The sequence below is a fragment of the Mesoplodon mirus genome, assembly GCF_964341445.2.
Source record: "Mesoplodon mirus genome assembly, chromosome: 12".
Taxonomy (NCBI): domain Eukaryota; kingdom Metazoa; phylum Chordata; class Mammalia; order Artiodactyla; family Ziphiidae; genus Mesoplodon; species Mesoplodon mirus.
The window spans coordinates 47,398,556-47,542,734 of record NC_138988.1 but is presented as its reverse complement, the minus strand read 5'-3'; the positions used below and the strand labels follow the sequence as shown (position 1 = coordinate 47,542,734).

Below are 144,179 nucleotides of genomic sequence, written 5' to 3'. Positions count from 1 at the left end.
AACCTGGTATGCCATTTGATAATTCATTTGTCAAAAAAAAAAATCACCCTTTCTATTACATAATTTAAAGTGAATTGATTAACAGGTATGAGTTAATAAATGACGAAAATGTTGAAAAATTGTTATAGCTAATAATCGTGACATAAAATAAGATATTATTTTCTTATTTCTCACACAGAAAGCAGAAATAAAATCTTTACCAATATTCTTAAAGGGGGAGTAGGAAGAATTATTAATGACTGTACACATTTAGTGAATCAAAAAAATGTGGAATATAGGGAATTCCCCGGTGGTCCAGTGGTTAGGGCTCCGAGCTTCCACTGCAGGGAGCACATGTTTAATCCCTGTTCCAGAACTAAGATCCCTGCAAGCCCCTCCGCATGGCCAAAAAAAAAAAAAAAAAGGAACATCTTTAGTTAGAGGAAAAGGTCCTAATTCCTTATCCCAATGTGCAAGACCGTTTGTAATCTCACACACACACACACACACACACATACATACCTACACATACATGCCTCTCCAGTCTCATCTCGCACCCCCCTCCCTCTAGTCATTGTGTGATCTGGGCATGTTTGTTCATCTTATACTTCCCTGTGCACTGGCGTGGTTGGCATGCCCTTCCCTTTCACTAATCTGCCTGGAAAAATCTGGTCCATCTCTCAGGTTCAGGTCACATATCACCTGCTCTATAGAACCTTCCAGGCAGAATTAGTTAATTCTTCCTCTGTTCTCCTAGAAGCTCATATATTCTCTTCCAGTTGCTTCTCTCTCTATTCCTTACTAGATGTATCTTCCTTATAGTCCCAACACAACACACTGTTAGGCTTTCAGGATAAATATTTGATGCCTGCATAATGATCTGATTGGTTCTGAGAGTTTCAACTTGATTACTATTATTATTTTTGTGGCTGCGCTGTGTAGCGTGCAGGATGGTTGTTCCCTGACCAGGGATAAGACCCAGTTGTCCTGCAGTGGAAGCGGGAGTCCTAACCACTGGACGGCCAGGGAATTCCTTGAACTTGATTATTTTTTAAATGTTTTAGATCACAACATCTCAAACCTTTAAAGTGACTTAATAATTAAGGAACCTTAAAAAGGTTTATTTGGCAAGCACTTTTGAGATGGACATATGAGCCCTTCTGCAGAGTTATCCTAACACCTGACCATCAGTCACTGACAGGTGTCCCACAGGGGGTTTCAGGTGGCCTGGGGATGGGGTGCTTTAGACCATTTTTCTCCTAACGCCCTGGAGCTCTCTCTTGCACGGCTGTACCAGGGCCCACGCCACCACTACCATCTTGGACCCAAAATGTTCCTCTGATCCCCGAGTCCCCTTGCCATTCTGCCCTGCCTACCCTGCAGCAGCCATTCAGCCTCCTAGGCACCACCCAGGCCTCTCGTTTGTCCAGCCTCCCCTAGGGGACTAGAGGCTCTGAGCAACAGCCAGCATCCCTTGTGCCATGACCATTATAACACCGAGGAAGTGATAACCTCCCAGGGGGCCGTGCTGCTCGGTACGAGGCCACCTGGGCTGCCCTCAGCTCTTTTCTGAAAGCTCTCCCCTTCTAATCCTTATGCCAACTTTGATGTTTATTTTCTCTTTTAAGACTTCATTGAAGTAAACATTCTAAGAAATGCAGAATTAAAAGAACATGTTTCTGCTGAGCCTATTTGTAGTTGATGGGGGAAAAAAATAAAGGTGGAGAGAGGTGAGACTAGAGTTGGGCATTTGGTTGGGTGGAAAGGAACCGAGGGGCAAACAGACCCACCCGACAGGAGCATGTGGATGGAGACACCGAGACTGGTGAGGTCTGACCAGTGGGAGCCCTTGGACAGAGCGCTGAGGGGGTGAGCAGGGAGGCTCAGGGTGCTAACAACCAAGACGAAAACAAAGGAAGAGACTGGATCTACCCAGTTAGAATCCACAAAGTTCCCTTGGCAAGTCCCTTCATCAGGAAATACTGCCTTTTGAATGTCACCAGTACCATTAGGTGCATCTTCTGAATTGACTTTTTCACCGTCTGGCTGCACTAGAATATCATGTGCTCATTTGCTCCAGTAGGAAAAGGGTCGCCTGTAGATGACTGATGTAAGTGACAGTCTAGTATAGCCTGCCTAAAAGTGCAATAAACATAAGTGAGGTTTGAAGTATCTTTAATTCTTTAAAAATCACCCCATCTTTGGAAATCTAGCAACAGGCTTGGTGTAATTTAAATTGAATTTTTTTGATAGACAAAGGAAGTTGTCATAAGTAGAATATGATTTATCAGATGCTGGCAGTTCCCCAAGAAACCTACTTTAGAAGTATTTACTCTAAAAGAATAGGCTTGACCTCAGTACTTATAATTTGGTAAATGTTTGTTGGCAAATTCGGTTTAACACTGGGGCTGCTTTAAGTCAATGAACACGTCGTTCAATAGTAGAAATGTTTGCTTTATGGTTAGTATTGCAAAGTGTATATCTCTGTTTTTTCTTTCTAGATAACAATGGGAAAAGTGCTGTTAAAAAGCTGAAGAATAGTTTGCCACTTAGAAAAGAACTAGATCGTTTAAAAGATGAACTGTCCCATCAATTGCAGCTCTCGGATATCAGGTAATGAAGAAGAGAAAACCTAATTTAGAGATTAAAATAAACATGCTTTACCTATTGGTAAAGGTTTGTTTCTAACAGTTAAATAGTTGCATCTTTAATTATTCTGTTAACTAAATATTCTTTTGTTATCTTTTTATGAAAGTAATCAAATATTTATGTAGGAAAACTAATATGAATTTCTTGTTTAAAATAGTGAAGTAAAGTTTAGATACTGACATTTTTAGCATAATAGTTCTTTTACACAATGAATTTGTAATAAAAATATCCTTTTCCATATGCCCACAATGTATAAAAAATATTTCCCCCTCATATACGATTGGTATTCCAGTTTAAAAAGATAAAGGGAAGTTGTGACAAAGCGAGAGAGAGGCATGGACGTATATACACTACCAAACGTAAGGTAGATAGCTAGTGGGAAGCAGCCGCATAGCACAGGGAGATCAGCTCAGTGCTTTGTGACCACCTGGAGGGGTGGGATAGGGAGGGTGAGATGGAGAGAGACGCAAGAGGGAAGGGATATGGGAATAGATGTATATGTATAACTGATTCACTTTGTTATAAAGCAGAAACTAATACACCATTGTGAAGCAATTATACTCCAATAAAGTTGTAAAAAAAAAAGATAAAGGGAGAGAAAAATAAATGTTTTATTCTTTGGTTCTATGTTATATAGCATGACTTTTGTTCTAATTGATGTATAATTGACATATAACATTATATTAGTTCCAAGTGTTTTACATAATAATTCATTATTTGTATACATTGCAAAGTGATCACAATAATTCTAGTTAACATCTATTGCCATAAATGGTTACAAATTTTCTTTCTTGTGATGAGAACTTTTAAGATCTACTCTTTTAGCAACTTTCAAAAATGTAATACTTTGTAATAGTATTACTAACTATTGTCACCGTATAACATGACTTTTTAAATAAGTTTTTATAAACTTAGGAATCATAGTTATATAAAGATACATGCTGAAGTTTATTATAAAAATAGATTTAACAGCTGTTACAACCCTAAGGAGGGGGTGGTGTGATTCAGTCATGGGACTCTGCATTACAAGAACTCTGAGATATTGTCATCTGGCCTGGAGTTTAAACTTCTATTACTCTTTGCTGTAGCCTGTTTTGTTGTTTTCAGCCATCATTATCAGGACTTTTTACTTGTATTGACCCAAATGACCATTTGGGTACCATAACAGCACCTTTTTCCTGGGCTTGCAGAATACATATAGTACTTATATGTTCTGTTCTTGTGTATTCAAATCATAGTTGTCTAAGATAATTGAAATTTCAAAGGAAAGTGTTTACTCTTGGACTGTGTGGGATGTTTGGGTTTGTGCTGATAGCTGCTGTCTTTTCATCACATCCAAGCTTTGATTAGAGGGTGCCCTTCCAATTCCATAATCTAGTAACATAGACTTTACCAACTAAAAACAAAATAATAAGATCCTTGGGCTTCCCTGGTGATGGAGTTGTTAAGAATCTGCCTGCCAATGCAGGGCACACAGGTTCAAGCCCTGGTGCGGGAAGATCCCACATGCCACAGGGCAACTAAGCCCGTACGCCACAACTACTGAGCCTGTGCTCTAGAGCCCATGAGCCACAACTAGTGAGCCCACATGCCACAACTACTGAAGCTCGTGCACCTAGAGCTTGTACTCCACAACAAGAGAAGCCACCACAATGAGAAGCCCATGCGCCGCAACGAAGAGTAGCCCCCGCTCACTGCAACTAGAGGAAGCCTGCATGCAGCAACGAAAACCCAATGCAGCCAAAAATAAATAAATAAAATAAATAAATTAATTAAAAAAGATCCTCTTTAAAGGTTTATAAAAAATAAATTAATATGCATGAAAATAACTTTTTCTAAATAAATTTTTAAAAATCTGAGAAAGCAGACTGGGATCAGAAAAATGAAAGGGTTTCTTAAACATAAAGAGTAATAAAACACGGACTTCCCTGGTGGCACAGTGGTTAAGAATCCACCTGCCAATGCAGGGGACATGGATTCAAGCCCTGGTCCAGGAAGATTCCACATGCCGCGGAGCCACTAATCCCGTGCGCCACAACTACTGAGCCTGCGCTCTAGAGCCTGTGTGCTACACAACAAGAGAAGTCACCACAATGAAGAAACCCACACACCACAAAGAAGAGTAGCCCCTGATCGCCACAACTAGAGAAAGCCCGTGAGCGGCAACGCAGACCCAACTCAGCCAAAAATAAATAAATAAAATTTAAAAAGAGTAATAAAACATTATTTTACAATATAGTGGAGAAATTTCTCAGCTTTAATTCTTACTATGGTAAATATCAATAACTATAACCCATTTAAAGAAAAGCTCTTCGAGGTTCTCAGTTTTTAGGAGTGCAAAGGGGTCCCGAGACCAAAACATTTGAGGACCGTGGACGTGCGTGTCTCAGCTTACTGAGAAATTAACCAAGTCTCCAACAAAAGGAAGCATTGTGACTGATGACATTGTGTGTTAAAGGAATGATTTTGAAAGCGGATTTCACTTTATCAGAAATGACGTTCATCAGAATTGGTGTTAGGATGAAGAAGGAACCTAAGTTTTCTGAAAGCCTGTTGAGCGCCTTCCTCCTTCACATGTTCATCCCCTATGATTTACACTACCTCTGCTGTAAGAAGTGTCCCCACTGGGCAAGCATGAAGAGAAACCTTAGGAAGACTAGAGGCAGTTTGTTGACGGTCACAGAGCTAGTAAATCACAGAATTAGAATTCGAAGGTTGGTTTTCTGATACCACTTAATGCTCTTTACACAATACACAGAAGTGCCTCTGTGACATCATTGAATATCAAGTTCCATTTTGTCACTGAGATGTAATAATGTTCATCTATAAAATGAGCAGATTACACGATGTCGTAAAAATCATTTTCTCTAGAATATGATGAAAAAAATTCTGATAAACCAAACTGGAATTCCTAGTTGGAACTTAAATCTAAGACAACATCATCGTCATTAAACAATGTAAAGAAGAAAAAGATCTTTGCCAGAGTTTTCCCCATTTCATCCTCTATTTTAAGAGAAACAACACAGTGTATTTGCGTGTTTTCAGTCTTTGGATAGCTGAATATAGTGCTAAGATTTTTACCCTCTGGTAAACGATTCATTTCCCATTTGGCTGCTTCTTGAAAAATGAGTTAGTTTGGAAACATGTTGTGTGTCTCCTTGAGAAAGCAACTCCTCGGCTTTCACGGGAGTCAAGCAGTGGGGGCGAGTGTGTGCCTCCCTCTGGGGGGACACGGGTGTTAATGGGCCGTGTGCTCTGTTGGACCAGGTGGCAGAGGAGCTGGGGCATTGCCCACCGCTGCAGCCAGCTGCACAGTTTAGGCCGCTTAGCCCAGCAGAACTTGGAAAGCCTTAAAAATGCAAAAGGTAAACAATTTCCATTCACTTCCGAACTCCATATCCCTTAACGGCTGTACATATCTGTAAATTCTAGACGAAAGCTAAGTGTTAAAAGTCTTTGTATTGATAGATGTGACTTTATATCAGCTGAATTTTAAAATCTGTTCCTTTGACTTAAACGGTGACATAAAATTAGGCTTTAAGCTTCTACCGAATTTAATCCTGAGTTGATACGTGAAGTTTACATAATTATTTGCACAGTGCTGAAAGAAGGAAGCCTCTCTGAACAGTGACCAAAGGTTTGTGTTTTACCATCAGGATGTACGATAATATTTACAGACCGGTCCGGGATGAGTGCAGTGGGCCATGTGATGCTGGGAACAATGGATGTCCATCATCACTGGACAAAAGTAAGAAAAAGCTTAAAAGCAAAAATAATCTCTAATTTGTTATCGACATACTTTTGTTTCAAACTATGCTAATATGTCAGTAAACTGAAAGAAATTTGAATCATCTGTTTGCAGATCAGATGCGTAATATTTTGTAGTTTAAATTCTTAGGGGACTGATTTTTAAGTCCGTTTTTATTTGGAAATGTTATAGTCTTTTCTGAAGCATAGCCTAAAGGCCTTCATTCTGTTGTTTTGTTTGTTTTGTTTTTAGCAGATTTACTGTGGTATAATTGACTTACAATAAACTGTACATATTTAGTGGGTATAATTTGATGAGATGTGACATATGTAAATACCCGTGAAACCATTACCATAATCAGGATAGTGAACACATCCATCACCCACAAAAGAATGCTCACATCCCTTGTAAACCGTCTCTTCCATCCGCCACCCGCTACCCAAGCAACCCCTGGTCTGCTTTCTGTCACTATAGATTAGTGTATATTTCTAGAGTTTTGTATAAGTGGAATCAGAGTATGTTGGGGTTAGGATCTGATTTCTTTCATTTGGCATAATTTGAAATTCATCCATGCTATTGTGTGTATTTATTCCTTTTTATTTCCACGTAGTATTCCATCATATGGATATACCAGTTTGTTTATCCATCACTTATTGATGGATGTTGGGTTGTGTCAGCTTTTGACTACTAGAAATAAAGCTGCTATGAATATTTATCTACAAAGTTTATATGGACATATATTTCCTTTTCCCTTGGATAAATACCTAAAAGTGGAATGGCCAGATATGTTAGGGTATTTTAACTTTTTGAGAAACTGCCAACACTTGCTATGGTCCTCTTTTTAATTTTAGCCACTCTAAGAGGTGTGTGGTTCTATCTCATTGTGGGTTTAATTTGCATTTCTCTAATGACGGACGAATGGTGGTGAGCATCTTTTCATGTGCTCTTTTGCCATCCATATATCTTCTTTGGTGAAATATCTGTTCAAATCAAATATCTGGTAGAAAATATTTGCAAACCACCTATCTGACAAAGTCTTTGTATCTAAATATATAAAGAACTCTTAAAGCTCAACAGTAAAAAAATAAACAATGAATTATGAAATGCATAAAATACACGAACAGATAGGTCACAGAAGAAGACATATAGATGACAAATAAGCACATGAAAAGCCATAGGGAAATGCAAATTGAAACTGCAGTGATGGGGGCTTCCCTGGTGGCGCAGTGGTTGAGAGTCTGCCTGCCGATGCAGGGGAAACGGGTTCGCGCCCCAGTCTGGGAGGATCCCACATGCCGCGGAGCGGCTGGGCCCGTGAGCCATGGCCGCTGAGCCTGCGCATCCGGAGCCTGTGCTCCGCAATGGGAGAGGACACAACAGTGAGAGGCCCGCGTACCACAAAAAAACAAAAACAAAAACAAAAAACTGCAGTGATGGACTTCCCTGGTGGCGCAGTGGTTAAGAATCTGCCTGCCAATGCAGGGGACACAAGTTCGAGCCCTGGTCTGGGAAGATCCCACATGCCGCAGAGCAACTAAGCCCGTGCACCACAACTACTGAGCCTGCGCTCTAGAGCCCGTGAGCCACAACTACTGAAGCCCACGCACCTAGAGCCCGTGCTCCGCAACAAGAGAAGCCACTGCAATGAGAAGCCCGCACACTGCAACGAAGAGTAGCCCCCGCTCGCCACAACTAGAGAAAGCCTGCACTCAAAGCTTTCAGGGATCTTAGTTCTCCGACCAGGGATTAAACCTGTGCCCTCAGCAGTGAAAGCACAGAATCTTAACCACTGGACCACCAGTGAATTCCCACTATTTTTAGTTTTTTAAGGAACTTCCATATTGTTTTCATAGTGACTGTACCAATTTCCATTCCCACCAACAGTATAGGAGGGTTCCCTTTTCTCCACACCCTCTCCAGCTTTTTTTCTTTTTAATTTATTTTTGGCTGCATTTGGTATTTGTTGCTGCGTGCAGGCTTTCTCTCTAGTTGTGGTGAGTGAAGGTTACTCTTTGTTGAGGTGCGTGGGCTTCTCAGACCGGTGGCTTCTCTTGTTGTGGAGCGTGGGCTCTAGGGCATACAGGCTTCAGTAGTTATGGTGCACGGGCTCAGTAATTGTGGCGCATGGGCTTATTTGCTCCATGGCACGTGGGATCTCGTCTCCTGCATTGGCAGGTGGATTCTAAACCACTGCACCACGAGGGAAGTCCCTCCAGCATTTATTATTTGGAGACGTTTTTTTTTTTTTTTTTGCTGTACGCGGGCCTGTCCCTGTTGTGGCCCCTCCCGTTGCGGAGCACAGGCTCCGGACGCGCACGCTCAGCAGCCATGGCTCAAGGGCCCAGCCGCTCCGCGGCATGTGGGACCTTCCCAAACCGGGACATGAATCCGTGTCCCCTGCATCGGCAGGCGGACTCTCAACCACTGCGCCACCAGGGAAGCCCTATTTGTAGACTTTTTGATGATGGTCATTCTGGCCAGTGTGAGGTGGTACCTCATTGTAGTTTTTGTTTTTGTTTTTGTTTTTGTGTTACGCGGGCCTCTCACTGTTGTGGCCTTTCCCATTGTGGAGCACAGGCTCTGGACGTGCAGGCTCAGTGGCCATGGCTCACAGGTCCAGCCACTCCGCAGCATGTGGGATTCTCCCCGACCAGGGCACGAACCCGTGTCCCCTGCATCGGCAGGCAGACGCTCAACCACTGCGCCACCAGGGAAGCCCTCATTGTAGTTTTGATTTGCATTTCTCTAATAATTAGTGATGCATCTAACCTTCTCTAAATCCTCTTTATCTTTTCATATTGGTTATGTTCGACGTCCTTGGAAACCTTTGCTTGACCCTCCAATCGCTTCACCCTGATGTGGCACTTAGTACACTGAATTCTGACTCTTGTTTTGCTTCCCTGCACCCTGACCATAAGCCCCTGGGAGACAGGGACACAAATTCTTATAATCTGTATACTCCAAGGGCCCAGTTTAGTGTTTAAGTACATGGTAGGTGCTTCATAATAGAATTTAGTTGAATTAAGGGAAATTCTGAGGAAATAGATTTGCAATTGAAATATGTAGACTTTATTTATAAAACCCTTCTTTATTATACCATTTAATCATTCTAACCTAATTTGAGATTCTTACCTGAATTATTAAATGTTAGGACTTATTTTTATTTGGAACATATTTCTTTTCTTCTGCAATCTCTTCAATTCCTAGCTAAAAGTTCCTAAGATTTACAATGGTTTGTTTTGAATATTAATATTTCCAGCATTCCATAGCTTTTCTCTTATTGCTTACTTGAATTTTCCTTCTAGGAAGATAATTTTCTTGTTAGAATTCCTCAATACCATTTATTGGAGTCCTAAACTTGGACTATTAAAGTACCATAAAACTAAATATTTCTTCCTTTTTTTTTAAAATACTGTAGCATTTTGAAAGATTACCGAGTTATTTTGACCTGCAGAGGAGGCTGATGCTTCTGGAGGACCAAATAAGCTATCTTCTAGGTGGCATCCAAGTTGTTTATATTGAAGAATTACAGCCAGTGTTGACACTTGAAGAATATTACTCTCTTCTTGATGTGTTCTATAATAGACTCTTGAAAAGTCGAATACCTTTTCACCCTCGAAGTTTTCATGGTTTGCAAATGATCCTTAACAGGCAAGTATCTAAAACAGTTACTTTTATTCATTCACTCAGATGGGCTGTGTGTGTCCATGCATGAAATTTTTTGTATTTCCATGTGTGATTCTTAGGAATTAAAGAAAGGAACGTCACCACCTCTGTTGGCAACACTCTTTTACACATGAGAAAAGCCAACATGAGAGGATTGAAAGATTGAATCTCTAGAACATTCTGTAAATATATTGCCACTTACAGGGCAAATCAGTCCTGAGGGAAACTTTATAGGATTATACTAATGTGAAATCAACAGTGTGCATATCAGGCACCGTGCTTAGTACTTAAATGCATTATCTCTTTAGCTCTCATAACCTCACCATGGAGTGGATTCCTACCCCCATCTTACAGATGAGGAAGGTCACAGGGCCAGGAAGGGTGTGGTCATCCTGATAGTGTGTCTCTTTGGGGACAGCAAAACTTCAAATCAATTCTGCTACACAGGAAGTCCACTACATATGACCCTTCAAGTTGCAAACTTTCACAGATGCAAACGTGCGTTCACCTGTCCAATCTCGTAAGTTAGTTCTCGTGTCTGCTGTACATTGTCACATGCGTGCATCCTCTACAAGTGGTTGTGCTTTTGTGTACTTCACTGTACAGTACTGTAGAGAGTACAGTAGTACAGTATCTTTATTTCAAGTGTTTGTTTTTTATGTATTCTTTGTGTGAAAAGTATTATAAACCTACTACAGTACAGTGCTATATAACCAAATTGTGTTAGTTGGGTACCTAGGCTAACTTGTTGGACTTACGAACAAATAATTGGACTTAGGAACGCACTCTCGGAAAGGAACTCATTCATATATAGGGGACTTACTGTACCTTTAAGGTAGATTTTCTTGATGAGTTCCTTTTCCATTAATCAGACCAAGAAAGTCATTTCTTTGGGGGTGGAGAGGTCACTGATTTTTCCTTTTACGTATGCTTTATTACAGTGACAGATATGCTCCAAGTTTGCACGAACTTGGGCATTTTAACATTCCAATCCTCTGCGATCCAGCAAACCTCCAGTGGTTTAATTCTCACCAAAGCCCAACAGGCAAGAGAGAACATGAAAAGAAAAGAAGAGTGAGTGCTCTTAGCCCTCTTCCTGTCTTACCATTCCGTCTAATCGTTAAAAATATTCAGGTAGTCAGAACTCATAAGTAGGGGAAATTAAAACTGTATTGAACTTAGGAAAGCGACTGTATTAAACTGTATGTCACTTAGGAGTAACATATTTATTTATTCCCCCCGGTTGTGCCAGGGATTGGATGTGGCTGTTTTCTCAGTATAATAACCTCAGTTGCATTCCCACCATGTACCTCAATTTGAGAAGCAGGGCTTGCTAATATAAAAGTCAACTCAGGAGCAGAATGAAAGATAAGGGTATCAGAAAGAAACTGTGCAGGTGGAAAAGGGTGGCAACAAGTGGGGAAAACTCAGTTACTACTTGATTAATTGGAATCTTCACTGTTTAAAATTTTGAAATCTGCTGATAGAAAACAAGCCTCGTCTGCACTGTCATTAAATTGAGAAGAAATCTTAAAGTGAAAAAGGGTTTTGGCTCATAAGCAGTGCTGTCTCTATGCCATTTGTATCTTTGAAGGAATCCTGTTATAGTCAGTAGTTTTGTAGGCAGTAAGATAGTGTTGAAGATGTTTCATGGATCTACTATGAAGAAAGGGAGAGTAGTATATTCAAAACAGGGTGGTTTTCCTAAAGATGTGGCCTAAGGAGGTTTGGCTAGCAGGGCTTCATTCATTCATGCAGCCGTCATTTGCTGTGACCGTTGTGGATCAGAAGCTGTGCAAGGCGCCACTGGTAGAAGGATGAAGGCCTGGTGCCCAGGCTCGCAGGAGACGCAGGTGCCCTCGGTGTCAGGGGTGGTGGACGGAGAGGCGTCATGCGTGAGAGGAGCCAAGGCTGATGCTCTGGGAAGGGAACAGGAAGCAGAGGCTGTGGCGAGGAGGCCGAGGCTGACGTGTCCAGGGCGGAGGGTAAGGAGGGCGGGGGCAGGAGCCTGGTGGGTGGAGGACTGGGGTGATTGTCCGAGTGTGCTGCTGGGGCCCCCCGCTGGTTACTTATTTCTCTGGCCTCACTGCCCGTTCTCTCCTCGATCTACACAAATTGCTTGTTTAAAAAGCCAAGGATGTGAAACAGAGAAAGGGTGGCCACACGGGAGGGCTGTGGACATGATCCGTTTCTCAGGAGATGATGGGATCATTTTATGCATCAAATAAGTGAAGGAGTCACATATCTGTTTCACTTGTGGAATTGGTGACAGTTCCTGGCCAGATCCTATTGAACAAATAACCTGCTTGTTGATTGGTTGGTGAGCATTTGTGTTTGTGTCGTTACCTTTTCTAACCATGAGTTTGTTTTCGAACTCTATGAGTCTGTTTCTGTGTTGTTAATAAGTTCATTTGAATCACTTTTTCTTTAGATTCCACATGTAAGTGATATCATATTTGTCTTTCTCTGACTTCCTTCCTTCCCTTAGTATGATCATCTCTAGGTCGATCCATGTTTCTGCAAATGGCATTATTTTGTTCTTTTTAATGGATGAGTAATATTCCATTCTATGTATGTACCACATGTTCTTTGTCCCTTCTTCTGTCAGTGGACATTAAGGTTGCTCCTCTATCTTAGCTCTTTTAAATAGCTCACGAATGTTCTGGTGCATGTGTCTGTTGAAATGATGGATTTCTCCAGATATACGCCTAGCAGTGAGATTGCTAGATCATATGGTAGCTCTAGTTTGAGTTTGTAAAAGATCCTCCATACTGTTCTCCATAGTGGCTGTTACCAATTTCCATTCCCACCAAGACGTAGTAAGGTTCCCTTTTCTCCACGCTCTCTCCTGCATTTATTATTTGTAGACTTTTTGATGATGGCCATTCTTAATGGTGTGAGGTGGTGTCTTGTTGTAGTTTTGATTTGCATTTCTCCAATAATTAGCAATATTGAGCACATTTTCATGTGTTTTTTTTTTTTTTATACAGTGTGAGGAAAATGTACCTTAAGAAGCTGGCTTCCTGAAAGCCAGCCCTGTTTTGAATTCTTTTTCCTTTTTTTTTTTTAACATCATTATTGGAGTATAATTGCTTTACAATGGTGTGTTAGTTTCTCCTGTATAACAAAGTGAGTCAGCTATACATATACATATATCCCCATATCCCCTCCCTCTTGCATTTCCCTCCCTATCCCACCCCTCTAGGTGGTCACAAAGCACTGAGCTGATCTCCCTGTGCTACGCGGCTGCTTCCCACTAGCTATCTGTTTTACATTTGGTAGTGTATATATGTCCATGCCACTCTCTCACTTCATCTCAGCCTACCCTTCCCCCTCCCTGGGTCCTCAAGTCCATTCTCTATGTCTATGTCTTTATTCCTGTCCTGCCCCTAGGTTCTTCAGAACCATTTTTTTTTTAAGATTCCATATATATGTGTTAGCATATGGTATTTGTTTTTCTCTTTCTGACTTACTTCACTCTGTATGACAGACTCTGTCCATCCATCTCACTACAAATAACTCAATTTCGTTTCTTTTTATGGCTGAGTAATATTCCATTGTATATATGTGCCACATCTTCTTTATCCATTCATCTGTCGGTGGACACTTAGGTTGCTTCCATGTCCTGGCTATTGTAAATAGAGCTGCAGTGAACATTGTGGTACAGGACTCTTTTTAAATTATGGTTTTCTCAGGGTATACACCCAGTAGTGGGATTGCTGGGTTGTATGGTAGTTCTTTTTTTTTTTTTTTTTTTTTTTTTTTTTTTTGTGGTACGCGGGCCTCTCACTGTTGTGGCCTCTCCCGTTGTGGAGCACAGGCTCCGGACACACAGGCTCAGCGGCCATGGCTCACGGGCCCAGCTGCCCCGTGGCATGTGGGATCTTCCCGGACTGGGGCACGAACCCGTGTCCCCTGCATCGGCAGGCGGACTCTCAACCACTGCGCCACCAGGGAAGCCCTATATTTGTTCTTTTAAGGAACCTCCATACTGTTCTCCATAGTGGCTGTATCAATTTACATTCCCATCAACAGTGCAAGAGGGTTCCCTTTTCTCCACACCCTCTCCAGCACTTATCGTTGTAGACTTGTTGATGATCACCATTTTGACTGGTGTGAGGTGATATCTCGCTGTAGTTAATTTTTTTAAATTTTTATTTAATTTTATTATTTTTTGGCTGTGTTGGGTCTTCGTTGCTGCCTGTGGGCTTTCTCTAGTTGTGGTGAAGGGGGGCTACTCTTTGTTGTGGTACATGGGCTTCTCATTGCGGTGGCTTCTCTTGTTGCAGCACACGGGCTCTAGGCGCATGGGCTTCAGTAGTTGCAGCACGTGGGTTCAGTAGTTGCTGCGTGTGGGCTCTAGGGTGACTGGGCTTCAGTAGTTGTGGCATGCAGGCTCAGTAGTTGTGGCTTGTGGGCTCTAGAGAGCAGGCTCAGTAGTTGTGGAGCACGGGCTTAGTTGCTCTGCAGCATGTGGGATCTTCCTGAACCAGGGCTTGAACCCGTGTACCCTGCCTTGGCAGGCGGATTCTTAACCACTGCGCCACCAGGGAAGTCCCTGTTTATCTATTTTAAGTGTAGTAGTGTGTATACGCTAATCCCAAACTCCCGTTTTATCCTTCCCCACCACCTTTCCAATTTTGTAACCATAAGTTTATTTTCTAAGTTTATTTGTATCATGTCTTTTTGTTACTGAGTTGTATGAACTATTTGTATATTTTGGGAATAAGCCTTTTCAGTCAAATTGTTTGCAAATATTTTATTCCAGTCCACAAGTTGTCTTTTCATTTTGTTTATGCTTTCCTGTGCTGCACAGAAGGTTTTAAGTTAGATTAGGTCCCATTTGTTTATTTTTGCTTTTATTTTGTTTGCCTTGGGAGACTTACCTAAAAAAATATTGGCACGATATATGCCAGAGACTGTTTTGCCTGTATTCCTTTCTAGGAATTTTATGATGTTACATCTTATATTTCAGTCTCTAAGTCATTTTGAGTTTATATTTTTGTATGGTGCAAGGGAGTGTTCTAACTTCGTTGATTTACATGGCCCTATCCAGCTTTCGCAGCACATTTTGCTGAAGAAACTGTCTTTTCTCCATTGAATATTCTTGCCATCTTTGTTGAACATTAATTGACTGTAGGTGTGTGGTATTATTTCTTGACTTTCTATTCTGTTTCTTTGACCCATATGTGTGTGTTGTGCCAATACTGTACTGTTTTGATTACTGTAGCTTTTTAGTATTGTCTGAAGTCTGGGGGGGTTATGCCTTCAGCTTTCTTCTTTTTTCTCAGTTTTGCTTTGGCAATTCTGGGTCTTTTGTGTTTCCATATCAATTTTAGGATTATTTGTTCTAGTTCTGTGAGAAATGTCATGGGTAATTTGATAGGGACTGCCTTAAATTTGTAGATTGCTTTGGGTAGTATGAACAATATTAATTCTTCCAGTCCAAGATCATGGGATATCTTTCCATTTCTTTAAATCATCTTCAATTTTTTAAAATAAATGTTTTATAAGTCTCAGTGTATAAGTCTTTCACCTCCTTGTTCAGGTTTATTCCTAGGCTTGTTTTTTCATTTTTTTTTTTAAGATGCACTTTTAAAAGGGATTGTTTTTTTACTTTTCCTTTCTGATATTTTATTTGTGTAAAGAAATTCAACAGATTTCTGTATGTTAATCTTGTATCCTGCTACATTGCTGAATTCGTTTATAAGTTCTAGTAGTTTTTTGTGTGGAGTCCATAGAGTTTATACATACAATATCAAGTCATTTGCATATAATGTCAAGTTTACCTCTTCCCTTCCACTTTGGATATCTTTTATTTCTTTTTCTTGTGTGATTGCTGTGGCTAGGACTTCCAATACTCTGTTGAATAGAAGTGGTAAGAGTGGGCATCCTTGTCTTGTTCCACATTTTAGCAGGAAGGCTTTCAGCTTTTCACTGTTGAGTATTATATTGGCTTTGGGTTTGTCATAAATAGCCTTTATTATCCTGAAATATGTTCCCTCTATGCCCACTTTTGTAAGAGTTTATATCATGAATGGATGTTGCATTTTATCAAATGCTTTTTCTGCATCATTTTAAATGATCATGTGGTTTTTGTCTTTTCTTTTGTTGATGTGGTGTATCACATTGATTGATTTTGTGTATGTTGAACCATCCTGTGACCCTGGTATGAATCCAACTTGATCATGGTATATAATCCTTTTTATGTGTTGTTGGATTCGGTTTGCTAATACTTTGTTGAGGATTTTTGCATGTATGTTCATCAAAGATAATGGCCTGTAATTTCTTTTTTGGTAGTGTCTTTGTCTGCTTTTGGTATCAGGGTGATGGTAGCTTCATAGAAAGACTTTGGGTGTGTCCCTCCCCTTCAATCTTTTGGAAGAGTTTGAGAAGGCTTGGTATAAGTTCTTCTTCTTTGTATGTTTCATAGAATTCCCCAGTGAAGCCATTTGGTCCTGGACTTTTGCTTGCAGGGAGTTTTTACAATTACAGATTCTATTTCACTTCTAGTTATTAGTCTGTTCAAATTACCTATTTCTTCTTGATTCAGTTTTGGCAGGCTGTATATTTCTAGAAACTTGTCCATTTCTTCTAGGTTGTCCAATTTGTTGGTATATAGCTGTTCATAGTATTTTCTTATTGTTTTTTGTATTTCTGAGGTATTGATTTTTATTTCTCCTCTTTCATTTCATATTTTGTTTATTTGGGTCCTCTCTCTTTTCTTGGTGAGCCTTCTCAGAGGTTTTTTGACGTTGTTTATACTTTCAAAAACTGGCTCTTGGTTTTATTGATCTTTTTCTATTTTTTAAAAATCTCTATTTGTTTCCTCTCTGATCTTTATTATTTCCTACCTTTTTCTGACTTTAAGTTTTGTATGTTTTTCTTTTTCTGATTATTTTAGGTGATAGGTTAATTTGTTTATTTCAGATTTTTCTTATTTTTTTGAGGAAGGCCTGTATTGCTATGAACTTCCCTCTTAGGACTGCTTTTGCTGTATCACATAGATTTTTGTATGGTTGTGTTTTAATTGTCATTTGTCTTGAGTATTTTTTTTTTGAGGTATGCAGGCCTCTCACTGCTGTGGCCTCTCCCATTGCGGGGCACAGGCTCCAGACACGCAGGCCCAGCGGCCATGGCTCACGGGCCCAGCTGCTCCACGGCATGTGGGATCCTCCCGGACCGGAGCATGAACCCACGTCCCCTGCATCTGCAGGCGGACTCTCAACCACTGTGCCACCAGGGAAGCCCTGTCTCGAGTATTTTTAATTTCCTCTTTGATTTCATCATTGACCCACTGTTTTTTTGCTAACATGTTGTTTAGTCTCCATGTAATAACTTTTTTTTTGTTTCTCTTTCTGTGGTTGATTTCTAGTTTCATGCTACTGTGGTCAGAAAAGATGCTTGAAATAATTTCTATCCTTTTAAATTTGTTGAGGCTTGTTTTGTGTCCTAGTATGTGGCCTATCCTAGGGAATGTTCCATGTGTGCTTGAAGAGTATGTGTATTCTGTTTTTTGGGGGGATGTAATGTCCTGAAAATATCAATTGAGTCTAACTGTTCTATTGTGTCATTTAGGATGTCTGTTGCTTTACTGATTTTTCTGTCTGGAAGATCTCTCCCTTGATGTCCGTGGATTGTTAAAGTCTCCTACTATTGTTATATTCCTGTCAATAGCTCCCTTAGTCCATTAGTATTTGTTTTATGTATTTAGGTGCTCCTATATTGGGTGTATATATGTTAATAAGTATAATATCTTCTTCTTGTATTGATTCTTTTATATAGTGTCCTTCTTTTATGGCCTTTGTTTTAAAGTCTGTTTTGTCTGATGTGAGTATTGCTACCCCTGCTTTCTTGTCATTTCCATTTGCATGAAATAACTTTTTCCATCCCTTCACTTTCAATCTATGTGGGTCTCTTATAGGTAGCATATTGTAGGCTCTTGTTTTATTATCCAATCTGTCACTCTGTGTCTTTTGATCAGAGCATTTAGTCCATTGACATTTAAGGTAATTAGTGTTAGATATATATTTATTGCCATTTAAAATCTTGCTTTCCAATTGATTTTGTATTTCTTCTTTGTTCCTTTATTTTTCTTTTTGTTTTCCTTTGTGGTTTGATGGTTTTCTTTTGTATTATGTTTGAGTTCTCTTTTTTTGGTTTTTGTGAATCTATTATATGTTTTTGATTTGTGGTTACCCTGGTTTTCAAATATGTTAACCCATTATTGTATCTAATTTCTTTAGACTGGTAGTCACATAAGCTCAAAAACGGTCTAGAAAAAACCCTACATTTTCTTACTCCCCTCTCCCACATTTTATGATTTTTGATGTCTTTTACATCTTCATGTTTTGCTGTTCATTGTAGTTGTAATCACTTTCACAAAAAATATATTTTAATCTATTTACTGGCTTATTTAAGTGATTTGCTTTCCTATTTTGATTTTATCTTTATAATAGATTCTTGCTTCTTTTCTGTTTAGAGAAGACCTTTCAATATTTCTTTAGGATAGGTTTAGTATTGCTGTATTCTTCTAATTTTTGCTTGTCTGAGAAATTCTTTATCTGTCCTTCTATTCTAAATGATAATCTTGTTGGGTAGAGTATCCTAGTTTCCCTTTCAGGACTTTGAATATATCTGGCCACTCCCTTCTGGCCTGCAAAGTTTTTGCAGAAAAATCCTCTGATAACCTTATGGTGGGGAGGGGTTCCCTTGTAATTGACTCTATTTTTCTCTTGCTGCCTTTAGAATCTTCCCTTTATGTTTAAATTTTGCCATCTTGATTATAATATGTCTTGATGTAGGTCTGTTTGGGTTCATCTTCTTTGGAATTCTCTGTTCTTCCTGTATCTGTATATGTGTTTCCTTCTTTAGATTTGGGAAGTTTTAAGCTATAATTTCTTCAAATAGATTTTAAATCCCCTTTTCTCTTTCTTCTCCTTCTGGGATCCCTATTATGTGTATGTTGGCTCTCTTTGTATTATTCCAGAGGTCTCACATACTGCTTTCATTTTTTAAAAATTTGTCTTTCTGTCTGTTTTTCTGATTGGGTGATTCCCATTATTTTATCTTCCAGGTTACTTATTTGTTCTTCTTCTTCACTTATTATGTAGTTTGCTATCCATTGCCTTTAGCTCGGTTTTCATCTTGGCAAATGAGTCTTCTAATTTTGATTGGATCCTCTTTATAGTTTCTAATTCCTTGTTACAGTGATCTGCATTTCTATTGATAGCTTTTCTTAATTCCTTCATTATTTTTATTATCTCCTTTTTGAACTCGGGGTCTAGTAGACTGGAAAGGTCTGTTTCATTGTTTGTTCTTTCAGGGAAATTCTCTTGTTCTTTTAATTGGGAGTGGTTTCTTAGTTTCTTCATTTTACTTATTTCTTTGACTCTGAATTTAGGAGTAACAGTTATCTACTCTGCTCCTGAAGGGCTGTTTTTATGTGGGAGCATCCCTGTGTAGCCTGTGTGAGTCTAATATTTTTGGTGTGAGGGCTGTCTTTAGTATGGATACCTGCCATGTCTTTCCTCAGTGTGTACTGGCCGTTATCCCCTGGATAGGGAGTGTGATTGTTTTTGTGATGACCAAAGCCTGCACTGGATGTTGAGTGGGGCTTCTTGTTTGCTCTGTGGTTGTCACTGCCCTGTGACAGAGTCTGCTCCCCAGCTGTCAGAGTAGCAGCCTCCAGATCTGTCTCTAAGCTGTGGTGTGAGGTAGGTGAAACTGGAGTGCTCCCGCTGGGAGAGGAGCTGCTGAGTATTCCTCTGCAATAGGTGTCCACTGGGAAGTGTGCTTTACGGCATTGCCCAGCACCCTTTGTGTGTGCTCACAAAGTACACTGTTGTTGGCACTGCCCTCAGCCCCGCCTCAGTCATGGGGACGCTGGCAGTTGGCCCAGGTATTTCTCAGGCACTGTGCTTACAAAGCCACAGGTGCAGATCTGCCAAAGTCCGGCACCAGACCTGCTGTAGTCACACACCTGGACCTACTGTGGGAACTATGGAATCAGCATAGACCCTGGCCCTGCCTCTGTGTGTGTGCCTGCAAAGCCCGCCGCTGCTAGTGCCGGGCCCACCCCAACCATGAAGCACCAGTAATCCACATAGATGTTCCACAGGCACTGTACTTACATAGTCAAGCAGCCCCTGGGAAATGGCTCTGATTTCAGCCCCACCTCCACATGTGGGCCACCTGCTGGGCTTGTGTGCTCCCAGAGCTCATAGCAGCAGAGCCGTGCCCACTGTGAGCACACCGAGAATGAGGCTGCTATGGCAGGGACATGCCCCTCCCTTTGCCATGTGTTAACAGTGGGGCTTCTGTGGTGGACCCAGGCTCTGCCCTGCGCACACCCCCAGTTGTGGCCTGGACTACATTCTAGTGTCTTCAGGCTGTTTCCATGCAGTAAACCCCAGTCCTCTCCCCAGGTTTGTCTGCTGAAACCTGAGTTTCAGCCCCCAGCCCCCATGTGCACCAGTAGATGCATGACTTGGGCTGGGGGGTGCAGCGAGGTGGCCAGGACCATCTGTGCTGGTCTCTGTCCTGCCTGCCACAAGCTGACTGCTCTCCTCTCCTCTGAGCCTCTGAAGCTCCCTTTCTGTCCTGGCTGATTTCCTTGCCAATGAAGGGGCTTCCCAAGGTGAGGGAACATTTCTTCTTCCACAGCTCCCTCCCAGGGGTGCAGGTCCTGTCCCGATTACTTTCTTTTGTCCTACCTGGTTATATGGTGATCTTTCTTGCAGCTTTGGATTATGAGATCTTCTCCCAACATTCAATAGGTATTCTGTGAGAACTGTTTCACATGTAGGTGTATTTTTGATGTATTTGTGGGAGGAGGTGAGCTCCACGTTTTTCTATTCCGGCATCTTGATCTACGCTCCCCTACCACCACCACCCCGACATGCATTCTTAGATGAGACAGGAGTGTTTTGAGACAGACACACAGAGGACATGGAAGGGGAAGCACTGTGACCACAGAGGCAGAGATCGGAGTGATGTGGCCACCAGCCAAGGAACACTGACAGCCCCCTGAGGCTGAAAGAGGCAAAGAAAGGAAGGGAGGAGCCTCTGGAGAGAGTGTGGCCCTGCTGACACCTTGATTTCGGAATTGTGGCCTCCAGAACTGTGAGAGAATAACTTTCTGTTGTTTTAAGCCCTGCCCAGCTTGTAATTTATGTCAGCCACAGGACACTAATACACCAGGGAAGGCTAAATGATGCTCAGCGTCCAGCTCCTCAAAGGCTCAGTCCCCGCTATGTTCCTAGCACCCGCACACAGGAGGTGCTGCCCAAGTTCTCACTGAATGGCTGATAAGAAAGGAAAAGATCTTAGGAAATCTCTTAGGAAAGATTTATCCCAAACTTTAAAAATCCTGCCTGGGGTAGTGACAGAAAGAAAAACTGACCGCCTCCCAAAGATTCTGAGGGTGAAATCCGATGGCCCCCTCCCCATGTGGCTCACCACGCCCACGTGAACTGCCGTGATGGACTTTGGGGCAGTCGCGTGCAAATGTTGCTTACAGAATGACACTTATGAGCACTTGCGGGGGCCCAGTGCACACCCTGGCCCAGCTTGAGCAGGGACAGTGGGGGCTGCCCGAGCCATCTGGATGGAGGGGCAAGGCTGACTGGCACTGCCAGGTCCCTCAGGAGGAGCACGAGGGATGCCACCCCTCCCGGTTCCCACAACCCGAGTGGGGCAAAGTCAGCTCTGCCCCCCGCTGACCCGTGTGCATGATCATGGCCAGGACTGACATGCCTGATCCCAAGGTCACTGTCTCTGCTATGGTCCCCACCCCCATGGGGCTGTACTGCTTGACCTGTGATCCTGTCAACCCCTGGCGCTGACCTGGGGGTGGACTCCCCCAGAGCTGGGGGTGCTCCTGTCTGTGCAGATGCCTCCCAGCCCTGGGGCTTCCTGGGTTCTAATCCCACCTCTTCAGCCTGCAGCAGGCAGAAGGGCCTTGCAAAGGTTTCTGCACTATTTGGGGCCTCATTTTCCCTTTATGTAACATTTGTCAGCTTATGGGAAAAAAGCCCTAAAGTGCCTGTAAAAGGCATGTCCCCACGAGGGAAGGTTTTTAAAAATTTATTATTATTATTATTAGCGGTACGCAGCCCTCTCACTGTTGTGGCCTCTCCCGTTGCGGAGCACAGGCTCCGGACGCGCAGGCTCAGCAGCCATGGCTCACGGGCCCAGCCGCTCCGCGGCGTGTGGGATCCTCCCAGACCGGGGCACGAACCCCTGTCCCCTGCATCGGCAGGCGGACTCTCAACCACTGAGCCACCAGGGAAGCCTGAGGGGAAGGGTTTTGAGTGACCAGTAGAACCAGGCTGCAGTGGGAGGGGCATGGAGGGAAGAGGGTCCCATGGCGTTGACCCAGGTCTGCTCTGTCTGGTCACTGGCTGCTCCATCTCCTCTTCTTCCTCGTCCAGCTGTTAAGCAGCAAGAGGCACCTGGGCTGGTGGCCAAGGGCCATCCAAGGGAGGACTCTGTTTTCCTGGGACAGACTCATTGGGTGAGAAGGAGCTCCAAGAATGGGCATGTTTCACAGATGGAGAGACTGAGGCCAAGGGAGGGGTGGGTTAGAGGTTCCAAAGGTGAGCTGGCTCCTGAGGCAGCCCTGGTTCCCCTTGCCCGCCTGTCCACCCCTCAAGGCCCATAGCCCCTCTCATGAGCTCAGGGAGGCTGCCTGGAGGCAGAGGCTTTGAAGAGAGAAAGGAGGAAGCAGGGCCTGGGGAGACCTGTCCTGTGGACGGACGTGGCTCTGGACATACGCCTCCCTGACTGGACAGCCTGGGCAGAGGGTACAGCCCCCAGGCAAGTTCATGGCCTGGTTCTTCCTTGGGAGAGCTCTGGCCTGAGGCTGGAGCTCAGGTCCCTCTGGAGATCATTTCTGACCCAAGGCTTTGAGGTTAGAGGGGTCTCATCCTGTCCTAGTTTTCAGTGGTGGAAGAGTTTTCCAGCACTTTTATGTTCGATTGGAAGAGGAAGTCAAACAGGCATAAACAGGCCACCAATTTTTTGTAGATTCCTTTATGTTGAAACAGTTATAAACTATTAACAAATGAATAATGAGAAAACAATTATCTGGTTAACGTATTACTTATTATGTAACAATTAGTTCTGAGACAAAGTCCAATTCAAAACATATTACTGAGGATTCTATATTAGTTGATTTTAGAAATGGCATAATCCAAACCTATATTTCCAAAAATTATTATTTTTTTGGCCACACTGCATGGCTTTTGGGATCTTAGTTCCCCAACCAGGGATCGAACCCTCACCTTTGGTGGTGAAAGTGTGGAGTCCTAACCACTGGACTGCCAGGGAATTCCCTCAAATAAATTTTCCTATGTAACCTCTAAAGAATTTTTCACTCCCATCATTTGGCTCTGGAAAACTTTTATAGGCAACAACATTTTTTTTTTTTTTTTTTTTTTTTTTTGCGGTACGCGGGCCTCTCACTGTTGTGGCCTCTCCCGTTGCAGAGCACAGGCTCTGGACGCGCAGGCTCAGCGGCCATGGCTCATGGGCCCAGCCGCTCCGCGGCATGTGGGATCTTCCCGGACCGGGGCACGAACCCCTGTCCCCTGCATCGGCAGGTGGACTCTCAACCACTGCGCCACCAGGGAAGCCCAGGCAACAACATTTTTACATGAGAAAAAAAATTAAGTACAGTTGTTAGGCACAGCTTAAAAGGGGTGATATGCACAAACTATAATAATTACAAATCAATACTTATTCAAACACACAATTTGAATTTAAAGCGTTCAAATAATCATTGTTATAGATAAATTTAACATATGCTTCGAGAATCATTTTTAACGTCTCTTTTCCTTTCTAACGCACTATGGAAAAAATTCCTTTCTTATTTCTTCAGCAGTTAGAGTCTCAAAAATGTTGTTACAAACCTGGATTCACCTTGTCCTCTTGAGAAACAAGCTGAAGAGGTTTTTGGATCTGATTAAAAATATTATCCTAAGGGGAATATCCACAGAGAGAAGCCCTGTGTTTGTCTGTAGGGCTTGGGGCTGGGCTGGGTGGTGGGTCCAGGAAAGTCCACACAACTATGGACAGGGGGTGACTCAGAGGGGCTCTAACCAGCGTTCTAATCATTGGAAGACCGGGGTTGAGAGGGGTGGCAGATCCTGAATGGCCCGAATCATTTTAAACTTGGCCCTACTTGATGGAACTCTTTGAGAAACAAGGATTTTTCTGGATAGTGTTTGTCCTTCAAACAAATGAATCACCTCATTCAGTGTTTCAAAAAAATTCACTGTCTCTTGTTTATAGGCTATCAACAGTTAGACTATCTTAATGCATAGGAAAACTTTAAATTCTCTGTTTCTGGAAATGCTTTAACAAACTGTATCAGACAGCTTATGATAATGTCAATATCATTTATTCATTCAATTGCTTTTTCCCATCTACTCTCTCTTTAGGCAAAATTTGATTAACGAATTTTTACTACCCATCAGTCATCTGTTTTGGACTCAAACTGTCCATGATTGGCTGCAAAATACAGGTGTGTGTATCGATACATGTGATGTAACTATAAAGTCGCACGTTGAATTGTTACAAGTGGAAATGAGTTCCGCAACTCCAGAGCTATACTGAACGAGACCTGTTTATACTTACCAACATTCACTCATAAAAAAAAATATATATATATGTGTGTGTATATATATATATATATATATATATATATATATATATATATATATATCTTTCACCCTGTAGAATCCTTTCTTTCTAACATCTTTTCAGCCAGTCCTGCCAATCAGATAAGAAACACTACAAGATTGGGAGATAAAACCTTTTTAAAACAAATTTCCTAATAGAAATTAATTTTTTAAAGGTCTACTTTTAAAGCAGCAGTTAGAAACTTTGTTCTTGTAACACATCAGTAATACTGTTACATCAAATTGTGGATTTAAATAAGTTTAGCAGTTTCTTATCTCTTTAAAAAATAATACAGATTTCTGTGTTATTTAATGGCTTCTCCATTCTTCCAATTCCAAGGAATACAAAGGTCTCCATCCTGCATAACAGAGTAAAAATGTGAAATGCACAGGTGCATCCCTTGTAGATAAGGCAGTGATTGTTCTAGAAGTCTCTTACAACAGTCCACCATTTGTATACTTGAAACGCTGGGCTCCTTATAAAACTTTTCCAGAGAAAATTTCTTCGTGGAAGCCTGCATCAATTCGTTTTCAATGACTTTCAACCTGTTATGTTGAAAACAAACATCTGATTGCCACAAGCTATAACCAAATAAAAGAACATAAAATGTAAAAGATATTTTTGTATATTGGGCCATAACTTTCTACTCTCAACACTGAAAGTGGTATCCACAAAGGCCAAATTATACGCTCAGAAGACTGTCCATAGGTGTCTTGTAGCACCTATTATTTCCACATGTATCTCTAAGTATTTGTTAAATCTTTTTACCAGTAATGGGGTAAAGATAATTAATACAATAATTCTTTTGGCTTTTTAAAAATTTTTGTTTTTTATTTAACTTCTAATTAAAAAATGTTTTTAATTGAAGTATAGTTGATTTACAATGTTGTGCTGGCTTCTGGTGTACAGAGAAGTGATTCAGTTATACATACATATATCTACTCTTTGTCAGATTCTTTTCCCTTATAGGTTACTACAAAATATTGAGTATGGTTCCGTGGGCTCTACAGTAGGTCCTTGTTGTCTAATTAATGCATAATTCAAAAGCCTCTTATCCCTCCTCCGGGAGCAGCTGTTGGTGACTGAGAAAAGCAGAAAGCTGAGAGCACCACCGGCAGCTTCAGGAGGCCCTACAGTCCAACCCTGACCCGGGCAGGAGCGACTTCTGGAGATTCCTGAAAAACCCCAGGACCAGGGGCTGGAGGAGGCCGCCCTCCCCACTCTCTCCCCACCAGGGCACAGGTTCTGTCTTCTGCCCGCCAAGGGTAAGACACAGGCGCTGCAAGTCAGGCAACCTGCAGAAAGTTGTGCGGGGGCTGGAAGGACAGAACCCAGATGTTAGCTTAGAACAGTGGTCTTTAAACGGCTCAGCAAGCCGAGAGTGGTGCAGAGGTGCTCTGAGGGCCCTCGTGGGTACGGATGGCCTCCAGTTCCTTTCCTCTTCAACTGGAGCACCTGCCAACCTTTATCTTTCTTTATCAATTGGGTTTCCACTTGAGAATCCACTTTATAAAGAGAGATGCAGCTCAAAGTGTCTGAAAACCACTGTCTCAGAACAGGCTTCATCTAAGGCAAGAAGGCTGCCTAACCGGCACCGAGTGGCTGCGATGCAGGCGGCCAGACTAGGGAGGGAAGGCGGGGCAGGGAGAGGAGAGAAGGCGGCGGGGAGGGGAGACTCAGCCGGGCCGGGGCAGACGGCTGCAGGGGGCCCAGGCCAAGGGGGCAGGCGGGACGGGACCAGCAGGAAATGGTTTCTTACCCTCCGTGTTGGAGGGGACAGGGATGAAGGCTCCGGAGCCCAGAGCCAGAAGGAGGCCAGGGGAGCACGAGCGTCAGTGGATCCGGTCGGTGAGTATTGACTGAAGCCTCCCATGTGCCAGGCCCCGACCCCAGCACTGGAGCGAACAAAGGAGACAAAGCCTCTGCCCTCATGAAGCTCACATGCTATCTGGGGTGGGGGGGAGCAGACAGTAAATGAACAAGGAAAACAGCGTGTCATAGGGAGATGGGCGGCAGGTGGGAGGGATGAGGGGAAGCTGCTGGGTGGCAGGGGAGCTGAGACCTGAGGCTGGGAAGGGGCGGAGCCTGAAGCCATGGGGGAGAAGGGCTCCAGGAAGGGGTGCAGCGCGTGTCCTTGAGGAGGTAAGAAGCTCCTCTGGCAGGAGCAGCAGGGGTGAGGGCAGCGTCTTAGGAGGCGAGTTCAGGAGGCCGACGGCGGGGCCTCGCAGGCAGGAGCACATGGGGGCTCTCAAAGGACCACTCGCTCCGGCTGCTCGGCTGAGAATCCACTGGGTGGGGGCGTGCATGCGGGGGCGTGGACACCGGACAGGGCATCACAGGATGGCGGAGGCTGAGACCCGGGCGCAGCGGGAAGGGACACGAGACGGGCGGGGTTCTGGAGAGACGGAGAACGTGGAGCTGAGAGGTCGGCCGGCCGGGATGTGGGGAATGAGGAAGCCGGACAGGAATCAAGACGGATCACGGGGTTTGATTTACCTCAGCAACTGGTGGATGAAACGCTCAAAAACTAAAATATTTGATTTTTATTTCTTTTTATTTTCCTTCCTTAAAAATCTACTGGCACTATTTCAAAGCTATAGAACGCCCAGTGTGAAAACAGAAAAAGCAGCAGATACGATGTAGCAAGATCATCAGGCCTCATAACGGAAGGTAGGTGAGACTTACAATTAATTAATTAATTAATTTCTGGTTTATCCTTCAGTGCCTATTTTTTTAAAGATTTTATTGGGGTATAGTTGATTTACAACATTGTTAGTTTCAGGTGTAAAGCAAGGTGATTCAGTTATACATACACATATATTCTTTTCTCATATAGATTATCACAGAATATTCAGTAGAGGCCCCAGTACTATACACTAGGTCCTTGTTGTTTTTCTGTCTTACATGTAGTACTGTGTGTATGTTAATCCCAAGTTCCTGATTTATTCCTCCCCCCCCAATGTTTCCCCTTGAGTAACCATAACTGTTTTTGAAGTCTAAGTCTGTTTCTGTTGTGTAAGCTCATTTGCATCATTTAAAAAAAATTAGATTCCAAATATGAGTGATAATCATATTTATCTTTCTCTGTCTGACTCACTTCACTGAGTATGATCATCTCTAGGTCCATCCATGTTGCTGCAAATGGCATTATTTCGTTCTTTATTATGGCTGAGTAATATTCCACTGTATATATGGACCACAGCTCCTTTATCCGCTCCTCTGCTGATGGACATTTAGGAAGCTTCCATGACCTGGCTATTGTAAATAGTGCTGCAATGAACATTGGGGTGCGTGTGTCTTTTCAAATTATGGTTTTCTCCAGATATGCCCAGGAGTGGGATTGCCAGATCATATGGTAGTTCTATTCTTAATTTTTAAAGAAGCCTCCATAATGTTCTCCATAGTAGCTGTTACCAGTTTCCATTCCCACCAGCAGCTTAGGAGGGTTCCCTTTTCTCTGCAACCTCTCCAGCTACTATAGTTTGTAGACTTTTGGGTAATGGCCATTGTGACCAGTGCAAGGTGAGACCTTGTTGCAGTTTTGATTTGTGTTTCTCTAATAATTAGGGATGTTGAGCATCTTGTCATTTTTTTTTAAACAGTGTGAATAATGTTACCTCTTGAAATTGGCTTCTTGAAATACTGCACTGATTTGAATTCCTTTTTGATTACTTATCCCAGGACATTTCTTGAGGACAGGTGTTATTTATTTACAGCCCTGCAGGCCTTGTGAATATTAAGACCTGGGCAGGTGTCACATCCCTAGAGCCTGAGCAGGCTTGGTTCCCAAGGCTGGACTGTCCTGGGGCTGAGGGAGCTGGGGAGGATCTGCCAGCAAATGAGCCCCTCCTTGGCCCTCTAGTGCCTGGTCCCCTCTGGATGGGACCACAACCTCCAGGTCCAGGTGGGCCCTCCTACAGCTAAACCAAGCCTACTGCACCCAAAGGATTGTGGACTCTCTGGGCTGGAAGAGCTTTGGAAAGTCACCTGGTCTCCACGTCTCCTAGTGGTGGGGCTCCCACCTCCAGCTCCGTCCGTACAGTCGCCCCGCCCCTGGACAACAGCACACTCAGCAGAGCGGTTTTGCAGGGGTTGGGTATTGTCTGGGGGTGAAGGGTAAGGGGGAGGGGGCAGTGAGACAAAAGCCCTTGGGTGTTTGTTCTGGCACATTCCACTCTAACTTACAACCCAGAAACAAGAGTCTCGCTAAGGCTCTGGGTGCCCAAGGCAGCAGAGCTGGCATGAAGAAATCCTGCCGCCTTGTGGCCATTTCCCAGAAAAACAAGTTAAAAACCAGTGCTGAAGGGCACTTAAAAGTCACAAGGCCTGGGGGCGCTGTAAATGACACCTGCCCTCAAGAAATGTCCTGGGGTTGGTAATCGCAAAAGAATTCAAACAGGGCAGACTTTCAAGAAGCCAATTTCAAGAGGTAAATTTTACACTGTTGGAAAAAAAGGCACATGAAAAGATGCTCAACATCGGTAACCTTAAAAAAATTTTTTGTATTTTTATATTTTAACATCTTTATTGGAGTATAATTGCTGTACAATGTTGTGTTAGTCTCTGCTGTATAACAAAGTGAATCACCTATATGTATACATATATCCCCATATGCCCTCCCTCTTGTGTCTCCTTCCCACCCTCCCTATCCCGCCCCTCTAGGTCATCGCAAAGCATCAAACTGATCTCCCTGTGCTATGTGGCTGCTTCACACTAGCTATTTTACATTTGGTAGTGTATATATGTCCATGCCACTCTCTCAGTCCGTCCCAGGTTACCCTTCCCCCTCCTCGTGTCCTCAAGTCCATTCTCTACCTCTGCATCTTTACTCCTGTCCTGCCCCTAGGTTCTTCAGAACCATTTTTTTTTAGATTCCATATTTATGTGTTAGCATATGGTATTTGTTTTTCTCTTTCTGACTTACTTCACTCTGTATGACAGACTGTAGGTCCATCCACCTCACTACAAATAACTCAGATAACTCAATTTCATTTTTTATGGCTGAGTAATATTCCATTGTATATATGTGCTACATCTTCTTTATCCATTCATCTGTCGAACATCGCTAATTATTAGAAAGATGCAAAGCAAAACTACCATGAGGTACCACCTCACACCAGTTGGAATCGCCATCATCAAAACATTTACAAACAATAAATGCTGGAGAGGCCACGGAGAAAAGGGAACTCTCCTATGTCACTGGTGGGAATGGACATCAGTAACAGCCACTATGGAGAATAGTATGGAGGTTCCTTTAAAAAACTAACACTAGAGCTATTATAATATGAGCCAGCAATCCCACTGCTGGGGCATATATCTGCAGAAAACCATAATTTGAAAAGCCACATACACCCCAACGTTCACTGCAACACTATTTACAATAGCCAAGACATGGAAGCAACCTAAATGTCCATAGATGGAGGAATGGACAAAGAAGATGTGGTACATACATAGAATGGAATATTACTCATCCATTAAAAAGAACAAAATAGGGCTTCCCTGGTGGCGCAGTGGTTGAGAGTCTGCCTGCCGATGCAGGGGACACGGGTTTGTACCCCGGTCCGGGAAGATCCCACATGCCGCAGAGCGGCTGGGCCCGTGAGCCATGGCCACTGAGCCTGCACGTCCGGAGCCTGTGCTCCGCAACAGGAGAGGCCACAACAGTGAGAGGCCCGTGTACCGCCAAAAAAAAAAAAAAAAAAAGAACAAAATAATGCCATTTGCAGAAACATGGATCGACCTAGAGATGATCATACTAAGGGAAGGAAGGAAGTCAGAGAAAGACAAATATGATATCACATGTGGAATCTAAAGAAAAAGTGATTCAAATGAACTTATTAACAACACAGAAACAGACTCATAGAGTTCGAAAACAAACTTATGGTTAGAAAAGGTAACGACACAAACACAAATGCTCACCAACCAATCCAGAAGCAGGCTATTTGTTAAATAGGATCTGGCCTGGAACTGTCACCAATTCCACAAGTGAAACAGATATGTGACTCCTTCACTTATTTGATGCATAAAATGACCCCATCATCTCCTGGGAAACGGATCATGTCCACAGCCCTCCTGTGTGGCCACCCTTTCTCTGTTTCACATCCTTGGCTTTTTAAACAAGCAATTTGTGTAGATCGAGGAGAGAACGGGCAGCAAGGCCAGAGAAGTAAGTAACCAGAGGGGGGCCCCAGCAGCACACTCGGACAATCACCCCAGTCCTCCACCCACCAGGCTCCTGCCCCCACCCTCCTTACCCTCCACCCCAGACACATCAGCCTCGGCCTCCTCGGCCACAGCCTCTGCTTCCTGTTCCCTTCCCAGAGCATCAGCCTTGGCTCCTCTCACGCATGACGCCTCTCCGTCCACCACCCCTGACACCGAGGGCACCTGCGTCTCCTGTGAGCCTGGGCACCAGGCCTTCATCCTTCTACCAGTGGCGCCTTGCACAGCTTCTGATCCACAACGGTCACAGCAAATGACGGCTGCATGAATGAATGAAGCCCTGCTAGCCAAACCTCCTTAGGCCACATCTTTAGGAAAACCACCCTGTTTTGAATATACTACTCTCCCTTTCTTCATAGTAGATCCATGAAACATCATCAACACTATCTCACTGCCTACAAAACTACTGTCTATAACAGGATTCCTTCAAAGATACAAATGGCATAGAGACAGCACTGCTTATGAGCCAAAACCCTTTTTCACTTTAAGATTTCTTCTCAATTTAATGACAGTGCAGACGAGGCTTGTTTTCTATCAGCAGATTTCAAAATTTTAAACAGTGACGATTCCAATTAATCAAGTAGTTACTGAATTTTCCCCCCTTGTTGCCACCCTTTTCCATCTGCACAGTTTCTTTCTGATACTCTTATCTTTCATTCTGCTCCTGAGTTGACTTTTATATTAGCAAGCCCTGCTTCTCAAATTGAGGTACATGGTGGGAATGCAACTGAGGTTATTATACTGAGAAAACAGCCACATCCAATCCCTGGCACAACCGGGGGGAATAACTAAATATGTTACTCCTAAGTGATATACAGTTTAATACAGTCGCTTTCCTAAGTTCAATACAGTTTTAATTTCCCCTACTTATGAGTTCTGACTACCTGAATATTTTTAACGATTAGACGGAATGGTAAGACAGGAAGAGGGCTAAGAGCACTCACTCTTCTTTTCTTTTCATGTTCTCTCTTGCCTGTTGGGCTTTGGTGAGAATAAACCACTGGAGGTTTGCTGGATCGCAGAGGATTGGAATGTTAAAATGCCCAAGTTCGTGTAAACTTGGAGCATATCTGTCACTGTAATAAAGCATACGTAAAAGGAAAAATCAGCAACCTCTCCACTCCCATTCCACCCCCAAAGAAACGATTTTCTTAGTCTGATTAATGGAAGAGGAACTCATCAAGAAAATCCACTTTAAAGGTACAGTAAGTCCCCTACATATGAACGAGTTCCGTTTCGAGAGTGCGTTCCTAAGTCCAGTTTGTTCGTTAAGTCCAACAAGTTAGCCTAGGTACCCAACTAACACAATTGGATATATAGCACTGTACTGTAGTAGGTTTATAATACTTTTCACACAAAGAATACATAAAAAACAAACACTTGAAATAAAGATACTGTACTACTGTACTCTCTACAGTACTGTACAGTGAAGTACACAAAAGCACAACCACTTGTAGAGAATGCATGCATGTGACAATGTACAGCAGACACGAGAACTAACTTACGAGATTGGACATGTGAACGCACGTATGCATCTTTGAAAGTTTGCAACTTGAAGGGTCATATGTAGTGGACTTCCTATATAGCAGAATTGATTTGAAGTTTTGCTGTCCCCAAAGAGACACACTATCAGGATGACCACACCCTTCCTGGCCCTGTGACCTTCCTCATCTGTAAGATGGGGGTAGGAATCCACTCCATGGTGAGGTTATGAGAGCTAAAGAGATAATGCATTTAAGTACTAAGCACGGTGCCTGATATGCACACTGTTGATTTTACATTAGTATAATCCTATAAAGTTTCCCTCAGGACTGATTTGCCCTGTAAGTGGCAATATATTTACAGAATGTTCTAGAGATTCAATCTTTCAATCCTCTCATGTTGGCTTTTCTCATGTGTAAAAGAGTGTTGCCAACAGAGGTGGTGACATTCCTTTCTTTAATTCCTAAGAATCACACATGGAAATACAAAACAATTTCATGCATGGACACACACAGCCCATCTGAGTGAATGAATAAAAGTAATTGTTTTAGATACTTGCCTGTTAAGGATCATTTGCAAACCACGCAAACTTCGAGGGTGAAAAGGTATTCGACTTTTCAAGAGTCTATTATAGAACACGTCGAGAAGAGAGTAATATTCTTCAAGTGTCAACACTGGCTGTAATTCTTCAATATAAACAACTTGGATGCCACCTAGAAGATAGCTTATTTGGTCCTCCAGAAGCATCAGCCTCCTCTGCAGGTCAAAATAACTCGGTAATCTTTCAAAAAGCTACAGTTTTTTTTTTTTTGAAAAAAAGGGAAGGAATATTTAGTTTTATGGTACTTTAACAGTCCAAGTTTAGGACTCCAATAAATGGTACTGAGAAATTCTAACAAGAAAATTATAAATTATTTTACTAGAAGGGAAGTTCAAGTAAGCAATAAGAAAAAAGCTATGGAATGCTGGAAATATTAATATTCAAAACAAACCATTGTAAATCTTAGGAACTTTTAGCTAGGAATTGAAGAGATTGCAGAAGAAAAGAAATATGTTCCAAATAAAAATAAGTGTTGAGTACTAACATTTAAATATTCAGGTAAGAATCTCAAATTAGGTTAGAAAGGTTAAATGGTATAATAAAGAAGGGTTTTAGAAATAAAGTCTACATATTTCAATTCCAAGTCTATTCCTTCAGAATTTCCCTTAATTCAACTAAATTCAATTATGGAGCACCTACCATGTACTTAAGTACTAAACTGAGTCCTTGAAATATAGAGATTATAAGAATTTGTGTCCCTGTTTGCCAGGGCTCATGGTAAGGGTGCAGGGAAACAAAACACGAATCAGAATTCAGCGTACCAAGTGCCACATAAGGGTGAAGGGACTGGGGGGTCAAGCAAAAGTTTCTAAGGACGTCTAATGTAACCAATATGAAAAGATAAAGAGGATTTAGAGAAGGTTAGATGCATTGCTAATTATTAGAGAAATGCAAATCCAAACTACAATGAGGTACCACCTCACATTGGTCATAATGGCCATCATCAAAAAGTCTACAAATACCAAATGCTGCAGAGCATGTGGAGAAAAGGGAACCCTCTTACACTGTTGGTGGGAATGTAAGTTGCTGCAGCCACTATGGAGAACAGTAGGGCGGTTCCTTAAAAAACTAGAAATAGAGTTGCTATATGATCCAGCAATCCTACTCCTGGGCATATATCCAGACAAAACTATAATTTGAAAAGATATATGCACCCCAATATTCATAGCAGCACTATTCGCAATAGCCAAGACATGGAAACAACCTAAATGTCTATTGATGGATGGATAAAGAAGATGTGGTCCATATATACAATGGAATATTACTCAGCCATAGAAAATAATGAAACAGTGCCATCTGCAGCAACATGGATGAACCTAGAGATGACCAAACTAAGTGAAATAAGTCAGACAGAGAAAGACAAATACCATATGATATCACGTATATGTGGAATCTAAAATATGACAGAAATGAACTTATCTATGAAGCAGAAACAGACTCACAGACATAGAAAACAAACATGGTTACCAAAGGGGGAAGGAGGTGGGGGACGAATAAATTAGGAGTTTGGGATTAGCAGATATAAACTACTATATATAAAATAGATACACAACAAGGTCCTCTTGTATAGCACAGGGAACTATATTCAATATCCTGTAATAAACCATAATGGAAAAGAATATGAAAAAGAATATGTATATGTATGTATAATTACTGAATTACTCTGCTGTATACCAAAAATTAATACAACATTGTAAATCAACTATATTTCAATTAAAAAAAAAGGAATAGAGGAGGTTAGCTGCATGTGGAAAAGTTTCAGGGGAAGAAAAAAGCATGTGCAAACCTGGAAGCACCAATAGGGACAAAGCAGGTTCAAAAACAAGGAGTTTGGTGTGGCTGGAGGGTGGCACACGTGGCCTATGTGGAAGGAGGCGAGGCTGAAGAGGCAGGTGGCGCTGGGTCGGGGAAGGACCTGTGTCCTACATATGGACTCAGATTTTATACAGAAAGTTGCAGTTGTATTAGAGGAGTTGAAAGGCATCAAAAACTGCTATAATAAAAGCAATAGCAGTATAAAAATTCTACAAAGTATTTATAATATACTTCTAACACTTTTTGAAAAACAATTGTACTACCTACTTTTCAATTTTTCTCTAAACGAGTTATTCATGTGTAAATGGTAGCTACGTTTTAAACACCTTTAATTTTGAGATAACTGTAGATTCACACGTCTTTCACCCAGTTTCTCCAATGGTGACATCTTGCAAAACTATATACAATCACAACCAGGAAACGGAAATGGCTACAGTCCACTAACCTTGTTCAGATTTCATCAGTCTTACTTCCACTCGTGTGTATTTAATCATATGCAGATTTATCACATGTAGAGATTCATGTGACATGACCACAGTCAAGACATAGAAGAGTTCCATCACAAGGATCCCCTCTGCTGCACTTCCATAGCCACAGACACCTCTGCTCTCCCACCCCCTGACCCCTGCAACCACTAATCTGTTTTCTATAATTTTATTATTTGAAGAATGTTATATAAATGGAATCATACAGCATGTATTCCTGTATTGACTTTTTTCACTTTGTACAATGCCCTTGAGAGCCACCCAAGCTGTTGCCTGTATCAGCAGTTCATTCCTTCTTACCACCGAGTGGTGTTCTGTTGCATCGATGTGCCAAGGTTTGTGTCACCATTCAAACACTGGAGGGTATTAGGGTTCTTCCTAGTTTTTTGCTATCACGAACATTTGTGTACAGTTTTGGTGTGAATATAATTTTTCATTTCTCTAGTATAAATGCCCAAGAGGGCAGCTGCCAAACCACATGATAAACACGTGTTTACTATTATAAGAAACTGCCAGACTCTTTGCCAGAGTGCCTGTGCCACTTTACATTCTCAACAGGAATGGATGAGTGATCCAGTTTTTTTGCATCCTCGCCAGCATTTGGTGGTGTCATTATTTTTCAGTTTAGCCATTCTGACAGGTGTGCAGTGACATCTTATTGCATTTTCCTATGGTTTTTCATGTGCTTATTCGTCATCTGTATGTCCTCTTCTGTGACATATCTGTTCATGTTCTTTGCCCATTTTCTAATTGTTTATTTTTTTACTGTTGAGCTTTGAGAGTCCTTTATATATTTAGATACAAAGACTTTGTCAGGTAGGAGGTTTGCAAATATTTTCTACCAAATATTTGATTTGAACAGATATTTCACCAAAGAAGATATATGGATGGCAAAAGAGCACATGAAAAGATGCTCACCACCATTCGTCCGTCATTAGAGAAATGCAAATTAAACCCACAATGAGATAGAACCACACACCTCTTAGAGTGGCTAAAATTAAAAAGAGGACCATAGCAAGTGTTGACAGTTTCTCAAAAAGTTAAAATACCCTAACATATCTGGCCATTCCACTTTTAGGTATTTATCCAAGGGAAAAGGAAATATATGTCCATATAAACTTTGTAGATAAATGTTCATAGCAGCTTTATTTCTAGTAGCCAAAAGCTGACATAACCCAACATCCATCAATAAGTGAATGGATAAACAAACTGGCATATCCATATGATGGAATACTACGTGGAAATAAAAAGGAATAAATACACACAATAGTATGGATGAATTTCAAATTATGCCAAATGAAAGAAATCAGATCCTAACCCCAACATACTCTGATTCCACTTATATAAAACTCTAGAAATATAAACTAATCTATAGTGACAGAAAGCAGACCAGTGGTTGCTTGGGTAGCGGGTGGCAGATGGAAGAGACGGTTTACAAGGGATGTGAGCATTCTTTTGTGGGTGATGGATGTGTTCACTATCCTGATTATGGTAATGGTTTCACGGGTATTTACATATGTCACATCTCATCAAATTATACCTACTAAATATGTACAGTTTATTGTAAGTCAATTATACCACAGTAAATCTGCTAAAAACAAAACAAACAAAACAACAGAATGAAGGCCTTTAGGCTATGCTTCAGAAAAGACTATAACATTTCCAAATAAAAACGGACTTAAAAATCAGTCCTCTAAGAATTTAAACTACAAAATATTACGCATCTGATCTGCAAACAGATGATTCAAATTTCTTTCAGTTTACTGACATATTAGCATAGTTTGAAACAAAAGTATGTCGATGACAAATTAGAGATTATTTTTGCTTTTAAGCTTTTTCTTACTTTTGTCCAGTGATGATGGACATCCATTGTTCCCAGCATCACATGGCCCACTGCACTCATCCCGGACCGGTCTGTAAATATTATTGTACATCCTGATGGTAAAACACAAACCTCTGGTCACTGTTCAGAGAGGCTTCCTTCTTTCAGCACTGTGCAAATAATTATGTAAACTTCACGTATCAACTCAGGATTAAATTCGGTAGAAGCTTAAAGCCTAATTTTATGTCACCGTTTAAGTCAAAGGAACAGATTTTAAAATTCAGCTGATATAAAGTCACATCTATCAATACAAAGACTTTTAACACTTAGCTTTCGTCTAGAATTTACAGATATGTACAGCCGTTAAGGGATATGGAGTTCGGAAGTGAATGGAAATTGTTTACCTTTTGCATTTTTAAGGCTTTCCAAGTTCTGCTGGGCTAAGCGGCCTAAACTGTGCAGCTGGCTGCAGCGGTGGGCGATGCCCCAGCTCCTCTGCCACCTGGTCCAACAGAGCACACGGCCCATTAACACCCGTGTCCCCCCAGAGGGAGGCACACACTCGCCCCCACTGCTTGACTCCCGTGAAAGCCGAGGAGTTGCTTTCTCAAGGAGACACACAACATGTTTCCAAACTAACTCATTTTTCAAGAAGCAGCCAAATGGGAAATGAATCGTTTACCAGAGGGTAAAAATCTTAGCACTATATTCAGCTATCCAAAGACTGAAAACAAGCAAATACACTGTGTTGTTTCTCTTAAAATAAGAGGATGAAATGGGGAAAACTCTGACAAAGATCTTTTTCTTCTTTACATTGTTTAATGACGATGATGTTGTCTTAGATTTAAGTTCCAACTAGGAATTCCAGTTTGGTTTATCAGAATTTTTTTCATCATATTCTAGAGAAAATGATTTTTACGACATCGTGTAATCTGCTCATTTTATAGATGAACATTATTACATCTCAGTGACAAAATGGAACTTGATATTCACATGATGTCAGAGAGGCACTTCTGTGTATGTGTAAAGAGCACCGGTATTAAGTGGTATCAGAAAACCAACCTTCGAATTCTAATTCTGTGATTTACTAGCTCTGTGACCGTCAACAAACTGCCTCTAGTCTTCCTAAGGTTTCTCTTCATGCTTGCCCAGTGGGGACACTTCTTACAGCAGAGGTAGTGTAAATCATAGGGGATGAACATGTGAAGGAGGAAGGCGCTCAACAGGCTTCCAGAAAACTTAGGTTCCTTCTTCATCCTAACACCAATTCTGATGAACGTCATTTCTGATAAAGTGAAATCCGCTTTCAAAATCATTCCTTTAACACACAATGTCATCAGTCACAATGCTTCCTTTTGTTGGAGACTTGGTTAATTTCCCAGTAAGCCGAGACACTCACGTCCACGGTCCTCAAATGTTTTGGTCTCGGGACCCCTTTGCACTCCTAAAAACTGAGAACCTCGAAGAGCTTTTGTTTATATGGGTTATAGCTATTGATATTTACCATAGCTGAGAAATTTCTCTACTATATTATAAAATAATGTTTACTTCTCTTTGTGTTTAAGAAATCCTTTCATTTTCCTGATCCATTCTGCCTTCTCACATCTCTTAAAATTTATTTAGAAAAAGTTATTTTCATGCATATTAATTTGTTTTTTTATAAACATTTAAGAAGGATCTTATTATTTTGTTTTTAGTTAGTGAAGTCTATGTTACTAGATTATGGAATTGGAAGGGCCCCTCTAATCAAAGCTTGGATGTTATGAAAAGACAGCAGCTATCAGCACAAACCCAAACATCCCACACAGTCCAAGTGTAAACACTTCCCTCTGAAATTTGAATTATCTTGGACAACTATGATTTGAATACATAAGAACAGAACATATAAGTACTATCTGTATTCTGCAAGCCCAGGAAAAAGGTGCTGTTATGGTATCCAAATGGTCATTTGGTTCAATATAAGTAAAAAGTCCTGATAATGATGGCTGAAAACAACAAAACAGGCTACAGCAAAGAGTAACAGAAGCTTAAGTTCCAGACCAGATGACAATATCTCACGGTTCTTGTAATGCAGAGTCCCATGACTGAATCACACCACCCCCTCCCTAGGGTTGTAACAGCTGTTAAATCTATTTTTATAATAGACAAAGATTCAGCATGTATCTTTATACAACTGTGATTTCTAAGTTTATGAAAACATTTAAAAAGTCACGTTATAGTGACTAAAGGTAATAATACTGTATTGTATTTTGAAAGTTGCTTAAAGAGTAGATCTTAAAAGTTCTCATCACAAGAAAAAAAATTTTTTGTAACTATGTATGGTGACAGATGTTAACTAGACTTATTGTGGTGATCATTTTGCAATGTATACAAATAATGAATTATCATGTAAAACACTTGGAACTAATATAATGTTATATGTCAATTATACCTCAATTTAAAAAAAGAAAAAGAAAAGAAAAAAAGTCATGCTATATAACAGAGAATAAAAGAATACAACATTTATTTTTTATCTCCCTTCCTCTTTTTAAACTTAAGTACCTGTCTTACGTGATTGGGAAATAATTATTTTTTATACATTATGGGCATAGGAAAAGTATATTTTTCACAAGCCCATTATGTTAAAAAAAAACTATTATGCTAAAAATATCAGTATCTGAACTTTACTTCACTATTTTAAACAAGAAATTCATACTGATTTTCTTACATAAACATTTGATTACTTTCATAAAAAGATAACTGAATATTTAGTAAACATAATAATTAAAGGTGCAAATATTTAACTGTTAGAAACCTTTACCAAAAGGTAATACATGTTTATTTTAATCTCTAAATTAGGTTTTCTCTTCTTCATTACCTGATATCTGAGAGCTGCAATTGATGGGACAGTTCATCTTTTAAACGATCTAGTTCTTCTCTAAGTGGCAAACTATTCTTCAGCTTTTTAACAGCACTTTTCCCATTGCTATCTAACCAGGATCTAGAAAGAAAAAAACCAGAGATATACACTTTGCAATACTAACTATAATGCAAACATTTCTACTGTTGAACGACGTGTTCATTGACTTAAAGCAGCCCCAGTGTTAAACCGAGTTTGCCATCAAATGTTTACCAAATTATAAGTACTGCTGCAAAGTCTATTCATTTAGAGTAAATACTTCTAAAATAGGTTTCTTGGAAAACTGCCAGCATCTGTTAAATCATATTCTACTTATGACAACTTCCTTTGTCTATCAAAAAAATTCAATTTATATTACACCAAGCCTGTGGCTAGATTTCCAAAGATGGGATGATTTTTAAAGAATTAAAGATACTTCAAACCTCACTTATGTTTATTGCACTTTTAGGCAGGCTATACTAGACTGTCACTTACATCAGTCGTCTACAGGCGACCCTTTTCCTACTGGAGCAAATGAGCACATGATATTCTAGTGCAGCCAGACGGTGAAAAAGTCAATTCAGAAGATGCACCTAATGGTACTGGTGACATTCAAAAGGCAGTATTTCCTGATGAAGGGACTTGCCAAGGGAACTTTGTGGATTCTAACTGGGTAGATCCAGTCTCTCCCTTTGTTTTCGTCTTGGTTGTTAGCACCGAGCCTCCCTGCTCACCCCCTCAGCGCTCTGTCCAAGGGCTCCCACTGGTCAGACCTCACCAGTCTCGGTGTCTCCATTCACATGCTCCTGTCGGGTGGGTCTGTTGGCCCCTCGGTTCCTTTCCACCCAACCAAATGCCCAACTCTAGTCTCACCTCTCTCCACCTTTATTTTTTTCCCCCGTCAACTACATCATAGGCTCAGCAGAAACATGTTTTTAATTCTGCATTTCTTAGAACGTTTACCTCAATGAAGTCTTAAAAGAGAAAATAAACATCAAAGTCGGCGTAAGGATTAGAAGGGGAGAGCTTTCAGAAAAGAGCTGAGGGCAGCCCGGGTGGCCTCGTACCGAGCAGCAAGGCCCCCTGGGAGGTTATCACTTCCTCGGTGTTATAATGGTCATGGCACAAGGGATGCTGGCTGTTGCTCAGAGCCTCTAGTCCCCTAGGGGAGGCTGGACAAACGAGAGGCCTGGGTGGTGCCTAGGAGGCTGAATGGCTGCCGCAGGGTAGGCAGGGCAGAATGGCAAGGGGACTCGGGGATCAGAGGAACATTTTGGGTCCAAGATGGTAGTGGTGGCATGGGCCCTGGTACAGCCGTGCAAGAGAGAGCTCCAGGGCGTTAGGAGAAAAATGGTCTAAAGCACCCCATCCCCAGGCCACCTGAAACCCCCGTGGGACACCTGTCAGTGACTTATGGTCAGGTGTTAGGATAACTCTGCAGAAGGGCTCATATGTCCATCTCAAAAGTGCTTGCCAAATAAACCTTTTTAAGGTTCCTTAATTATTAAGTCACTTTAAAGGTTTGAGATGTTGTGATCTAAAAACATTTTAAAAATAATCAAGTTCAGGGAATTCCCTGGTGGTCCATTGGTTAAGACTCCTGCTTCCACTGCAGGGGACACTGGGTCCTATCCCCGGTCGGGGAACAACCATCCTGCACGCTGCACAGCGCAGCCACAAAAATAATAATAGTAATCAAACTGAAACTCTCAGAACCAATTAAATCATTATGCATGCATCAAATATTTATCCTGAAAGCCTAACAGTGTGTTGTGTTGGGAATATAAGGAAGACACATCTAGTAAGGAATAGAGAGAGAAGCAACTGGAAGGGAATATATGAGCTTCTAGAACAGAGGAAGAATTAACTAATTCTGCCTGGAAGGTTCTATAGAGCAGGTGATATGTGACCTGAACCTGAGAGATGGACCAGATTTTTCCAGGCAGATTAGTGAAAGGGAAGGGCATGCCAACCACACCAGTGCACAGGGAAGTACAAGATGAACCAACGTGCCCAGATCACACGATGCCTAGAGGGAGGGGGGTGTGAGATGAGACTGGAGAGGCATGTATGTGTGTGTGTGTGTGTGTGTGTGTGTGAGATTATAAAAGGTCTTGCACATTGGCGTAAGGAATTAGGACCTTTTCCTCTAACTAAAGATGTTCCTTTTTTTTTTCTGGCCATGTGGAGGGGCTTGCAGAGATCTTAGTTCTGGTACAAGGACTGAACCTGTGCCCCCTGCAGTGGAAGCTCGGAGCCCTAACCACTGGACCGTCAGGGAATTCCCTATATTCCACATTTTTTTGACTCACTAAATGTGTGCAGTCATTAATAATTCTTCCTACTCCCCCTTTAAGAATACTGGTAGTGATTTTATTTCTGCTTTCTGTGTGAGAAATAAAATAATATCTTACTTTATATCACGATTATTAGCTATTACAATTTTTCAACCTTTTCGTCATTTATTAACTCATACCTGTTAATCAATTTACTTTAAATTATTTAATAGGAAGGGTGATTTTTTGACAAATGAATTACCAAATGGCATACTATGTTGGGTTTGTGGACCAAATGTCGTAAACTGTAGAATGAAATATAACATTACGATTATATATTCATGACCTGATTGTTGGAATTCTTACATTTAGTGTATAAAATTTAACTGATCTAGTTTAACAATTTTTGTGTTTTGTGTCTAAACACTGAGATAAAAATCAAGGTTCTACACATGGCATTTTCTTTCTATCTATCTATCTATCTATCTATCTATCTATGTAGATATTAGATCTATCTATAGATATAAAGACAAAGATACATGTATCCTAGCTCTGGCCACTGAGAAGTTCAGTAGCAATTGAGACATGCACCACCCAGATCTTGGTTTCTAAAAATCATTCCCTCCTAAAAAGAACCAGAGCTTCTCGGCAAAATGGTTCAATCAAACACTGGGCCAGGGAAAGTCCAGATGAGCCTGGAACACCTTGGTGAACCAGGAAGTAAGAGAGTTCTCAAAGAATGATGGGGACATAGGAGCCGGCTTGAAGGGATGATAAAGTTAGAAAATTGCCATTTGGCAACCATCATCATAATATGTGATTCAGGCAAAAATCATCAATGAGCACTAGAGCTAAGGGGTAAAAACTCAGTGTTCAAAGGATATGTACATAGCCCTAAGCATCTCCTCAAAAGAAACTAACTGAAGGGAAAAATAGTTCCTTTACTGGGGAAAAAACTGGGAAGACACCACCTTAATCAAATGATCCAAGTTAATATCACTAGTAATGGGATAATCAACATCATATGCCTCCTATATAACATTGGAAACAACACACTTCACTTGCTGGGTATTCCTGCCAAATATGAATAACCTGACTCTAATTATGAGAAATACCAGATAAACTCAAAACACTCAAATTGAGGGACATTCTACAAAATAACAGCAAGGTAATGGAAGACAAGAAAACACTGAGGAACCATTCCCGATTAAAGGAGGTTACAGAGACTAAAGTTATGACTTATAATTTGAAAAACAATGACTTAGCCTATAAATAAGGAGAAGACTGAATAAGTGTATGATATGAGTTAAAGCATGATTATAGCATTTACAAATATCCTACAGAAATAATTCCAATACTGTAATTGTCCAATGTGGCATTTTGTGGACACTAAGAGGATTCAGAGCTTAGACAATGAAAGTGAAATAAAACTTTGTGTGAAAACTTCAAATAGAAAAAATGGAAGTCTGACATTTACTAATATCTCAGTAGTTAACAGGGTAGCATTTCAATGGTCTTTCTATAGTTCAATGACGTGTTTTTTTCAGTGGGATAGACATTACATATGGGATAATTCTGTTTAGATACAAATGGATCCTGTTGTCTCCTTGCAAACACAAATTCTATAAATGCAATACATTTTAGTTATAAAATTATTTGATAATCAGAGAATATATGTAAAATATGGAAATACTAAAAGCTACAACACAAATTAGCATTTTGTAATTTTTTTTAGGCTGGCATATTCTTTTTATTATAGTATATAATTAGAAAACCTTACATATTAGACATTTAATTATAGCATTTTTATCACTATAAAGTGATTTTACAGTAAGATAAAGCACAATTTGCTGAGAAATTCAAAATTACACAGCATGTCCTAAAATGTAGATTGAAATGTAACTGCCAGATATAAGAAGAAAATGATTAAATGGAGCTTTTATGACCTGATAATTCTTCTATGTTGTGTTTTTAAAAACTCAACTAATTTATTTTCATAATTTCTGTGTTTTATTTAAGCCTGCATGTCTCTGCGGAAACATAAGGAAAATTATTTGAAAGTTTACACTAAATAAAACTGTTATATTTTCTCTTTTTATCATTACATTCTGAAATATTAGAAATAACATGCTTTCAAGATTAAATTTTGATCAGGTGAATGCAATTTGTAAACCAGGTGAAGATCAGCTGGATGTAAATTTGCAGAATTATTTTTATGTTCTCTCTGAACTGTATAATTCAGCATGTGCTCCTTATGCGCCCTCTCCTATAACTACATATATAATAAAGATGAGGTAAACAATACAAGAATGAAAATAAAAACAAACCATATATGGCCAAAATGACCATGGTGGTGAATAAGTTTTGTCCAAGTTACAGCCCCTAAATCTCCTGACTATGGGACAGTCACTCCTCCATTCATATGGTTTGAAACCTCTCAAATGGTTCAACAATTTTATAATTATTTGCAAAATAATAACAAATTTAAAAAATTAGGACTTCTCTGGCAGTCCGGTGGTTAAGACTCCACACTTCCAATGCAGGGGGCTTGGGTTCGATCCCTGGTTGGGGAACTAAGATTCCACGTCCCACGTGGCGTGGCCAAATAAAAAATTAATAACTGAAACAAGAAACTGATACAAACACCACTCTGGCTTTGATGACATAAACTCCTGGAATCCTTACTGGGAAAAACTAACATAAAACAAAACCTTGAACAAACCCTCATCAGGGTTCCTGCAAACTGGGCAACATCCATATTTGGGAAAAGGTCAAGATTGGAAAGGGGTGCTGGGCCTGTGTGAACACACTGGACCAGGGAGACCAGGTTAGGGTATGGAAATAAGAGATATGAAATCTTCCAAATTCATACAACTGTCGTAACCGGGGCATCGGCCCTCTAAAGCATGCTGGTAAAGGCAACAGCTTTTTTTTTGCGGCATTTAGTCTATACTGTAATTTACCCAAAGGGCCCAAAGAGCAGTATGTATTCCTTTTCTTGCCTTTTTTCAGTGTAGAGCTGTCCTCTCCTTTCCTACCCAGCCTGGACCCTCTGCTCTAAAATTATACCTAATAAGCTAAACTCAAACTCTATGAGGTGTGATGATCTGGTTCAGGTAAGTCACTAACATATCAACGTTCAAGAAATATAACCCAAGCACCTCTGATACAAGCATCAAAAACTAAACAAAACAGAAATCTCTAGCCAGTTGATTTTAGAAGAGAAGCTTTGAGTAGGAAGATTTAAGGTGATACCAGTCAACTCTCAATATTCTCTAGCCCAAGAAAAATATATGGAAGTAAAAGATATGAAACAGTATTACACCAAGAACCAGCCACAGCCCTATTCCAGCTCTTTTGTAAGCAACTCTAAATACTGTCTGTTTCATTTAGGATAATTCAATATTAATTTTAAATCACAGTTTTAAAGCGAATGCAAGATCTCTCTTATAAACAAGGCTAAAACATGTAATGCTTTATTGTTGTTAATTTCATTTGTCAAACCTAAGAAAACAAAGGTTCTATCTGGCTATGAATGGGTTTACTTCATTCTTTGACGAAATACATAGCTATTGACAACTGAATTTGGATAATAATGATCAATAAATTAGACAGTTATATTTCCACTGATTTCAATTTCTAAAACAGTGGTCTATTTAATTTATGTTGCTATCTTCTTTAAGAGTAGACAAATCAAAATGACATGTTTTGAGCTTGTGCTGGTAACTGTCAACATGAGAGCTTGAATTTAAAACAAAGTATCCCTCTGGAGGAAATGAAGAATTCATAGTAACACAACTCATGTACACTCAGAAAATTTCCTTAAGACAATTTATCTCTTGCTAAAAACAGCAGATACTTTTAAGTCAACACTAATGAAACTAACAGAGGCACTGTTTTTAAAAAAATGGTCCTCTACATTCATCGCTGAGTCACTTCTTCTGCTACCATCTGTATTAAACTACTTTACATTTCCATATTAAACCTTGAGTTCTCCACACCCAGCCTCCAGCACTTCACATTCACACTTTTTCAACAATTCTTTAATTCAGTGAAATAAAAATGCTGGTTGGGTTTTATGAATCTACAAAGCAGATTAGTAGAAAGATGATTAAAACATGTTCCCTACTCTTAAAAATGCATTATCTAGTAACATGTAATATAATATAATGTAAGAGTGTCTACTTTTATTAAAGACTGAAGAATTTTACTGGATGAACTACATACAAATAAGGAAATTATAAATACTCAGCTTGGACAAGGAACCAGTGGAATAGCACTTATCTTGGTGAATTAGCTTTTCCCAGTTCCAGTCTGTTTTCATTGTTCACCAGCTGACTAACTCTGAGTTCTGGGTCCCTGGGACAATCTTTTCATGATGGCTACACATCTAGCTCCAGACCAAAATTGTACCCTGTGAAACACTCAACTGAACCACAGACTAATTGCTGAATTTCTTTTTTTTTTTTTTTTTTTTTTTGCGCGGTACGCGGGGCTCTCACTGTTGCGGCCTCTCCCGTTGCAGAGCACAGGCTCTGGACGCTCAGGCTCCGGACGCTCAGGCTCAGCGGCCATGGCTCACGGGCCCAGCCGCTCCGTGGCATGTGGGATCCTCCCGGACTGGGGCACGAACCCGTGTCCCCTGCATTGGCAGGCGGACTCTCAACCACTGCGCCACCAGGGGAGCCCCTGAATTTCTTTAATATGTTATTCTAAAACCTCTTGACTTTAAGTCCAACAACTCTCATTGTTGCTTTTATGCCTTGACTTATCCAATCCCACTTTTTTTCTATACCAAAAGGTAGGTCAGACATTCCCAAGTTTTTGTTCATCTGGACACACTGTGAGATAATTAGAGCAATGGGTATAAGCAGAAGTTTCATGGGCTTGATCCCAGTGCATGCAAGGCTGAGACCCTCTCTTCTAGCTCATGTTTTTTGTTTTTTCTGTTTTATTTTTGGCTGCGTTGGGTATTCATTGCTGCATGCGGGCTTTTCTCTAGTCGAGGTGAGTGGGGGCTACTAACTACAAATTAGTTTAGTTAAATAAAAACTCTTACATACGTTAGGGTTGTTTCCATTCTCCAGACTTGCTCAAGGTCTTCATCAGGGTCCTTGAATCCAGTAAAGGAGTAGTAAGACTTGTCCCATTTGATGGGCCTGTCAGATATCCTTTTCGCCTCTTTGAGAGGCTGGGAGTGCACATTAGTATTCAAGCTTTGGACATGTTCAATAGATAAACTGCAGGAGTTGAGAATATATAACACTGTGCTTAGCAGATCTCTGGTGTGCAAAGTAAATTTGACTGCTCGAAATCCTAGAGAATATAATTCCCCCAAACAGTTAATACAGATGATTATTTGCTTTACTTGAAAAACATTTCTTTTCATACAACATTTATAGAATCAAAATCTTTAAAACACTCCATTACTGATTACAATTCATCCTATTGGAAAATCATCTGTAAATGGAAAACTACATCCCTTCTCCAAAACTGTACCACACTACCTCCATCTTCATGAAGTCCTCTATCAGCTCCCATTTCTAGTTTGGTGCCAGTGACCAAACCCACCCCAGCCCAAGAAGGGGATTGAGAATATTTTCAGTGCTGTTCATAAATTTGGTCTCTACAGTCTAAGGGATGGAAAAGCTCTCCTATGAGCAAGTGTCCACCAGAGAGGGTGTCCAGCACTAAAGAAAAGGGGGAGGGTGGAGGTAGGGGGAGGGTGGGGCAGGCTGCCCTGCGACAGTGGTTCAAGGAGGGGGGCCAATCCAGTCTCAGGGGTCACAGAAACCCATCTCAAATTTTCTCTACGGTTGAAAGAGACTGTCCTCATACTCCCCCATCCAACTAGCTAGGGACAATATTTTCAGGAGTGACTCAAAGTTCCCTAATTTTTTAAAAGTTAGCACTTCACAATCTGACTTTAATGCAAGTAGTCACTGGGCTCAGGGTAGTAATCTAACTTACGTCAACAGTAGGAAATATACTGGTTCCCCTGCACCTTTATTGGGTATTAAACATGGCGCTAGGTGAATTTACATAACTTTTCAATGAACACTCTCACCAGTGCCATTATTATCTCTCTTTTCAAATGTGAAGATGCAGAGGTTCAAGGAGGTTAAGAAGTGTGAAGTGAGGGCTGAAATCTGAGCTGCCACCAAGCCAAGCATTTTCCCCATTATAACATGCTGACTCTTTTTTCTTTCTTTGGAAAAAATTTTAAAATTGGTTTTGAAAATTATACAAGTGTTATATAAGTACATCCTTCTTGTAAAATTATATATACAAAGTAAAAGTCTCCTGTTGACAGGCATACAACCTTACACTTTCACTAGATGTAACCCTATTAACATTTAGGTACACAAGCATTTAGACCTGCACTGCCTAATATGGTAGCTACTAGCCGTATGTGGCTATTTATTGGCAAAATTAAATTGATTGAAATTAAATAAAATTTAAAATTCAGTTCCTGGTCATACTAGCCCCACTTCAAGTGCTCAGTAGCCACATGGGGCTAGTGCCAGCTGTACCAGACAGCACTCATACAGAACAGTTACATCTCCGCAGAAAGTTCTCTTGGACAGCACTGCTCTAGACCTTTTCTAGGTGCTTTGTGTGCATGTTATATATGATATATACGCTTATGTGTTTGCACAAACACACACCCACAGTGTGAACTGTTCCTTTTTAACATATAAACTGCACCATTCTGGATCTATTACTTTGAACTTGCTTTTGTTATTTAACCTTGGTGACTCTTCCATTATCTGTATGTATACATCATTCTCTTTCTTTTTAGTAGCTCTATACTAATCCACATAATCAATGTAGCACAATTTATTTAACACTTCCAAAACTGATGACTATAAAAGTTGTTTTTAATTTTTCACCATTCCACAGAAGGCCGAAATGTGTTTTCTTATCTTTGCCACGGATGAAAGTCATCGCAATGTAAATCATTCTCAGATACCTACTATGCCTGCCACATAGATTTACAAAATGTAGAACATGCAAACTAAGAAAGATTTTTTTCATTGAATCATTGATGGTAAAGTGAGAAATACTGGTAGGAAAATTATTCTAGTCAGTGAAAGAGAAAAGGAAAATGCAAATTCTTGCATTTGAGGTTACGAAAAAATAGTTTATCCTCAGAAGAGGTAAGTCAAGGAATAAATCTCAGTTTCTCTCTTAATTTATCAATTCCATTAATTGTTTAATCCAAGGTAAGGGCTGCTATATAGTGTGGAATGCCTGTACCAGATTGCATATATCCTTTATTGGAAAATATTACCTATTTAATTTGGTTTGCATTTGATTACTGAGGCTAAACGTTTTTGTATTTTATTGGCTATATATGTGTATTATTTCCTGAACTGCCGAGACATTGTGTTTGCCCATTTTTGCAACCAGGCTGCTCTGTTTTCTTTCTGACTCCTAAGAACTACTTATATACTAACATTATCTTTTTGTCACTTATGCTGTATGTTTTCTCCCATTTTTAATTTATTTGTTTTTAATAATTTTGTTTGTTTGTTTGTTTGTTTTTGCGGTACGCGGGCCTCTCACTGTCGCAGCCTCTCCTGCTGCGGAGCACAGGCTCCGGATGCGCAGGCCCAGTGGCCATGGCCCACGGGTCCAGCCGCTCCACGGCATGTGGGATCTTCTCGGACCGGGGCACGAACCCGCGTCCCCTGCATTGGCAGGCGGACTCTCAACCACTGTGCCACCAGGAAAGCCCTAATTTATTTTTTATAATCTATTTTTATTTAATAAATGGTTCAAAGTTAACCATTAACTGAAAGTAGAGCATTTTTCTCTTTACTCAGCCAGAGCTGACGACAGCTATTTGTTTTAGCATTAGTTCACAGAAAGCTCTTAGTAAATCTTTAAACTGCTTTAAAGTTCATTCTAAAAATAAAGTTATTTCCTCAAGGATCATGAAAAGGATGGACAGACCCACATTCATCCTTAGTTTAAAGGATCACTGGATCATGGCTAAAGCAGTGACAAAGGATAAAAGAGGCTGTACATGAGGACTGATCAGATTTTAGAAACAGCATGAGGCTAGAGTTAAAGGGCTCAAGACCCCTATTCTGTCTCCATGGTCCTGGGACATTACTAAGTTACAATTGGGCAAATTCTACCTTCCTCACAGGGTACTATGAGGACTAAATTAGAGGATGTAGGCTATATTTTTTAAAGATATAAATTGTTATATAGACATTTAATACTTAAAACAGCACTGAAATAGGAAGGGAAGAAATAGGAACACTTCAGTTTTCTAGTCAGAAAAGTTTAAACATAAAAAATGGCTCATCAAACACATGCAACCAGGAACAGAATCTAACTCCAGGAAAACATGCAATTAAATGATATTATTTTCTATGACAAGGCTTCAATCCAAAGGTCTTCTAGCAACGTTAGACAGATTTGACACATCACACTAAGCCTGCAAGGGACACATGTGAAATAAGAAACGTACCGGAAGTGCTGAAGTGTTCCTGGCCATCAGAGGAGTTCTGGTCTGTTTCTCTTACATAAAACATAAGCTGGGTTGGTTTCAAAGACTTGAAACCTGGTTTCTGGAGGTTTTCTAAGTAGGCACTTAATCTCTTAAGAGAATTTTCATTGACTTCCTGGAAAAAAATATTAAGAGGCATTTATACACAAAATAGAACAAGGAAACATCAGAAATTCTATCCCGGCCTTTTAAACACATTATTGAGTGTATTTAAGAATTTAGTATTAAAAAATGGTGGGATTTCATAGCTCCTCAGTACAGGATAAAATTGGATCCACACCTCACAACATGTAACTCCATAGGGATGAGATGTAAAAAAAGTGTGGCCACATAAGTACTAGAAGAAAACATGGCTGAGTTTCTTTATAACTTAGACGTGGAAAAAGCCTAACTATGACTGAATATCCCAGGTAATGAATAATTGATAAATCCAATTACATAAACAAATTTAAAAACTTAATATAGCACAGGGAACTATATTCAATATCCTGTGATGAACCATAATGGAAAAGAATATAAATACATATATATGTATAACAATCACTGTGCTGTACAGCAGAAATTAACGCATTTTAAATCAACTATACTTCCATTAAAAACTTAAGAACACATAAAAAACCACACACACACACACACACACACACACACACACACTAAGCAGTTTACAGATAAAAACCGAGTAGAAGAAAATATGTGCAAGTTCTTTCTTTTCTTTTTCTTTTTTGGCCACCCTGTGCATTTTGCAGGATCTTACTTCCCCGACCAGGGATTGAACCCAGGCCCACCGCAGTGAAAGCACCAAGTCCTAAGCACTGGACCACCAGGGAATTCCCCAATTTGCAAGTTATTTCATAGCAAAGAGCTAATTTCTCTATACATAAAGGGCTCTTAAAATGCCCTTTCAGAGATTGGTTGAATTATGGTATCTTCATTCAATGGAGTGCTACACAGCCAAAAGGAAAAAAAAGGGAAAGAATATGACACAGACGGTATTTAGGAATGTACACAGAGTGATCTCTAGGATGTATTGTTAAGTGAAAAAGAAATGTCTTTTAGTGAAGGAAGAGCTCCAAGAAATGGCATAAATAATAACTGTGCTTCTTATCCCTATAGGTCTCTTTTCAGAAACACAGTGTGATCTGAAATTAGGAACAGTTTGTTTTTGTTTGTTGAATTTATTACAATATACCGCTCTCAGCTATACTGTGTTGGGGGTTTGATGATTCACTAGAAGGATTTACAGAACTCAGAAAAGCTGTTATACTCACAGTTACAGTTTATAACAGCAGAAGGATACAGATTAACATCAGCAAAGGGAAAAGGCATGTAAGGTGGAGTACCGTAGGGACCAAGTGCAAGGTTCCAGTTGTTCTCTCCCAGGGGAGTTGTACAGACAGTGCTTAAGCCCCCAGCAAGGATGTGTGACAACACATGAGAAGTGCTGCCAACCAAGGAAGCTCATCCAAGCCTTGGGGGCCAGGGCTTGTACTGGGGCACTACATGCCCACATGACTGACCATAGCTATTCAGTCTCCAGCCTCCCCAGAGGGCCTCAGACATGAGAAAACAGGCATTCACCATAAAATACATTGTTAGCATAAACTATCTGGTGTGGCCCAAGGCCCTGGCATACAAAAACATTCTTATCAGGCAAGGATATCCCAGGGGCTCAGAGCTCATCTCCCAGGAGGCAGTGAAGGGCCAGTACTGAAGCCAGGCATTTCTTTGCAACAAAGCAACCCAAGCCTGCTGAGTTCACCTTTTATAGAACACAGAAGTTTTAGCAAAAAAAAGGGGGGCTTCCCTGGTGGCGCAGTGGTTGAGAGTCCACCTGCCGATGCAGGGGACATGGGTTCGTGCCCCGGTCCGGGAAGATCCCACATGCTGTGGAGCGGCTGGGCCCGTGAGCCATGGCCGCTGAGCCTGCGCGTCCGGAGCCTGTGCTCCGCAACGGGAGAGGCCGCCAACAGTGAGAGGCCCGCGTACCACCAAAAAAAAAAAAAAAAAAAGGTACACTGGTAGAGGAGGAAAACCAGTCACCTAGTACTAAGCTTAATTTTTCCTCACACGTTGGATTTAAAAACTTTAAATTATTAAACATTAAATTAAACTGTATTAATTTATGACATCCCCAATAATTTGTATTAAATTATTACATCTCCAAGGTAGTATTTCTCTGTTGATTCAATTTACTAATTACTTAAAAAGGATCTGACTTCGAATAGCCTATATATATATATATCAACTATCATAAACAGAATATTTTCCTAAAGCAAAGAAGCAAAACTGATTTATTTTCCATGGCAAGTAGAAAAAAGCAATACAGGGAATTCCCTGGTGGTCCAGTGGTTAGGACTCCTTGCTTAGTTGGGGAACTAAGATAGTGCAAGCCACAAGGCATGCCCCCCACCCCCAAAAAAGGGGGAAAAGCAACACAATAATGTTCTAATTTTCAAGAGTTTTAAATTCCTTTTCATGTTAAACCAGGTGTCAGTGTTAAGGAAGATAAAAGGAACCAATGAAATTATTCCATAGCATCTGGCTTTGCAATATATTATCTAACATTAAAAAATAGTGACCTTCCTAACTAAGTTCATCATGAGTTTGTATTCCTTGAGCAGACATTAACTGATGATATAGGGAAGTGGACCAGAAGCATGCAACATAAGGAAAAACTATTTGGGCACTGAAAAACTCTCCTTGCACCAACCTTAAAAAAAAGGACTGATCAGGGTATCAGAGCCCTTAAATTTTCCTTCAAACCCTCAATTTTACCTTCAAACCTGGTACAGAAAATGATTACTAATACTCTAAGGAGTTTACATGATATCTTTATTGCCTGCATAAAACATGACAGCTTTCATTAAAATAAAACAATAGTTTGTTTCAATTTTCAGTATCTATAGTTCAAAGCACTGATTATTCTACCATGACAAAACAACCCCAATTTATAGAACTCTCTGTATTATACTGTAGCAAAGGTAAATAAACTAAACAGAAACATAGACTAAATGTTAAAAGGTAAAAAAATAATTGTTTACCCTTTCCCTGGGGTGCTGTCCAAAGAAATCTGGATGTACAGCAAAATAGAATGGCCTCAAAGCATTGACTGCTTCACCTCCTGATAAAGCTCTCGAGCAGAGAAACCAGTATGGAAATATCTTTCCTGGACATAACCTTTTTAAAAGATATGGATTTATTATTCACCAGAGCACTGACATGGACACAAATCCCCCACGTATACAGTGACAGTAGCATTGAGATTCTTGTGTATGGAAGATACCATAGAAATAAGACAGAAACCAAAGTGTAAAATCTTGTGGGTTGTTTGAAATCTACAAAAGTTTTGAAAGCAGTGAGTGCCACATGAGTTCTTTTCTTTTTCTTTTTTTAAAATTTATTATTTACTTGTTTTTGGCTGCATTGGGTCTTAGTTGTGGCACGCGGGATCTTGCGTTGTGGTGCACAGGCTCCAGAGTACACAGGCTCAGTAGTTGCAGCGCGCGGGCCCTAGAGCGCAAGTGGGCTTCAGTAGTTGCGGCATGCGGGCTTAGTTGCCCCGTGGCATGTGGGATCTTCCCGGACCAGGGATTGAACCCGTGTCCCCTGCATTGGCAGGTGGATTCTTAACCACTCCGCCACCAGGGAAGTCCCAAGACATTCCTTTTAACAATGACTATTTACTGAGATATTCATGTACATAATAGTTAATTAAAAGTACTAATTATTGCCAAATATGTTTTAGAAATCTAAAACTTCACATGTCATTTTTATGGAACAGATCCAATTTTATTTTGGTTATATACTTTGAGCCAAATAAACACTTTATTTATCTCTTTTGAGTTGGCTACCAAGAAGCCAGAATGAAATTTGATGTTTGAATAATTGTCTCATCAGTTCTATTTTTTTAACAAATGATCTTTCTCTAGAGGGTATCTGGTCTCCATTTTGATTACCCTATATATGTCTATTACTGTGCCAATTAACTTTTACTGAACTCCTTAAATCCTTTCTTGAAGTAGATAGGGTTTAGACTATCTACTATTTACTACATAAATAGCAAATATAATAGTCAAATGACCTTACTGTACAATTTAAATGTAATGTGGTTTTCTATATGACGGCAATAGACTTGAGGGCAACATGGTAATAAGAACTGTGCTAAGGACAAACTTTATCTTTTTTTCCTCTTAAACTTTTCACACTGAACTATTTTGAAAGATGGTATTCTTTTCACCTTCTACTCTGAATGGACTCTTGGGAGAACGGACCTGGATGTTCAAATGAATTTTGTTTCTTTTTTTATCCCTGCCCTCCACTATATTATCCACAAAATAGTTAGAATTTGATAAATTATAATAAATTGAAATTAGCTAAACACCTAACAGATTCCACACCCCTCCACCCCCACAAATACTAATAACAAATGGAACCACAAAGCTTACCTCCTCACAGGTCTCAGGTAGCAAAACATTTCTGAATATATATGTAGGTCAACTTCCAGGCATCCATTAATCACTTAAAAAGTTAAGCAGATACCAGTAATGAACAAGTGGAATTTGAAATTAAAAACACATTACCATTTATATAAGCACCCCCCAAAATGAAATACTTAGTTATAAATCTGACAAAATATGTACAAGATCTATATGAGGAAAACTGTAAAATTCTGATGAAAGAAATCAAAGAAGAATTAAATAAATGGAGAGATATTCCATGTTCATGGATAGGAAGACTTGATATTGTCAAGATGTCAGTTCTTTCCCACTTGATCTACAGATTCAATGCAATCCCAATCAAAATCTCAGTAAGTTATTTTATGGAAATCAACAAACTCATTCTAAAGTTTATATGTAGAGGCAAAAGACTCAGAATAGCCAACTCAATACTGAAGAATAAAGTTGGAGGACTGACACTACTGGACTTCAAGACTTACTGTAAAGTTACAGTAATCAAGACAGTGTGGTACTGGTGAAAGAACAGACAAATAGATCAATGGGACAGAATAGAGAGCCCAGAAATAGACCTACAAAAATATAGCCAACTTATCTTTGACAAAGGAGCAAAGGCAATACTATGGAGCAACAATAATCTTTTCAACAAATGGTACAGGAACAACTGGACATCTACATGCAAAAATATTAATCTAGTCACAGACCTTACACCCTTCACAAAAGTTAACTCAAAATGGATCAAAGACCTAATTGTAAAACAAAAATACTATAAAATTCCTAGAAGAGTACCTAGGAGAAAACCTAGATGACCTAAGGTATGTCAGTGACTTTTTAGATACAACATCAGACACATGATCCACGAAGGAAAAGAATTGATATGCTGAATTTCATTAAAATTAAAAATTTTGCTCTGCAAAAGACAATGTAGAGAGAACAAGAGGACAAGCCACAGACTGGGAGAAAATATTTGTAAAAGATACACATATCTGACAAAGGACTGTTATCCAAAATATACAAAAAACATTTAAAACTCAACAATAAGAAAATGGACAACCTGATTAAAAAAATGGGCCAAACACCTGAACAGACACCTCCTGCAAGAAGATATACAGATGGTGAATAAGCATATGAAAATATGCTCCACATCACAGGTCACCAGGGAAATGCAAATTAAAACTATGAGATACTGCAACACACCTATTATAATGGCCAAATCCAAAACACTGACAACACCAAATGCTGGTGAGGATGTGGAGCAACAGGAACTCTCGTTCATTGCTAGTGGGAATGCAAAATGATACAGCCACTTTGGAAGACAGTTTGGGGCTTTCTTACAAAACTAAACATACTCTTACCATATGATCCAGCAACTACCCTCTTTAGCATTTACCCAAATGAATTGAAAACTTGTCTACACACAAACCTGCACACGGATGTTTATTGTGGCTTTATTCTTAATTGCCAAAACTTGGAAGCAACCAAGATATCCTTCAGTAGGTGAGTGGATAAACTGTAGTACATCCGGCCAATTGAATATTATTCACTGCCAAAAAGAAATGAGCTATCAAGCCATGAAGAAACATTGAGGAAATTTAAATGTATATTACTCAGCAAAAGAAGCCAATCTGGAGAGATTATATACTGTATCATTCCAGCTCTATGACATTCTGGAAAAGACAAAACTATGGTGATAGTAAAAAGATCAGTGGTTACCAGGGGTTGGAGGAGAGGGAGGGATGAATAGGTGGAGCACAGAGGATTTTTAGCACAGTGAAACTACTCTGTATAATAATACTACAATGGTAGGTACATGTCATTATACATTTGTCCAAACCCGTGGAATGTACAACATCAAGAGTGAACCTTAATGTAAACTATGGACTTTGGGCAAGAATGAAGCGTCGATTTAAGTTCATTGATTGTAACAAACGTACAACTCAGGTGTGGGAGGCTGTGTGTGGGGAGGGGGTATGTGGGAACTCTTGTACTTTGGTCAGTTTTGCTGTGAACCTAAAACTGCTCTAAAAAATAAAGCTTATTTTTTTAAAAGGTTAAGCAGATAAAAGGGGGAACATGATTTGAATCACATGGACTTTTCCAAAAATTTGGAGCTTCAGCAAGAATTTCAACTATACTATAGTCTCCATGTCAACTGACCAAGTGATTTTAAAAATTCTATGAGCAACCTGTCTTGAAAGGCCATATTATTCACACAATAATCACCAGGTAAAAAATCCTTTCTTCCCCCTGCTTATGAAGCTCTGAGCCTGTGGAAGAGTGTATTTGCTCAAAACAAACCACCACGTGGCTCAAGTCCTATTCTGTCAAATCTTTCTTTTTGCGGTACGCGGGCCTCTCACTGTTGTGGCCTCTCCCGTTGCGGAGCACAGGCTCCGGACGCGCAGGCTCAGCGGCCATGGCTCACGGGCCCAGCCGCTCCGCGGCACGTGGGATCCTCCCGGACCGGGGCACGAACCCACGTCCCCTGCATCGGCAGGCGGACTCTCAACCACTGCGCTACCAGGGAAGCCCCTGTCAAATCTTAAGAATTAAAAAGTTAAAAAAATTTTTTCATAATGCAGTTAATATATCTGAACCAAGGTAATGAAGCAAAACTGCCATTAACAGGATAATAGGTGTATTTAAAAGACAAATCAAGAATTACCTATTTAAAAAGTGCATTTGCAAACAACAATGGGTGCTTCCATTTATTTTCTGGTTGACTGATGTGGCAAGACCCTCTTGGATACAGAATGTGTTTATAGGTATTCATTTAAATGTTTAAAAACGTGATTTTTATTTAACCATTCACCTTGCTATTTTGTTTAAGACAAATACGGATACCAGAAATACTCCTACCACTTGGAAAATTTCTGAGATTAAATGGAGATACAATGAGGAAGAAAGAACCATTTTGACTAAAGTTTCAGTGCTGTCCATGACCGACTGAATTCTAACTAAACGTCATTATGAAGTAACTGAACAATCTCGACTTAGTTAAGATAGAACAGGTACAAGCCTCCAAGCTTGCAAAGAAGAGACCAGAAGAATACTAACCAATCCAGCACTGGCTCTCTTTAGGTGGTAGGATAGGAAGCCCTTTACTTTTTTTTATTTCCTAGTTTATTTACAATGAGCACGCGAAGTATGCTCTTAAAAAAAATAATCAGTGCTTCTAGCATACAAAATTAAACAATGAAAAGGAATAGAGCAGGAATACGTGTTGTTCATTCAGTGTTTAAGACAGGCCCCTGGCCCTGGGAAATCTGTCCAGTGACAGCCCTGGACTGTGATCCCAATCTAGCCCAAGAAGAAAACAGCCCCTCACATTCACACACAATGACATTTCATTTTTAATATTAGTAAGAAAATTTATGCCACTTAACTGCAAAGATACTAATAAATGAGCTAAAACTTGGGTAAGAAATGAGGAATAATACTCGAGGGGCATATGATCAACCAAGAATATGAATGGGCAATAGATGAAAATAATATGCAGCCAAGTTCTAACCATCATCCTTTTCTGCATCAAATGATCCTATAAGAAGCCTTGAAAAGTCAGAAGTACTGAACAATGGAAAGCACTTAGGCCTACCATTGCAACAATGATGTAACCTGTTTTAATGGTCTGTTGCAGCAGTATCTTAGAAGTTCATGAAATCACAATGTCTCCATCTGATGTGCAATGTAGGTGATCCAAGTCATACTCTACTCTCCATTTCCAAAGCAAGACATCAAAACAAATAAGACAGTGAAAAGGAATTGTCATGATCACTGATTTGAAACAGAAGTTAAAGCACACTAAAAAGACAATAAAATTTTTGGAAGTTGATTTAGAAAAGACTGGCTGTCTCCAATTTGATTCACGAAGAATTTGAGAGGCAGGCAGCCAAGTTACACTGTTTAGAAATGTACATATCTAAACATCTATAAATAAGAATTGTTAGGACGGATTTCCCTGGCAGTCCAGTGGTTAGGACTCGGTGCTTCCACTGCAGAGGGCGCGGGTTCCATCCCTGGTTGGGGAACTAAGATACTACAAGCCATGTGGCCAGGCCACAAAAAAAAAGTTGTTAGGAAAAGCTGATTTAGCCAAGAAAGAAACTTACAGGATTCGTCTTAAGAGTTACTTCAGAATTAGTCTCCAAAGAGTCACTCACAGCAAAGCTGCAAAAATTAGGGACTGTATCCTCAGTGACTTTCAAACATGGAGCATAAAGTATGTCATGCAGAGAATTATGGAGCATGTTTTAGAAGTGATTCTGTCAAAAATAATCAAAGCAAAAAAAAAAAAAAGTTTCTGTATTTAAAAGTCCGGGTCTTCAGTTGCCCAGAAAATTAATTCATTCATTGTTCACTCTGTAATCATAGGGTATAATTAAACTTAGTACTGAGCAATGACTAAAAAAGGACATTAATACTTGGAAGTGTGACAAGAGATTCTCCCAATGAAAATAAAATGTTCTCAAATACATGTCTGAACATTAAATCATGGTTTCTAGATTTAGAAAGAACTTAAAAAAAATCAGGCTACTATAGGTTAAAAGTTAGGTATTTTCTGCCTGCTTTTTTTTTTTTGGTGAGTTGGCTAGTTCCTAAAAAGGTTCACACTGCAGTAAAGAGAATTCGAATCTAGACTTGTGCTGCCTAATAAGGGAGCCCCTAGCACGTGTAGCTACTGTGAACTGAGACGTGTTTGAAGTGTAAAGTACCCACTGGACTTTAAAGATTTAGTATGAAGAAAATGCAAAGTATCCCATTAATAATTTTTAATCCTGATTAGATGTTGAAATGATAATTTATTAATTTCACTTGTTTCTTTTTGCTTTTTTAAAAGCAAAACACGACCTGATCTTTTGTGATTTACTACCAGAAAAATTTAAATTTTTGTGGCTCATATTGTATTTCTATTGGACGGCGCTGATCTAGGCCAATTCAAGGCAAATTTAAGTGAACATGACACTGTCAGGGAAAGCTCAGTAATTGTGGCGCACAGCCTGTTGCTCCGCAGCATGTGGGACCTTCCCGGACCAGGGCTCGAACCCATGTCCCCTGCATTGGCTGGCGGATTCTTAACTACTGCGCCACCAGGTAAGTCCTGTGCTGTTTAAAGTGAGGCATTAAATCTTCTAGGCAGTTTCAGATCAAACTGGGTAGAAAGAGATATCTAAATTGGTGGAAAAGCCAAATTATGGGTAGTCTAAGAAGTTTTGTTTAAATTACATTCGATAGAAACCACGTTTGCCACACAGAGGTCCTAGTAACTTATTTGAACAGAGTTAATATTTTCAGGCTACTCTCATTTAAACTGTGACTTTCCTTAGTAACTATCTTGTAAGGTTTTAAAAAGTAGTCTGTTCTATCAAGGAGAGATAAAAGCAGGCAACATTTCACTGCTCTTCGGTTTTAACACTTCTTAGGGAAGGGAAAAAGCAGGAAGCCCTTTAGATAAATTAATAAATTGCAGCAAAGCAAAGTATCAAGGCTTTTAAAGCTTCCTTTTGTAAATCTTTTGCTATGAGATTTGAATCATAACCATATCCTAGGATAAGTCAAAGACTTCGGGGAAATATGATAGTCGGAAACAAAACCTAAATCGTCTCACGTTTCTCATTTCAAAACAAGTTAAAACAGATGCTATGCGGGTACTCCGATCCCGGCACTGCCTGGGTTCAAAAGTTAGCACGTCGAGCTAAGGCGACTCTGATCGCTGTCCACCCGCTTCTGCCCCGAGCAGCCTGAAAGCACAAATGGAGCCCCTCCTGTCCTGCTCCTTACAGTTCTGGCAAGGGTCCGCCGCGAGGGCTTCCTCCTACCTGCTCCAACCTCCCACCAGGTACCAGGAGGAAGGACGGTCGAACCTCTCGCAGGGCTCTGCAGGAGTGCGCTGGGCCAGGCAGGAGCGCATGCGCACCGGGGCGCCAGCCCGGCCAACGAGCGCGCGCCGCCGGGCCGGCGCTCCCGCCCGCTCTCGCCCCACCTGACGACAGGCTCTGACAGGCTCCTACCCGCGGTGCTCTCTGAGTCCCCACCCTAGAAATCTCAGCTGGGCGCGCACTGCTCCACCCGTCCGTCAGCGCCTGCCGCGGAGGCTTGCTGGAGAGGAGTCCGGGCTCTGGGCCGGACCGCAGGACGCGTTCTCATTGGCTGAAGCGTGCCAGGTCTTCCTCTCTGGGGCGCCTGCGCACAGCCCCAGGACGCGGCTTAAAACCCTAGCGGTTCTCGGCCCCACCCTGACGTAAGCACCTAGGTGACCGCCCACCTTCTCGCAGCGTGGAAGCTCCTGTTCCTCCGTCTTCTTACAGTCCGGCCCGGAGCGGGCACCGCGCACTCAGCTGAAAGCTTTAGGAGGCGCGAATGAGCGCTAAGGGATAGGATGGACTAGGCGGGAGCGAGTCGGAAAATGACTGGGCGGCAGGTGGCCGGGCCTGGACTGAGAGTTGGTGGGGAGGGCAAGGAAAGAAGGGCGACCGAGCGTGCGCATGCGCCGGCCCCGCTTTCCGCGCCAGCCCAGCTTTCCTCCCCGGCCCGGGGAGGCCCAGCCCCCGGCGCCTGGGAGGGGAGGAGGCTGGCTCGGCGGATCAGTCCGCAGAGCGTTCGGCTCTGAAGCCTTAGGACGACTGTCGCTTGAGACTTCCAGATTTTAAAGGTCTTACTGAGTATAGCCTTTGGCTTTCTTTACATAAATATAGCTAATTAAAACTATTTTCTCCGGTTTGCATTTTCCTTTTGACTTTGGCCCTTAAGGAATTCTCCACTATCAGCTTGGGGTTTTTACTGTTAGCTGTATTTCGCTTCTATGACTTTGGTTATTTCCATAAACTGCCACAGATGGAATAAGACAAACAAAATAACCGCTCCTTTCCTACCTTTTAGCACCGTTGACCGAGGTGGGGGAAAAAAAAACCCCAAAACCAAAAAATACCCGCAGAATACCAAAAAAACAAAACCAACCAACCAACCTCCCTTTTTTCCAGCCCTAAGGGTTCTTGACTTATCATTCATTAGAAACCATCTGGTCAATTTGTGGTCCGTTCCGTCCAATCCCATTTTTCCTAAAAGCTTAATTTATCATCTTTCGCATCTTCATCCTTTCAAATACATCCTTGCCACCAGCATAAAGTTATAATTGCCCACTTAACCGTTCTTCACTTGTCTTCAAAGGCACTTCAAACTGATGGTGGTAATCTCCGAACCCAATTTATTTCTTAGGTGCTGAATTTCAGTAATGGCAGTTAGTCACCCAATTTGTTCATACTAGAGAACTGGGCCTCTTTCTTGATGTCTACTTATGCCTTACTTCCCATATCCCATTCACGAGAGTATTCATTCCACATTTTATCATAGTAAGGCATTCTGCTAAGTGCTAGGTTTTAACTTTTTTATTCTTGTGAGGTTATAGACATTCCAGTGATGCTGCCATTACCATACTTTGGGAACTCCTTTAAGAAATACTTTCAGCCCCCCTAGTCACCACCTACTCTTTTATTACTCCCCTTACTCAGACATTTTCTCTAAATGATTTAAATTATGGTTTAAAGTATCAAATCTAAAGTGTCAAATTAAGGATTGAGGATGACCACCTTGGAGAATGACTGCTACAGATTCTGCAGATGGCTTCAGAAAAGGAGCTTAAACTTCCTAAGGTGGCTTGAAAGGTACAAGTCTTGTTTGGATAGGTTCTGGTATATTTGTTTAAAATACTGATTTCTTTAGTCATACCTAATGTAATGTACATAAATTACAAATTTTCAAGATACACATAGTATTTTAAGATACACTAAAGGAAAACTTTAGAGAATAATTTAAAATTTCTGGTATAACTCAGAAGGTACTCTGGAATTTTAGTGTTTTGAGTCATTTTCCAGTATTATTTTACTATTCTATATTACAAATATACAATAGGCTTTAGAGACTGGACCGAGTGCTCACCAAATCTACTTCATAATCCTAAAGGTTGTTCTGAAAGCTCCAGACACCTGCTTGAATATTTTCCCCTTTATGTCTCCCTCTTATTAAATGCTGCACAATACTCAGTTTTTGATTTTTCATTGTTTGGATTTCAGAATAAATTGGGATTCACCATACTTAGATTTACCTAAATTAAAGAGACGTCAAAAAGTAATTTGAAAAATCATTTGCAGTATGGGTAAAACTGTTATAAATTGCATACCTCAAACAAAATTTTTAGTGTTTGAAAACTACTGACGTACTATAAATCAATAAAGAGCAAAAGCTGAGTATAGTGAAAACTGTCTTTATTTTTATTGCCTTTTATTTTCAACGATTACTTGAACTTAAAAAAAAAAAAGCCTTTAATAACTAATGGTTACTGAAAAGCCAAACCTTTCCAGCCCACTTCATATTCTCTTTCAACCATTTCAGGGCAGAATAATGTTCCAAACTATAAACCTGTTCCTTATTAACATTGACGGTCATGTGCTTAATGAAGAGCTTTGGATCTGATATACGAGCAGCCATAATTAATCTTTCCACTGCAGCTTGATATTCATCCTTGCTCCAAGATTTGTTTTCTTCACATCTACAAAGTGAACACCTCACAAAGTCAGAAACTCTAAAAAGAAGCTATATAGTTTCTTCAAAAGATAGTAATTTACATTTATTGGTTCTAAGCTATGACAGTCTTTTTACTATATTCTTACAGTGGCTTTCAAACTTGTTTGACCATGACACACAGTAATAGACATTTTATATTGTGACCCAATATATACCTGCATACATAAAAACTGAAAAGTTTCACAAGACTTACCCTTATGACCCTATTTTCTATTGTTTCATTTTTTAAAATAAAATGGTTGCAACCCCCTAAATTGATTTCACTACACAAATGGGCCACAACCCACAGTTTGGAAACACTGATCTGTATTTTCAAATTAATAACTGTATAATTATTCATTATAATGCATAAAAAATATTAAATTTAATCGAGTTTGGAGTTACTAACATTCATGTGTTTTACCTTGATATGGCTATTTTAAATTATAAGCATATACTTAATTTGTAGCTCACATATGGTAACAGAAATTGTAGCTGTATGCCTTTATACTAGATTTTTATAGTATAATATTATAGTATATTATATGGTATATATATACTATAATATAGTATATTATATAGTATATATATAATATAGTATTATAGTATATTATAGTATACTATAATATTTATAGTATATTCATATCTGAATAAATTTCTGCTAAGTTAATTTCAGTCCTGATTTAAGGTACTTCACTAAAGTGATGGAATTTTAAAATAACTTTTCTAACAGTCACCAAATTTCATAAAACTCATACCTTATGGCTATTTCTCCTATGGGATAGGGAGTAAGAAATATATAAAATAGAGATGTATCTGTTATTAGGCATCACTTTTTCTCTGTGTTCACTGCATCCTGCTCTGGGCACCTATAAGGCTCAGCAGCAAGGCCCGAGTATGAGCCTACCTGTGTTAGCACAACAGTGTGGTCCACAGAGTGGTGGGAGTAAGGACTTCCGCTTTGAACAGGAATCAGTGATCATAGAGAGCAAAGATTGGTCAGGCCGCTTCTAGTACATTCTAGCTTAGGATTGGTGCCTGAAATCTGGTAGACTGGGCATACACTAACTATATGCAGTTTTTGAAAGTCTTAAGATGAATAAAAACTCTCTCAGAGGTTAATGTAACAAAGCAGGGCTTGGTATGATAACAGTAATGGAGAAAACAATATTGGTTAGGACAAAATAGAAGATCCAGGCATGTCACTAGTTATGTGCTGGCATCACAAATACCCCAAAAATTCAGTAATGAATACACAGACTGCATATGTGGGGAATGGAAAGTTATGAGAAAACCAAACCCTCATTAGGATGATGGAGAGCCCAAATGCCTCATGCAACTGTAGTGCATAGTTGTAAACAGAAGGCCCTCAGGAAAATTAACAAAATTAATAAATTTTGTTAATTTTTTAAACCCACTAAAATCAACAAAAAAGCTAATTTTAGTGGGTTTAAAAAAAAAGGTGGACCTAAAATAAATTCTCCTCCCCTTAAGTGTAGGCTGGATTGAATGACTTGTTTATCTCCAATAAATAGAGCAGAAATGATGCACAACTTTGGACACTAGATTGTTAGATATCAATTTTCATGGTCCCTTGCATTTCTGGAAGTTCTGAGAGCAGAGACACTGATCACCCCTTGTTCCAGATTTCAAGGATGTTTAATATAGTGGACAACCTTGAAAGACAAAGATAGTTTCTCCTTCAGGAACAAAAGACAGGTTTGCTTACAGCCTTACAAGGTGGAGGTAGCGTTTCCATCTGAAGAGCAAAGGGGCAGGTATGTTTATTACCCATTATAAATGATTAGGCTTCCTAAGTTCAGGATTCCTCTCATGTAATGGAACCCACTGCATGTGCAGGTATCCATCTGGGCCCAAGTGTGGCACTTGGGAGCAAGAGGAAGAGATACAAATATGCAGATAATCATGCTGCTTGCTGTGCCACGAGTAATAAAGTCCTGTCTCCAACCCAGGAGGTCTTGTGTCTTATGCCAGGATCCGTGAAACTATGGCAGGCTGACTTACAGCCTGCAAATGGGGTGGAATCTCAGAGCCTTCACAATTCTTGATGTAGGGTCACAAAAGGCACTGTAGCTTCCTCCTTGCGTTCTCTCTCCTGGATCACTCACGCTGAGAGAAGTTAGCTGTTGTGTCATGAAGACACTTAAGGATCCTATGTAGGGGCCCATGTGGTGAGGAGCTGAGGCTTCCTGCCAACAGGCATGAGTGAGCCAGCTGGGAAACAGATCCTCCGGCCGCAGTGAAGCCATCAAGTAGGCGACTGCAGGTCCTGACCACATCCTGAGTCCAATGACATGAGAGACCCTGAGCCACAACCATCTGGCTAAGCTACTCTAAAATTCCTGACCCACAGAAACTAAGAAAATACTTGCTATTTTAAGCCACTAAGCTTTGGGATAACTTATACACTGTAATAGATAACTAACAGAATATTCAGTCTGAGGATCTGGTTTCTAACACCAGTAAACGGAAGCAAAATTCTTGTTAAGAAACGCCAAAACAGGAGTCCCATGAGATCCTTATATTACAAGTTTCCTAGATAAAGCTGACAAGAAATTGGGGTGGTGTAAAACTAAATTCTGGGATTTTGAACAAAATCATCTGAAGGGATGCCACTCTGGTCCAACAGCTACATTATAATATTTATGCATTTATAACAACATTTTAAAATATTGAAACTAGGCTGATGGCTTTATTTTGAACAGGATTCTTGACTGAACCTAATAAATTATCATATGTTTCCCTTTTAGACCTGGTTCTTAGATCTTTTGTGTTGACCAGAAAGATAACTTTTAGGTACCTAACTAAAAACCACCAGTACACAAGAAATGTCCACACCTAAAAAAGACCCATCTCGGGCTTCCCTGGTGGCGCAGTGGTTGAGAGTCCGCCTGCCGATGCAGGGCACACGGGTTCGTGCCCTGGTCCGGGAGGATCCCACATGCCGTGGAGCGTCTGGGCCCGTGAGCCATGGCCGCTGAGCCTACGCGTCCAGAGCCTGTGCTCCGCAACGGGAGAGGCCACAACAGTGAGAGGCCCGCGTACCACAAAAAAAAAAAAAAAAAAGACCCATCTCTTTGAACACCTAAACAAGATCTTTGAAGTTGTCAAAATGTTTACTGAAAGGTACTAACTTGTTTGGATTTAAACCTCAAATAGGTCAAATCCTTTCTCAATATAAATGCTACCAAAGTTTGCCAATACACACATGCACAAGTATATAAATATATAAATATGCAGTATATAAATATATAACTGTTTATATATATACAAATAAATGAAACATTTACATCCTAGGGCAAGTGTAGGGAGCCATGATCTGCTTTCAGGATGCAGTCAGAAGTTATTTCAACCAACCTTTTTAAAACTATCTGCAGCATCTGTGTAGAAGGTCCAGGACTCTGAATACTACTAGCATTAGATACCATGAAGATTTCAATAGCTAAAAGCATTTCAATCTCAGACATATATGAAGGAATCAGTAGAAGTTTTCGGTATAAATTTCCCTCCAATGGTGGGTAGCAACCCAATGAAAGAGCACCTGAAAGTCAAGTAACAGATTAAACTTTACTAAAACCCCAATAGGTGAAAACCTAGACTTCCAAAATATCCACAGGTGATAATTACTTTTGTTTCAGAATAATTCTTCACATTAGAAGCAGATTTATTGCATAAATTATATGGTAGTGAGATTATCCTAGTACAATTGAGATCATTCTTTGTAAAATGGTTTTGAAACATTAACCATGAAGTGAGAAATTAAAAAGAAAACAAACCCTGAAAAAGAACTTTTGAGTCTCACTGTAGCAAATGTCCATTTATTTTAAGCCATAGTCAACACAACGTAATTTCAGAATAACTAAAAAACCAGAATAGCTACTTGGGTTTTGTTTTAATGGGATCTGGGTCTAATAGCAACTACATATAGTTATTATATATATATATATTATTATATATAATTATATATATAACTACCTATCTTGAATTATGAATCCAAAATGTAGAAAGAAAATAGAAATTATAATTTGAAGATTTTACTATCACAGTTTTATAGTATTTTTTAGTATACTTATTTATAGTGCTGTTAAAGTTTGTGCAATAAATATTTGCTGTTCCTACAAATGTCTGGCATTGCGCTAAACACTAGATATAAAAATGAGTAAGATACATTTCCATCATGTAGGTGCTCAGTGTGTTGTTCTCCAATTCATGTTCTAAAAATTTTGCTTTTCCAAAGAACAGATTCAACTTTTAAACTGTTTAGGTTCTTATTACAAGTGATATACAGGGAAATCCCCTATACATCAGTCCAGGACATCCAAATTGTATATAGGCAATATTATATTGTTGTCTTTTACTGAAACCAATTTAAATCTGTGTGTAAAATTTGTTTAAAATGTTTTATTAAGTTAAATATCTTCAATAAATCTTTCTAATATGGATAATGATGACTAATCTTTGAGGACCTACTATATGCCAGGTACCTGAGCTAAACACATAGGTTTTATCTAATTTTAACCTGACAGTTTACTACCTTTGCAATTAGGTACAACAACTCCCATATTATAGATGGGGGGCTTTGGGTAAGTGCCCTGGCCTTCAGACTCCAGATTTTGGAATCTTAACCACTAGGAAGTCCCACCTTCCTAGATCACTGCCAGGACCAACAAACTATTGACTCGTTAACATTCCTAAATATTGGTAGGTATAATTTACATGCATACCTGTTTTACTTCTGAGCAGAAGAGGAAAACAAAAGCCAACAAACTAAGTAGAAATTTACTAATATTATCTTTCCCCCTAAAATCAAACATGAAAAGAAAAATACTCCTATTTGGTTTTAGCGGGGGAAAGTAAGGAAAAGATTTACTAATAACATCTTCCCTTCCCGACTTTTCAGTTCTGACAGAAAAGCCGTATTTTTAGGACTAAGTAGCACATCAGGAGCATCAGGAAGGCAATTCTGCTGTCCCTGGATAATTTCCTTCTGATTAGTTAGGGAACACAAGCAAAGACATCAAGAAAGTAAAAGATAACTCCTGGAATAGAAAAAAAATTGAATTCATATATCTGACATGGGACTTGTATGTAGAGTGCATATGAATAGTATGTATTTATATGTACCCCCACACATACTTAACACACTCAACAAGAAAAAACAAGAGGGCTTCCCTGGTGGCGCAGTGGTTGGGAGTCTGCCTGCTGGTGCGGGGGACATGGGTTCGTGCCCCGGTCTGGGAAGATCCCACATGCCGCAGAGCAGCTGGGCCTGTGGGCCATGGCCGCTGGGCCTGTGCGTCCGGAGCCTGTGCTCCGCAACGGGAGAGGCCACAGCGGTGGGAGGCCCGCGTACCACAAAAAAAAAAAAAAAAAAAAAAAAAAGAAAAACACCTCAATTTAAAAAAGTACAAAGAAAAAAATGGGCAAAGGATTGAATAGACATTTCTCTACAAAGATATACAAATGGCTAATAAGCATGTGAAAAGATGCTCAACATCATTAGTCATTAGGAAGATACAAATCAAAACCTCAGTGAAGTATCACTTTATATCCACCAGGAAGGCTAAAATAAAAAACTCAGTGAGGATGTGAAGAAAGTAGAAATTCCATACATGGCTGGTGGGAATATAAATGTAAAACAGATAGCTTCTTTGGAAAGCAGTTTGGCAATTCCTCAAAATGCTAGACATAGATTTACCATACGAGCCACCAATTCTGCTCCAAAGAGAAATGAAAACCATACACCCACACAAAAACTTGCATGTGAATGTTCACAGCAGTGTTACTTATAATAGTCAGAAAGTGCAAACAAAGCAAATGTCCATTAACTGATGGACAGACAAACAAATTCCATACAATGGAATATTATTCAGTAATTAGAAAAGAAATAATGATATAGGCTAACGATATGGATCTTGAAAACATTGAAACCTTGAGAACATTATGTTAAGTACAAGAAGCAGTCACAAAAAAGTACAAATTGAATGATTCCATTTATGTGAAATGCCCAGAACAGGCAAATCCATAGAGACAGATTAATTGTTGCCTAGGACTGGGTTGGGTGGGAAACATACATGGAATGGGGAGTGAATATAAATGTGTTCAGTGTTTCTTTTTCTAGAGGTGTTGAAGATGTTCTAAAATTAGATTGTGGTGCACAACTCTGTGAATAAAATAAAAATAAATGCACTGTAGGGACTTCCTTGGTGGTCCAGTGGTTAAGAATCCACCTGTCAATGCAGGGGACACGGGTTTGAGCCCTGGTCTGGGAAGATGCCACATGCCGCGGAGCAACTAAGCCCGTGTGCCACAACTACTGAGCCTGTGCTCTAGAGCCCATGAGCCGCAACTACTGAGCCCGTGTGCCACAACTACTGAAGCCTGCATGTCTAGAGCCTGTGCTCCACAACAAGAGAAGCCACCACAATGAGAAGCCCATGCACCTCAACCAGGAGTAGCCCCCAGTCGCTGCAACTAGAGAAAGCCCGCGTGCAGCAATGAAGACACAGCACAACCAAAAATAAACAAATAAAAATGCACTGTACACTTCACATGTGTAAATTTTATGGTATGTGAAATTATCTCAATAAAGCTGTAAAAAATATTAAAGAAAAAAGCAAAACAAAGGCACTGGCACTACAGCCTTAACAGTGCCTTGATGAAAAATTAACTGTAAGCTCAGAATCAAATATGTACTACTAGATGTGATTATAAGGCACTGAAAGGCTTTCCTAGCATGTGTTAACCAGTGTGTGAAGATAGATCCAAAGAGAGTTCCACTGATATTTTAAATGTCAACACTGTCAGGAAACGAGATGTTCTGAAGACTGATCAGTGACTATAAATGACTCACTTCATTTTATAACTCAGGTACATTAAAAACAAAACAAAACAAAAATACTCTTTACCCTATAACCTCACTTGCATAAGTCCCGGAAGTTTCACTACATATGAAATTAAGCATAGATGTGTTAAGCTAATAAGAAAGGTACTGAATTGTACTCAGGCATTAAATGCTTTAACACATCGCTTAAAAAAGTCTTTAAAACTAAATTATTACCAGGGTTGAAAGAATTTGGGGGAATGGGGAGTGGCTCAATGCATATGGGGTTTCTTTTCGGCCTGATGAAAATGTTCTAAAATTGATTGTGGTGATGGTTGCACAACTCTGTAAATACACTAAAACCATTGAATTGTACATGTTTAAATGGGTGAACTGTGTGGCATTTGAATTATATCTCAATAAAGCTGTCAATTGAAAATTTTTTAAATGATTAAGTTTAGCTGTTGTAATACAAAATTTTATTTTCAACTAAAAAACAGAAAGATTCATAGAAATCTCATTTATATGTTTCCAAGTTAACACGTTATTCCTGTAGCATATAAATGCCTTCTGATGGCATTTTTCCCAAATTGCACAATTATTTGAAAAAAATACCTCATTAACATCAATTCTAAAAACTAAAATCAAGAAGTTATAGCAAATAGTACATATATACTTTGTGGTGTGATTTCTAGCAGTCTGCAGGGAAATAGTATAAGGAGTTGAAACATAACCACAAAATTGAAATGAGGTGTTATGAACAAATAATTCCACCTTGCCTCTAAATTTCTGATCATCCTTTTATAAAAATTCCGCTTTCAAAACTTTTTATTGTAACCTACAATAAGAAATACATTTTACATAATGCCCTAGCACACATATAAGAATACATGTAACTGAAATGAAAATCTGATCAAATAATATGTTATCTTACTACCTGTAATGCAAACTAATAGTTTCTTTCCCATTTCACTGGGGAAAAAAAGTTACCACTTGCTAAACTGATCACAGCTGGGAACATGAAAAACACTTCCAAGTTCAGAGAGGTTTTTGTTGGTGTAGGATGGCTGGGATGTTTGACACATTTGGCACAGTGGTGACACAGAGTAGGTACTCAAATGTTTGTCATATAGTTGATGGTGGTAGAAATGGAAATTTAAGACAAATTACTGCATGAAGGCAGAAAAGAATGCCTTTCTAGATCTAGATTCTACACAGAATTGTTTTCTAATTAAAATACTTGCAAGGAGATTGGGACTAGAGAAAGTATTCGTTTTCTAGGCTTACTCGTTAGAGAGGAACAGTTGTAAACATTACTAGGAGCCATGTGAAAAACTGTTATATATCATGTTGCATTGTAATGACACCCTCTGTACTTCCCATGTGCCTGTTATAACATATTCTAACCAAAAAGATCAGGGATATACCAGGGATAAATATGTATTCCTTAAGCTTCATTCTACCAATTGGTTTACTCCTATATATTTATAAAATATGCCAAACTGGTACAAATTCTGTCATTTATTTCCTTTTCATATCCTCCCGTGGACATGCCAATACAGAAAGAAATAAAAATATAGCAATTAGAAATGAGAAATAACAGGCTTCAAAAGAGCACAAATCTACGTAGACCACTATTTTTAAATGTGTATCAACTGCTCTTTTTACATATTTAATGCCCCACCATGAATATTATACATAGATTTCAGGTTAGAAAACCAAATTCAAAACCAATATATCAAAATTTAAAATTTTAAAATGTAACTTACTTTTGTAGTGGGCTCTGGCTTTGAGCCATAAACAACTTCTTCCTAAAGAAGTAATTAATCTTCTAAGAAAGGGAAAATCAATAGGGATGCTCTTTGAAATCATGAATTCTGCTACGGAGGATGATATACCAAGACTGTTGCTTTCTATACAGGCATCTAGAAGTTTATTAAAAAGAAGGCTATACTGTGAGACCTTCACAGTTTCTGAAAAGAAAAAAATCATTGATATAGTGAAACTGATTTATCTTCTCTCAAACTTCTCTCTTACTCCTTTCCCCTCTACTCTCCTTGGCCCCTTCCTACCTGCTCTGAGTCAGAGTCACCAAAATGCAATCAGCTTACATACTAAGTTAACAAAGAAACAAAAAATTCAACAAAAGCAAAACGGTTCATTCACTTTGTATTGGAGTATGTGAAAGGAATATGATTTCAGAGGCTACATTAACACCTCTGTCCATGGTCCTCAAGTGTGACTGCATCTGCACGGTTCTGTGTGCATTCTATCTACAGTGCAGACCTCATACTTGTTTTTCCCATGACTAAAAATAAATCATCCACTCATAAATATTCACTCTCAAATTAAAAAAAAACCCAAAACCTCCTTTCTTGGGTATGTCTACTCCTTTCTGCTTTTCACTTAGAAGAAAGTGAAGTCACCTTGGATACTTCCAACTCTTTTATCCCCTATATTCAGTCAGGTGGGTCTACGACCTAGCTCTAGGTCTTTATCACTTTAGGACTTTTTAGTGGTCTAGGCCTTATCAGGAAATTTATCTCCTTACCTTTAGCCTCTTTCTAAACATTACCACCAGAGGAACTTTCCTAAAACACCAACTCCATTATGTCACGCCCTGGCGCCGAAACTCTAGTAACCCCTTACTACACATAGAGAAGAAAATTCCTTTAGCCTGCCATTCGGGGTCTTCCAAAATCTGACACAACTATCTGTTTGATCTCACTATTATACTTTGTTTCATTATCATGATAATTGTATATCAAAAGCCAGTTCTACAGCAGCCATTGTACCAGGGATACCACGATAAAGAAAACAATTGCCTTTAAGGAGCTAGATAAGAATGTTAATGACAACACAGTATCTCAGTGGAATACATGGGAAAATGGAGAGTGATAAAGCACTGAGGGGAGGCCTTCAAGTTTATGTTTTCATTAAACATTAACCCACCACTCTGAACCCATCGCCCAGCTCATTCCTGACCCAAAGCTTTTGCTGTTTCCCTTCATACAGACTCGTATGACTTGCAAGCATTCAAGAGCACTGCCCGCCATTGCCCACACTGGCATTCTCTTTCTTTGAACCCATCATCTGCTTAATTTCCTCCATTTATTTCATGTTTTCCTATGTTCCAAGGTAATGGAAACTATGTTCTATGCTTGTTAAGTGATCAAAGAAAAGGTATTCTTTATTATGCCAATGCAAAAAATTATTTTAAGGTACAGTATAAAGCTTGCTGGGGGCACTTAACATTGATTGCTGATGACTTGACAGAGGTTAGAAAAGGAATGATGAAATGCTCCTTGTAGGAACTGCTGACAAAAGATAAGCATCTCTGTTTTTTTTTCTTTTTCTTTTTTTAAACCATCAGGAAAGCATATTCAATTTGCAGAGAACACATTTCACAAAAAACATCATTAAAAATATATGCTGGAATATAAAATTCAACCAAAACAGGTGGAGAACTGTTTCTTATTAAATACCAGATGGGCCAGAGATAATTAAGCTAGACTTTTTAAAAAACATACCTTGAGAATTTTGAAAACCTGGTAGATTTTGCAAAACTTCAAATGTCTGTCTGTAAAGACTCTTCGCTAAAATTTCATTTGCAATTGTACAGAGCAGATTATGCCGATTGAGCACATCCAGTCTATCACAAGGCCACAGTGGTGTATTGATGACCCACTCTGACTCTTACAAAAAGAAAAAGTACAAGTACTTTACACCATGAAAATTACATTTAACAGTATAATCACAACAAATGTTTTTAAGTATCTTTTGGAGAAAGTGGAAAAACTTAAATATGTGTACTCAGAAAGATAACCATAGCTCAAATTTATTAGAAACAACTTATATAGTGATGATCACTATCCTAAGAAGATGCAACTAATGACCATTTTGTTATTTTTACCTTTTTACTAATTCTTCATTTTTCTAAATGTACCAGTTGTTGATTCTGAAGTTAATGATTATTTTTATATGACAAAATGTTCAGATTATAATGAGTATACATTATAAGGTAAAATATTGTTTGTGTAGACAACTTAAACAATTTTACAGTAAAGAATAATTTAATTAGTTTTGGTATTCTTGGGGAGCAGCTTTCCCCCACAATATCTGCCTATTTAAAAATTTTTAAATAAAATACTTGCTATGTACAGAGGAATATCTAACATATGGAAGTTACAAAAGCATAATAATAAAATAATAAAAAGAATCCTTAGGTACCCATCACACAGCTTAAAGAAAAGAGAATATTACCTATAATGCTGAGGTTCCTTAATTGCTGCCCTGATTTTCACATTGAGAAAAACAATAGGAGACTGTAGTATAGAACACGGAGGTGTTAACATGTTAGAAATGTCAGCATCTTACCATTTACCTAATTCCCTCAATCATTATACACATAATGAGACACATAATGAAACGCTGTCATGTAACATTCAAATCACGTTCCTGCATTCTTTTTCAACAGGAGTAAGAGCACGAGTCAATCCTTTTCTTTTGTGGCCTTCCCAGCACAGTAAATACAGAAAGTATTAAAGAAAGATTTGATAATTCAAGCATACAATGCCAAAATAAAGACTTAAGCATCGAGTAGAAAACTTTAAAGTAGGAGCTTGTTTTTAAATTACTAGAGCTCACTTGACTAGTTGACTTGATTTATACTACCTACGAGGCAGTGTTTTATAAATATTAGTGCTTTACAATCATTAACTCATTTAGACAGATACCTTCATTAATTTACTCCTAAATTGATTAAATCAATAATGAAGAGAAATATTAATATTAAAAAACAGACCAAGAATGTGAACTGGTAAGTCACAAAAGAATAAGTACAAATAGAAATAAAAAGAAAAATAGTTAAATTTTCTAATAAGCAATTAAATGCAAAACAAACCAGTGAATATCACTTTTATCCTGTCAAACTAACAAAGAAATAGGAAAAATAATAATGAATTTGGCAAGGGTGTTTCATAATACGCATCTTGCAATGCTGGCAAGATGACTATAATTAGTACAACACTTCTAAAGGCGTAGAGTACTTCTGTATTCTATTCACAGAGGTAACACCTGGAATGCAATGTTCGGAATAGCCAGATTAGGGTTTGCATAAACTGAAGTGCGCCAGTCTGTCTGGTAACTAAAAAACATAAAATTGGGCACTAACACCTGGACTGTTTATGTGCACCTGTGATCCCTAAAAGGACAATGACTGTATAGACAATACCTATGCAATTGTTCTCTAAGGATTTTCTCACAAAGGGAGGCTTTCTAATAAACTCAAAATAACTTGCTGCAAATCTGAATGGCAACAAGGGCAAATTTGCCAACATTTATCAAAAAGCTTTAAACTGTTCTTACCTTTACCCAGCAATTCCATCAGAATTTATCCTAAGGGCGTAATTAAGATTTAGCAGGGATGTTTAGTAGGGATTTTGTTTATCATAGAAATTTAAAAACCAGCTAGTTCAAGAGAAGTGGACTCATGGACGTATCTATGTTTATCTATATTTGTTTATAAGATGGAAAACTATGCAGCCCATTAAGTGATGTTATAGAGGAATATTCCCTTTCACAGAAAGATGTCCACAGAAAGACTGTTGCCTGATGAAAATGAAAGGCACTAAAGAGTCTGTATAGTAACACTGTAGTGTTATTTATAACACTGGGTGGGTGGCTGAGTAAGGATTTTTTGTCATCAGTTTTGCTTATCCACCCCTTCTTATTTCTCTATAGAAATTTCTCTATATTTCATTATAGAGAAATAAGAAGGGGTGGATAAGCAAAACATATTATTAAATCGTTATAACCATGTATTACTTATATAAAGGCAATAAAAGTTATTTTAAAATTCAAGAGCAGTTTCTCAATAAATAGTACATATAAATTTTTTTTTTACAAAATTTGTATTCTAGAATGTTAAGACATTTATTTTTCCACCCCCAAACCTTAATTATAAAATTATAGTTTTAAGTTTTTTTTTTTTTTTAATGCTGGTAAGGGTATAAGGCAAGGTAGGAATTTGTTGTTCATTTGCCAGGATACAAGGTACCAATGCTGAAAAAGAGTTTAAAATGTGAAAGTGACAACGTGTAAGGCCCAAACAATAGAGCAGGGGTCCCCAACCCATGGGCTGCAGACCCGTACTGGGCCGCACAGCAGGAGGTGAGCAGCGGGCAAGCAAGCAAAGCTTCATCTGCCACTCCCGATCATTGGCATTACCATTCCCCCACCGACCCTGCCCCCCCACCATGGAAAAACTGTCTACCATGAAACCGGTCCCTGGTGCCAAAAAGGTTGGGGACTGCTGCATAATGGCTGCCACCCATTAAATAAAAATGTATAAAATATTCTACATTTCTCAAATGTGAGTAAGTGTATGTAAACCCCCTCTTTAAAAAGTTTAGTAGGTAATAAATGCACATATTTTAAAAGGAAAAAATATAGAAAAAATATGTAACAAGTTAATATACCTCTCATCCCTGTCCTCCAAGCAGTCAATTCTTCTTCCCAGAAGCACCCACCATTACTAGTTTCTTGTGCATCCTTCTGCAAGTATTTTAAGGGTATAAAGCAAGTATGTATGTATCCATTTTATTTTTTTACAGAAGTGGTAGCGTACTGTGTACACCGTTGAGCACATTCCTTTTTTCACTTGTAGTAAATCCTGGAGATCATTCCAATGAGTATTTGCAGCTCTACGTCGTTCTGTTCCATCATATGGCTGTCACACAGTTTCACTAACTGGTACACCCTTAACAGACACTTAAGTTATCTGGAATTCTTTGTTATCATTGTTGATGGTTTAAAAAAGAGATTTCATATAACTTACAGTGCATACCCCTGTATACAGATATAAATGTGTTTGTGGGACAAATTCCTAGAAATGGAGTTAATAGATTAAAGGAAATATGCATTACTAAATTTTGACAGATATTTTGTTAAAAAGCCCCTAAAGACAATATATGTGAAGGCTCATTTCTCTATACCCTCACGAAAAGCATATCACAAAACTTTAATCTTTGCTGGTCTGACAGGTGTTTAGGATTTTAATGTTTATTTCTCTTAATACAAGTATTACTCTCACTTATTACAAGTGAGATCAAGCCATTTGTAATTCCTTTCTTGAGAGTGGCCTGTTCACTGCAGAACCTTTGAAGAGCCAAAAAATTCTGGGGACAACTTAACATACTTCTGTGGGCCCTTTTTTTTCAAAGAAATAAAATTTTACTTATGAAAAATGACTTTCAATTGGAATGGTCACTGCAAACGAAAATCCTGTGTTTATAACTGATAGAATTTAAAAAGATAATCTCAAAATTGAAACAACAAAATTGTAAAAATTTTAAATCTCCATAGACCACTCCACACCCCTCCCACAAACCTTCCCCCAGTCTCTAGTTTGAGAAAGACTAGTTTTGCCAGAAACTTTTAGGCAGAAGATCATCCAGGCCCATTTTTACCAACTATTTTACCCTTTCCATTTCTTGCCACATTTTTTCTTGCTCACAGAGCCTGTGAGCTCTGGCTTGCATTTTGCTACTTCCTATTTTTATAAACATTCTATTTTGTATTTGTATATTTGTATTTTGTGTGGTATCTTTCTATTTTGATTAATCTTCCCGTCCTAGGAAAACTCACTGGTTACATTTGTTAAGTTGAAGAAAAACTTTTCCAACAAGCTTTTGATCTCGAAGTCTAATCACAGCCTCTATATTCCATAAACCCTCAGCACTGAACAAATACGGTATTTTATGTATATATGAATATGTATGCATGCTAGTTTTGTGTGTTAGTGTAAAAGTTTTCTATTTTATTTACTTGTGAATTTATTCCATCTTCCACCTAAACTGAGATTCTCGAAGTTTCTTCATTCTTATCTATCTCATTTTATCAAATAAAATCTGCTTGATGGTCCAAGTAGCCAAAGCTACATTAGATGCTGTGCTACTACTGTGCTCTCTAAATTTTATTTACCTCATGCCAAACTAACCTTAGTTGCTTCTGCTGGCTTAATTTCATGGTAATTTCTGTTAGATGATTTGACTTACTAGGGGAAATAATCTTTATTGTCTTGGTTTGGAGCCATGGTTGTCAGCACATGCAAAGATAGAGTTATGCAGACTGCAATCAGGATTTCCCTGTCTCAGTAGCTGAAGCTTGGGCTCTGAAGCTGGACTGTCTGGGATTAAATCCGGCCTCCACTCCTTACTTGTTATGTCATTTGGGGCAAGCTGCTTACTGTCTCTGACAACATTTTCTTATCAATAATATGGGGATTGTAATAATTCCAAACTCATAGGGTTTCTATGAAGATTAATTGAGATAATCAGGTAAAGCATCTATACAGTGCTTAGGCCAAAGTAAGAACTAACTTTTCAGCAAAGGTTCACACAGTTTCTTTTTAAAGCTAGGTTAACATTCTCCTTTCATTTTATATAACAACCTCTCCTACCCACATGATCACTAGGGGTTTAGACCAAATTGTCACCCACAATTCAATATCAACTTGAGGTAACTACAAAACCAAGAATTTATAACAAGCTTAACAAATTATTTCATGCTGGCATATATCAGAACTTACCCCTTAATACCCAAATGGCACCATCTAGGCTTCCACTTTTTAGAAAAATTTCTGCTGCAATATTCACAATTTGACATCTCGGTGCTAACTTCTCAGGCCCTGTAAGTCCTTTTAAACTTGTAAAATGTATTTTTAATTCATATAGTTTATCTAAGACCTTCCTTCCCTAGAGTTAAAAAAAAAAAGACAAAAAAACCCACTGAGTATCAATCATTAAGAGTATTATAGAGGTACAAAGTCACTGATAATTATATAGAAGCCAATTATGCAATTTGAATAATTCTAGACTGATGGTTGTCAAACTGCTCTAAGACTCTCTCCTTAAGCCCTTTCCTGCTCAGCCACAAAGATGGAAAGGGAAGGGTAGCAAGCCAGGCTTTGTCTCATTAACCACGCCCACCACTGGGCCCCCTTTCATTGGTTCTCCTTTCATTTGTTTTATTCACTGTGCCTCCTCTAGAGATTTCATTTGGCAAAAGGATTTCATGCCTTAATGTGGAAAGCTACCCATCATATGTTTTTGCTCTTCTTCTGTTGATCACCCTGAGATCCAGGAGGGAAAGTCAATGAAAAGGAGATTATTTCATATGAAATTTAGATAAAGAATGATAAAGGGAAAAAAGGGGGATAAAACTGTTGTCTGAAAATCATTTTTTTGAGTCAATAGGCTAATTATTTCACATTGTCTACATAAAGGCTGTCTCTAGGGTGGACATCAGAAATTGGACATGTGTTATTATTTTATACCAGGGTCAGCAAAATTTTTCCATTAAAACAGTAAATGCTTTAGGCTTTGCAGGTCACATTTGGTCAGCTGCATATTCTTTTTGGTTGTTTTTAAATTTCTAAATCTTTAAAAATGTAAAAAACATTCTTACCTCATGAGCTGTATGAAAACAGGCTGTGGGCCAGATCTGGCTTTTGGTTTTCAGACTCTTGTTTTATATTATATTACATGCTATTTTGAGTCAGATGCATATTATGATGTCAAAGTACTTTCAATCTGACTGTATAAATGAGTGCATTTTTCAAGGGATACCTTAAGTTTAATTTCAATGGTTTTACTTTTATGTTCAAAATGGAATGTTTCATTAAAAAATTCATGCTAAGTAAGATAATAAAATACTCATTCTAAATAAGACAGTTAACATTTAAAATTAAAATACAGGCATTGGGACTTCCCTGGCGGTACAGTGGTTAAGACTCCGTGCTCCCACTGCAGGGGGCACGGGTTCAATCCATGGTCTGGGAACTAAGATCCCACATGCCACGCAGCAGGCCAGGAAAAAAGAAAAAAGAAAAGAAAAGGGCACAAATTCACCAACCGCTTATATCCTAAATAAAAATAACCAAATAAAGGGGACTTCCCTGGCAGTCCAGTGGTTAGGACTTCGCCTTCCAATGCAGGGGGTGTGGGTTTGATTCCTGGTTGGGGAGCTAAGACCCCACATGCCTCATGGCCAAAAAACCAAAATAAAACAGAAGCAATATTGTAACAAATTCAATAAAGACTTAAAAAATGTTCCATATCAAAAATAACTCTTTAAAAAGAAACCAAATAGAATTAAAACATACTCTAAAATTTCAACAAAATCAGTCTGAGTTTTAAAAAAGGGTCTTCTAACTAGGTAGTCCTCAAATTCTCAAGCATTAAATACCCAAGAAATTAATGCTATGATAGACTTTAAGCTAGAATGTGAGAGCGGAGCCAAGGTACATTTTGCCCATCCCAGGCCTACCACACAGTAAGTGCTAAACCACTTAGAAGATGTTGGAGACTGGAGACCTTCTGTACAATGATTATTTAAAAATTATTTTCTTTTTAAAAAAAAATTCATGAATTTTGTATGTGTACCTGAGTGACCATGTCCTTAAATATTATTTCAATTGTGAAATAACCTCTTTATAAAAAGAAGGAAGGAATAAAAGATACATTTTAATAGTTGATTCAATAGTAACCCCACTCTCAACCATCTCACTCTCCATCCCTCAGCACTTCGCTCCCTATTCTGGACTTTTCTGTCCTTCACTTTACTTAACTTTATTGAATCTATAACTCCACCACCACCTCAGGGAAATCTAAACAATGATAGTACAATATGGTCTAGAATCACTACACCACTTCTATGGTGAGCTAAGCCTCAAAGGTAGACATGAAGATATATGGTATACAGTATTCCAGAGGATCCTAAGAAGTGATTTTAAAAGAGTTCTGTTCATTGTTAGTATCTCGGGTTCATCTTAAGAGAGAGCTTCCAAAATTATAATACCATCAATACTCAGAAGCTGGCAAAATAAATTCTGAATTGAAAGGTGCTTCAAATAAATACGATATTTAGCACAGCTTCCTACGTGTTCCTCATACTGAGATTCTTCATAGTAGTCATAGATATTCTTCTCATGCCATCTCCTTTCCATATTTGCCTAACATACCACCTAATAATTCACTTATTGTGTAAGTTTCAATTTGCCACCCATAATTTTTAGCAAATTAGCAAATTATCAACAAAGTTTCAGGGTTAACCTATATTCTGCTCAAATATTTTAAACTAACACTCTATATACCAAGCCAAAGTAAAATTTTGTGAAGTACCTTGGACCACTGCAACAGCTTGTGGTAGAAGTACATAGCACTGATTCCGATTCTTCCCAGCAAAGTTTTATCTACTTCACTGTTTTGTGGATCTTTGCTAACTGAAACACAAAGCAGGCATATGGAAGAAAGTGAAACAGTCACTTAGAATGATGGAAAAGGCAAATTTAATATGGAATCAGTGATATTACCACAAAGACCAGGTATCGGCAAACTATAGCCCATGGGCCAAATCTGGCCTGTGGCCTGTTTTTGTATAGCCTATGAGCTTCTAAGAATGGTTTTTATTTTTAAAGGGTTGTTTGAAAAGAAAACCGTGTGACACAGATTATATACGGTGCGTGCAAGGCCTAAAATCTGGTCCTTTACAGTTTGCCGACCCTGACAGAGAATATAGCAGTGAAGAGCTGATGTAAAAAGAAAGGTCTCAAAAATATACGAATTTTGTTGACGCAGCAATAGTGAAGATAGTAACGATTTAATGATTCAAAAATTCAGATGCTCCACTACAATTTCTTAGCAACAGTTTTACCAATCTGAATGAAAAGAAAAATAAGAACATGAAACATCTGATATTCTATTGACCTTTTATCATTATAATCTAATTTAACAATAAATAGATGGAAAAATTTATAAAAAGAAGGAAAAGTATCTAAAAACTGCAGTGTTAACTTATCCCCAACATGGAGATTATTAAGAGCTTTATATGTTATGAACATTGTACCAGTCAATCCATCAATCAATAATAAAGGACACTGTATCACCCTAACCCACAATACTCAGACCAAAACAGTGACATTTACTTGTTTCAGCGAATTCACAAAATGGAACACTTGGTCTCTCTTCTTTACAGTCTTTTGTCAGTGTTTCAGCAATACAAGCACAGAATCTCTGGAAATCTGCAAAGTTTTCACAGCCCAGTTTTATGTTAATGTATAAATTTCCCAATTTGGTCCAGTCACCTTTTTCTTTATAATGCTATGAGAATTATTAAAAACAAAACAAAAAATGCAAGTTGTATTTATGCAAACATATTATGGGGTAGGCACATGCAGGCATTAGATATACAGAAATTAATAAGACAATCTCTGCAAATCTTATAAACTTACCGACAAGTGTTACAACAGCAGTAACATGTTACTGTACAATTTGCTTTTCTGTCCATAGCAATGCCTCTATAAGCTCCAGATGTCAACATACACTTGTTTTAATTATTTAATTAGCTTTATTTAATTATTTAATTAATTTAATTAATTAATTTATTTATTTAATTTAATTTATTTAATTATTTAATTAAATAATTTAATTAGCTCCTAATGTACTTAATGATGTCACCCTCAAACCTGAACTACACAGTGGAGATAGATTTAAGGAAAACAGATGATTAGCAGCATGATTTGAGCTACTTCCACAGCAATACTATTTTACTACTTTTAGAGATTGCATTTTACAGTTAGTTGGCCATTTATGATTTGCAGCCCACACATAATTTTGGGCATTACATTTCTTCTACAAAAGGAGCTACAAAGTAAATTTCAGTAAACTTACTATCTTCCTATTATTTTCAATTCTAAACTAAGAAAGTTTCCCATGCCAACAAAAAATTGTTTCAAGGATATAAATTCTAATTTAGACTAGATCAACAATTACTAGAATGAGTACAAAAATGATCTTAAATTAAAAAGTACAGTCATCCTGAAAGTCCTCTATTTCTTATCCAGACTTTAAATGCTTGGAGAGTGCACAATGACCTTGGCTTTACCCGTCATGTCACATACTGCAGCCACCTATGGATCTCGACAAGAAAGCCAAGTCATTTGTGCACTGAGGGAGTCTGCCTAGTGACAAGAATTAAAGGCTAAGCTATAGATTATTATGGCTTAACATAAGTTAATTTTAAACCGAACTATTTCTAGAATTATTTTTAGAACAGTTCACAACTCTAGAAATTATGTTTGCATTTCAAAGTATTAACCTGCAAAAAATTAAACTTCTTTTCCTTCTTTTCTCTGTGTAACAGCTGCATTGTAAAACTTTTCTAAAACTGGGTTACTATCCAAAGTTTCTTTGTTGTTATTGGTTTTCGGAGATCCCAGAAATTTATTTAAAAGATAAGCAACATACCTCTATTTCATTCAAGGCTGACTTTAAATCACACTTCCAGTTCTTTATAAACTGCCTCATCTGTAACCTTTAACAATAAATAAGGGTTAATTATGTTCATCACCCAAAAAGTCAATATTGCTCCTAATTCATTTGTTCTATAATTTATACCTAAGAGACTGGAGAAAGAGAGAGTAATATACGATAAAAATTATTCAGCGCTGAAGAAAATGGCAACTGCGCAGATACCTAACTTATACTATTTCCTCCTAAACCACAGGCAACAAGGAGTAAAAAGCAAATTCCACATGAAATCATACCTTCATCCTAACTTGAAGACAGAGAATGTCAAAACTTTAAAATAATTGTGAATAAAAAGAGAAAAAAAATTAAATCTCAGCACTTGATCTCTACTGCTCCCACTTCACTCTCACTGGTCCATAAGGATTTGTGGTAAGCAAATACTGACCAAAACAAAACAAACAAAAATACCTGTAGGGGAGAACCAAAAAGGGAAACTACCAGAGGGACCTAACATTGATTAAGAACTACCATTACAAAGACAAAGTCCACACTAAATTTGAAAATGCTAAGAAAAAAACTGTCTGGGTATATTAGAACACAAACCACACAGAGGAACTTAAAAGTTTTGTATGATTTAAAGAAAGCAATCTGTGAAATGTACAGATAGCTTGTGGGAAAGAAAAAAAGACAAAAATGAAAGGAGAAGCACACTGGCAACTGGGAAGAGGAGAAGAAGAAAAGGAGAAAAGAGGAGGGTTCCATTAAACTAAGAATACTGTGTGACAGCCAACTATGGGGTCAATTTTGGTAATTAGTCCCGGTGCTTTATAAATTATTCCAGAGCATTAAAAAGGAAGGACAAGTTCCTAATTTTTATCCATTCATCTGTCAATGGTCATTTAGGTAGCTTCCATGTCTTGGCTATTGTAAATGGTGCTGCTATGAACATTGGGGTGCATGTATCTTTTTGAATTACAGTTTTCGTCTTTTCTGGATATATGCCCAGGGATGGGATTGATGGATCATACGGCAACTCTATTTTCATCTTTTTAAGGAATCTCCATACTGTTCACCATAGTGGCTGTACCAATTTACGTTTCTACCAACAGTGTAGGAAGGTTCCCTTTTCTCCACACCCTCTCCAGCATTTATTATTTGTAGCCTTTTGGTGATGGCCATGCTGACCGGTGTGAGGTGATACCTCGTAAGTTTGATTTGCATTTCTCTAATAATTAGCGATGTTGAGCATCTTTTCAGGTTGGCCATCTGTATGTCTCCTTTGGAGAAATGTCTATTTAGGTCTTCTGCCCATTTTTTGATTGGGTTGTTTGGTTTTCTGACATTGAGTTGTATGAGCTGTTTATATATTTTGGAAGTTAAGCCCTTGTTGGTCGCATCGTTTACAAATATTTTCTCCCAGTCTGTAGGCTGTCTTTTGTTTATGGTTTCCTTTGCTTTACAAAAGCTTTTAAGTTTCACTGGGCCCCATTTGTTTATTTTTGCTTTTATTTCTTTTGCCTGGGGAGACTGATCTAAGAAAATATTGCTACGTTTTATGTCCGAAAATGTTTTGTCTATGTTCTCTTCTAGGATTTTTATGGTGTCATTATATCTAGGTCTTTAAACCATTTTGAGTTTATTTTTGTATATGGTGTGAGGGAATGTTCTAACTTTACTGATTTAAATATATGAAATTGTCCAGCTTTCCCAACACCACTTGTTGAAATGACTGTCTTTTCTCCATTGAATATTCTTGCCTCCTTTGTTGAAGATTAACTGATTAACTGTGTGTAGGTTTATTTCTGGGCTCTCTATTCTGTTCCATTGATCAGCATGTCTGTTTTTGTATCAGTACTATACAGTTTTGATTACTGTGGCTTTGTAGTATTGTCTGAAGTCTGGGAGGGCTCTGCCTCCAGCTTTGTTCTTTTTCCTCTGGATTGCTTTGGGAATTCTGGGTCTTTTGTGATTCCATATAAATTTTAGGATTATTTGTTTTAGTTCTGTGAAAAATGTCATGGGTAATTTGATAGGGATACCATTAAATCTGTAGATTGCTTTGGGTAGGATGGTCATTTTAACAATATTAATTCTTCCAATCCAAGAGCAGTAGCATTGTTTTAAATTGAAAAATATTGGGGACAACTTAAATACCCATCACTGATTGAATAACCTAAAGTATATCCATTAAATGGAGTACTTTGCATTGTTTAAAAGATGACGAATTTCTCTATGGACTGATTTAGATTGATTTCCAGGATATACTGTCTGAGTGAAAAAAAGCAAATTAAAAAAAAAGAGTATTCATTATTTTCTAAACTATATATGTAATAAAGAAGTAGATATAAGAAAATACATACACATCTGCTCATTATAAGAGGATAAAACTGAAAGACTGGTTACCTCCAGTATGTAGGTGGAAAAGGGGTAGAGAGAAGGACGAAATGGAAACGGTGGAGCAGGAGTAAGCTGGAGCAACATTTCTCATTGCATCTTTTTAGTACAGCATTGACTGTTAGAACAGACAGCAATTTTTCACATACTTCCCTAAATAACTCAAACCAGCTAGGATGTGGGATAACTGAAAATATAATACAAACAGTAATAAATAAACCTAAATGGTCTACAAATGAATAACCACATTGAATGGGCATAGGGGAAAAAAAAGAACTAAACAAAGTAACTTAGGAAGCAATATTTTGGCTGAATACTATAATAACCTTATACTAAAAATGTACTAAATTTTTTTCCCACAGAGGTATGGGTTAGCAGTTCTGAAATTACTTTTTGTGGATCATAAGACTGAATAAATGAGCAAATATATTGTAGATAATTAGAGTCAGGTTTCTCACTGTTGGAGAAAGAATTTATAAATATGAAAAAGGGAAGGCTAAGATGAACCTGTAGTGCTGGATTCGAATCAAGCTATCAGTATGTACTCATGGTTTTTGTAATATACATAAAAATAGAGAAATAAATATATGTATCTTGTGTGTGTATGTATGTTGTGTATACATACATATATTTCTTAGCCCTGTCCACTGAGAAGACCTGGCTGCAATGATACTCTAGCAGCAATGAACACATTCAGGTCTTGGATTCGAAATATCATTCTCTAATAAAAGGAACCAGAGCTCCTTGGAGAAATGGTTGCTGCCAATGTTGGAGCAGGGAAAAGAGAAGATGAGACTTAACTCTGTGGCTTCAAATAACACGAAAGTGGTAGAAAAACAAAAAAAAAATGATGAAAGGATGTAGGAACCAACCTGAAGGAATTCCCAAAGGTCAAATTTGGAACAATTTGAGCAACAAAATAAATAACTATATTATTAGATTATAAATAACCCATAGAATAAAATAAATAGCCATGAGTTCACACTGACATAAATTTTGAATAAGTAAATAAATGGAGAAGGGACAGCTCTTCTTTACTGAAAAATTCCAATTAATAAATGTAGAAAAGGGACGGACTTCCCTGGTGGCACAGTGGTTAAGACTCCGCACTCCCAATGCAGGGGGCCTGGGTTCGACCTCTGGTCAGGGAACTAGATTCCACATGCATGCCGCAACCAAGAGTTCGCATGCCACAACTAAGGAGCTGGTAAGCTGCAACTAAGGAGCCCACCTGCCACAACCAAGACCTGGTGTGACCAAATAAATAAATAAATATTTTTTAAAAAACCCAGCAATAATAGCTATTAAAAATAAAGGAAGCATGCTATTTAAAAATAAATAAATAAATGTAGAAAAGGGACTTTCTTGGTGGTCCAGTGGCTAAGACTCAGCGCTCCCAATGCAGGGGGCCCGGGTTCGATCCCTGGTCAGGGAACTAGATCCTGCATGCCGCAACTAAAGATCCTGCGTGCCGCAACAAAGGCCCAGTGCAGCCAAATAAATAAATAAAAAAATTTTTAATGTAGAAAAAATGGGGAAAATACAAAATCACCATTGGGTAAATACCACAGTAGTAACCTGTAGTAAAGAGTCACTGAAGAATACTAAAATTAATGTATGCAGTTTTGAGGAGAAACAGCATAATACATAATGCTAAAATCTCTTCCCCAAGATATTTATTCATTACAATAGGACAAAGAGTAACTTTACAGTGTAGAAACTTGGCAGATAATCTTTTTAACTAAGTGATAAAGGTTAACTTAACCAGTAATAAGATATACTGAACCATGTGCATCCTACTACAGTGCAATATGATCTGTAGTGAGTTAATGGATTTATACCAAAATTAATTTCCTAGTTTTGATAATGGCACTATTATTATGTAGGATGTTAACATGAAAGGAAGCTAGATGACGGGAACATGGGAGTTCACCACACTAATTTTTGCAACATTTCTGTAAATCTAAGATTATTTCAAAATACTATTTTTAAAGTCATTAAATGTATGTTAACAAATTTCCTAGATTATATACACACCTTAATTTTCACTGATGTCCTGAATATAAATAGCAGAATTCTTTGTAGTAGCCTTATTCACTGAAAGTGAAAGCCTTTCAAATGAACTATAGCTAACTAAAAATTATAATCAAAATAAGAATGTCCATTAAAATTCATTTCCCTTGTCTAGAAACGGGTAATTATTTCAAAGAGCATCAGGAAATATAAATTCAAATATAAAATAATAAATACTAAATTTCTTTTTCCTTCTGCCTTGGGGCTGGGTCCATATCCCCAACCATGATCTATGCCTCTTAGCCACCCAGAGTTATTTTTAAATTTTTTCCTTCACTAATAAATAGGTCACCAGTGTTAATACCTCCTAAAAAATACAAGGTAACTATTTTGAAGCAAGCACATAGGAAGGGGAAGAGTGCATAAGGATACAATTTTCAAAATTAGGGGTTACCAAATAAATTGTCATAATTTTCATATGCAACATAAATATTATTAACTATCACTAGGTAAAGGAATTAAAAAAAAATCATAGAACCTGAAGAACTCAAATGTACCTTAAATGCTGGTGTTTGAAGGGAAGTAGTATAATTAGAGCTGAAATTCCCTAACTGCACTATGGCATCCAGAGCAGAGAGCAAAATCACAGGGGCTCCTCAGGTTATTTTAAATTTTCAAGCGACATCTGTCAGACACTGTCAAACTGCTATTAACTTGTTTGGATTTAACTACTTAATAAATTGTACTGTTAATGTATTTATTTTGGCCTCTGGACACTGTAAACCAAGAAAGTTTGGAAACCTCTGTACTAGAGAATAATAAGAAATAAGATAAAAACAACTCTGGAAGCTCCTCTGAAGGAGCTTTCTGGGCACTCTCAAGGACTTTGGTGGTTGATATCATTTGCACTTTATCAAATCTGATTTTGTTAAAAAGTTATAGTTCATTTAAATACTTAAAATTTGTATACTTTTCTCTATGTATGTGACAGCATAATAAAAAATTTTATATAAGTCATGGCTTTCCTTTTTCTCAATACAGGTATATTATGGTACTACTCTTACAATTAGCACAGGGTATTTTTTTTTTAAGGCCTTTGGAGGCCCATAAACTGAATAGAGAAAGTGAACAAGTGAGAGAAAGAATGAAGGAGAGGGCTTCCCTGGTGGCTCAGTGGTTAAGAATCCACCTGCCAATGCAGGGGACACGGGTTCGAGCCGTGGTCTGGGAAGATCCCACATGCTGTGGAGCAACTAAGCCCGTGCGTCACAACTACTAAGCCTGCGCTCCATAGCCTGCAAGCCACAACTCCTGAAGCCCAGGCACCTAGAGCCCATGCTCTGCAACAAGAGCAGTCACCGCAATGAGAAGCCCGCGCACCACAACGAAGAGTAGCCCCCGCTCACCGCAACTAGAGAAAGCCCGTGCGCAGCAACAAAGACCCAACGCATCAATCAATCAATCAATCAATCAATAAAAAGAATGAAGGAGAGACATTAAAATATTTTATTTAGTTAATGTGGCAAGAAGTGAAAGAGAAAAAAGAATTAAAGTAATTTGTATACACATAAGAGAGTGCATTAAGTAGAATCAAGTAAGTTGTGAAACAGAGCAAGGGAGACTTTACATTTGATCTGCCAGGTACTGAGATGAAATCAGGTACTGAAAAAGATCTGGTGAGGCTGGCCAGGAGGGTTGGCTAGAAGCAGCTGATGACAGTGTGACTAGGCCATAGCCAAAAGAAGGAGAAGGGCTTATGGTGAGCATATCAACAACAATAAGTGCTTTGCCTTCATCCTTTTTTAAGTCCCCACCAAAATACATATATTTTAGTCCTAATTATAATAATTCTTCTTACCTGGATTTCATTTCCAGAACTTCAGTTATTTCTTGCTTGGAAGCCTGTACTTGGTATAAAAGCTTAATAATATAGTTAAAGTGTTCTGGATCAAGTACCATCCCAGCTTCAACAAGCTGTAGAATAGGGAAAACAGTAGTCATTCTCATAAAAATATGAAAGAGTCAAAACCAATGTGTGTGGAAAAAACTAACAGACTGATGGAAGAAATGAAACACGAAGGCAAACAAAATTAAAATTCATTTTAAAACTTTGAAGCATATTTTTCTTCAAATTTTTGAGAACCACAATAAGACTGCGTACATCAAGAATTTAAAGCAAACATGAAAATAATACTTTTGAATGCAAACTTGAGTATTCTTCCTGTTCTCCAAGTTATCTCAAGCACTTTATCAGCTGTACCTCATTTGGTGCTCATTCTGTCTTTTAGTAAGTATAGCACTGGTGGCTGTATCATCCCTAATGATAAAATTCCTGAGAGGTATTAAACTGAGGTTTTCTACAATGACTACAGGTGAGCAGTGATTTCTTTTTATTTTTTTAATTTTAAACTTATCTATCTACCAGTTTTGTTGAGATATAACTGACATGCAGCACTGTGTAAGTTTAAGCTGTACAGCATAATGATTTGACTTACGTACATCACGAAAAGATTACAGTAATTTGAGTGAACATCCATCATCTCATATACATACAAAATAAAAGAAAAAAATTTTTTTCCTTGTGATGAGAGCTCTCAGGATTTACTCTCTTAACAACTTTCATATAGAACACACAGCCGTGTTCATTCTATTCTTCATGTTGTATAATACATCCCTAGTTCTCATTTATCTGATAACTGGAAGTTTGTACGTTTTGACCACCTTCATCCAATTCCCAATCCCCCCACCCCCTGCCTCTGGTAACCACAAATCTGATCTCTCTTTCTATGAGTTTCCTTTCTGAAGTATAATTAACCTACAACACTATGTTAGTTACTGGTGCACAACATGGTGATTTGATATTTCTGTACATTATAAAATGATAACCATAAGTCTAGTTACTATCTGTCACCATACAAAGATACTACATTATTACTGATTATATTCCCCATGCCGTACATTTCATCCCCATGACTCATTTGTTACATAACTGGAAGTTTGAGTAATTCTTGATTCAAAAAGTTTCCAGGCAAGTAACTTTGTCAAGTTTTGTAATGTGGAACTAGAGGTATTCACTGAAATATCTGTTCATCTGCTAGAGTGGTTCCAATGCTGCTTCCTAAAGAGAATGGGTGAGAATTGGGTGTTTTCCTGCTATTAAGCCTATTCTGAAATGAATGGCTGGGTAGTACCAAATACTAGGAAATATTCAACAGTAAAAATTTTAATATACCTTTAAAAAGCTGTAAAATTTTTTGTTTTTCTTTTTGCTTAATGCCAAATAGAAAATTAACTCCTTGCCACCATATTCTTATCTATCTGCTTTGTTTGGTAACAATGTACTATTTATACATTGATTTGTGTATTTACTTTTGTTATATATGACCTCACATCTTTTTGAAAAAGAAAACTTTCTTTAATCATCCTTAAGAAGTAGAGATGAGGACAGTTCACGAAGCTGAAAGAAGTCACCTCAAGTGCTTACAACTATTTAATTAAGGGGAAGCTCTGTCAGTCACTGGAGTCTGTTTATAAACCCTATTTTGGGAGAAAAAGAACATTTCTGAAAACAATTCTTTGGCATTAAGAATGTGAGTAAAAGGCAATTTAAGAGTGTAAGCTGAAATCATTATTTTCTTGGTTATTCAGTACTAGAGAATAAAAGGGATAAAATGAAATCATACCTTGCAAAAGATATCAATTAAAGCAGGTACAGCATTCCTTAATTTCATAGTTGCCACACACTCAAATGTTTTTAGTAATATTTTCAGAGCAGGCTGCATAAAACAAAAAAATTACACTCATTTTCATGTCTTCTTTCAGTACACCTTAAGTTTCTCAAATTCGTTTATGCTGAAAAACACAAGTGTTCTCTACGAAGTATTCAACAAACAGAAATGTAACTGCTCAATTACACAAACAAAAAATATAACAGATAAATTAACTTAAAATATTAGAAAAATATATTTTCAGGTTACTTACCAGCATTCTAACCATTATGCTGAGGCTCATGACCTGAAATACTTCTCTCAGTAAACAATGTTTGAGTAAAGAATTGAGAAGGTTATTTAGCACTTGTAGATCAAAGTGTATACCCGGAGGGAACTTGCTGTAGTATGCCATAAACATGTTTACTAAAAAGGAAGAAGTATATATTAAAGTTATTTGCTGCTTTTAAGATATTCATCTTTCCTAAATTAGACAATCTTTCCATATTTAAAGATCAAGTAGTATAAATTCATTTTCTTAAAAGGTACACTTCCAGTATCAGAAATACTTGATGAAAATAAATTAAAGCAAAAGTTAACGGCAATAACATGTTAACCAGGATGTTAGGCACTAGATTGGGAGCTAACTCACGTGCTATCCACAAAAAACAGGGCCAAACTGCCTCATACATAATGGTCTAAATACGAACTCCTAAGGAGCCACACTCCCATGGAGACTTTAGGCAGTGGCCTGTTTAGGGGTGGATGCAGACAATTTTGACATATACCCCTTCTTGCTGTTTTAACCCCCACCAACATGTTGACCCTGGGGATATTTTTATTCCAATTTATGATATGAACATTCTACCAAAAATTATAACACTTATTTATTTCCTTTGAGAAAGTAGTTCCTTAACAGACACTTGGGTTGCTTCATATTTTACTGTGAATAATGCTGCGATAAACATAGGTGTACAAATATCTTTTGAGACCCTGCTGTCAATTTTTCTGTGTATATGTTAAGAGAAGAATTGCTGGGCCATACAGTAACTCTATTTTTAATTTTTTGAGGAACTGTCATACTGTTTTTCCACAGTGTCTGAACTATTTTACATTCCTGCCAATAGGGTACAAGGGTTCCACTTTCTCCACACCCTCACTAACACTTGTTTTCTGTTTTTTTCGATAGCAGTCATCCTAATGGGTGTAAGGTGGTACCTCAATGTAGTTTTGATTTGCAATTCCCTTAGGATTGGTGATACTGAGCATCTTTTTACATGTTTATTGGCCATTTGTGTATCTTTGGAGAAATGTCTTTTCAAGTACTTTGCTTATTTTTGAATCAGGTTTTGTTGTTGAGTTTTAGGGGTTCTCTGTATATTCTGGATACCAATCCTTTATCAGATATATGATTTACAAATACTTTCTCCCATTCTGTGGGCTGCTGTTTTATCTTGCTGATATTGTTTCTTAATGAACGAAATTTTAAATTTTTCATGAAGTTCAATTTGTCTATTTTTTCTTTGTTGCCATTGTCTTTGGTGTAATATCCAAGAAATCACTGCCAAATCCAATGTGTGATGCTTTTGTCCTTATGCTTTCTTCTCAGAGTTTTATTGTTGTAGGTCTTACATTAAGATCTTTAATCAATTTTGAACTAATTTTTGTATATAGTGTTAGATAAGGGTCCAATTTTATTCTTTTGCTTGTGGATATTTAGTTTTCCCAGCACTAAAAAACTATCCTTTCACTAGTGAATGATCTTGGCATCCTTCTCAGAAGTCATTTGACCATATATGTGAGGCTTTATATCCGGGCTGTCTATTCTAGTCCATTGGTTTATATGTCTGTCTTTATGCCAGTACCACACTGTTTTGATTACTATAGCTCTGTAGTAAGTTTTCAAGATAGGAAGTATGAGTCCTCCAGGTTTTTTTCTTTTTCAAGATTATTTTGGGATTCCTTGGGGATCACTTGGGAAGTAATGACATTTTAACAATACTAAGTTTTCCAATCTGTGAACATGGGATGTATTTCCATTAATTTATCTTTAGTTTCTTTCAGCAATGTTTTGTAGATTTCATTGTACAAGTCTATCACTTCCTTGGTTAAGTTAATAAGTATTTTATTCTTTTTTATGCTATTGTAAACGGAATTGTTTTTGTAATTTCCTTTTCAGATTGTTCAGTGTCGTTGTATAAAAATGCCCAGATACAGCTTTTTAAATGTTGAGGTAGTTTCCTTTTATTCCTAGTCTTTTGAGTGTTTTTATCATGAAAAGGTGTTGAATTTTGTCAAATGCTTTTTCTGAATTAATTGAGATGATCATGTGGTTTTTCCCCTTCATTCTGTTAATGTGGTGTATTACTTTGATTGATTTTTGTATGTTGAACTATCCTTGCATTCTAAGAATAAATTCCACTTGGTCATGGTCTATGATCCTTCCAATATGCTGCTGAATTTGGTTTGTTAGTTTTTGTTGAGGATTTCTGTATCAATGTTCATAAGGGGTATTGATCTGTAGTTACCTTTTTGGCAGTTTCTTTATCTGGCTTTGGTATCAGGGCAATGGTAGCCTCAGCCTCATAGAATGAGTTAGCAAGTGTTGCCTCTTCAACTTTTGGGAAAAGTTTGAGGATTGATATTAGTTCTTTAAATGTTTGGTAGAACTCACCAGTGAAACCATTTGGTACAAGGCTTTTCTTTGTCAGAACATTTTTGATTACTGATTCAATCTCCTTACTAGCTGTAGATCTATTCAGATTTTCTATTTCTTCATCATTTAGTCTTGGAAGACTTTGTTTTTCTAGGAATTTGTCCATTTCATCTAAGTTATCCAATTTGTTTGGCACACAATTATTCACAGTATTCTCTTATAATCATTTTTATTTCTGTAGAATTGTATTATTGTCCCCACTTTTTTTATTTTAGCGATTTCAATCTTCTCTCCCTTTTTCTTAGTCCATCTAGCCAAAGATTTGTTAATTTTGTTGGTCTTCTTGAAATACCAGCTTTCAGTTTTATTGATTTTCTTCTCATTGTTTTTCTATTCTCATTGTTCTCTATTTCATTTATCTCTGCTCTGATCTTTATCATTTCCTTCCTTCTACTAGCTTTAGGTTTAGTTTGTTTTTCTTTCTCTAGTTTCTTAAGTTGTAAAGTTAGGTTGTTGATTTGACATCTTTCTTGTTTTTTAACATAAACATTTATACAATAGCTATAAATTTCCCTCTTAAGTACCATTTTCACTCCATCTCATAAGTTTTGGAATGTTGTGTTTCATTTTCATTTGTCTCTAAGTATTTTCTGATTTCCCTTGTGATATCTTCTGTGATCCCTTGGTTGCTTAAAAGTATGTTCGATTTCCACAATTTTGTTAATTTTCCAGTTTTCTTCTGTTACTGGTTTCTAATTCCATCCTGTTGTGATCAGAGGAGATACTTTGTATATCTATCTATCTTCTGTTGAGACTTAATTTGTGGCCAAACACATCGGGAAGATGCCCCATGTGCTCTTGAGAAGAATATGTATACTACTGTTGTTGGGTAAAGTGTTCTGTATGTGTCTGTTAGATCTAGTGGGTATATTGTGTTGAGTCCTCTATTTCTTTACTTATCATCTGTCTGGTTGTTCTATCCATTATTGTGAGTGGGGTATTGAAGTCTCCAACTAATACTGTAGAACTGTCTATTTCTCTCATTAATTCTGTAAGTTTTTGCTTTATGTATTTTGATCGTCTGTCATTAGGTATAAATGTTTATACTGCTGCTGTACTGAACCTTTCATTACTATATATAATGTCCTTCTTTGTCTCTTGTAACCTTTTTTGATTTAAAGTCTATTCTGTCTAATATTAGTATAGCCACTCCTGCTCTCTTCTGGTTACTATTTGTATAGAATATTTTTTCCATCCTTTCACTTTCAATCTATTTGTCTTTGGCTCTAAAGTGAACATTTTGTAGACAGCATATAATTGGATAACGTGTTTTTATTCATGCTGCCAATCTGTGTCTTTTGAATGGAGAATTTAATCCATTTACTTTAAAAGTAATTACTGATAATGAAGGACTTACTTCTGATTTTTCTATTTGTTTTCTGTATGTCTCATGGCTTTTTTGTCCCTCGTTTCCTGCATTACTCTCTTCTTTTGTGTTTAGCTGATTCTTTTGAGTGAAAGTTTTAACTCCTTTTTCATTTCCTTTTGTGCATATTCTATAGCTATTGAGGTTACGGTGGGATTTATACCAGCTTAACTTCAATAATATACAAAAACTTTGCTTCTTTACAGCTCCATCCCCACCCCTTTCAGTTGCTAAGGTAACAATTTTTATATACTGTGTGCCTGAAAACATTAACTAACAGTTCTTTCAAATGCATCAGTCTCTTTTTTTTTTGCGGTATGTGGGCCTCTCACTGTTGTGGCCTCTCCCGTTGCGGAGCACAGGCTCCGGACGCACAGGCCCAGCAGCCACGGCTCACAGGCCCAGCCGCTCCGCGGCATGTGGGATCCTCCCAGACCGGGGCACGAACCTGTTTCCCCTGCATCGGCAGGCGGACTCTCAACCACTGCGCCACCAGGGAAGCCCTTTTTTTTTTTTCTTTTTTCTTCATCAGTCTCTTAAATAATATGGAAAAGAGGATTCGGAGTTACCAGTCAAATTTACAATAATACTAGTTTTTACACTAATAATATACTTTTCTTTAAAGGTATTAGTTTCTTAAATCATGTAAAAACCAGAAAGTACAGTACAAACCATTGTTACAATAATACTAGCTTTTATAACTATCCAAGTATTTACTTTTATTGAGATCCTTATTTCTCCATATGACCTCAAGTTACTGTCTCATGCCCTTTCATTTCACTTTGCAGGCCTCCCTTGAGCATTTCTTGAAGGGCAGGTCTAAAGGAAACAAACTCAGCTTTTGTTTATCTGGGAATGTCATACCAATAATTTATCCCTCAATTTTGAAGGACAGTTTTGCTAGATATAGGATTCTTGGTTGACAGATATTTTCTTTTAGCACTTTGAATATATTGGCCTACTGCCTTCTGGCCTCCAAAGTTTCTGATGAGAAATCTGCTTATAATCTTATTGAGGATCGCTTGTATGTGATAATTTGCTTCTCTCTTGCTGCTTTCAAGATCCTCTCTTTGCCTCTGGCTTTTGAAAGTTTGATTAAAACGTGTCTTGGTGTGTGTCTCTTTGAGTTCATCTTAGAGTTTGCTGAGCTTCTTGGATATTTATATTTACAACTTTCATCAAATTTGGGAAGTTTTCAGCCATTATTTGCTCAAATATTCCCTCTACCCCTTTCTCTTTCTCTTCTCCTTCTGAGACTTCCACAGTGTTCTGTTTCGTGGTGTTCCTCAGGCTGTACTCACTTTTCTTCAAACTTTTTTCTTTCTGTTCCTCAGACCTGATAATTTCCACTCTCCTATCTTCAAGTTCTCTGATTCTTTTGCCTGCTCCGATCTGCCTTTGAATCCCTCTGGTGAATTTTTCATTTCAGTTATTGTATTTTTCAACTCCAGAATTTTTCTGGTTTCTTTTTAGGTTTCCTATCTCTCTGATATTTTTTGTTCACACATTATTTTCTTGACTTTCCCCACATCTTCCTTAGTTCTTCAAGCACCTTTCAGACAGATGTTTTAAAATCACTAATTTATCTGCCATCAGGTCTTTTACAAGGATAGTTTCTGTTGATTTATTTTTTCCTTTGAATAGGCCATATTTTGCTCATTTCTTTGTATGTCATATGACTTTTTGATTGAAAAGTGGGCATTTGAATCCAATAATGTGGTAACTCTGGAGCTCAGAATACATATATTTTAAAATATTTGAAGCTAATAGCTTTTTTCAGTTTACATTTATATAAACAAATTTTTATCTTTTGTGCTTCCTTTGATTACTCTAAACCACAGAAATTATCAACTTTCAAAAAAATCTGATTGAAAATGTTAATTCTTTTTACTGAATTACCAACATACTACAATTATTCATTTTGGTGTATGCTAAGCAGTAGTAGTTTTTCACAATGTTTTTAGTCAAACAACTTCTAGAAAAATAATTTTATGTGGAAATTCAAATATAAAACAGATAAAAATGAACTTATGGTTAAATAGGGTAATGGGGAGTCCCACCCTCTCAGTACCTCCCCTTGTGAACTAGGTGGTCCCTGAGGCCTCTCTGTAGGGCCTGAGCAGTTAGACCTATACTTTATACCAGTGATACTCAGAGTTTCTCTTTCTACGTTGCTATCCAGTTTTCCTAACATCATTCATAAAATGAGTCTTCCTTCCCAAACCCTATGGTCTTTCTAAACACTAAACCTCTTTATACATAATATCAAGTTTATTCTGAGCTATCTATCTGTTCCGCTGATCTAACTTTCTATTTTCACATCAAAAGTAATTTATATAGGTTTTTGCCAACTTCCTGCACTTATTCTTCACTATAGGTTTTTATTTTTGTTTGCTGTATTTATTATTTTATAACTGAATAAACATGTATTTTTCCTTTTCCCATACTGGATATTCACACAACCAGAATTATGTTTTGGGGAGTTTTGCATTTTTCCCATGTCATCCTCTTTTCTTCCATATATGTTATGGAATTATTTCTGGAATATAAATGTTCATCCATATCTAACCATATGTAGCTTCTCCTCCTTGGTTATCACAACCTGTCAGGTGACAGGTATATTCCCTATATAGGCTCCTATTACTTCTACCTTAACTACTTCCTCCTTGCTACAGCTGGATTAAGTCCAGACTACCAGTTCCCTCATATGCTTCCTCTAATCCTTAGAGGAGATGATATCACCAGCAAAACAAACTTGTCAGAGATTTTGTTTTTAGCTAGATGAGATTTTAAGCAGATGAATATGGTGCTCTGTTACTATCATACTATGTGGTTTTGGTGGCTGTGTCAGGGTGACAAATGTAAAGCTTGGTCCCTTCCTCTTGGGGCTCACAACATAGTAGGGGGAGATGGGAGCAGGGAATGGGATGAGGCTGTGGAGTCAGATAAGGGCCTAATAGAGGAGATTATCCTATTTCCTATGAGTAAGCTTTGAAAGATGAATAGGTCTTTGCTGTGGGGAAGTGGGATAAAAGAAAGGGATCCCGGGTAGAGACAGCAGTGCCCTCTCTATTATAACACAGCATGCCCTATTTAGGGAACTGCACAGAATGATGGATGGTGCACTGGCTACAAGGGATAGTGTAAAAAGAAAAGGGCTAAAAAGTAAGGAAGATACAGTTTCTGAAAGATCCCTTCAGAAAGATTTTAAGCCAATTAACAATATCCTTTTTCCTGTCTTACAACTGTAAATAAAATTTCTATGTCACAAAAATATTAGTATGTGAGGGAATTACAGTGTTAGGTGGCTTATAATTTTTTTATTAACCAAAATGCCACACTTATTATTAATCCTTTCTAACACCAAGAGAGCTACTCTAAGGCATTCAGTTTTCATACTCAAAAGTACTGAATTTACTTTCAAACTATTAAGACAATAGCACATTGTTTGAAATTCTCATATTAATAAATTCATAGTAATCATTCCATTGTCTCATACCTGCACGTTGTAGCAAACAAAGCTCGTTGATACTTATGTATTTCTTAAACACATCCATACAAACCTATAAAAGTCAAGAAAAATGTAAAATTACCTTTTTGTATTTCATAAAATCTACACAAATTTCAGTCCTATCTTTTTGCTTATTCCAATTTTTTTAAGTTAATTGAAAGCAATGGAATAAAGAAGCTGATGTTAGGTTAACTAAGATTTGAAATGTACATTGAATTCATTACAAAAATCTTATTCAGAGAATCTCTGTCAAAGAAATAGTCTAGGAAACAGAGTCAAGATTAGCAATCAACTGAGGAAGGGAGGACATCTTTTACTGGTATAAGGAGAAACACATGGACCAATGGATTAGAACAGAGATCCTATAAATAGACCCACTCATACACAATCAACTGATTTATGACATGGTGATACTGCAGTGCAGTGGGGGAAAGGATGGTTTTGGGTCACCTGGAGATACACATGGGAAAAAATATGTATCTAGACGGTCTCACATCATAAACAAAAATTAATTCTAGATGGCTTAGAGTTCTAAATGTAAATATAAGACAAGAAAACTTTTAAAAGGAAAAACATAAAAGAACATCTTCATGATCTTGGCAAAGCTTTCTTGAATAGCATGTAGAAAGTCAACACCATGAAAGGGAAAAAATGGATAAGATTGGACTATATAAAGATTAATAATTTTGTTTACCAAAGACACTTTTAAAAGGGTGAAAAGTTTGACCCACCTCCTAGAGAAATGGAAATAAAAACAAAAATTAACAAATGGGACCTAAGGAAACTTAAAAGCTTTTGCACAGCAAAGGAAACCATAAACAAGACGAAAAGACAACCCTCAGAATGGGAGAAAATATTTGCAAATGAAGCAACTGACAAAGGATTAATCTCCAAAATATACAAGCAGCTCATGCAGCTCAATATCAAAAAAACAAACAACCCAATCCAAAAATGGGCAGAAGACCTAAATAGACATTTCTCCAAAGAAGACATACAGATGGCCAAGAAGCATATGAAAAGCTGCTCAACATCACTAATTATAAGAGAAATGCAAATCAAAACTACAATGAGGTATCACCTCACACCAGTTAGAATGGGCATCATCAGAAAATCTACAAACAAATGCTGGAGAGGGTGTGGAGAAAAGGGAACCCTCTTGCACTCTTGGTGGAATGTAAATTGATACAGCCACTATGGAGAACAGTATGGAGGTTCCTTAAAAAACTAAAAATAGAACTACCATATGACCCAGCAATCCCACTACTGGGCATATACCCTGAGAAAACCATAATTCAAAAAGAGTCATGTACCACAATGTTCACTGCAGCTCTATTTACAATAGCCAGGTCATGGAAGCAACCTAAGTGTCCATTGACAGATGAATGGATAAAGATGTGGCACATATATAATGGAATATTACTCAGCCATAAAAAAGAAACGAAATTGATTTATTTGTAGTGAGGTGGATGGACCTATAGTCTGTCATACAGAGTGAAGTAAGTCAGAAAGAGAAAAACAAATACCACATGCTAATACATATATACGGAATCTAAAAAAAAGCAAGAAAAAATGGTTCTGAAGAACCTAGGGGCAGGACAGGAATAAAGACTCAGACATAGAGAATGGACTTGAGGACACAGGGAGGGGGAAGGGTAAGCTGAGACGAAGTGAGAGAGTGGCAATGACATATATACACTACCAAATGTAAAACAGATAGCTAGTGGGAAGCAGCTGCATAGCACAGGGAGATCAGCTCATGCTTTGTGACCACCTGGAGGGGAGGGATAGGGAGAGTGGGAGGGAGATGCAAGAGGGAGGGTACATGGGGATACATATGTACGTATAGCTGATTCACTGTGTTATACAGCAGCAACTAACACAACAATGTAAAGCAATTATACTCCAATAAAGATGTTAAAATAAAATAAAATTAGAGATTTAACTAAGCAAAAATAAATAAATAAATAAAATAAAATAAAATAAAAGGGTGAAAAGGCCTGTTGGTGGAATGTAAATTGGTACCATTATGGAGCACAGTATGGAGGTTCCTTAAAAAACTAAATATAGAACTACCATATGATCCAGCAATCCCCCTCTTGGGCATATATCTGGAGAAAATCATAAATTGGAAAGATACATGCACCCCAACATTCAATGCAGCATTATTTACAATAGCCAAGACATGGAAGCAATCTAAATGTCCAATGACAGAGGAGTGGATAAAGAAGATGTGGTACATATATACAATGGAATATTACTCAGCCATAAAAAAGAATGAAATAATGCTATTTGCAGCAAGATGGATGCAACTAGAGATGATCATACTAAGTGAAGTAAGTCAGAAACAGAAAGACAAATATGCTTATATGTGGAATCTAAAAAAATGGTACAAATGAACTTATTTACAAAACAGAAATAGAGTCACAGATGTAGAAAACAAACTTATGGTTTACCAGGGGGAAAAGGGGAGGGGAAGGGATAAATTGGGAGATTGGGATTGCCATATACACATTACTATATATAAAATAGATAACTAATAAGCACCTATTGTACAGCACAGGGAACTCTACTCAATACTCTGTAATGACCTATATGTGAAAAGAATCTAAAAAAGAGTGGATATATGTATATATATATAACTGATTTACTTTGCTGTACACATGAAACTAACACATTGGAAATCAACTATATTCCAAAAAAAATTAAAAAAATAAAAGGGTGAAAAGGCAACTTGTAAAGTAGTAAAAGTTATTTGCAATACGTATATCCAACAAAGCATTTGTATCCAGAATATATACAGAATTCTTAAGATGGACAAGAAAAAGATAATCCTCTAGAATATAGGCAAAATATTTAAATATTTACAGAAAGGAGATATTCAAATACCCAACAAACATTGTGAAAGATGCTCAACTTCATCAATCACCAGGGAGGTTATCACTCCCCACCCACTAGAATGGCTTAAATTAAAAGGCTGATAACACCAAGAGCTGGTGAGGATGTAAAGCAACCAGAACTCTCAAACATTGTTGGTTAGAGTGTAATTTGGTAAACCACTTTGGAAATCTGTCTGGCAGTATCTACTAAAGTTGAATATATGTAGATCCTTTGACCCAATAATTCCAGTTTTAAGTATAACCCATCAGAATATGTTCATATGTTCACCAAAAGACATGCAGAACACTACTGTATTTACCAAATTTAGAAACCACCCATCAAAAGCAGTACTGATCAACAAAAAACATTTTGATATACTCATACAACGGAATATTTAATATTATACAGCAATGAGAAAGAAACATCTACAATTAAGTAAAAAAGTACAGATGAATCTCAAAAATGTTGAGCAAAAGCAGCTAGAAACAAAAGAATACAAATTGTATGATTCTATTTATGTAAAGCACAAAATCAGGCAAAGCTCATATATTAGGAGTTGATGAAAATCTGAATTAAAACATTTGACTGAGATGGTTATTAAAACAATCTCTACTTCAAAGACTTAACATATTTTACCTTTTCATTCCCTTGCTCAGGCACGTGAGCAAACTTGCACTGTGATCGCTCACAGCCACGTAATGTATTAAAATGAAATTTGCAATATCTATGGGGTATCATCAACCCTAGGGGCTTCTGGAACACCTAGAAAATTAGACAAATTCCCTTTCTGTGTTAATTGTAAAACACTTACTGCAATCAAGTGAGAAAGTATTTGAAACAACCAGAAGTATTATACATCCAAAAAAGTATCACAATAAATTGTTTGCTGACTTGATAAAAAGTAACGCCAAACAGTTTATATTTTTAAAAATTATGAAAAAAATCAATTTAAAGTTGTCTGAATTTTTGCAATTTCCTTTAGTGTAAAACTTTTATATTTCATCAAAGTTACTATCATTTTACTTTACGTGGTTTTAAAAGTTTATACTTTCCCTCCTCCTTCTCATGTGCCTGCCCTTTTAACTTGTATAAAAAGTTAATTCTGTAATAATATGCATATTTCAGATGTATTTATTAGAACCAAAAATTTCCTTAGCTTTTCTGATTAACAGAAAAAGGCAATGAGTGAAAGGTTTTTACAACAGGCTTTTCCTATCAATTGCTTTATATGACTAGCTTTCTCCTTCATCACAGGGAACTATTCATCCTGTATTTTCTGTTTTGGATATCCCATCTCCCACCCTTTTGCCTTAAACCTGTTATACTGTTTGTGAATATCCTCTGAATCGCTACCCATTTTCTGTCCCTTACCACCAACCCCCATTTAAAATCCATAAAATATCCAGAACTGCTTAAATGATGATAGGGAAATTAATCAGAAAGCCCCAAAGTACAAGCTTATAAGATTATTATTTTTTTTAATGGGGCACTTACCCCTACATTTTTTTCCCTCTTAAATATTTCACAAATTTCAGGATCATGCGGTTTTAGAAGAGAATGTTTTTCTGGAAATCTGAAATCTAGAAATGATTAAGAATGACATTACATTCCAATATGTTACAACTTATTCCTTTCATAACAATCAAACAGATGATTACTACTATCTGCTTTAACATTTCACTTTGGACCTCTTGTGCTCCGTTCAAGGTCTGCTGCTGTGGTATGTTCCTGTGAGATATATAGTAATTTACATCTTAGGTGTTCCTTAAGGATGTCTAGATCTGAACTTAACATTTTAAATTCATTATAAGCTAAAGATGCTTTCTTAAAAGCCTTACACAGCAGAATTGAGTATATATTCAAATGATCGTAAGTTAAACAGACAAATATTACACACAATAAACCTTTCTTAGGGAAGAAAACTACTGACAAACCCAGGTGCTATGGACCGACTGTGTCTTCCCCCAATTCATATATTGAAGCCTTAACCCCCAAAGTGACTGTATTTGGAGTTAGGGCCTTTTGCAGAAGTAATTAAGGCTAAACGGGGTTGTAAAAATGAGGCCCTGATCTGACAGAATCAATGTCTTTATAACAGACACCAGAAAGCTCTCTCTCTCTCTCTCTCTCTCTCTCTCTCTCTCTCTCCCTCCCCCCCACCACCCGCATGCACATGCACCAAGGAAAGGCCATGTGAGGACTTAGTGAAAAGGCTGCCGTCTGTAAGCCAGGAAGACAGCCAGAAACTGAACTCTACCAGAAACTTGATCTTGGACTTCTAGCTTCCAGAACTGTGTGAAATGCATATCTGTTGTTTAAGCCACCCAGTCTGTGGCATTTTGTTATGGCAGCCCGAGCTGACTATTATACCAGGGATCATTATCCCTTAATGTTAGTCTTTTAAAATGAGAATTAGGACATTTAAAAATTATTTTTTCTAAAGATAACACAAAAATGTTTTTATCTTAAGTAATTTCATTTTTCATTTTGGCAGCATCCAGATATAATTTGGGACAAGCTGATGTTTTTGTTGCATAGCTTTGCAGTACTTTTCATTATGAAACCTGTAAAGCTTTTTAAGATAAAACATGTGATCATCATGGGCTTGCTGCTATAGTACACAACACCAGGCAGCATGAAGTCAGTAATGGGAGGTCCAGAAGAGTTAGGTGTGAGCTACATACACAAGAGGATTTTGTTGTTTCTAAATTAATTCTTCAATCTAGTTTATTTTTTCACAGCATTATGAATTATCAAAAAAAGACACAAATTCTAAACTATATTCTAAATTTCTAAAACACTCACTTAAAATATGAATATTTTAGGTATAGACTATACTTTACCTATACTACCACTATCACATAAATATGGATATCTCAGAAGTTGTTCCATCAAAAGTACTAACTAAATGTACACAAACCTTCTAATCTTAGCATATCCTATACTTGTTTCAATTTTCTTCTTTTCTTTTTTTTGGGGGCCCTGCCACACAGCTTGCGGGATCTTAGTTCACTGACCAGGGATTGAACTCATGCCCCCTGCAGTGGATGTGCAGAGTCCTAACCACTGGACTGCCACCAGGGAATTCCCTCAATTTTTTTCTTAACTTTTTTGTTAAAAAAAATCTCCTGTATCATTTCTATATTATCAAAAGCCAACAGAATTTTACTTAGAAAATTGTACCATTCGTCCAGGGCTTCAGTAATGTGTCTTCCTGATGATCACTTAGATTCAAAGGTGGCACTGGCACTGATAAGCACAGAGGTTTGGGGCCCAGCGCTGCCAACTGACATTCACCAACCACATTCTCTGTATTTTTAGAATCGTTGCTGTGTGAGCAGAAAAACCAAAATCAGAATTTAAATTTATTCTAAAAACATAAAGTAATGAGAATCAAATAAGTAGAAACACATCCTAATGACAGTATTGATGTAGTCTACATACTATGCTGTGTACTACCATCATATACTATGATTCTTCAGTATTTTCAATAGGTTGTTCCTGCCTTCTTAACTAGAAGAATGATACTTGTTAAATGGCTAGGGTATGGGTAGAAGTGGGGTGGTGGGGTTAAAACTAGAGCCAAGTATTTCTTATCATGTCAGACAAAAGGTTTGAGGAGGAACTGGACTTGCATCCAAATCCAGAAAAGATCATGCAATGATTCTATTAATAGTGCAATAAAATAAATGAATTGTAAGTTATTCTTCAGGACATGTATATATAATAAATTTATACATGTACTTGAGACCTTCCTTTGGGAAGAAGGTATAAGAAATGTATTGTTCTAGGCTACTGATTTAAACAGCTCTGACTGTGTTCTAATACGTGAGATCCTATATAGCCAATTAAAAAAAACCCCTTAATTTGGAGGTCACTTACCTAGAAAAATAAATAACTTAAGCAAGGGGGAGGGTGGAAAGTACCTCAGAGCTGTCAGATATAAATGAATTTACTTTTTTGGAGAAAGACTTATACCCTCATTCAGATACTACAGTATTTTACCTTAAACACATTCTAATAAAGCTTTTTCAGCTGGGGTCCCCTTGGCCAGCGGAGAGTAAAAATAGTAAGAAAAGGGGCCAATGCTTATAACAGTTGAAACCTAGTAGCACTGATGGGAGTTCAATAATTTCACACAAAATAAAAATATTTGCTTCTCTCCCCAACTTGGGATATCATTGATATGTGCAATTATCATACCCCCCCCAAATAAAACAAAATAAAAGCAGTAACATAACACAAACAAATATGAATTATAGAATTTTATAGATGGAAAAGATTATCTAGAAAAATTCTTTTATTTTGATTGGGTAATGAAATCCAGGGTAATGTGGTGACTTACCCAATGTCACATTCCTGGTCATTACGGCAGAGCCAAGGTGATGACAAAACTCTGCAGGTTGCAACTATTTAGCTTGTAAGCAAAATGTTTTTAATAGGAAAAAAAAAGTTAACCTTGTCACATTTTCTTTTTAAGATCTTCAAGTGGGCATGAACCATACAGCCTTCTATGCCAATCTAATTCTTACCTAGGCTTTTCTTTAACGTAATGGTTCTCAAACTTGAACATGTAGCAGGATTAGTTGGTGACCTTGTTGAAACACGACTGATGGGCCCCATTCCCAGAGTTTCTGATTCAGTAGGTTAGGGGTGGGAACAAGTAATTTACATTTCTGACAAGTTCCCACATGATGCAGCTGCTCCAAGGACCACACTTTGAAAAACACTGTCTTAACATTAAAGAACTTGAACATATTTGTCACCTGACCTGATTGTGCCTTGCCTCAACAGCAAAACAGGTGTGTGGGGGGGATCAAATGACCTCCAAGTTGTCCTCTAAATCTAAATTTGGTATCTGTATATGTTCCAGTGAGTGTACTGTAGCTCTCAGTACTAATCGCTGCAGACATAGAAGATACCTGCAAATTGCAATGTTCATCTGATTTCAGCTAGTCTTACCTTCATAGAAGTCACATACATATCTTTTTTTCTTTTATTTTATCACTATTCCTCATTCCTCCCTCAAAAAATATTTTAATGGCTCCAAACACTTAGTGATAGCTTTAAGGTAACTTACAATATCCCTGACATGTGTATACACCTGACACATTAATTAAATAATACCCATGTATTGTTTATGGCATAGTAGCCCAAGTATATACAGGGGAGAATGAAAAATATGCTCAAGATACAAATTACATGAATGACTATTTTAACATTATGTAATTAAAAGTTATGTTACAGACCTTTTGCAAACTTCATAAATATCTTCTTTTTCTTCTTGAATAGTCACCTTGTCCAAAAATCTACACTGTGAAGAGATTATAGTTAAATAGTATAAGTCTCTGCATTCCATATTAGGCTATGAGGCTTACCAGATCAGAATGTACTAGATGTTAATTAAACGACTAGCTTATGGTCAAGCAGGAAAATAATTCTACTCTACATTATTTAAATTACGAACACTGATTTTAAAATTTCTGCTGTTGAGAAAAACTAATATAAATCAATACACTTTTCCCAGTTTTTGATGTCACCTTTAATTATACAAGCCACCATTTCAAATTATTTTGGATAATTAAAGTTATATTTCTTTTTATTCAGAAAAAAACAGCTTTGAGTGATTTTTATTTTTAGGTGGTATTTACCAACATAAATGTATTTTTCATTAGAAATATTTATATGTATTTAAAACATTGCTACACTTAAAGCACTTTACAATTAGTAATTAGTGTTTTGGGAATTGTGATTCTCTAATTATAAGAAAATTATACATATTAGACCTTTGAAAAAACAGACACCAAGAAAATAAACACCCCAATTCACCCATCATTTGGGCAGCCAGAGATAACCACTTAATATCCTACTTTGTATCTTTCTAGTCTTTTTGAAGTACACAATCATATTTTACAATAATGGTACACACTATATATACTATTGTAACTATAAAAATCAACTGAGTAACGCGAAACACTAGCAAATAGAAAGATACACCATGTTCCTAGATGAGAATGTTAAAGGTAAAAAATGTTAATTGCCTGCAAATTGATTTATACATTTAAAAAATTACTTTACAATGTGTGTTTAAAGCTCTTAGAAGAATATAAGAATAGGCAAAAATATTTTAGATTTATAATACATGTTAGTATCTTTTAAAGCAAGCCTTTCTGTTTTTATTTTTCAAGTAATTGACAGTATGGAATTGGTACAGGACCTGAGCAATTAATGAAATAAAAGACAAGTAAAAGAATCATTCTATACATAAAAATTGAAACTATTAAAGATGGCATTTGAAATTTGTGAGGAAATGATTCAATAAATAGTAACAGAACAACAGGCTAGCTGACTGGATGGAAAAAAGCTTGGTACCAATTCACCATATGCCAAAATACTTTAGGTTCATTAAAGCTTTAAATATAAAAAATACTGAAAGTATCAAAAATAAAATAAACGTGAGTAGTTATATAATTTGGAGGCTGGAGAAAGCCTAAGCTGACACCAAAGGCAGAAACCATGAATTACGGTATCGGTAGGTTTGAATACAAACATTTAAAATATTTTCATATGCTAAGATGACAAAAGTCATCTGTCAAAATAAGAACAGAAAGGTTACATCATTTCTACTTTTTTTCTTCCAAGATAAAATTTAAATTTATATTGATAAAAAATCTAAACATAATAAATAACACCAAAAAAGCACTAGAAAAAGATACAGGTGAACATCTTTAATCCAGAAACGGGGAAGGGTTTCTCTAAATACAACTCGTAACTCAAATATCATGAAATAAAACATACATTTGAGGGGCCTCCCTGGTGGCACAGTGGTTGAGAATCTGCCTGATAATGCAGGGGACACGGGTTCGAGCCCTGGTCTGGGAATATCCCACATGCTGGGGAGCAGCTAGGACCGTGAGCCACAGCTACTGAGCCTGCGCGTCTGGAGCCTGTGCTCCGCAACAGGAGAGGCCGCAACAGTGAGAGGCCTGGGCACCGTGATGAAGAGTGGCCCCCGCTCGCCGCAACTAGAGAAAGCCCTCACACAGAAACGAAGACGCAACACAGCCAAAAATAAATAAATAAAAAAATAAATTAAAACAACAACAACAAAACAAAAAAAAACACATACATTTGACTAAATAAAAATAAAAAGCTCCTTCAAGGTAAAACGCTCCTAAACCAAATCAAACACAAATGAAAAAACAGGAAAAAGTATGGCAACATATGACAAAGAACAAATATGCTTAATATATGAAAAGTTCCTGCAAATAAAAAAAGATCAAAATCCCAAAAGAAAAATGGGCAAAGGATGTAAAAAAGAAGTTCACAGAAGAAAATGTAAATGGCTTTTACACATACTAAAAGATGCTTAACTAGACGCATAAGAGAAAAGCAAATGAAAAGTCATTTGTAAAAATGTACAGATGGACAAAAATAAAAAAATTTTAATACTGAGTTGGTGAGTGTGTGGGGGAGAAAACTGTCATTCCCATACAATGTTGATGGAAGCATAAATCAAAGCAATCTCTATGTAGGGCAATCTGAAAATTCTACTTCTAAGAATTAATCCAAAAATGCTTGCACATATGCAAAATGCCTTATGCTCAAGGATGCATAATGCAACAATGTTAAAATAGCAAAAAATGGGAACAAACCAAGTGTCCATCAACAGTGTAACTTGTTGAATAGAGTATACCCATATAGTGGATAATTATATAATTGTAAAAACAAAGTATCATTACATATATGGAAAGGAAACAATCTCCATTATACATTAAGTTAAAAAAAGACAAAGAATGATAAGCTGTCATTTGTATAAAATTAAAAAGAATACACAGTAGGTCCAGTTTGAGAAATGGCAAATAAGTATCTCTTATTGTGCTAATCCTTCTTCAGGTAACAATTATAACTCTCAGATGAGCTATAAAAAGAAACTCTGCCTGAAAACACGAGAGATATGAAAAGTAGGCAGAATCTGGGGGGAAAGAGGGAATGACACTGGGTAACAGTCCTGTTTTTATGGATTTATTCTTTTTTTTTTTTTTTTTTTTTTTGCAGTACGCGGGCCTCTCACTGTTGTGGCCTCTCCCATTGCGGAGCACAGGCTCTGGACGCGCAGGCTCAGCGGCCATGGCTCATGGGCCCAGCCGCTCCGCGGCATGTGGGATCTTCCCGGACCAGGGCACGAGCCCGTGTCCCCTGCACTGGCAGGTGGACTCTCAACCACTGCGCCACCAGGGAAGCCCTGGATTTATTCTTAAAGAGACGCCTTAATTGGCTGGAACCACTGGCGAAGGCTAAACATCTGCAATACTGACACAAAGAACCAGAAGACAGAGTACAGGGCAAAGTCAGAAACTGGGAAGTGAGGCTGGGAATCCTGGAAACGGGAGAGCCTAAGAGAGAAAGCCCCCAAATCTGCTTTAAACTTGGTCCAAATCTCTAGCTGACCCTTGAACTACACCTTTGTAAGGTAGACTCCAAACAACCCAGATGACACTAAATGAACTGAATAAACATTTCAACTGCCTACTACTGCAGGGGAGTAACCTGGAGGCCAAGTCCACCCAAGTTAAAACCTAAGCATGCAATTGCCAGACAGCCCAGCAACTGCAAACCTGGGCATTTATTTCAAAATACCAAAGTTACAGAGATGGAAAACATATTAATGGTTACTAAGGTTACAGAAGTTAGGGGTAGGGAGGGATGTGTGACAAAGGGGTAGCATAAGGAATATCTTTGTAGTGATGGCATAATTATCTTGATTGCAGTGGTGGCTACAAAAATCTGAACACTTGATAATATACACAGAACTACATACACTCATTATACTAATACCAAATTTCTGCTTCTGATATTGTGCTTTAAGATGTAATCATGGGGCTTCCCTGGTGGCGCAGTGGTTGAGAGTCTGCCTGCCGATGCAGGGCACACGGGTTCGTGCCCCGGACCGGGAAGATCCCACATGCCGCGGAGCGGCTGGGTCCGTGAGCTATGGCCGCTGAGCCTGCGCGTCTGGAGGCTGTGCTCCGCAATGGGAGAGGCCACAACAGTGAGAAGCCCGCGTACCGCAAAAAAAAAAAAAAAAAAAAAGATGTAATCACGGAGGAAAACTACTTTTCAACTTTCTGTGAATTTACAATTGTTTCAAAATAAAAATTAAAAAGTACACTAGCATTTCAACTATCTGGGGCTCAAAACTAGAATCATTAAGCAACTACTACCATGGTAAATCTAAAAATTGTTATATATGGATTCTGGGTATAACTGATATACAAGAGAAAGAAAAAACAAGATCTGTGGAAAAGACAGAAATATATATATATGTAAAAGATCAGTAAGGAAGCATTTCTAAAAATTCACAGAAAACCATACATAAAAGCAGAAAAGTGGTATGCTAGACATATGTCTAATAAATTAACCTATTTACCCTCTAAAGTTCATAAAATATAAGGTGAGAGATGGATAAAGTTTGTTGATTCCCAAATTTTGGGGCCAGATATTTTAATGACAAATATTATTGACAGGGTCATGTATCAATATTTTCTAAAGAGTTGCTACTTTGAAGCTTACCACGTATCAGAAAGATAAAAGTATCATTCCCCTTCCCTTAAACAAATCCAAAAAGTAGTACCACACTAGGAAGCAGATAAAGGATTTTGGGAATTATTTTTAAAAGAGCTAATATTGAAAATAGTCTACATCTTTAAATATTCAGTGTTAAGAACTCAGTGAATTCTGGCAAACATCTCTTAAAATCTATCCTTGCAGAATTGAAAGCAAAAAGTCTTCTCTTCTGCTTTAAGTAGAATAGAGTACAAACTGTTTATTTTTTAATGCTTTAGAGCAAAGGCTGGCAAGCTATAGCCTGCAGGCTGCCTGTTTTTGTAAATAAAGTTTTATTTGAACACAGCAATTGACATTTGTTTACATATTGTCTATGGCTTCTTTCTCCTTACAATAACAGAGCTGAGTAGCTAGGACAGCAACCATATGGCCCACAAAGCCAGACAAGTATTTTTACTATCTAGTCTTAAAGAAAAGGTTTGCTGACCCCTGCTACAGAAATCAAGGGATTCTACTGTGTGACCCTAGACAAGATCCTAAGTCTCAGTTTTTTCATCTGCAAAGGGAAATAGCAGTACACACTTCATGTGCAGTAAAGGATTAACTCAGTAAATCTGGGTTGTCCATATGCCATATGTTAAAGGCCTGGCCTGTGACCTGCTCCTAGAAGGTAACTTCTAAGCCCTTGGAACATGCTGCCTAACTGTGTGTCTTTGTTTACCTGGGTGTCTGGGATCACAACAGATAATGTAAGCTAACAGTGTAATTTATGGAAGAGGCCTTGGGCCACTCCAGAAAGTCTTTGTGATTTATGACGGGGTCCTTCAGCCATGTGGTATTAGCTTGACCTCTGGAGGGACTAGATGGAGACTGAGTGACTAAGGTCAGCTACGCACGTGGTCAACCATGCTTATGTGACTGACCCCAACAAAAACCCTGACCAAGCTTCAGGCAAGTCCCTGGCTGGCAATATTCTGTTTTTGTCATACATCACTCCTGGGAGAAGCAAGCAGTGTCCACGTGACTCTATTGGGAGAGAAAAACTGGAAGCTTGTACTCAGTTTCTCCTGTGCTCTGCCCTACGTGACTCTTTCTTTTGCTGACTTTAATCTGTATTCTTTCACTGAAATAAACTGTAACCTTGAGTTACAATAACAGCTTTGCTGACCTCTGTGAGTTCTTCTAGCAAATCATTGAACCTGAGGGTGGTTTTGGGAACTCCTGAACAGCACCTCCTTGTATCATAGGGATAAGATATAACCAGTGCTAAGTCTCTAGCACTGGCTGGCTGGCATTTAATAAAGGTTCAATACACAGTGGCTGTTATCATCAAACCATTAAGCAAGTACTTTGTGATATTTTTATTCATGCTACAGGACACTTCTAACACTTAAAGACTATTTATTTTTTTATGTGGATCATTTTTTAAAGTCTTTATTGAATTTGTTACAATACTGCTTCTGTTTTATGTTTTGATTTTTTGGCCCCGAGGCATGTGGGATCTTAGCTCCCCAACCAGGGATCGAACCTGCACCCCCTGCATTGGAAGGTGAAGTCTTAACCACTGGACCTCCAGGGAAGTCCCTAAAGACTATTTTCAAATGAGGTTCACATTCAATATTCATTCAACAACCATTTGGGATTTCCCTGGCAGTCCAGTGGTTGATTCTGCACTTCCATTGAAGGGCACACAGGTTTGATCCCTGGTCGGGGAACTAATATCCTGCATGCCATGCGGGGCGGCCAAAAAAACCCAATCATTTGTGTTATTACTCTGTATCAGCCACTGCTCTAGGTGCTAAAGATTCATTTGTGAGCAAAATGGACAAAAATCTTTGCCTTCATGGAGTTTCATTCTAGCAGGAAGAGACGGAGGTAAACATAAATAAGTAAATGTAAAGTATATTATATCATGATAAGTACAAGAAAGGGGGATATGAAATGTTGACAGAACGGAGAATACTGGAATTTTAGGTTGGATGGCTAGGGGAGGTCTCTCTGAAAACATGAAATTTGAGTAAAGATGTGAAGGAAATAAGAAAGTAAACTATACCTTTTTTTTTTTTTTTTTTTTTTTAGGAGATAAAATGGCAAGGGCAAAGGCCGTGAAGTGGGAGAAAGCCTGGTTTGTTCCAAGAACAGCAAGGAGGCTAATGTGGTCAGAGTAAAATGGATAAGGAGAGTAGTCAAAGAGATCAGAGAGGTAACAACGTAGGGGAGGGGTAGGGGGAACAGATAAAGGGCCATGTAGGTCACAGTAAGGAATCTGAATATTAAAAGCCACTGGAGAGTTTGAAGCAGAAGAATAACATGATCGAATTTATGCTATGTTGAGAATAAACTACAAGAGGACAATATCAGAAGCTGGAGAAATGTTAGGAGACCACTGCAGTAATTCAGGCAGGAGATGATATTAGGCGGGGCCTGGGCCTGTGTGGTATGTGTGGGAGTGATGAAAAGTGAATAATTTCCAGACATCATCTGAAGCTAAGGCCAGCAGGATTTCCTTACAGTCTGGATATGGAGTGAGAGAAAAAGAAAGTAAGGAAATCCAAGGTTTTTGAGCCTAAATAACTTATAAAGGATACAGTTGCCTTTAATAGAAAAGGGGAAAATTACAGAAATGGCTGGTTTGTGGTAGGGTAGGGGACATCTAACAGGTCAGTTTTGAACACGTTAAGTTTGAGAAGTGTAATTGGACATCCAAGTGGAAAAATCAAGTAGGCAACTAGATAGAAAGGTCTGCAGCTCAGAGACAAAGTTCAAGCTGGAGATATCAGTTTGAGAGTCTTAGCACACAGATGGCATTCAATGCAATGAGGTTGGATGAGACCATCTAAGGAGCAAATCTAGATAGGAAAAAAGAACAGACTCCTGGTCTAGGCACTGGGTCGCTCCAACATGTAGAGGTCAGGGAGATCAGAAGAGACCAGCGAAACCAACTGGGAAGTTGCAGACAGACAGGACACTAGGCATGCATGTTTAACCTGAAAGCCATGTGAAAAAAATGTTTCAAGGAAAGCGTGATCAACTGTTAAATACTGGTGATAGGTTAAGTAAGATTAAGACTGAACTATGTCTATTAGATTCAGCAACGAGCAGGTCACTGGAGAGTTTAAGACAGGTAGTTTTGGTGGAGGTGAAGGTGAGTATCTTTGGAACTGGAGGAGAGAAACTGGGGATAGAGGGTCTAGACAAGTCTTTGGAGAAATAGGACGACAGGTGAAAAGGAAAATGGGACCATGAAAGTGTATTTTTGGTTTTGTTTGAAGATGGGAGACAAGCATGCTTATGTTGAAGAGAATGATCCAGTAATGAAAGGAGAATTACTGGAGTAGTATTTTAAGAGAGGGAAGAGATGGATTCTAGCACACAGGTGAAGGGAATAGCCTTGGCCTGTTCATCCAGTGTAATAGAAGTGAAGCTGGAGTTTTGGGAACAGGTGCAGGTAGGTGGCCTAATGTATTGGTAGGAACTTAGGAAGTTCTTTTCCAATTATTTCAATTTTCTTGGTAAAGTAGGAAACAAGGTTGTTAGCTATGAGGACAAATGAGGAGGAATAAGGAGAAAGAAACATGAAATAGTTGTCTAGGAGTCAATTCAATTATTCAAAAGGTTAAGACAATCATACACATTATCTGGCAGATAACTGATACCCCAAATTTTCTCCATATCATACACCAGTGGTATGTTCCAACATCAAGTTAGGTTTAGCTCCGATTCCTATGCCTTCTACATCTGTGGTCGAATAACTGATGCTTGCATTCATAGCACTCGGGCACTATGATATTCTAAAATTTCAAAGAAGTTCAAATGATATTCAGTACTTTGTACTTAGTGAGGCAGGAAGATATGTAACAATTTAGAAAGATTTACATAGGTTTGAGAAGAACTTTGGGATTCTAAAAAGCTAAATATATAATTAAACAGCACACCCCATTTTCCCAGACAAGTGAAACTCTATTAATACTGTGCTTATGGCAAGCATCAAGCAGTATGTCCCATGGCCAGAATGACGTGACTCTTTTACTCAACAAAAAGGCCATTCCCTTGTCACCTGACAGCATGGCTAAGATGGACTTCTGTATTTACCACTATCTGGACCAAGAAATAAGAAAATGCAAAAGATTCTCTAGTACCTTTTCAACCAAGTCTGAACTTTTTGTGTGTTCACTGACGTCTCCCAGTTTTTCATTTGAAGAAGTCTCATTAGTAACTTCACCTAAGGAAATGTTTGCACCTTTGGAATCATGTTTTATCTCACTTGCTGAAAAGAAATAATATTCAACTGTAGAAACTTTAAATGACAAAATAACCAAGTCATTTAAAGATTGTTCTAAAAACGAGTTAGAATTCAGAGACTCTTTTAAAGTCCAATGTGACAAATATGAAGCAGCATTTTCAGCAAATTATACATTTATTCCTCCCTCTCTATCAAAATAACTCCATTACATGGTATAAAAAGAATTGGCAGTAAGACAAAATTGAGACATAAAGATAAATTTAAGAATCTTTCTTGATCATGTCCAGCTATTTTTCAATATATTTTTAAAACTTGAAAGTGTTTGAAATTACTTTCAAATTATTTCCTGTAAAGATTCAGCTATTTAAACTTAGGATTAGCTATTATTAAAAAATATTAAAAAGGACTCAGATTTAAAATGTGGTAAAGCTTAAATATATATTTCAATTTCAAAAATGAGACTACAAAAATTGCTAAGGTCAATTATCTTTTGTAGATAAAGCCTAACAAAGTTATTTATTAAATAATCAACTGGAAAATTTCTCAAAATCTGATCTGCCAACCAGGCAAAACTGAGGAAAACTGACAAACTGTAAAACGTGGTTGACAGACTCTAAAATGAAAAGTTTCCTATTTTAATGAATTCATTCTGACTATGCCTAAATAGAGATATAAAAATACTTCAATATTACACATTCTGAAAATGTCAAATTTTACCTGCTGACAAGGAAGCACAGACCTCTGACTTCATCAATTCAGGATCCAGTACAGGGAGTTCTCTATTATAAAGCAAACAGAGTACACATTATAACATATTCTAGCAGAACTATCCACTCCTCTAAACATTACACAATACTAGCTTTAGCAGCTGGTGAACATCAGCTCAAGTCCTCCAAGGTCAGAGTACTATTCTGGGATAGCACACCCAAGCAGATTCTGCATTTGGTTCTTTAATCACATTTGCCACAATTGTTAGGGAGCGCTGCCACTCAAACTTTGTTACTCAGAGAGAACTGATGACATACACCAAGCATTTAAAACATTTTTAAAGTATTACACCAATGCAAGATAACGTTTACCTCCTACTCTTAAGCATGTGTATGTATGTCTTACCGTCGATGTAAAAGGAAGAGTGTGAAAGCAGTTTGAATCTCTTTTTGTAGTCTCTGAAGACAACCTAAGGTCTAAAGGTAAAAGCTATGGAGATCAGAGTTAAACCAACCTGGGTTCAGATATTGTTCTGCCACTTACTATGTCAACCGTGGCAAAATTATTTAAATTCTTTGAGTCTAACCATATCTGTAAAATGAGAATACCACCTACCCACGAGGTTATTGAGAGGATTAAATAAGATAAAATGTCCTTAAAGCCAATGGCATAGGCTCAACAAATGAAAACTACAGCTATAGGAGCCACTCAAAAACAAATGGCCAAACACTATTCCATTTTTAAAACCTTGGACATGGGCTTCCCTGGTGGCGCAGTGGTTGAGAGCCCGCCTGCCGATGCAGGGGACACGGGTTCATGCCCCAGTCCGGGAAGATCCCACATGGCACGGAGCGGCTGGGCCCGTGAGCCATGGCTGCTGGGCCTGCGTGTCCGGAGCCTGTGCTCCGCAACGGGAGAGGCCACAACAGTGAGAGGCCCGCGTACCGCAAAAAAAAAAACAAAAAAAAAACCTTGGACAAAAGTATATAAAAGTACACAGAATAAAATATAATAGGACTTCCCTGGGGGCGCAGTGGTTAAGACTCCGCTTGCCTGGACAAGAATAAAGATGCAGACATAGATAATGGACTTGAGGACATGGGGAGGGGGAAGGGTAAGCTGGGATGAAGTGAGAGAGTGGCATGGACATATATACACTACCAAACGTAAAATAGATAGCTAGTGGGAAGCAGCCGCATAGCACAGGAGACCAACTCAGTGCTTTGTGACCACCTAGAGGGGTGGGATAGGGAGGGTGGGAGGGAGACACAAGAGGGAGGAGAGGGGATATATGTATATGTATAGCTGATTCACTTTGTTATACAGCAGAAATTAACACAACATTGTAAAGCAATTATACTCCAATAAAGATGTTAAGAAAAAAAGTAAGTGCATTTATATAACTTTAAGTTTATAGACACATGTATGAAAACCAATGGCTTTTAAAATTATATGATATACTTTGTGAGAGGGATTTTCCTTCCAAGTTTCAATGTTACCTCAATTATTCAGAACCTTAATTCTGCTTTTTAAAAAAATTTTCTCTGAAAATAGTATTGTCTTTGATTTTCTGCTTTAAATTACCTTATCATTTTAAAAAACTTGTGTATATAACAAAAAAAAAGGAATCTGTCTGCCAATGCAGGGGACACGGGTTCGAGCCCTGGTCCGGGAAGATCCCACATGCCGTGGAACAACAGAGCCCATGCGCCACAACTACTGAGCCTGCGCTCTAGAGCCTGCAAGCCACAAGTACTGAGCCCATGTGCCACAACTACTGAAGCCCGCGTGCCTAGAGCCCATGCTCCGCAACAAGAGAAGCCACTGCAATGAGAAGCCCACACAACACAACGAAGAGTAGCCCCCGCTCGCCGCAACTAGAGAAAAGCCTTCGTGCAGCAATGAAGACCCAACGCAGCCAAAAATAAATATAAAATAAATAAATTTAAAAAAATGGGAAAATAAAATTACAAACAAGACACAAATATATACAAATCTCCTCCCCCAATTCATACCTCTTGACTCATATCTGTCTACTAGAATATCTCCATTTCAGTATTTCAAAGGTCTCTCCAACTCAACATGTCTAAATTTGACCTCATGACCAGCATCCCTCCCCAATCCTGCCTGTTTTCATCACGGAATTGTAATGCCCTTCTTTGAAACAAGAGAAATCAGGTATCATCCTTAACTCCTACCTCTGACCTTGCTCCCATTTGATTAATCAATCTTCACTTCCTAAACCTCTCTCAAATCCACTCCCACTTCTGGTTGAAGTCACCATGTCCTTTGGTCTAATTATGACAATAGCTCCTTGCCAATTTATTCTCCACACCAGAGCTATGATGATTTTTAAAATGTAAATCTGATCAAATTATCTACTTGAAGTAAAGTCCTTCAGTGAATCCCTATATGCTCTTAGGATAAAGTTCAAACTCACCATGAATTCTAGTTTGTCTAGGATGATCTGTGTATGCCTCTTATCCTGGAATATTAATTATTAATACCTCCCCCCCATTTCCCTCTCAAAATTTTTGCAATTCAGAAGATCAATTCTATGGTCATCCTATTTACAAAGCCCTGCACGACTGAGCTTTCTGAATATTCTGTAGCTTCATTTCTTGCTACCTAAACACTAAGCCATGGGATGTTATTTCTGTCTCTCAGTTGTAACATGCTCTTCCCTGCAGGCCTACCTATAGACTACTCCTTCCCTCTCAATTTTCTACTCACTTTTCTTCACCTATTGCCTAGTTCTTATTCATTCTTTAGTGTTCAACTTAAATGTTACTAGGGCGAGGAAGCCTTCAACACCTTGCACTTTTCCTATCATATTTTATTGTATTTGCTTAATCATTTGCAGCCCTTGATAGACTAAAAGCTCTGTGAGAACAAGGTCCATGTGCATCTAGTTGCTAACCATATACTCAGCACCTAACATCCTCCTGGCCAGACACTAGGGAGACGCAAATGAAGATGCCTCTCTCCTGTCTACAAACTCCCAGCATAGGAGGAGGTGCACATACAAACAGACATAATATGCTGAGATCTGTGCCAAGAGAACTACTGGAACAAATCCCTAGAATAGTATCTCAGATGTGATTTAGAGGACAAATGAATATAAAGAAAGGAACTTTTGGATAAAGAAACACATGCAAAAGGATTCAGATAATGACATATCGTGGAAACAGTGAGCTGCCTGCTCTGATTATCTTTTATTAGCCTCTCCCCACACTTTCCTCCCCACCAACCCCATAGCTGCCAAAGAGAGAATGGATGCAGATCCACCAAAGAGCCATAAAAAGCCATGCCAATCAGTTTAGACTCTATCCTCAGGTGGCTGAGAGCCACCGGAGCACTCTAAGCAGTCACTGGCAGATCAATTTCTACTTCAAAATATTACTGTGGAGGAGGATATACTAAGAGAGTTTGGGAAGATTAACCAGGAGCTAATTGCAATAATTTAGAAGAAATATGAATAAGATAGTAGCAGTGAGAATTGAGAGAAAGGAAAAACCATGAGAGATATTCAAGGTAATAGCATGAATAGGATTAACTGACTCAATAAATAGAGAAGAATTGAGGGCTGTTTCTAATTATACTGAAAGTTACATTTACAAATAGGTACAGCCCAGACACACAGAAGGTTATTCCTTAAAAAAAAAAAAAAAGCCAAAACCCAAAAAAGTAAATAACTATAGCAAGTGTACTGCTTTAATTTCAAAGTATTACAATAGTATTTTTAATACTGCTGGTATAGTTCATAAGAGTGAGAAACTTTTTACTTTGAATAAGTAACTTACAAGGAAGGTAAAATTGCACATGCCACTCTTGTTAGAAGTAATTTAGTTTTGTTTTGAATTTGCAAGACACAAAGAGATAGGAAAAACTTAAATTCATCGAGATTAGGAAAAATAAAATTGTAACCCCCATAAATATATTACAGCTTTGCATTAGTGGAGTAGAAAGGGGGAAAAATGAAGGGTAGAAAGAGGAAAGTAGAGAAACAGACTTGGGTGAGGCTACAGAATACAGGGAAGCAAAAGAGAAGATCTGAGCAAAAAGGAGAGGAGAATAAGAGAGGCTTCTGAAGAACTACATAGATTACATCAGGTTTATCCTCTAACACAGCATTTTTCAAGGGGGTGATGTAATTTAATGGGTTCCAACCAGGATTTTTAAATAAAACAGAATAAAATACAAAATATGATACTAGACCACATGTAGTAAGGGAAATACTATTTTTATAAATCTATTGTCTTACATATTCATAGGTAGGTACCAGACTGTAATGTAAAATGTATCTTTAGTATGGGTAACTGACAAACAGGTTTGAAGACGACAGTTCTAGAATAATTATTAGCAGGAAAAGCGTGAAAACTAAGAGAATGTTATTGCCCAAGAAAAATTCAGAATGTTATTGCTCAAGAAAAATTCAGAAAAAATTCCTAAGAAAAATTCAGAATGCCCAAGAAAAATTCAGAATGTTATTGCTTCCTTTTGAGATGCTAACTAGCTGAATGCAGTCAATGTTCACTTATTTACACATTCACATATTGTTTGTGAAAAGGACTACCATAAACTTACTGGGGCAATTACTCTGTAGATAACAGTGGCCAAAAACAGAAATATTACAGTATCCAATTCACTGGGCCAGAGGTTCCCAAGCCTGATGCCAGGATGTGAGGTGCTCAGTCTCCTGATATTAGAAACGATAACTCCATCAAGTACAGTACCATTTATTTCAGCAAAACAAACAGTGGTTTATGTGGTCCAAAAGAGAAAAAAGTAAAAATCAGAATGATGCGTCTTCATACTGCACCACCTGCTACTTTAAAGAGAAGGATGAGGGCTTCCCTGGTGGTGCAGTGGTAGAGAATCCGCCTGCTATTGCATGGGACACAGGTTCAAGCCCTGGTCCGGGAAGATCCCACATGCCGCGGAGCAACTAAGCCTGTGCATCACAACTACCGATGCCCGTGTGCCTAGAGCCCGTGCTGCGCAACAAGAGAAGCCACCGCAATGAGAAGCCCATGCACCGCAACGAAGAGTAGCCCCTGCTCCCCACAACTAGAGAAAGCCCGCGTGCAGCAACGAAGACCCAACGCATCCATAAATAAATAAATGAATTAATTAATAAAAAAAATAAAGAGGAGGACGAGATGAGAGAGGAAAGGGGTCAAAAAGTAAATAATGTTCTGTGGCAGTCTACAGAATAATGGATTTGAAGCCATGTAAAGAACCAAAGTGCCACTCTTCCAGCATGCTGTTTTGGGGAGGGGAGGTCGACTTTGGAGCAGGTTGCCCTGTGTCCAGATCTCAACTCTGATACTTACTGTGTGTCCTTTGGAAAGTCAGTGACTTTGACTCAATTTTAAAGATAGGGTCAGTTTCAATCTCAGAATTGTTCTACTTAATGAAATAGCATAAGTAATGTATCTAGCACAGGGTAGACACTAAATGTCAGTTCTTACAATTAAGTGTAAAATTGTGCATTATAGTTAGAGTGTCTCAGATATTCAGTGGACAGGGAGAATGGAGTAAGATGAGCTTCTTGAAAGACAGGCCAAGGAGTCTAAATATATGAGGGAAAGAAAGAGAATGACCTTTACTTTTGCTGGAAACCATTTTTTGTTTTTGTTTTTGGGTTTTTTTTTTTGGTCATTTGGTATTGTAAACCTGGTGACAGAGGCCAGTCTCTTGGGGAACAAACTGATTCCCCAAGATCTGAGAAAGTAAGTGGGGTGGATTTCTTGAGACAATATAATTTACCCAGGATAGATCCATGCTAGGCATGGTCTAATGGGACTCAAATGCCTGAGCAAAAGTAATAGGCTTTTATTTTCTGTACAGTGGTGCTAGGTATTTTTCCCCCTAGAAGTTTATTATTTACCAGCTCTAGAATGTACAATGGCTTTTCATGGATTTAAGTCCAAGTTGCAAAGGTGGTATAATGATCCAAACTGATCACCAGCACCAATTCTATACAAAGTTCAAATTTTGATGCCTAATTTTCCAACCTTAGTCTGGTATCACCCTACTTATCAAGTCTTATTTTTACTATTCTTAAACATCTATCTGCTTGAGAAAAGAAGGATTCACTGTCTCCATTTACATACATTCCAATGCTTGAGAAACAGCCTACAACATAGTAGGAATTGAAACCTTAATTCTCTCCCCTCCCTCAATGTATGAGTGACTGGGTTTACAAAGGCAAATGAGACATGGACATTTACCACTCTCAAGAAGTCCAACAGTTTATGTGAACCATGGAATACAAGATATGGTACACAAAAGTTAAATATCTGTCTCACACACACACAGAAAATGTTGTTCCCATGGAAAAGTGTCTGAAATATCTACTCTAAACCAACAACTTATTATAGAGGATAACACCAGAAACAAAAAGGAAAGAAAGAAAAACAGAGAATATACACAAGAGTATTATTCTTGTGCAACTGTATTTACATCGGTGGGTACCAACATGAAAATTAGCCTGTATTCAGTAACAAAAAATATGTTCTCCTCTCAAGACTTCACTGAACTCACTAAATGTTGCATCTACAAAGAAAATAAAACAAGACTAATAACTGTGTTTACATTAAAATGGGCAAATAAAACATATTTTATCAAAATTATTAAGGTCTACTAGATTAGTGTATGTTTTGTTGGCTAAAGTTAAATTTTCTGATTCCTGTTGTGTAATCAGGCCTGTACAAGGCTCTTAGTTCGCTGACTCAATCTGTTGAGTTCCTAACTATGTGAAGATTAAAAAAAAGTAATCATGTTATTTGGTTTTTTGCTATTAAGTTGTATGAATTCCTTATGTATTTTGGATATTAATCCTTCATCAGATACATGATTTGCAAATACTTTCTCCCATTCCATAGGCTGCCTTTTCATTTTGTCTAGACAAATAGTGTATGATCTCACTTATATGTGGAATCTAAAAGAAAGAACTCATAGGAACAGAGATGAATGTGTCAGCTAACCTTATTATGGTAATTATTTTGCAACATATACATATATCAAATCATCAAAAATTGTACACCCTAAACTTACATAAGTTATATATCAAATATGTCTCAAATATGTCAAATGTCTCAATAAATTTGGAAATAAAGAGAAAAAAGAAAAGTAAAAAAAAAAAAAAGTCCAATAGTATTAGCAGGTGAGAGATGTAAATTATATCATCATGAAATCAGTGCCATAAGTGAGGTAGCAAAAGGTGCTGTGGGAAAAGAGAACGGCTCCTACTTCTATCTGAAGAAGTCATAATCTTCCCTGCACAACCATATTCATAGCTACCTTTACCTTCTGCCCATATTTTCTTCATTAATTTTCTACCTCTCCAAACTTTCTTCCTTCTCCCCACTTGTTAATCTAAATCAATCCAACCATTAAGGATCAGTACAAATTTTGGCTTTTCCAAGAGGCCCTTTCAATCCTCTTTTCTAAACTACTAGTGTTCTTGTACCTCAGTTTACATATTTTTGTTTCAAACACATTAGTCCCCACTTCCCCAGCTATATAGTAATGCCCGTGAATATTTGGCAGATTCTTAAAATCTCAATGATCCACTGTATAATATCACTTGACTGATATTTTAGCATATGTGATTGAACATAATCCTATATTCTAGTACAGATTAACTGTCCAGCACTGACTATTACAGATGTTCTCAGATCTCTAACTATACTTACAGGCTAATTCAAAAGTTTTACCTATTTCACCCATTATATATGTCTAAGGTCATCAGTTCAAGTCTTAGGGAATTATTTCTAGTATGCTTCTAATACTTTGGATTTTAATATGGACTTCTCCCACAGTGGATACTGACAATGAATAAGTATTCTAACATAACTTAAATACCTTACAAATAAACTCATGTTTGTCTACCTGTTTTACCAATAAGAGGTAGTCCAGAGCTTCTGACAATTTCTGGGCATAGCCCTCCCATCTTCAATTTCTATTTCTGTAAAACAGAAACTCATTCTAACAGGTTTCAACCTCTCAGTGTCGTAGAGTGAGGAAACAGTAATGTACTAATTAGCAACTGATTGGTAAAAGGGAGAGAGCTGACATTAAAAATTATATTTTAAGCTTCATCTAGTTCTAGAACCATTAACAATTTTCTGTATAACTATTAGCAGACCCTCTGGTGATCATGCATCCATTTTTCCCTGTTAAGGTTTATCCTAGCACTGTGGATGACTGTAAAACTGGTATTTCCAGTGCAGAAAAATGAAAATATTAAAATAACTACTGAGGAAATTTTAAAGTTTATTTAAAAACCAAAACTTCAGAAGCAGGGATGAAAGAAAAAGAAGAACTAAAAACAAGTATAATTGGTGCTCCTGCCATAAAGGAAATGAAGTTACAATAATAGAAAAATTATCTGAAGTAAATTTGATTCTTGGTTTGTCTTTTATATCAGGAAAGCAAATGCTGCTGTCTGAAGTTAGAACACAAATTTTTAAAGTCATGATTAAAAAACTCAAACTTTTAAATAATCTTTCTTATTAACTTGGGAGAGACTTTTAGGAACTAATTTCTTTTTTTTTTTTTTGCGGTACGCGGGCCTCTCACTGTTGTGGCCTCTCCCGTTGCGGAGCACAGGCTCCGGATGCGCAGGCTCAGCCGCCATGGCTCACGGGCCCAGCCGCTCCGCGGCATGTGGAATCTTCCCAGACCGGGGCACGAACCCGTACCCCCTGCATCGGCAGGTGGACTCTCAAACACTGCGCCACCAGGGAAACCCAGGAACTAATTTCTTGTTGTAAAGAAGTATATTGATTCAGCAGTTCCTTTAGTTTCACTTCAGTCCCTCCTTCCCCAAGTTAAACGTAAGTAAAATTAAATGTTTTTTACTAAAAAGTGGCATGATCCAACTTTTCTGAAATTATATCCACATATATGCCTAGATAGGCATACAAATTTTGAGTAATTAATTTGTTATTTTGGGTGGTGAGATTCCCTCCCTCTTACACTTTTAATATAATGAACATGATCATTTTTATAAAATCAGCCATTATCCTAAGAAAGAAAAAAAGTATAAAAAACAAACTTTTTGCCCAGTTTACAACATTTCTCTCTTTCTACCTTCAACTGCAGTTCATTGTCAGCATCTTGTTAGCTAACAGAGATGTTTGCCTTTGAAAGAGTTAAAAGCACCTTTAATTAATTACCTTTTATTGAGCTCTTACTATTCACCCAGTATTACACCAAAACCTTTCCCATCCCTTCACTGATTAATCCTCATGACCTTGAGAGGCAAGTACCTTCCCTTTTTACAGATAAGGTAAAATATCAATAATTTGCCTACAAGGTGACAGAGCTACTAGGGAAAGGAAAAGATTCAAAAACCTAGGTCAGACTATAAAGGTTAAGTTCTTGACCACTAATTTTAAACTAAGATAGTTCAAATCCAGATTCTGTTACTAGCAGTGTGAATTTGGACAACTGACAACTTGTCATCTTCATCTTTTCCACCTCAAAATGGGCAGATTACCATCCTCATTATGGACGGTTTTAAAAACAGATAAAGCTCTTGGTCCTTCCTTTGGGATATAGAAAGTACTCTATTTGGTGATAAGTTACAAGTTATTGTCACACTAAGAACATCAAGAGGAATGTAATATCACAAAAGTAACTAAAATTTATGAATACCAGACAAATTTAAGTCATGTACTATTGAATCTTAGTGGAAAGTGTTTATGTCTGTTCACAGAACATTCCAATATTCAAGTACTGTAACATACAAATATAAATTAGAGCTTAAAGAATTATCAAAATTTAGTAAAATATGACATAATAGTAAATAAAATTTAGGCCAATCAGATAGGTCAATTTCCAAAACAAGAAGGTTATTACTTGGCTCCATTTAAAGTTGATTCAGGCAAACTCATTCTCTTTGGGGGCTAAGTCATCATTTAAAACCATCACCTTAGATGGATCTAGAGACTGTCATACAGAGTGAAGTAAGTCAGAAAGAGAAAAACGAATATCGGATATTAACGCATATATGTGGAACCCAGAAAAATGGTACAGATGAACCGGTTTTCAGGGCAGAAACAGAGACACAGATGTAGAGAACAAATGTATAGACACCAAGCGGGGAAAGTGGTGGTGTTGGGGGGATGGTGGTGTGATGAATTGGGTGATTGGGATTGACATGTATACACTAATATGTATAAAATGGATAACTAATAAGAACCTGCTGTATAAATAAATAAAACTCTAAAATTAAAAAAAAAATAAAAATTCTATTTATGGCAAAAAAAAAAGAATCACCTTTACTTGCTTTTAACCAAGATGCCTATTTTATCCTTGCTGATATTAAAGCAACATTTACTCAAAAAAAAAATAATAATAAATTTAAAAAAATAAAACCATCACCTTAAAAGTAAAACCATGAAAAAATTTCATGCTTTTCCCCTCTGAATATTAGTTTAACTTTTTTTATTTATTTATTTATTTATTTATTTATTTATTTATTTATTTTTGGCTATGTTGGTTCTTCACTTCTGTGCGAGGGCTTTCTCTAGTTGTGGCAAGCGGGGGGTCACTCTTCATCGCGGTGCGCGGGCCTCTCACTATCGAGGCCTCTTTTGTTGCTGGAGCACAGGCTCCAGACGCGCAGGCTCAGTAGCCGTGGCTCACGGGCCCAGTCGTTCCGCGGCATGTGGGATCTTCCCAGACCAGGGCTCGAACCCGTGCCCCCTGCATTAGCAGGCAGATTCCCAACCACTGCGCCACCAGGGAAGCCCTAGTTTAACTTTTGATTCGACTTTCAAGTTCTAATTCAAATAAAGTTTTCCAAGGCTTCTCTGGTCACTGAAAAATGGATTTTTTATCTAACAAGGAAGTCACAGAAAATGGGTTAAAATACATAGCACTGTTCTTAATACGTAACTTGGCTGAAATAAAAGTATATCTGTATATTTACAATTATTTAAAAACATATGAAAATAAATTTGACTTTTGAAAGAAGCAATCTCAGTAATTTAAAAAGCCACTTTATAAACCACCATTTAAAATTCTGAACAGCTAATATGCTCCATTATAATTTCAAATATATATAATTGTTTTATTTTGATTCTAAGTTTCAGCATTAATGACATTTCCAGGTCTTAGCAATTATACACTATATTACATTTAATAAATAACTGGGTTAAAAAAATAATGGAGCATCAATGATCACTGAATAAATTAGTGACACCTAAGAGTAGAAAGTGCTTTTGAAACCTGCAACAATAATCTGTACCAAAAGGCATACCTGAATATGCATACCTCAAGTCATCACTTGGTTCTTTTTTTTCTGTAAGTTCCATGTGCTTGAAGTCTGCTGACTGATGCTCTTCAGCAACATTGGGCTCCTGGCTTATCATGGGAACCTCGGAAGTAAATGAGGGCTCCCCTTCATCGGAGACTCCAAAGAGGTCTGGGTCATCTTGAATTACATCAATTAAGAGAACATCATCTTCATATGCTTTAAGAATATCTGGAAACCCCACTTCAATTTCTGAAAAGTTCTTAGTCATTTTTCTACCACTAACTTCAGAGAAAACTGCTTTGAATGTTTCTTGTTCACTAGAGCAGAAGGCAGGACTTTTCTTTATACACCCAGGATCACAAGAAATAGCATTATTTTCAACTGTGAGAGAAACAGCTTCCTTATTAGAAACAATATTGCCTGGTTTAGAGATGTGGTTAGATGGTTTATTATCATTACCTTGCTTTAAAAAGCTTGGAGAAATAATACAGGAATTCTTACTGCAGTATGAGTCAGAACCAGCTTGCACTGGAATTACACTATTTTGTATGCTCAAAGATTGAGGTCCTGAAGTTACTGTGGTGACATTTTCTTTAGTCCTATTCTGCCTTACCTCTGCTCCAGATAATCTGTCAAGAAGTTCTAGGGGACTATATACTTCTCTCTCTGATGACTTGCCATTTATTTTCCTTTTTTCTGTTTTGTTCTTAAGTAAGGGAATTTTAAAATTAGTCAGCCGTCCTGTGTTCAATATCTTAACCAAGTCTGGAACAACCAGTGTCTGCTTAGCAATGCATGCTTTTTGATGAAAAGTTTTGCCTGTAGAGCTATTTGCTTCCTGGCCATCCTGGGAAGCCACTGTCAAATTCAGTTTTGTTAAATTCCCTCTATCTTTTTTTTTACTTCCTGTTAAGTTTTGAGTCACATTAGTTAATGGAGTATCTTCAATAGTATTAGAAACTACCTCTGACGCACTTCTGCTTAGTTTCTCTGACTTCATTTTTTTATTACCATTGATGATAGGTTCCTTTATAACCATTAAAGTAGGTTCCACTGTAGAGACTGAAGACAAACAATTTAAATTAGAATCCAATTTCTCTCTACTTGAAGATTCACTGCTTGTTTCTGTTAGAGAACTTTGTAGCATCAATTTGGAGTCAGGTAAGTGAGTTTGATTTGTTTGGTGTTTAAGAAAATCATCTTGCCTAAAACTTTCCTGAGACCCAGGAAGAAAGTTATTTGACTGTGGCAAGGAAGCCTTTTTCCAACACCAGGCAGATATTCTAGCACATGAATAACAAGGCCAAGTCCTTTTGCCAGTCATTGGTATTGTTCTTTGACAGCTAAATTTAGATTCTTCAGCTTCATTCTTCGAGTCTTCCCTCGAAGCTCTCTTTTCAATAGGATGGCAATTGCTAGGTGACTTCACTATTGAGTTTTTCATCCACTTAAAATACTCCTCTGGATCCATCCTTTTACATCCTAAAGGCTCTGAAGCATTCTTTTTTTCTTCTTTTGAAAGTGGCTCAAGAGTTTTCTGAAACACAGGATTTACATGGTGTTCATGACTTGTTTTTTTCCCTGTTTCTGGAAGACTTAATAAATGATCCATTGGTGACAGCGTGTTATTGTTTACTTTTCTCAAAACTTCTAAAGGATTTTTTTTAGCCTCTAAAGTCTCTGTTTCTTTACCTTCAGCACCTGTTTTTTCTTGTAACACCAGCTCATATTTGTTATACACCTTAGAGAATTTCATCTTAATAACCATTTCATCTCCTTTTTCAGACACCTTCATCTTTTTTCTGGGTTTTCTCCCAACACTGCTCTCCTCTAATGAATGTTTATTTTTTTCACTTTGAAGGCAGGAAAGCAAGTCCTTATTTTTACTTTGGTATGAATCATTTTCTTCAAGTAATAACTGATTTACTCCCATTAAGTTTTCTTCAGTTTGTAAAACCTGAGGAATATTATTTGTGTCACTCTTATCTGCAAGACTCCTAGGGTTTTCTTTCTTTAACTCTGAGGAATTTTCTGGTACATGCATACATCCACCATCAGTTTTATATGCAAGGTTATTTTCACCATTACAACCCTTGAAATGGGGGAAACAACTGCAATCATGTAATCTTAAAATGGAATTATTTTCTACTCCAGGTGACAAGCTGTTACAAGAATATTTTGGAGTATTCTTGTACAGTTCATCTTGGAATTCAACCTTACTATTTTGTGTAGCCTTATTTTCAGTTATTTTGAGAGGTGGCCGTTCTAAGCTTTTAAATTTAATTCGAATTCTTCTTTTAATACCTTTTACCAAACCTTCCTTACCCAAAGACTGCAAGAAAGCCATACTTTGAAATTCACTGCATTCCACTGTTTGCAAAGATTCCGAACTGTTTAATGATTCCTTTCTTACCAGGTCAATCCCTGGCTGTGGATCATCACTTGAGGCTTCAGTAACTTTTCTTTTTTCCTTGGCTGATCAAAACAACAAAACATACCAGAAAAGATTTTACACTGAGGAGGAAAAAGCAATACCACTTAAAATTTAAAAAAAAATTGTGAAGCCATCCATTTTTATTTCCCCGAATAGCTGTATGGAAACATACATTTGTTTTTAAATCAAAGACCTAATTTCTATTAAGGTCCTGTATAAACCTGTATAAATTCTAAGGCAGCTGAATAACCTCTAGCATCATGATTTCATAAAAGCCAAAGTGAATCACTAGTAGGAATTCCTTTTACAGAACTTCTGAGCAAGGGATCCTAACAGGACAAACACCTTTTAAGCGAATTCCTGTTTTTTTCTCTCCGGGTCAACCCTGTGCATCAGTAAAGCCCATGTAGATGCACGTGAAACGACAGTGGTAAAACACGGGTGCAGGAGAAGGGGTGCAAAGGCTAGAAAGGGAGTGACCCCTGCGTGCTTCCTTACTGTGTCTTCCCGATTGCAAGGGGAGCTCCACCTCCTTTGCTGCTTCGAAGCCCGGCCGGTCCGACGGGTCTGGAGAGCCCACCTGGCCCCCCAGACCCTCCACTCGCCGCCTCGCTGAGGCCTTCCCAGCCCCGAAAGCCTCACCCGACTTGTCACTTTCTACCTCTTCTCTACCAGACGCCCGGGCCACCATCCTCCTTTTTTGCCTGCTCTCTTTGCGCCACCCGCAGCCCCCCCCCACCCCCCCCGGCCTCAGGGCCACAGCCTCCCGCCTCATCTGGTCCCGGCCACCTGCCTCTCTTCCTCGGGCCTCGCGCGTCGCCTTCATGCCCCGGGGCCGTCACGGGGGCCGACGTCCGCGGCCGCCGCATCCGCCCCGGGCCGCCCGTCTGCCCACCGAGGCCCGCCACGCCTGCTTGCAGGAGCCCACCGGCCACGCAAAAGCTGCTCCGGCTGCCAGGCACCAGCGACCCTCAGCCCCGTCCTGCCCCGCCGCGCCCAGCCGCCAAGACCCTGGGACCGGAAGCGGAAGTGGGGTCCGCGATGCCCGGCTGGGGCAGGCGCGGCAAGGCCCAACGGGCGGAAGGACCTCGAACCTTTGCAGCTGGCCCCTCCGCGGTTCGTTGCAGGGCGTGGGGGTGGAGCCTTCCAGTAGGCCGGACTCTCCCGGCCATCTCTCGCGCCTGGTTGCTCGCAAAAACCGAGTGGCTTCTAACTCCGCCCCAAGTCTCTTGGCGGGGGGGGGGGGGGGGGTCCCTTTCCATATGCCTTCCTGACATCCTATACGCAGCTCAAACTTAAGTTGTGCAAAACTGACCTTGCCTTTCATCACGGGCTTGCTCCTCTTGTGTTGGTGGATGCTTCACCGTCTACCCAGTTGTCTAAGTCAGAAACCTAGAAACCATCAGATACCCTTCTTTCCACTTCGTCCCTCGCGTCCACTTTCATTAGGTCCGCTTGATTCGACTTTCTGTGTTTGTCAGCCACTCGCCTTGGCTCTGGCTTGCAGACTCTGACCCACTGCATTAACCTCCTAGATTTTATTCGTGCCTCCATCCTTGTGCTTTTTCAGTCAGCTTCCACCTGCCGCCAGGCCATGCCCTTCCAATGAAAGGATATCTTGGCATTTCCCAGCTTGACCTTTCATGAACCTCTTTTGCTCAAAGACTGAAACTAACAAAGCCCAAACTCTTTATTGTGGTATTTGTGGCTCTTTCTGATATGGCCCCTGAATAGTTGATTTTGTCTCTTACTGCCACTGTAGGGGAGAAGGTGTGCTTCAGTAGAAATCTATGCACAGGAGTCACCCTTCTGCATTATCTGATTCTGATTCTATGGGAGATATTTTACAACTATATAAGTTGTAAATGAGTGGTAGCATTGCAAAATAATGGTCTATAGATATGCAAATTCTCTCCTACAGAAGTTCAGTGGACTTCCCACTCCTTGTGGAAGAAGCCAGTTTTGCCTCCGTTTGCACATTCATTTCAATATTCCTGGTCTATAAACGTGTCTGTTCTTTGGACTCACCCTTTGAGTGGTTATTATAAAATCTGCCTGATGGGAGAAACAAAATCTTTAACATGTTCATTTTTACATCTATATGACAGTCATGATTTTGAAACTGAGCAGGACCCTGTGGGGCCCTCCTGCTTACAAAAGGCTTTCTGTTTTCCCATTTCTTGTTTATAGGCTTCCCCTGAGTTCCAAAAGGGCAGATTCAGACAGTTACTAATTAGAGAAGTGAGGGAATGTAGAAACAAAGGGAAAACAGTAGTGCAAGAAACAACAGTGCATTGATAAAGCAGAGTCTTAATTCCTCCTCAAGGGATATACAGAACAATCTGATATCTTTGAGTTCTACAGGAACTAAGTAGCCCACCCAGGTAGAGGATGGTAACTTCAGACTGAGCACAAGCACATGGAACCCAGCCTAGTTTGAACCAGAAGACTGATGATTAAGATTCCTGAAACACCACCCTGTTACTTCGCCACCAACCAATCAGAAGAAAATCACGCATCCTGCGGTCCTCACCCCTAAATGTTGCTTTTAAAACCTCTTCCCTGAAGACCATCAGAGAGTTTGGCTCTTTTTCAGCATGAGCTGCCTGTACTCCTTGATTGGTGCCCTGCAAATGAATGCTGTACTTTCCTTCACTACAACATGGTGTCAGTAAATTGGCTTTGCTGTGCTGTGGGTGAGCAGACTCAAGTTCAGTAACAACTTTAATTGGGGGGGGGGCTATCTTTTAACACCACACATACCCTTGCCTGCCTGCACTTAAACCACATTGGAATACTACTGAAGTTCGCTAGATTCCATATGATCCATCATGCTGATAGGGATGGAGTAGGATAGTTACACAGGTAGCTTTAGAAATCCCACTAGGGGATTATAGATAGAGAAGGAACTTTGGGAGACCATTGTAAGTTAACGACCACTCAAGAAAGTAATCAGAACATTGTGAAACAAGACAGGCCTGCTTAACAATGAAACCATGCCATAAAAGCGTTGCAGGAAGGGGGACCCCTGCCAGGGCCCAAGAGTGGGCTCTTGTCTAACACTTGGAAATGAGTTGTCCGAAGAGACACACGTGCTGACAAAGCAAGAGACTTTATTGGGAAGGGGTGCCCGGGTGGAGAGCAGGAAGGTCAGGGAACTCAGAACTGCTCTGCCACTGTGGCTCACAGTCTCAGGTTTTATGGTGATGGGATTAGTTTCTGGGTTATCTCTGGCCAATCATTCTGACTCAGGGTCCTTTCTGGTGGTGGGCACGTCGCTCAGCCAAGATGGATTCCAGCGAGGAGGATTCTGGGAGGTTGGTAGGACATGTGGACTGGAGTCTCCTCTCTCCTTTTGACCTTTCCCATGTTCTTCCGGTTGGTGGTGGCTTGTTAGTTCCGTGTTCCTTACGAGGATCTCCTGTCCTAAAATAACTCATGCAAATTGTTACAGTCTTTGCCTGGCCAGGGTGGGCAGTTTCAGTCAGTGTTTCCCCTAACAAAAGCACGAGATATGCCCCAGGCCATTAAGTGAAAAAATGAGACCTGCATCCTGCTGGTTGAGGTCAGCAAGATAATGATCCTTAGGACATGCACCTCTGCATGTACCAAGGACAGGAATAGAGGGGAAAGGTGACATTCCAAAGTAGAAGACCCTCATACTGAAACCTGAGATGATTTAACATATTTTACTGTATGTTACCACTCTTATTTGAATAGCCCCATGACATGAAGGAGGAGCTAATGATGTAAGCCTGCTGTCTACTCAAAGAATGAGGAAGAAGGTGGTCTTCTCCCCCTCCCCACTTTTCCTTGGATTATAAAAATGTAGCCCACTTAGTTATCAGGGCAGAGCTCTCTTGGCCTGCCCGCTTGTATCCTTCACAAGCACCCTATACTAATCCATCCTATACTAATAAATCCACAAGCATCCTATACTAACAAATCCACTTCTTACCACTTTGCTCCTCACTGAATTCCTTCTGTGCTGAGACATAAAGAACCTGAGCTTCATTAAGTCCTGAGATGAATTGTTCAATGCCTGTGTTTTGCTGAAAGCCTTACTTTCGGTTTCAAGTTTCATAGGATTAGCTGGCAAAATAACCACTCTACACTCAGTTAAACAAGAATTTAGAGAGAGTTTATTGAATTAACAAATTGCATTATACTAATTAAGAAAAGAATAGTATAACTAACTAAGAGAGAATGGTAAAGACAGAGGTTTATACATCTCCGAATTGGGGAAGCACCTACATCCAGATCCAAGCAATGCTGGGAAGCCCCTTGAACAGCAATCTGGAGTCCCAGTTGGGAAGGTCCCGGTGGTGCGTCCACCCCACGGGTAAGACTTCAGTTTGCCACTCGAAGGAGCACAGCTTTTAGCACCAGGCCGCAGGATGATAACAATCAGCCTACGTGCAAATTTGCAGCTCTGGTAAGTTTTGGAATGTTCTTGATCCCGGGGGCTGGCCAGACCCTCAAGATGCAAGAAGTCCCATGACTGACTCAATCTTATCTAGTGGTTTATGATGTGTGCTGGTGCCACCCTGCTGGCCTGGGTGTAGCTCAGCAGTTGGGCATGAAGCCAGCTTTAGCGTCATTGTCCAGTCAGTGAGGCCTGGTGCCGCCTCTGAAGCCTGAACAAGACTACTTTACTAGCTTCCCCAACAGCCTGCCTCTCTACATGCTGGTCCTGGAAATTCTTCCTTTGCTTGTCTGCTTGATGAAGTACATTTTCCCCTCCAAGATTCAGTGCAAGGATCACCCCTCAAGGAAGCTTCCCGCCTAACTTTCTCCTTACACTTGGAGGGGTCAGGTGTTTCTGCCTGCAAACTCATCACTTTCAACTGTTTACTTGTATGTCCCCCTCAGGGCAGGTACCTTATTATTATTTTTTCTTTTTTTATGGCTGTGTTGGGTCTTCATTGTTACGCCCAGGCTTTCTCTAGTTGCAGGGAGTGGGGGCTACTCTTCGTTGCGGTGTGCGGCCTTCTCATTGCGGTGGCTTCTTTTGTTGTGGAGCACGGGCTCTAGGCGCGCAGGCTTCAGTAGCTGTGGCTCGCGGACTCTAGAGCACAGGCTCAGTAGTTGCGGTTCAGGGGCTTAGTTGTTCCGCGGCATGTGGGATCTTCCTGGACCAGGGATTGAACCCACCACCAGGAGTCCAGCTTCCTTGGTCCCCTGCATTGGCAGGCGGATTCTTAACCACTGCGCCGCCAGGGAAGTTCTGGTACCTTCTTTTAATCTGTGCATTTTGTGTGTTTAAAGAGGAAGTTGGTGATTTTGAACACAATGTGTGTTATGCATTCAAGAATGGTAGGTATGGTGCAGAGACTGTGAGTACTGTGGCAGTTTGGATGAGTGGAATATCCTTAGGAGCTTCTAGAAAATAGAACTTAGGTAAAGGAGGTGTAAAAGATCTAGAAACTTTGTTTCTTTCTGCTTGTGAATACTTCCAGTGAAAGGGAAGACAGTTTAAGAATAACAGAATTTAGAAAAAGTTATTTTAGGGATTTCAGGCTACATGCTCATTCCAAGTTCACTTTGTGCCTCAGTTTCCTCATCTGTAAAATGAAATAAGAACACCTCCTGAAGGAAACCAGAATATGTCATCCCAAGCTATGCCTCTTTGACATAAACATTTTTTTGAGCTGAAGGCAATTAAGCAGCAGGAAATGCAGGAAAAACTATCTACCCTCCCTCAATTCTGTGTGGAGGCAAGATATAAATTCTCCTTTACTGGAGATGACTCTAGACTCTTATCAGCTTGGAGATGGCACTAGAGGAATCTGCAAATAAAACTTACTCTGTTAGTTTCCTCCCATATGCTTACCTTCTTGCAGTTTGCCACCCTTAGACACCTAAAACTGCTTTCCTTTGTCCTGTAATTTCTATACAAGTTTATTGTTCCCTGTTGAAGATGCTATAGAAGGTGGAGTTCTAAGGAGTTCTTGTGAGAATTAAATGTGCTAATATTTGTAAAGCACTTAGAACAATGCCTAGCAGATTGTAAACAACAACTAGATTTGTTAAATAAAAACCTCTATATTGAAAGATAAATCCTATATAATTCTGACATTTACTACCTTCAAAATAAACATTGTTACTAAGATCTTGGTAAAATAAAAATAAAAATTCAAGAGTCCAGCTTCCTTGGTCTTAATAAAAACAGAGGGTCTTAAGGTTGGATATAGGCCCAGGAATTTAGAGACTTAAGCCTGTAACTGTTGAGCAATGCATAAAAGAGAAATGGGAAGAGCTTAGTAGCATAGGAAATTGCAAAATCAAGCTCCCTGAGTGTTCTGAATAAGAAAATTATAATCTTTATTACAGTTTTAAAATTCCTCATACCAAACTGCTTTCACTGAAAACTTGAGGAGATTAGGTGTGTTTATACAAGTTTTCTTCTGTGAAATGATTATCATAATCCTACTATTGTGCTTGGCAGTGTCTGGAAAGGGCAGGCACAGTTGTTTATCAGAAAAGACTCAGTCTTCCTGGTGGCAGATCTCATACATTTGGGAGTCCAGAATATGGAGCAGAATATTTACCCATATCTATTGGACTGCACCTCAGTCCACTCAGAGTCAGCCCTTTGGGAGTCCCTTCTCTTCTAGTTCCCCTCCCCGCCTTTTAATTTTCTACCCCTTTCCCCTTGTCCCTGGATCCTGATGGACACTACTGCTTAGCCCTTGAAGTCAGCTTCAGGATCACTGCTTCAGCCATGTCCCCTGTTCATGGCAGGTCCTAGCTCTATGCTGGAAAGATGACAGCAGAGCCACATTCTCTGCATTCTACAACTATAATTTGTAGACGATGAATGCACACGACTGGCTACACAATTTGTGAGGCTTAGTACAAAATGAAAATGTACTTTTTGGAGGCCCTTTGTTAAAAATTAAGGATTTCAAGACAGAGACAGCAGAGTATTAAACTAAGTGTGGCGCCCTGTGCAACTACACAGGTTGTGTGCCCATGAAGCTAGCCCTGTAGATCCACGGTCTACAAACCTCTCTATGGATAATATTTATCAGTGTTGACATCATAACTTCTACTCTTTATTGTGCCAGTTCTTGGTCAGTTTGAACTCAGAGAAATTCCACTCTCTGCCTCTGCCCTGCTCTGAATCACAGGGGCTAGCCCCTCAGCCTGTGTTTTCCATGCTTCTGGATCATGGGTGAGATTTGGTCAATGAAGGACAGTGGTAGGAGAATGGAGAAGGGAGACGTCTCCCCAGATCTTCCTCTGCTTCAGTCTGTCTATGAGATAGCAGTTGCATCTCCTCTGGGCCTCCATCTCTTGCTGGGCAGGCTCACTGGGGTGTAGCTTCAGCCAGGTGCCCTGAGGTCCCTTTACCCTCCATCCTCAGAGTAGCAGTGCCTTTCTGTTTTTACTGATCTCTGGGCACCTCATCAAACCCTGTTTGTCTCTCAGTTCTTCTACCCCTGCATTATATTCCTCTGTTTACGATACTTAAAGTAATTTTTTTTTTCTTGGTAAGAGAACCCCTCTGTAACTAAAAGTGAGGATGAAGGAACAAAGGGGATAAAAGGAAAGACTTCTGTTCTTCCATAATGGCAGGAAATGTTCTTTTGCCATCTTGAAATAAATGTCTAAATAATGCAAGAATAACCATGGTCTTCTCCCAAGACATGGTCGCTTTTCTTTCTCCTAAGTTATTTCCAATATTTTCACCAGGGGTAGCTTCTTATTCGACTTTAGATTGTGAATCTTCCATCCAGGAATATCACCGAATCTTATATTCAGCAGAGAATAACATATTGGAACGCTTTAAATGTAAGAAAAACAAATCTATAATCCTGTTTTACCTCTAGGGGGAAAAAGAGTCAAAGATTTCAAAACTGGCCAGTGGGTCCCAAATATTTTACTTCAGATATTAAAGCCCGGACTTGGAAACTCAATTGACTTTCTGTCCACTAGAGGGCCCCAGATCCAGAGCAGCCGAGGATGACGCACCGCTCTTTACTCTGGCTCCAGGAACTCCATGCTCTTTAAGAGCCTTTGATTGTGTCATTGAGTCAGATGAAGTCAATTACTCAATGTAATAAGTCCAAAATGGAACACAATGAGAATTTGTCAGCAGAACAGGACCTCAGAAATCATCCAGTCTCACCTCTTCATTTTACTACTGTGAGGCAGGGGAAGCTAAGTAATTTAAAAGTGCTGTGAATCAGTCATTTCCTAAGTGTTTCCGCTGCTTGCTGCTGAGTTGCCCGCACTTCCAAGTGGCCATTCTTCAGGAGACAGTCACCTCTGGTCTGAGAGAGAGAGCGAGGCAAGCACAAATTTATTCTCCTGCTTCTGCATGGGGCTGCACACCTGTCTAAGGATGTTTGTGGTGCATGTGCCCGTGTTCTAGCATCTCTGTAAGGAAGCTTGTATTTATGCCTCTCAAATTTTCCAGTTGAATTAGAGCCAACATTGTTGTCTATTATATCATTTTTGGAGGAGGGAATTCCCATTTCACTTTCCAATATGGGAAAACCTCAGAGGGGAGGGGACTCTGCCGGTAGCTACTATGTCAAAGTCAAGCTCACCAATGGATAGAGTGGATGGTTGTCTAAATGGTTTGATTTGAAGTGTGACAGGGAAGTTTTCCTCCTTTTTAGCCTTTTTCCCACTCAAGAGAATATTATACGTTTACATATACACTGATGACTTCATATCTCCAGCCCAATGGTTTGAAGCCTCTTGTCCATGCCTTTGATCAAGTGGCTGGGATAAACACTTCCTTGCAGGGTTTGACTCATTTAGCAGAGAGCAGTCACCAAGAATTTTCCTTTCCTACCCCAGGGATTCCTCCAGTGCCCCACAGCAGACAGCTGGCTTCATTCAGGGCATGGGCAACTAGAAAGTGCAGTGATGTTAGCATGCCTGGAGAAACTCTCAGCCAGTAGGGGTGGGGAGCTAGTGGAAAAAATGGTCCTGCCTCCTGCTCTTCAGGCAGATGATCCTGGGGGCATTTGGTATATTTTCTCAGGTATCTCTGAAGATTTGAGCCATCATCACACATGGCAGCTACCTTGATAGCACACCTTTTTAAAAAAAATTTATTTTTTATTGAAGTATAGTTGATTTACAATGTTGTGTTAGTTTCTGCTGTACAGCAAAGTGAATCAGTTATATGTATACATATATCCATAGATTTAGATTGAATTTAGATTCTTTTCCCATATAGGTCATTACAGAGTATTGAGTAGAGTTCCCTGTGCTATACAGTAAGTCCTTATTAGTTATCTATTTTATATATAGCAGTGGATAGCACACCTTTTTATTGGATTCTCTTCCATCCTGGTCTCACTATCCCTATTCTTACCACTGGCCCCTGCATCTCCTAAATAAATGACTTACACATAGGTCCTCGCCTTGGGCTCTGTCCCAGCTAAGATAATATCTAATTGACATTTTAAATTCACGTGCCCCAAATATAACCCTTGATTCCCCCACTTCTCCCATAGCTTCATCAGCTCAGTAAATGACAACTCTATAATTTTAGTTACTCGGGTCAAAAACCTTAGACTCATTCTGGGATCCTCTCTCTCACCGGCCCACTTCTCCACCCCCATCCAATCATCAGCAAACTCGGTCTGCTTTCCTTAAAAACATCCCAAATCTCACCATTTCTCATCATCTCCACCACTTCTGTCCCCTAGTTAGGCCACCATCCTTCTTGTCAAACTACTGTAAAAAACCTAACTTATTCCCCTGCTTCTAATTTTGCCCCGCTATTCTTCACACGGTAGTCAAGTTGATTCAGTAAAATGCAAGTTGTCTCTGCCTCCAAATCCTCCACTGGGTACCCGTCCCATTTAAAATAAAATCCCAAGTCCTTCTGATGTTCCACAGGCTCTGCATAATCATGTCCCTGGCATCCCTTTGCCCTAATATTTGACCACCTTCTTCTTCCTTGTGATACTCTAACCCACTGGTCTTCTCATTGTCACTTGAACATGCTAAGTGTGTTCTCTCCTTGGGGCTTCTGTATTTGCTCTCCCCCTGCCTGGAATGTCTCTTCCCACCAGAATCAATCAGCTCCACGTCCTGACTTCCTCACATCTCTGCTGAAATGTTCCTGTGGAAAGAGACTCTCCCTGACCAAGCCAAATAAAAAACACATCTGGACTTAGCGAGGAAAGACTTCTGTTCAAAAGGATTATTGCAAGGGGGGAAAGAGGCTATTACAATGGAGAGAACACTGTGACCATAAGATCTACAAGTGCCTCCAGAGTTGGGCAAAAAGTTTTTTTTTTTTTTTTTTTTTTTTTAAGGGTGAACTGTATGGTATATAAATCCTTCAATGAAGCTATTAAACAAAAACACAGACAACTGCGCTTAACCTGGGTAGGAGGCCTCTGAAATTAATAGAGGGAAAAGGAGGTAGAGTTTGATCCCAAACTTCTATGCAAGAAAAGCACCAAGAAGCAAAGCTGAAGGCGGCACTGGAGCCCCTCCCTCACAGCTCCACCAGTGGGGGGAAGTGGACCGAGACCCCGTTGAGGGGACAGAAGCCCGAGCAAGGCTGCTCGCAGCAAACCGGGTAAACATTCCGTCTTGGTCGTTCAGACAAGTGAACTTATTTACTCAAGATATTTTTAATTCTTTAAGATACCCAGCATTCCGTAGCAATCTGTCTCACTCCCCGCTGCCCTTGGAGCACCCAGACAAGCAGCATTAGGGTCACTGTTGGGGGGACACGGCAACGGAAGCCCAGGAGGAGCTCAGGGCCACCCTGCGGTATCCTGTCCCCTCCCAAGGCACCGTCAGGTGGGATCCAGGGTGGGGCTCAGCATCCAAGAGCCCAGGAGAAGCCACAGGGACCCTCAGGCCAGGAAAGGCAAGCCCAAGGCGGGCCACCCTGCGGCCGAGGGGAGCACAGGCAAGGTTCCCAGGAGGAGCGGACTCCCCCAGGCAGTCGGCCACCACGCTCCCGACCTGGTGGGTCATCACAGCCCATCTTTCCATCCCCTGGGGGACTTGCCGAGAGACAGGGGGCGGCCAGCAGTGTGACCTGTCGCATGAGCTGGACGCGCAGGCTGGATGTGAGCTCCCTCCAGAGCACGTAACAGGCGGGGCTCACTCACAGGGCTGGGACGGCCGCCCACACCCAGCCCTCGGCACCCTCTCGCTTCATGTCTGTCGGGCCGCTACTGTACCAGCCGGTAGGTGATGTACCTGCCTGCGGTCTCGCTGGGCCAGATGATCTTCACCACCTGCCCTCGCTTTATCCCAAAGTAACGTGCCACGGGGTCTCCCGCCTGGATCCTGGGCAGCTGGTTCTCTCGGAGTTTATACCGGGCCAGCAACTCCGTCACCTCCTCCTTGGTCATGACAACGTGCTCAGGGACCTCATGCTCCGTGATGTTGATGAGCAGCTCCTGCTGCAGAAACTGCTCCAGGATGTACTTGGGGGCCATGTCGACCAGGGACTGCTTGGCGGAGGGCGTCATGCCCTGCTGTACCACAATGAGGGCCCGCGTGATGTTCTCCTCCTGCATCCGCTGGCAGTACACCTTGATGGTCTTGATGCCCACCTTGGGCTCCTCTGGGAAGAAGACGAACATCTGGTCAGTGGGGTCGTCGTTGTGGGCCACCAGCACCGTGAGGTCTGTGCGCCGAGGCCTCCCTTCACTGGGCTTGTCCCCAAACTGGGCCTTGAACTCCTCCAGCGTCTGGTCCAGCTTGTCCTGGGTCACCAGGTAGCCACGATCGTGGCACAGCTGCATGATGGTCTTGCGGATTTTCCACAGCCGGTACGTCTCCTCCTCATCGTCCATGGCTGCCGCCACTTACACTCACTGCGCCTGTGCCCGGCAGGACCCGCCAAAAAGTTTGTTTTTAAGTTTATTTTTTACTTGAAGTATAGTTGATTTACTGTAACTTATACATAATATTCTTTGAGTATTTTCTATGTGTCAGGTACTGTTCTAAGTTGTTTATATTCACTATATCATTTAACTTTATGAGATAGTTAATAGTATTGTTATCTCCATTTCACAGTTGGGAAAATTATACTAAAAGCAGATGAGCACTTGGATTCTTGGGAAACAGCAAAAACACAGTAAATATCAAAGGGATAGGAAACCACTGCATGTACAATGTATACACATAGTACCATGATTTATATACACAGTTCAAAGATGAATGATCTAGGGACTTCGCTGGTGGTCCAGTGGGTAAAACTCTGTGCTCCCAGTGCAGGGGGCCTGGGTTCGATCCCTGGTCAGGGAACCAGATCCTGCATGCATGCCGCAACTAAGAAGTCCCCATGCCACAACTAAGAAGCCCACATGCCACAACTAAGCCCCAGGGCAGCCTAAATAAATAAATAAATATTAAAGAAAAAAATGAATGATCTAAATCACCAAAAAAACTTAATATGGGCAGGTGCTTTGCAATATACTTAAATATTTCAATCCAAATGATCTTTAATTCAGTATTTAAATGAATAAACTTCAATTTTCTAAAGAATGCTCTTGTCTCTACTGGCCACATGTAACACTTGGAGCAGTTGAAAGGTAGGTGATACAACTGAGAAGATGAACTTTTAATTTATTTATTTTTATTTTATTTTATTTTACTTTTTACTGAAGTATAGTTGTTTTACAATGTTGTGTTAGTTTCAGGTGTCCAGCAAAGTGATTCAGTTATACATATATCTATATCTACCTATCTCTCTCTATATCTATTCATTTTCAGATTCTTTTCCCTTATAGGTTATTATAAAATATTGAGTAGAGTTCCCTGTGCTATACAGTAGGTCCTTGTTGATTATCTATTTTATATATATTAGTGTGTATTTGTTAATCCCAAACTCCTAATTTACCCCTCCCCACCTTTCCCCTTTGGTAACCATAAGTTTGTTTCCTATGTCTGTGGGTCTACTTTTGAACTTTTCATTTTATATCATCTTCATTAACATAATTTAAATTTTAAAATAAGAATAGAATAAATAAATAAAATAAGAATAAGGTAGTAGTGTAGTTCACACACTGGGAAAGTACATCGTTTCACATATTACACATAAACACATCGCTGATCTAGTCAGTGTCAATGGATTGATTCCAAGAGATTATTTACAGAGAGGAGTAAATAAAGCTAGAATCAACCAGGTTTGGGGTAGTGGGATGACAGGGTGGCGTGATCGGATAGATCGGAGGATGTCTGACCCTGACGCCAGCCTGTTCTCAGGGGAGGTCGTATGCTGGCTCAGGGTGAGGGCGGGCCAAAGTTCAGGAACCTAAAGGGAGGAGAGAAGCTTAGCCAAAGTTTGGTAGACAAGCATTTTGTTACAATTGATCAGTGGGGACAAACAGTTCAGTTAATTATGCGGCAAAGAAAGGGAATTTTGAGC

General features: G+C 38.8%; 3 protein-coding genes across 7 annotated transcripts; all 3 read right to left on the bottom strand.

Annotated features, from left to right (window-relative positions):
* Positions 1-24,430: 24,430 nt before the first annotated feature.
* TCAIM (T cell activation inhibitor, mitochondrial) lies at positions 24,431-61,729 on the bottom strand. 5 transcript variants are annotated; one of them, XM_082639011.1, is made up of 11 exons: positions 61,549-61,729; positions 55,278-55,350; positions 53,874-54,009; positions 50,794-50,947; positions 47,372-47,624; positions 40,012-40,134; positions 37,559-37,656; positions 37,176-37,267; positions 32,991-33,223; positions 31,894-32,025; positions 24,431-25,272 (listed from the first exon to the last, which is right to left on the bottom strand). In XM_082639011.1, exons 2-11 carry the CDS (start codon positions 55,304-55,306, stop codon positions 25,032-25,034), a joined length of 1,491 nt encoding a protein of 496 aa, XP_082495137.1. In that variant the 5' UTR covers positions 55,307-55,350; positions 61,549-61,729; the 3' UTR covers positions 24,431-25,031. The 5 variants fall into 5 exon arrangements, with proteins under 5 accessions (XP_082495137.1, XP_082495139.1, XP_082495138.1 ...); XM_082639013.1 differs by lacking the exon at positions 61,549-61,729 and adding an exon at positions 61,295-61,530; XM_082639012.1 differs by lacking the exon at positions 61,549-61,729 and adding an exon at positions 61,065-61,142.
* A 1,879-nt stretch (positions 61,730-63,608) lies between these two features.
* On the bottom strand, positions 63,609-131,676 carry TOPAZ1 (testis and ovary specific TOPAZ 1; the record flags this gene model as incomplete). The annotated part of the gene is given in 21 exon segments (XM_082637709.1): positions 63,609-63,828; positions 67,221-67,404; positions 72,456-72,659; positions 74,217-74,381; positions 79,277-79,442; positions 81,870-81,970; positions 82,673-82,847; positions 83,994-84,060; positions 90,262-90,377; positions 92,087-92,179; positions 92,385-92,536; positions 99,692-99,755; positions 103,217-103,342; positions 104,075-104,160; positions 105,764-105,909; positions 107,830-107,894; positions 116,287-116,414; positions 117,108-117,169; positions 128,391-130,848; positions 131,306-131,561; positions 131,563-131,676. Coding segments are annotated over 21 exon segments (5,148 nt in total).
* Positions 131,677-141,401: 9,725 nt separating this feature from the next.
* Positions 141,402-142,636, bottom strand: LOC309813682 (DNA-directed RNA polymerases I, II, and III subunit RPABC1-like). The gene has a single exon (XM_082638738.1). The coding sequence runs from the start codon at positions 142,600-142,602 to the stop codon at positions 141,973-141,975; it is 630 nt and encodes a 209-aa protein (XP_082494864.1). The 5' UTR covers positions 142,603-142,636; the 3' UTR covers positions 141,402-141,972.
* Positions 142,637-144,179: the final 1,543 nt, after the last annotated feature.

Bases quoted from the DNA above. Each gene is read 5' to 3' on its own strand.
- TCAIM (XM_082639011.1), bottom strand. From the start codon at position 55,306: ATGTTTTGCTACCTGAGACCTGTGAGGAG. The intron at 54,010-55,277 runs GTAAGCTTTGTG...TCTTTTAAAAAG, and splicing joins TACCTGAGACCTGTGAGGAG to GTTATGTCCAGGAAAGATAT. The intron at 37,268-37,558 runs GTAAACAATTTC...TTTTACCATCAG, and splicing joins AAGCCTTAAAAATGCAAAAG to GATGTACAATAATATTTACA.
- LOC309813682 (XM_082638738.1), bottom strand. From the start codon at position 142,602: ATGGACGATGAGGAGGAGACGTACCGGCTGTGGAAAATCCGCAAGACC.